The sequence below is a fragment of the Canis lupus genome, chromosome X, assembly GCF_003254725.2.
Source record: "Canis lupus dingo isolate Sandy chromosome X, ASM325472v2, whole genome shotgun sequence".
NCBI lineage: Eukaryota > Metazoa > Chordata > Mammalia > Carnivora > Canidae > Canis > Canis lupus.
Window position 1 is genome coordinate 19451703 of NC_064281.1, and position 121472 is coordinate 19573174.

General features: G+C 39.9%; 2 protein-coding genes across 13 annotated transcripts; one reads left to right on the plus strand and one right to left on the minus strand.

Annotated features, from left to right (window-relative positions):
* Nucleotides 1-7882: 7882 nt before the first annotated feature.
* APOO (apolipoprotein O) lies at nt 7883-70364 on the minus strand. Of its 12 annotated transcripts, XR_007409478.1 has the most exons (13): nt 70066-70364; nt 49579-49686; nt 48389-48497; nt 46421-46503; nt 45766-45820; nt 42656-42751; nt 35622-35713; nt 31599-31679; nt 20915-20980; nt 16216-16752; nt 15832-15952; nt 10337-11333; nt 7883-10228 (listed from the first exon to the last, which is right to left on the minus strand). XR_007409478.1 is itself a non-coding variant. In XM_049107725.1 (10 exons), exons 1-9 carry the CDS (start codon nt 70072-70074, stop codon nt 20945-20947), a joined length of 669 nt encoding a protein of 222 aa, XP_048963682.1. In that variant the 5' UTR covers nt 70075-70364; the 3' UTR covers nt 7883-11333; nt 20915-20944. The 12 variants fall into 12 exon arrangements, 4 of the variants coding, with proteins under 4 accessions (XP_048963682.1, XP_048963683.1, XP_048963684.1 ...); XR_007409477.1 differs by having other exon boundaries at nt 7883-11333; XR_007409481.1 differs by lacking the exon at nt 42656-42751 and having other exon boundaries at nt 7883-11333.
* Nucleotides 70365-71091: 727 nt separating this feature from the next.
* CXHXorf58 (chromosome X CXorf58 homolog) lies at nt 71092-121266 on the plus strand. The gene is made up of 11 exons (XM_049107724.1): nt 71092-71239; nt 73624-73759; nt 76819-76918; nt 79169-79281; nt 80069-80180; nt 86737-86868; nt 92174-92403; nt 94553-94715; nt 95266-95402; nt 120272-120376; nt 120992-121266. Exons 1-10 carry the CDS (start codon nt 71188-71190, stop codon nt 120291-120293), a joined length of 1197 nt encoding a protein of 398 aa, XP_048963681.1. The 5' UTR covers nt 71092-71187; the 3' UTR covers nt 120294-120376; nt 120992-121266.
* Nucleotides 121267-121472: the final 206 nt, after the last annotated feature.

The following is a 121472-nucleotide window of genomic DNA, read 5'->3' on the forward strand; positions in this document are numbered from 1 at the left end:
TTTTGGCATTCAGCAAATGCTTTTGAAGGAATAGGACAACTTTGGGATCTCTACACATAACACATTAAAAGGAGCTAAAAGTTTTATGGTTAAAGTGGTTCTTGCACTACAACCCCTTAATAAATGTTAAAGGAACATGTGGTTCAATGAACTGGATTTCCTAATGACCATGATAGGCCTAGCTGCCCACCAAATATCTATTCTCCAATTCGCTCTCAAATTAAAAGAAATGCAGTTTCTCAGTTGGCATATTACTTCCCAGCTGAAAAACCACACTTGTCAGGCCCCATTGCAGCAAGGTTAAGTTATAGTCAACAAGTAAACTCAAGTAATGGGTACAAGTTCTGTGAAGTCTTGAAGGGGTGGTGGCATGTGCTCCTTCCTCTCATCTTCCATTCTGCAGCTTGGAACTATGATGTGATGGCTGGAGTTCCAGCAGCCATCTTAGACTGTAAGGATGATGACCATATCCTAGGGAAGGCAAGGTGGAAAGCTTGGAGGGAGCCTGGGTCCCCTATGACCATGATGCTGTCACAACAGCCCTTGATTGGTACCTTCTAAACTTCTTTTATTTGAGAAATAAATTTCTGTCTTTTTAGCCCTTAGTTTTAGGGTCTCTATTACTCACAGCTGAACCCAATCCTAACTGACACAGCTATCAGAAAACACAGAATTAGGGGAAAGGTCTCAGGAATACACACCCCTTCTCCCCTTCCTCTCCACCAAGACATCGAACTCTGTCTAGGGAAGGTACTAGTCCTATACCTTATAAAGGCATTCCAGCTTAGATTGTTTTTATGATATATTCCTATAAAACTGCAAAGGTGGTTTAACTTGACTGGCAATATCTTGGCTCCTGACTTCTCTCCCCTGCTCCTAGACGCCAGTACAGTGCCATGATACTAACCAAAGATTCCCTTTGGCCTGTCCCCCTCACTCCTGACCCTTTCTTTTTTTCTTTTATAAGATTTATTCATTTATTTTAGAGAGAGCGCCCATGTGAATGAGTGAGTTGGAGGAGGTACAGAGGGAGAGGGAGAAAAATCCTCAAGCAGTCTCCCCTCCCCTCGACACGGGGCTCGATCCCAGGACCCTGAGATCATGACCTGAGCCAAAACCAACAGTTGGAGATTTAACTGACTGAGCCACCCAGGCACCCTAACTCCTGACCCTTTCTAAGCCTGCCTTATTCATACAGCAAAATTATCTAGTGCCCCCTTGCAATCTGATTAAACTGATTCACAGTAAGAAAATAAATGACTAATGGTCTTATTCTGACTAGGAGACCACACATTCCACAAGTGTATAATTCAGAATGCACTTGTGACAGGTGGGGGGAGAATGAGAGTGGAACACGGTTGTAAAACGACTTGTTTGGGCCACATGGGCACTGAGGTGCAGACCTGGGACGTGAATTCAGGCCTTCTAGCTTCCAGTTCAGCATTCTTTCCTTCAAGCCAAGGGGCCAGACACCTTGAGGGCTCCACTTCAGAATTGGCGATATCAAGTCCAGGGGCACCACAGGGAGCATGTGGGCGAGATGTGTGCCTTATGAGCTCTGCCAAGTTGGAATCTGTTGACAGAGCTGAAGTCACAGGAAGCCACAGGATCGGGAAGCATGTGGGGAAGATCATGGGTTGAACTTTAAACTCCAAGGCTCTCAGTGGCACATGACAGGAAAGGGAAGTGGCTCACACTGTGTGCACTTGACTTCTTTTTCTGTGTAGCTCTTCCACAGAAGTCTTTTGAGGAAGACATGAAATTGTCCTGAAAGCATCTCTATTGCTTCTTCCAGGGCTGAGTCTGTGTAATGGATCCCCTAGCTTGTTGGTGATATTCAAAAGTAACAGGTTACACAGAAATCTTTTTTTTTCCAATGTGGTAAAATTTACCATCGTAATCATTTTTAAGCATACAGTTAAGGGCCATTAAGTATATCCATGTCGTTGCACAACCGTCCCCACCATCTATCCACAGCTCTTTTCATCTTCCCAAACTGAAACTCTATCCCCGCTAACCACTAACTTCCCACTCCCCTCCCCATTGGCCCTGGCAACCACCCCTCTACTTTCTGTGTCTATGAATTCCACTGCTCTGGCTGTCTCATAGGAGTGGAGTCACACAGTCTTTGTCCTTTAGTGTTGGGCTCATTTTTTACTTAGCATAATGTCTTCAGGGTTCATCCATGTTGTAGCAGGTGTCAGAACTTGATCCATTTTTAAGGCTGAATAATGTCCCCTTGTATGGATATATATAGGAATTATTTTTAAAGAAAAAATACACACACATACATACATAAACACAGCTACGGACTATATCTGATATTGTGCAAAGGGTCTGGATTTTGAGTCTATGGTTCAGGCAGTGAGTACACAAGGAGCTGTTAGCCTGCCACACATCAGGTGCCAGTGAAGAGAGAAAATACGTGGGACTGTCCTCCAAGACAGCTCAGAGTTGACCTGGGATGCGGACACAAGTAGCTTTAATGTAATATGATGAATGTTATGTCAAACCAGGTGACACAGATGAATTCTCCCTAGGAGGTGTCAGCATGATTACACAAAGGTTGACCTTCGACAAAGCCTTTAAAAGCAATGAAGACAAGGGGTTTCTGGGCTGGAGACCTCAATGGCAGGGCTGTAACTCTCACAGGTACGGGGTGGGTGTTTCAGTTGTGACGGCTGTATGACAAATTACCCCAAAACTTGGGAAGCATTTAAAAAACCCATTTCTTACGCTCATGGATTCAGTGAGTTGTCAATTCCATCATGGCACAGCAGGGACAGGTTGTTGTGTCAGCTGGGAGACCGGAAGGCTGGCTCTGTCACGTTTGACAGTTGATGCTGGCTGATTGCCCAGATTGCAGCTGGAACTGCCAGTGGAACACCTACATGTGGCTTCTCCGTGAGACCTGTGCTTCCTCACAGCATGGTGACTAGGTTCTGAGGGCAAGCAGAGCGAGGCAACCAGGTGGAAGGAAGTCACATCACCTTTTATGACCTACCCTCAGAAGTCATGCAGCCTCACTTCTCCTGCATCCAATTTGATAGGAAGAAGTCACTAAGGTCAGCCCATATTCAAAGGGAGGAGATTTGTACTCCACCTTTTGGTGGGAGGGATGGCTAGGTTCTACAAGAACACGTGGAACCAGAAATATTGCTGAGGCCCTATTTGATCATCACGGGTTTGGCGGTACATGCCTGAGGCTGGAACCACCTTGGCGTGGGGACTCCCTTTGGGACAGTGGCTGAGTCCATGAGTATAAATCAGCTGCTCTGGGAGTGCAGAGAGTGGTAACCTTGGGCCACCGCTCCAGCCCTTGTAATGACTAATTTCAGTAGTGACCAGGCAATAAGAACCATGTACCTATCTTTCATTTAGAACTGATGAATTCAGGCCCAGTAAATCTCTGGGGTTCAAAGACCTGGTGTTCTTGAAAACAATCTGGGGAGGAGGGAGAGGGACAGAGAGAGGGAGAGGGAGGGAGAGGGAGATGGAGAGAGAGAGAGAGAGAGAATGAGCACACAGTACTGGGTTGCCTACTAATTTGGATATGTGAGTGTTTGAGCAATTAACATGATTACAGGGAAGTGACACTTGTACCTCCAAGCTGGTGAAGAGGCCATACCTACTCTAACTTTCATACACTAATTTGTGGGCCCACCTGCCCCTCCACCAGATTGGAAGCTCTTTCCAAGAGAGGACTCTTCTTATCTGGTCTCCCCAAAAGATTTAACAAGCTTGGCCTTCGGAATCACACCTTTGATTTAAATCTCAGCTCTGCTACTTCCTAGTTGTGTGGCCATAAATGTTATTTGATTGTGCCAGACTTGAGTGTGCTCTCCTTAGACTTATTAAAAAGATTAAGATTATTTTGCCCTGCACCTAGAAGGCACTCAATAAACAGGAGACCCTTTCTTTCCCACTAAAAGTGGTGAATGGCCAGGTACACTCAGACTCCCCTCCCCCTGCCCTTCCCCATTCAGCTCTTTTACTTTCTAGGAGTCCTTCCTCCCCAAATGCTCCTCTAACGGTGAAAGTTCCAAGGACTCTTCCTGAGTCCTGCAGCTCTGCTTTTCCCAGGGACCGCCCCCAGGAGTTTCACTCCTTCCCTGTTCCCACCACAGTAGGAGGAGGAGTTGGGGAGGCAGGATGGGGTCTGAGGCCTCAGGACAAAGAGAGAAAGAGGAGTTGGCATGCCCTAGGGGACAGGGAGGAGGTCAAGTTACTAGAGCAAATGAAATCCTTTTCAATCTTTGATGAAACAAATACCGAACGCATCTCTCTAGGACCCAAACATATGAGAAGCTGGGGATACAGCAATGAGGAAAGAGGTCTCTAATCTTTGCAGACTTCTGGAATTTGTATTAGTATTTGTATTTTTGGAATTGTACAAATTGTACAAATTTGGAATTTGTATTGTTATTAGTATATTGCTTATGGAGGGACAGGGGAGACGGTGCAGACAAAAGACAGACAAGCAAAATATAATATAGTGACAGTGTAACAACAACACCAAACACTATGCTGGCTGACCAGAACCCACCCAAGCAAAGACTGATTGGGGTCAAGACCTGGGTGATAAGGAGCTAGCCCTGCAAATGTCCAGGGCACCAGGGCAAGGTTGCTCACCTCCAGTACCATGGGGTCATTTTTTGTTGGGGGCTGTTCTGTGCTTTGGAGGAAGTTTAGCAGCATCCCTGGCCTCTCCCCAGAAGATGCCACTAGCACCCACCCTCCCAAGTTGAGACAGCCCAAAATGCTTCCAGTCATCTTCAAGTGTCGCTTGGGGGCAGAACTGCCAGATTGAGAACCACTGGGCTAAGGCACGGGCATTCCCGGCAGAAAGAACCAGGCCCCCAGGCTGCCTGACTTCACCACTTCCAGCTGCCTCTCCCCCGGGGTGAATCTGTCAACTGCAACAACTGGCAGTAGATCTTAGAGAGGAAAAGGGGTAAATAAACCAGGAAGTTAGAGTATGTTCTGGTTCAACACTTCAGCTGTTGGCTGTTCTGCTTCCTCACTCACAGCCTGAAACAGGCCACACAGCCTCAGAATAGTCTGCTCTGCATCACTTCCCCGAGGATGACCAGGTACCCTGCTGTCCCCTAAACTCAGAGAAGAGCCAGGCAGTCACATTTCCATCATTCAAGACCAGATTTTACCATCTTAACCATTTCCAACTGTGCAGCTGAGTAATGCTAAATGTTCACATTGATCTCCAGAACTTCTTCATTTTGCAAGTCTGAAATTATACCCATTGAACAAGAACCCCTCATTTGCCCCCCCGCCCCAGCTCCTGGCAATAATCATTCTATTTCTATGAATTTGACTCCTTTAGATATCGTCATATCAGTGGAAGCAAGCAGCAATTGTCCTTTTGCGACTAGCTTTTTTCACTGAGCATACTATGTCCTCAAGGTTCATCCATGTTGCAGCATGTGACAGGATTTCCCAACTTAAAAAAATTTGTTTTGGATTTCCTTCCTTTCTAGGGGTAATATTCCACTGTATGGATATCTCACATTTTGTTTATCAATTCGTCAATGGGCATTTGGGTTGCTTCTAACCTCCTGGCTATCATGAATAGTGCTGCTGTGAACGTGGATGCTCAGCACACAGTGTGTATTTATACCTTATTATACTAATATCTCTATTGAGATATAATTCACAAACCGTACAATTCACCCACTTAAAGCATATAATTCAATAGTTTTCCATATATTCACAGAGCTTTGCATCCATGACAACAATTTTAGAACATTTTCATCAGCCCAAAAAGAAACCCATTAGCAGTCACTCCCCCTCCATGGCCCACCCCACGAGTTGTTTTTGTTTTTTTTCGTAGGCTCCACGCCCAGCATGGAACCCAATGGGAGGCGTGAACTCAGGACCCTGAGATCAAGACCTGAGCTGATATCAAGAGTTGGAAGCTTAACCAAACGAGGCACCCAACAATGGTCAGTTTTATGTGTCAACTTGATACTGCTGTGAAGATATGTTGTAGATATGATTAAAGTCCATAATCATCTTTAAAAAAATCCATAATCAGCTGACTTTAACCTAAGTGGGCTTGATCCAGTCGGTTGAAAGGCGTAAGAGCAGAAGTGAGGTTTCCCCTAAGAAGAAATTCCACTTGCGGACTGTGGTTCCGGCTCACGCTCCAGAATCCCAGTGTGTCCTTCCTGATGACTTGCCCTATGGATTTTGGACTTGCCTGGCTAACCCCTACAATCAACCTAAGCCAATCCCTTGCAATAAACTTCTCAATATATATCTCCTACTTGTTCTGTTTCTCTAGTTGAAGCCTGATTGATACACCACACTCCCACCCCCCAGAGTACTAAGTGACCACTAATCTACTTTCTCTATGGATTTGCCTATTCTGGACATTTCAAATGTATAGAATCATACAATATGTGGTCTTACCATATAGTATGTGACCGGCTTCTTTCATTTAGCATAACGTTTTCAAATGTTATCGATGTAGCACATGCCAGTGCTTCATACCTTTTTATGGCTGAGTAATATTCCACGGTATGAAAGATATTTTATCCATTCATCAGTTGATAAGACATTTAATTGTTTCTACTGTTCAGCTGATAGACATAACGATGCTATGAACATTTGTAGGCAAGTTTTTATGTGGATCATGTTTTCATTTCTCTGGGGTATTTACTGAGGAGTGAAATTTGAGTCATGGGAGAACTCTATGCTTAACATTGTGAAGAACCACTGGACCACTGGACCATTTCCTCCCCATCCTCATCTACACTTGCTACGGCCTTTCTTTCTCATCATAGCCATCCTAGTAGATGTGAAGTGCTATCTCATTGTGGTTTTCATTTGCACTGCTGTAACTAACACTAATGACGGTGACAATCTTTTCATTTGTTTATTGGCTACTTGTATATCTTCTTTGGGAAAATGTCTGTTCCTATGCCCAGTTTTAATTGGGTTGTTTTTTTATTGTTGAGTTGTAAAAGTTCTTTATATATCTGGATACATCTCTTATCAGATATATGAATTCCAAGTATTTCCTGCACTCAGTGGGTTACCTCTTAATTTTTTTGATACTACTGTTTACATAGAGCACAAAGGCTTTTTAAATTTTGAGGTAGTCGAATTTATCTGTTCTGCCCCTTTGTGCTTTTGGTTTTGTAACTAAGAAAGCATTGCCAAATAGAAGGTCATTATTTACTCCTTTACCAAGATTTACTCCTATGTCATCTTCTGAGAGTTCTAGTTTTAGCTCGTACATTTAAGTCTATGATTCCCTTACAGTTTCCTAAAAGTCTTACCTATTTGGTAGTGCTTTCCCAGAAAATATTTATGGCACTATTAAAAAACAATTAAACTGTTGTGTTAAAAACAAAATGTGCAATGTGTGCTCTTTAGCATTCTAATCTAGCCTGAGAACAATATTTGAAATGAGCCAGTACTCTCTCTGTAGGACAAATAAATGCTTTCATAAGTACGTCACTTTTGAATGGAGTGCAGTTTATGACCTATTTACTTATGAACCAGCCCAAACAACTTGCTTCCATAGTGTGAGGGAAGGAAGAAAGAGTCTATTGTGAGAATCAGAAAAAATCTAATCGCTAATTTGGTCTAAACAACGGAGCTTAGAGCTTTCTGTGGCTTTCAAAAACTACTTTCTCTTTGCTTGAGAAAGATGAATAAAAACTGTTTTTTAATGTCTTGTGACCTGGAAATATTTAATGTAAATATAACAGTCCTTTTATTTATATTTTTCCTCTAATGCTGAAGGGAAGATAGCATAACATGAATGAAACAAGTATCATCTCAACATGCTGTTTCAGGGGATCCCCAAGATTATTCACACGTGGTAATTCACTAAAATAACTCACAGGACTCGGTATACGGTTGTACTTAGGCTTGATTTATTATACCAAAGGGTATATGACAAGACCAGCAAAGGAAAAAGATACAGGCAGAGTGTGAGGAAATCCATGCACAGGCTTCCTTCATAGGCTTTCCTTCCCCGCCTGCGAGGGATACACTGAATGTGTTCCTTTTCTGGCAGAAAAAATGCAGCCACATTTGTATAGTGCTTCTACCTAGACAAGTCCATTAGAGACTCAGCACCCAAGATTTTTATTGGGGGCTAGTCACATAGGCAGGCTGGCCTAGCAAATACCAAAATTCCTAACCAGAAGGAAATCAAGTATTTGCCATAAATCACATCATTTACACAAACAATATATGTATAAGGTCTGGTGTCCCAGCTTTTACCAGCTTGGGAAACTTCTGAGAAGCTGAGTTTCCTAAGGCCAACCATGCAAGCAGGTCTTTCTAAAGATGGCAGTCTTGCACCTGCTATGTTAACTGCCTTCTGCACAGAGGCCGTGGTACTTATTCAAGCGGTAGTTTAAAGTTTACTTAAGGAAACATTCAAATTTGGTGTCTAGGACTATTCTGAATTTATCATTATTTCAGTGAGTGGAAGTTTATCCCATCTATGAATTTTTAAAGAGTCAGTATATTACTATAGTAAATACTGTCTAGTGGCATGTTTAAGCTACTAAGAGATTTTTAAAGGTCAGTGGCATACCTTATTATGCAAATGGGTCTTAATTTTAAATAAAACATATCTATTCATTAAAGCAGGACATTCAGGATCTCATCTGGTACTACTCTTAGGCAGATGTTGAAATTCCCATTTGTACTTGAAAGTAATAAAATATTAAATCTTATCTGCAATAACATTAAGAATGAGCTAGAGGAATCCATCAAGGGTGCCCCCAAAGCCCAACCCTAAGGTAACTTTTGCCAGTCTTGCTGGGGACAGAAGGTGTTCTGAAAGGAAAACAATAAGCACACAAAGAAAGCATAGGTTAGGTCCTAACAGACTAAAAAGTAAAAACATCCATATAAAAGCAATATCCTGTTGTACGAGGCTTGTTTCCTCTGATTACTCTTCTTCCTTCTCTAAAAAAGTTAGTGTACAAAAAAAATGTAAAATCACTCCTAGGCACCTTATGTTCCCGTTTTAGACAAACATCCTTGGGTGCTTTTTTGCATAAGACCAATACATGGAATCACTATCTGTCTGATAGTTAATCTGTACGTTATGATGGCACTGCCTCTAATTACTGTTTTGTGTACTTGCTTTGTCTTCACATCTGAACTGTACACTGTATTTCTCTTCCCTGCACAATATAACAGGATATCTAGACCAGGCACTCAAGGGGTGCTTAATCAATCTAAGGGGAAAAGTCACAGGGATTAAAGGCCTTTAAAGAGTACCAAGCTCAATCTCCTCTGTTTTTAGATTCCAAAGTCAGAAACAGAGGGACACACACTCTTGGATCGGTGGCAATTAAACAAACCAATGCTTATGGGTATCCTCAAAGGCTCAAATAAAACCAAATCATAATGCTATTTTGAACATTAAAGAATACCCCCAACACACATTTGGCCACGTATACGTCGGTGCATTCGGTCAGCGCTGTGGGCACGCTAGGGAGAAAGACACTCGCCCTGGTCTCAGGGAGAGCAGTCTGCTAGAGAACAGGTGTAAACTAACAAGGGTAGAACATGCACGAGGACGCGGAAAACCTACAAAGTGATCCAGGACTTCAGAAAGAGGAGGTTTTCATGTCAGGAAATTTAGTTCTTTAGAAACGGAAGAGCAGGGACTCAGTGCTCAGCGGTTGAGCATCTGCCTTCGGCTCAGGGCGTGATCCCAGGAATCCCAGGGAGCCTGCTTCTCCCTCTGCCTGTGTCTCTGCCTCTCTTATAAATAAATAAATAAATAAATAAATAAATAAATAAATAAATAAATAAATAAATAGTAAAAAAAAAAAGAAAAAGAAATGGAAGAGTGATGGTGAATTCAATAGGAATGCCAAACAACTTAAAAAGGTTTTATAAAGGTGCAAGCTTTTCCTACATCTCACAACCTGCCGAGAAATGAGGAACAAGAACAGAAGAAGGAAACCCAAGGGAAAAGGAAGAGTTACACAAAGAATCTATTAGTAAATTAAGCATCTTTAGATCAGTGGGGCCCACAAAGAGCCAGGAGCACAAAGCGAGGAGCAGAAAACAATGTCACAGGGATCCCTGGGTGGCGCAGCGGTTTGGCGCCTGCCTTTGGCCCAGGGCGCGATCCTGGAGACCCAGGATCGAATCCCACGTCGGGCTCCCGGTGCATGGAGCCTGCTTCTCCCTCTGCCTGTGTCTCTGCCTCTCTCTCTCTCTGTAACTATCATAAATAAATAAAAATTAAAAAAAAAAAGAAAACAATGTCACGTTGCCTGACAGGACAGAGAGGAGATGCAGAAAGGAGGACATGCGTCCTCAGCAGCCTCACCAGCAGGAGGCAAGTGCGGACTGCGAAGTGGGGAAGGCCCCAGGGCATGATGGCCGCTTCCAGGTCTAGAGAGCTTCGCCTAGTCGAACAATACACGAAGCAGTTTGTCTTTCTTCATGGAAACAACACGACTTTCGATCCTGGGGAACATGCCCCCAAACGAATCAGAGCCTCCCTCTGTAGTAATGTTGTAATCAAGGGTTGCATTCCTGAAGAAGGAATCAGAAAGTAAATCAGAGAGAGATGACCCACAAAATGCCATAGATAAAAGTCACACCAGAACCTTCTAAAAATTGACAAAATGGAGAGCAATGGATCATACTGCACTCATGACAGGAAAGGCCCCATTGAACGAACGCACGGAACCGAAGCTTACGAAGTAAGTAGGAGACTTTTAATGTTAGCTTCCTTGCTTTTCTTAGAATTCTTTTAAGAAATGTTTTTGTTACTTTTGTTTGTGTCACTGTTATATGGGTGCAGGGTTTCAAGGGTCAAACAGTTCCACTAAGCGTGTTGCAAAAACCAGGAGTCCCATTGTTTCCCTCTCCCCATCCTTTCCTTGCGTGCTAATGCCAACTTAAAAAATCCCTCTCTTCCTAAGGGGGAAAAGCATTCCCTCTCTTACCGTCTTCCTGGGGTCTCAGGAGAAAGTCATACATACGTGCATTCAGACACTCATTACCTGAGGGCCATTTTCTCCCAGTTTAGAAGATATGAAAAATAAACCAGACAGCTGATTTTTAAAAGCAGTATTTTCCCTGCAGCGAACAAAGCATCTAAAATCATGCCCCCAACCACCCTGAAATTTGGAGTCATTAACAAAATCTGAGTATCGCGTCCTCTAAGTTTTGGAAGGACTGGCTACGACTTCACTTTTGAGTGTGGGGAGCAGTCTCCGAATCCTGGATTCTTCAGCTTTGCCTTGACTTCTGTGCCCACTTGTCCTTTACACTCCCAAGGCAGGCCAGCGCTGGACGGAGAGTGTTCCAAGGTGTACCTGAGAAGAGAGAGTTTACGGACTGACTCTGCAGGTACTGAGTCTGAAGACTCTCACAGGTTGGGGGTGGGCAGGGAGAAGAGTCACGTCCTACGCTGTTCTGCCTTCCAGAAGAACTGTTGCCCGCAATAACAAAGCTCTAGAATTAACTGAGAAGACAAAGGCCCTTAAATATGAAATACAGGTCACTCATTCAGCACTGCTAAGTGAACAAAATGTAAAACAGTGAAACTCTTTGCTTATGAAAACAAACCTGCTCCATCCAGAAATTTCTTTGGCTATCATTTCCCAAATATAAATAAGCCTGAACTTCGGTCATGTCTAGAGTCTGATCTAATTGTACCTTTAGAACTATGTCCAAGCTAATTGTGGACTTGCAATTTGAATCTATCAAAAGGGAAACAAAACATCAGACAGGAGGTGTACAGGGTAAAAACCAAAACCGCAAGCAAGTTTCTTTCAGCTGGTCGTGAACGAAAACATTATTTCTTTTATCATTTTTTTTTTCCATCATGATAGGTGTACTCTTTAATTTCCATCTCCTATTTCACCCATTCCCACACCCTCCTCTCCTCTGGTAACCATCAGTTTGTTCTCTATAGTAGAGACTCCATTTCTTTCTTAGTTTGTCTCTTTTTCTTTGCTCATTTGTTTCTTAAATTCCACATATCAGTGAGATCATACGGTATTTGTCTTTCTCTGACTTATTTCACTTAGAGGAACTCTCTCTAGCTCCAGCCATGTTGTTGCAAATGGCAAGATTTCATTCTTTTTCATGGCTGAATAATATATATATATATATATATATATATATATATATATATATATATATATCTGTATGTAACTGTAACCACTTCTTTATTCATTAATTGATGGGACAGTTGGGCTACTATTTCCATAGTTTGGCTATTGCAAATAATGCTGCTTTAAACATACAAGTACATGTAACGATCGGAATTAGTGTTTTTGCATTTTGGGGGGTAAATATCCAGGAATGCAATTATTGGATCATAGATAGTTCTATTTTTATTTTTTTTTTTTGAAGAACCTCCATACTGTTTTCCACAGTAGCTGCACCAGTTTACATTCCCACCAATGGTGCACAAGGGTTCCTTTTTCTCCACATCCTCACCAACACTTACTGTTTCTTGTGTTTTTGATTTTAGCCATTCTGACAGGTGTGAGCTGATATCTCATTGTGGTTTTGATTTGTACTCCCCTGATAATGAGTGACGATGAACTTCTTTTCATGTGTCTATTGGCCATCTGGATGTCTTCTTTGGAGAAATGTCTGTTCATGTCTTCTGTCCACTTTTTTTCACTGGATTATTTTTTTTTGGGGTGTTGAGCTGTATCAGATATATATATATATATATATAAAATACTAATCCTTTATTGGATATGTCATTTGCAAGTATCTTCTCCCATTCTGTATGTTGCCTTTTAGTTTTGTTGATTATTTCCTTTGCTGTGTAGAAACTGTTTATTTTGATGTAGTCCCAATAGTTTATTTTTGCTTTTATTGCCCTTGCCTCAGGAGACATACCTTGAAAACTGCTGCTACTGCCAATGTATGATAAATTACTGCCTGTGCTCTCCTGAAGAATTTTAAGGGTTTTATTTATTTATTTGACAGAGAAAGTACAAGCAAGGGGAGAGGCAGGCAGAGAGAGAGAGAGAGGGAGAAACAGGCTCTCTGCTGAGCAGAGAGCCTCGTGGAGGGGCTTGATCCCAGGACCCTGGGATCATGACCTGAGCTGAAGGCAGATGCTTAACTGATTGAATCACCCAGGTACTCCTCCTAGAGGATTTTTATGAGTTCCAGTCTCACATTTAAGTCTTCAACCCATCTTGAGTTTATTTTTGTGTATGGTGAAAGAAAGTGGTTCAGTTTTCATTCTCTTGTCCTGTTTTCCCAGCACTATTTGTTGAAGACTTTTTTCCCACTGTATATTCATCCCCTCTTTGTCAAAAATTAATTGACAATATAATTGTGGGTTTATTTCTGAGTTTTCTGTTCTATTCCATTGATCTAGGTGTCTATTTTTATGCTGGTACCATACTGTTTTAATGATTACCCTTTTGTAATATAACTTGAAACCTGGGATTGTAATACCTCCAGTTTTGTTTTTCTTTTTCAAAATCACTCTGGCTATTTGAGGTCTTTTGTAGTTCCATACAAATTTTAGTATTATTGGTTTAAGTTCTATGAAAAATGCTCTTGGTACTTTGGTAGGGATTGCATTAAAGGTGTGGACTGCTTTGGGTAGGACAGACAACCCAATTCTTCCAACCCATGAGCAAGGAATGTCTTTTCATGTCTTTATGTCATCTTGAATTTCTTTCATCAGTGTTTTATAGTTTTCAGAGTATAGGTCTTCCACCTCTTTGATTAAGTTTATCCCTAGATATTTTATTGTTTTTGGTGCAACTGTAAATGGCATTTTAATTTCACCTTCCGTTGCTTTATTTTTAGCATACAAGAACACAACAGGTTTCTATACATTGATTCTGTATCCTGAGACTTTACTGAATTCATGTCATTGATCCACTAGGGAAGTACTTTGCAGTACAGGGGCCACTTGTGGGCTGGGATCCAGCAGTGCATTTATAATAAAAACTGCTAACCCACTGGCCCAGGCACCTGCTACTGTACCACCAAGGTAGGCATTCCCTCAGCTGGCCTTGGTTCTTCTAGCTACTACTATTGTTTTGATTTTGTCCCAAATGGCAGCACAGGTGGTAAGATTGATGAAGGCATTCTTTAGCATCTCTAGTCCCTTTCCTCCCACTGAAACAACTGCTTTACAATCTTGATTTGCGATAAAGCAATCTTTCTTAGGACTCCAACCACCACATTATTACAGAACAGACTACACCACATTTGTCTCTTCGGAGTCCCTTAAATCACTCTGTATGGTAGACAGCGTTCCCTCCAAAGTCTCTAAAGTTATTAAAATAGAATTGTCCTGGGCAGCCCGGGTGGCTCAGCAGTTTGGCGCTGTCCACAGTCCGGGGGATGATCCTGGAGACCCGGGATCGAGTCCTATGTTGGGCTCCCTACATGGAGCCTGCTTCTCCCTCTGCCTGTGTCTCTGCCTCTCTCTCTCTCTCTGTGTCTCTCATGGATGAATAAATAAAAAATCTTAAAAAAATAGAATTGTCCTGATTAAGTCACAGATAAACTGAACTGAGATTCACAGTTTTATCATAAGGGTAATTGGTCATAAAAAACAATAAAAAGGGGGATCCCTGGGTGGCTCAGCAGTTTGGCGCCTGCCTTTGGCTCAGGGCGTGATCCTGGAGTCCCGGGATCGAGTCCCGCGTCAGGCTCCTGGTGTGGAGCCTGCATCTCCCTCTGCCTGTGTCTCTGCTTCTCTCTCTCTCTCTCTATCATAAATAAATAAATAAATAAATCTTAAAAAAAAACAATAAAAAGTATAAACATAAAAACAGAGTACAGATGTACTGATGTCAGGAATAAGCCAAGGAAGGAAAGATATAAACTAGTACTGTGAAAACTAGAAAGAGCTGGAAAAATGCAAGATCTTATAATATGCAAATTTTTTATTTTCTACAGTTCAGGGTTCATGGAAGGCAAGCAAAAAGTGATAAATGTAAAAGGCAGGCAGCATTGGATAAAAATCACCAGATAAGGAAAAGATTATATAGTATAAAGAGCAACTGAGTTAGCCTGGTTGGAAAGTGATGACCTTGCTGACCTAAACAGAGACCACATACTGCTCCGAGCCGGCTCTGTGACCCCCCACCCCCATTCCCCCCACTTGGAGGATTTAAGAGGTTTTAAGGCAATGTTTCAGTATCATCTAAAGGATTAAAAATGGAAGTAAGGGATCCCTGGGTGGCGCAGCGGTTTGGCGCCTGCCTTTGGCCCAGGGCGCGATCCTGGAGACCCGGGATCGAATCCCACGTCGGGCTCCCGGTGCATGGAGCCTGCTTCTCCCTCTGCCTGTGTCTCTGCCTCTCTCTCTCTCTCTCTGTGACTATCATAAATAAATAAAAATTTAAAAAAATGGAAATAATACTTTACAGTTAGGAGGCACTCAAATACCTTTTGATTAATGATCTCAAGAGCAATTTCTTCTCTAGATAAGCAATCTCAAGAACGAGGAAACTTGGGGAGTTTCTACTTTCTGTGGGTGATATAGGAAGCCAAGCCAATGGGAAAAGGCTGAAATAATAATAATATATTTATGAGATATTAAATTTTGGGCACAGTAACACAAAAGTATCTCAGCAAAAAAAAAGAAATACAGACTTCTGGGTCACTATGGGGATTATTCTAGGGACAAATTTGCTTCACCTCATTAGTCCGGTGATAATGCTGGAAACATTCTTTGCCATTTTGGCTCTATCATATGTATTTAACATTAACACGAGCACATTCCATTTGTGTACTGCTATCGTACCAAATGCTATCAAATCTGGAAGGTCAACAATTAGGGATTAAATTGACACTACAAGAATACAAAGATACCTTTTAACTTCCAATCTCATTTCAATTCGGAAATTCTCAATTTTGCTTCAGAGGCCGCTCCCCGGCCATCTTCCCTCGCTGGCTGACATGTCAAAAGGGGCTCCTGCTGTTCCCATTGGCACTGAAAATACAAAGCTTAATAAGCTGCACATTCAGGGGTCACAAAAGTGAATACACAGCCTACATACACAAAATCAACACACATGACCACATGTCATTCCTCTGCTGGCAGAGGACAGAGACTACTTCATTACGTATCTCCCACTGGCATTCAAGAAGTGCAAGATCTGTATAAGCTGGGAGGCAACAGAATGCAACCAGGGGTCACGGTTACTGTTTTCTTTTGTATGTCTTCTAATCCCCATCAGGCCAACTATTACTTACAAGTTATGTTCTCGTGCTGGCCATTGAAGCATTATCTGTCAACTCTAGAGCCACTCTGCTTGACTCCACACTTGTGGGGCTTGGATCTGGGGCTTGGACTGTGCAGACTGCCAGCTGGTGCTGCCCTAAGGGGAGTTAACGGTTTTCTTTAACACACACCCACATCACACACATACATGTACAGAGAGACATACCACACGTACAACCATGCATACATACCACACACATGGGCACCAGATATGCTTAAACTGTCACTCAATAATACATATTAACAAAAACCAGAACAACTTTTTTTTAATTCAGAATTTTAATTATGTACATAAATAGCAACATGAGAACCAGGAGTTCTAATGCTGGACATTATCTCTAGGTGAAAGGATTTCCGATTAGTCCACTGGTAGTATGGTATCACCCAAGATAACAAAGAAGCCTGGTATAATTTTTCCTGAAGAAGAAAGCCAATTTACTACATTCAGTACTGACTTCTCTGCCATTTTTCTGTAGAAAATGCATGGAGTTTCCAATGTTTACCTATAACTAAAAGAAAAAGAAAACCATAAGTAAATTGCCAGGAAAAAAAAGACTTTAAAATTTGGCTTTTTGAAAATTCACTAGGGTTAAATTGAGAAACCATATCAGATATTTACATTACCATTATATGACCATGAGGATCATAATGAGCCATAAAAAAACTTATTTCCATTTTACAGACACTTAAACTACAAAGCAGAAAGGTTTTGTGTTTCATCCAAAGTACATTCAGATTCTCAACTGGCTATGTACCTGAGCATAATTAAACAGATGGATGGATGAATAAATAAAAAATAAATGCTTAAATGGCACAGCACACACCACATGTCTCCCCTTCTGAAAAACCAAACAACTACATTTCCGTCCATCTGCTGAAGGAGAACGTGATTATATCTCCGTCTGTCTGACGTATGTATACCTTTCTTCATATCATCCCATTATTCTTCTCTGGAATGCAACACACATCATCCAAAGACACATCAAAGACAAACTGATTATTTTTTCCTGCCCTGCCCCCTAACAAACTGATTCTTCTTCAGATTGCTTTTTTCCCCTAATACGTAAGTAATCTACTTAGCAGTTAGAGATTTTAGAGATATATTTTTAGACATAAATATATCTTCTATTTTTTTAAAGATTTTTATTTTATTTATTCATGAAAGACACAGGGAGAGACAGAGAGAGAGAGAGAGAGAGAGAGAGAGAGAGAGAGAGAGTCAGAGATATAGGCAGAGGGAGAAGCAGGCTCCACGCGGGGAGCCCGATGTGGGACTCGATCCCGTGGACTCCAAGATCACGCCCTGGGCCAAAGGCAGGAGCTAAACCGCTGAGCCACCCAGGGATTCCCAAATATATCTTTTAATATAAAACCAAACCTTAAGTTAAACATATACACCTCTAGCTTACCTTTTCCATCTCAGTTTATTGATCTGTTTTGGACTTATCTAAGAATCCAATACATTTACTGAATTGTTAAAACTGCAAAATGGAAATGACCAAATTGATAAGGATTCAATAGGCCATGGTAGTCCATATTAGGAAGTTATTAAGCAGCTAAGAGGAGGAATGAGATAGATCTCTAAATACTATGAGAAAAAGCAGCACATAATATATTAAGTGAAAAAAGGCAAGTTACTTCATTTGTTCAACACAGCTAAACATAGCACTGTCTATGAAGTATCCTTACCAAAACTAAACCTAAATCTGATGGAGCCTTCAGATCTATCATCTTATGGGAAATGCAGAGAAGAGAAGAACCAAGAGATAAACAGAATGACACTAAATGGATGCCCTCAGCCAGCCAGAATATGGGATCTTCTAATGAATAGGCCTGTTTTTCAAAAAAAATAATGACAGGGGGGAAATGAAGGAGAAGGAACTATTACAGTTTATTTTTTTAAGATTTTATTTATTTACTCATGAGAGACAGAGAGAGAGAGATGCAGAGACATAGGCAGAGGGAGAAGCAGGCTCCATGCAGGGAGCCCAACATGGGACTCGATCCCGGGTCTCCAGGATCACACCTTGGGCTGGAGGTGGTGCTAAACCACTGAGCCACCTGGGCTGCCCCACTGTTACAGTTTAAAAGGGACTTCAGAGACCTTCGGTCAACTGTAATGGGTAGATCTTGTTTGGATCCAGATTCAAATAAACCAAGTGCAAAAAGACAATTAGGGAAATCTGCATACTACCTGAATATGAAATATTAAACAATTAGTGTTAATTTCTTTAGGTGTGATAATAAAATTGTGATACGTTCCTTCATGGAGGTTTCAGTGTACTTGCAAAACAATTCAAGAAATATGAGCTCATTCTGTCAAAAAAACAAAAGCAGGTATGGATGTGCACACATTTATTTACATAGAGAAAAAAAGTCAAATGGTATGCCAAACTATTACTAGAAATTAACCATGGAAAAGGAATAGAGGATAAGACAAATTTTTAAAATATTTATCTAAGAAAATTTTTTTCTTAAAGATTTTATTATTTATTTGAGAGAGAGAGAGAGAGAGCGCATAAGTAGGGGGAGGGGCAAAGCAGACTCCCTGCTGAGCAGGGAGCTGGACTTGGGGCTCAATCCCAGGACCCTGAGATCATGACTTGAGCCAAAGTGAGACACTTAACCAACTGAGCCACCCAGGCACCCGTAAACAAATTTCTTTACAACAAATATGTATCACTTTTATAGATGAAAACTCCATCTCCAATAGAGAAATAAAAATTAATCAAAAAATCAAAGTTGTGCATACAGTAAGCTGAAGTCTGGCCCAGAGTATTTTGGAAAGATGAAAGAGATATTTAAGTAGTTTCCCTATATTCCAAGTTTCATGTTTCCTGAAGAGAAACATAATATATTCAATGTCAAGTTTCTGGAGGACATATGTTGTTTCCTGGCTGCTCGTGTTCTAGTCTCTCTTCCAATAGCAGATCCATCCAGTGCACATCTGGCCCTGCTCTCCAGAGATGCTGAGGATTCTTGGGTGGGGCTTAGGCCTCTTTTAACAAGCTCCTGCGGTAATTTGTTTGTATAATAAAATTTGGGAAGTACAACTTGGGGTTACCATATGAAGGGCTGTGATGTGAAAGAGGATCTGTGTTTGTTTTCTGTGACCTCTACGGCAGGATCAGAACCACTGCACAGGAGTTACAAAAAGACATATTTTTGCTTAGTGTAGCAAAGTGATTAGTAACACTTACTGATTCCGAAAAATCAGAAGCATCCCAAGATGGCTGCCCTGTGGGGTGAGCTGCCTATCAGTGAAGATGAAAGGTGAGACCACACAGGGCTACAGGGTATTTATGCTTGAGGCTTGCTAGGGGGCCAGATGACCCCTCTCAAATTCTAAGAGTATATGACTCTGGATCTCTAAAAATATGGAGAAAGCTTGAAAAAGAAAGACTTCACAACTGAGTGCTTTCATGGACTGTAAATAGCAGTCATGATTTATAATAAATATAGTGGTGATTTAAAAAAAAGACTATAAAAGAAAATTCATATTTGCTGCAGAAAATTTTAAAACATAGGACGTTACATAGAAGAAAAACTATTTAAAAAATCCATAATTCTACCATCCCAAGATATATACTTAAATTTTTTGTTGTATTTCCTGGTCTTTATCCTCTCTAAAAACGTATCATACTACCTTGTTTTTTTCATTTAACAAGTTTCCATGCAATTAAGTATTACTGAAACATAATAACATTCTTCTTCATGGATGTACCAGAATTAAGCCACTTTTTAAGAAGATTTTTATTTATTTATTCATAAGAGACAGAGAGAGAGAGAGAGATGCAGAGACACAGGCAGAGGGAGAAGCAGGCTCCATGCAAGGAGCCCAATATGGGGCTTGAACCCGGGAATCTGGAATCACGCCCTAGGACAAAGACAGGCGCTCAATCACTGAGCTACTCAGGCGTCCCAAATTAAGTCACTTTCGGCAGCTAAATATTTAGATTGTTTCCAAACTCAATATAATCTTATATAATGAAGAAATCACAAGTGCCATTATATAATTTTTAATATATATAAAAACCAATATTAATATAACTAGGGTTTTGTACTTAGCTGGTACTCATGAGTAAATATTGAATAAATGAATGAAAATAGTGAATTGAGTGTGAGAAGGAATAATACTGATTTTTCTGACTTCATCTGGTATCCTAAATTTCTCTAGCCTCAGGTTACTCAATTTTTAAAGAAAGAATAATTATACCTATGAATTCCCTATGGCACTTATAATAATATTTCTATATAATCTTGAGCTTCTCTACAACCATCATTCATTCAATAAATGTTTATTTAATGACTATCAGATGAATACAAGGGTACCTACTATAGTAAAGTGCTATTTGAAAAAAAAACATAAACCTAAGAAATAATGACACTTTTCAATTGTTTGAAACAGTTTTGTAGACAAATCCCAACTGCCAAGTTCTAGCTTGTCTAAAAAAAAATAAAAACAAAAAACCCAGGTGCTTAAGAATGAACACAAACAAGTGAAGGCACTTAAGTCCACAAATTAAGGATGGAATGAAACATCATCCCAGCCCTTTTATGTATCTACATGAGGCTGAAACTGATATAATTAATTAAGTTAAATTAAGGACAAGTCATTTCAGCTGATGCTAACAATACTAAAAATGACTATAGCGTTCTCTTGTTCTTTACCTGATTAAAATGGGCAGAGCATGGAGGATTCTACTTATTTCCAGGTGAATTCTTCACATTTCCTGGCTTGTAAGACAAAAAGTAAGAATATTAATACGGTTTAAAAAGGAAATAGTGAAACTTCTAAAGAAAGAGTGGAATGTCTCAAAGTGCCCATCTTTAGTATTTGGCTGAATACAACATTAAATATTCTTATAATGCAACCTGACCTACTTCTTAGTTAACTGAAGGAATTACTAGGGTTCCCTGAGGGCTCCACTGTAGACAGTGACTTAGGCTTGGAGTAGAGCTGGGACTAAAGCTTCATTAATCCTCACCACAGAGAACAGCTGATTCTATAAAAAAATCAACAGTGAAAAGATCTCTTTACTATTTCATGCTGCTACCATTGTTCAAGTATAAAAAAATCAAGAATAAAGCTGTTCTGTGTGCATCATCCACCATAGGGGTCAAATCACAAAACACGTTTACAATGAAAGTGGTTATAATTGGACCACACCCATTCCACCTGGCCACATCTGGGAATGTATAATTAGGTCATGTCATCTACCAGAAGTGATGTAGGAAAGTTTCTAGTAGGAAAATTACATGCGCCAGATGTTTAAGGCTTTACTTCCTATATGTTTTCAATACTCTGCGAAAACATGTTGGTAAGAACTGATATCCACCATGGACGTGAACGCTCATGACATGGCAACTGCAAACAGTAGGCTGCAAGTGAGTGGTCAATGGGGCTGGAATTCTGGAGTCTAGACTGGGCGCAGATTCTCTTGGTGGCCTTCTCGCAATTATCCATGGGTGAAGGAGCAGGGGGAGTGAGAAAGCAAAAATACATAACTAACCCCATAATTTCAGAGCATGGTTTCTAAGCAACTCCAGGCTTACTGAAGTGATTGAAAACTGGTCTCTCAACACAGTGATCATATATCCCGGCTTGCCAAGTTATACTGGTTTATACCCACTGTCCTAGCATAATTAATAGCACCCCCCCCTTCACTTTCAAGCCTATCCTGACTTGGATGATAAATTATATGGTTACCCTGTCTACAGACCACATCCATTTGATGATGAACTTCTGGGCAACAAGGCCTTATGTATTACTTGGTGGATCATCATACAACACCCATGTCTTATTGCTCTGAACAGAGCTCTACAGAACTCAGTACTGTGTGCCTTGCTGTATTCTTTGAGAGCCACAATCACACAAACACAAACACACACCCAGAGGCCTTCTTGCTGTTGCTTTTCCAACCTGCCAAGCTCTTTCCTAGGATGAGAACTTTGCAAAATGTATCTCTTGACCTAGATTGGTCAATCTCAATTTCTGCCTAGCTAAATGTTATTCATCCTCTAGATCAAGGCTGTCACATGTCCTTCAATTTACATGAGAACCTTTTATTCACATTCACAGCATCATATGCTTCCTGATTTGTATAATTCTTCCATTCATTTACTAATACATAAGTTGAATCATTTACTAATATATAGGCTTCATGAGGGCACAATATTCCTAGGACCTCCTAGCACATGGTATTTAAACATTTGTTGAATAAACAAATTAAATGCAGTACAACCTAGAGATCTGATGAGGTTAAAAAAATGTTTGGGTATGTAATTAATGAAGAAAAGAAATAAAAAAAAAAGAGGCTTCATTTACGAAGCTAAGTGAGATAACCACGTGGCAGTGGGGTCTGTCATAAAAACCATGGAGTTCTCTACCTAGTTAAATATATTTTAGGTGCGAACTACCTTATGTAATGCTTGCCAAGTACTTCTAGTGATAGTCTTATATATTCTACTATCTATACTTGCCAGCATCTCAATCTCAAAAATATAATTCATAAGTTTTTTTATCTTTTGGACATTAAGAAAATGAGCACATGAAATATTCTGGTTGAGGAAAACAACTCTGTTGCTAGGAAATTTTTCTTGTTTGGTTATGTATCACTTATAGTATAACAAAACATGACAGTCAAATATCTCACTAAAGAAATATTGAGCCCATCCACCCTATTACAAATCAGATCTCTCTTGGCATAAACTGACATGATCTCAGAAAAAAAATAACATTCTCCAACTTCAAAAGACAGATTGTGATTTAGTACAAGCCAGAAATTAATTTTTTTGCATTTTTCAGACAGCTGTATTTGAAATATTTTATAACTGATTCTCCTTATAATTTAATTTTGATACCTATCAGGTTTCATTGGTTTTTTTAAGATTTATTTATTTAGGGGTGCCCTGGTAGGGCGCCTGTTCTCAGATTTATTTATTTTAGAGAGAGACCACACACATGACTGGGGGGGGTGGAGAGGGAGAGAATCTTAAGCAGACTCCCCACTGAGTGCAGAGTCTGACACAGGGCTCAATCCCAGGGCCCTGAGACCATGACCTGAGACAAAATCAAGAGTCCGAAGCTCAATTGACTAAGCCACTGAGGTGCCCAGGTTTCATAATTTTTAAGCAATTATTATATTTTATTTAACCCAACATATCTAAAATACTATTATTTTAACATATCAGTATAAAAATGAGATAGTTTACATTCTTTTTATTTGTACCATGTCTTCTAAATTTGCTGTGAATTTATACTTACAGCACACACCTCAATTCACACTAGCTATACTTCCAGTCCTCAATAGCTTGTGGCTGCCATATTGGACTATATAGAGCTAGAGGAATAAGCTAAATAGCACTGTTATGGTTAGTTTGATGTGTCAACTTGGCTAGGCTAGAAAAGAAAATGTATTTCCTTTCCACATCCATGAACATGAATGATCATTTCTATTAGCAAAATCAAAACATTTGTTTTAGTCTAAACATTTATTCCTAATTAGTATGCACTGCCATGTAAAGAGGGATTTCTGGACAAATCTCTGAGGTATAGCATCCCACTGAAATGTCTGAGCCCCTCACTAGTTGATTATTTTAATTACTTAACTTCCCCAAATGCAGTTTCCTCATTTGTAAAATGGAGATAATAACAGAACCTGCCTCAGAGACTTTTCGTGAACAAAGAGTTTAGTACCCAGGGCCAAGCTCACAGCAAGTGCTCGATAAACATTACTTATCCTATGTAAAAAGTCACTTAACTTTTTGACGAGGAAACAAAAGGTACAGATAAACAATCTGTTAAAGACCCCAGTGAAATCCCAGTTCACTGATACCATCAGCAGAATACTGCCTCCCCCAAAGATGTCTGCATCCTAATCCTGGAAACTGTGACTCTGTTACTTTACCTGGCAAAGGAGAGTTTATGTGGCATGGGGATTTGGGTTGGTAATCAGCTGACTTTCCAACAGGGAGATTAGTTTGGATTGTTACATGGGTTCCTATAGTCAAAGAGGGAGGCAGAAGACAGGGGCAGAGAAATGGGACATGAAAAGAATTTAACTTGCAGTGGCCGGCTTTGAAGATGGAGGAAGAGGGCTGTGAGCCAAGGAAAGCTGCAGCCTCTAGAAGCTAGGAACAGCCCTCCACTGGCAGCCAGCAAAACAGACCTTGACCCTACAACCACAGGAACTGAAATGAATTCTGTCAACAACCTGCATGAGGGGGGAAATGGATTCTCCCCTGGAGCCGCCAGAAAGGAATGCAGCCTTGCTGACACCTTGATTTAGCGCCAGACTTCTGACCTACTGAGTCTAAGATAATATAAATTTGTATTACTTTCAGCCACTAAATTTGTGGTCATTTGTTATGGCAGGATAGGAGACTAAAACACGGGGTGGGGGGGGGCAGGACTCTTGACTAATGGATATAAGCCCTATGGTTCCATTTCCCATCAGAGGATGTTATCTTCTCAAGCAGAAGCAAAACTGTGCAGTGTCCTGTGACATCTGTCATGGCTCTTGTGTGCTAGGGTCTGTCCATTTTATAAGTTTCTTACAAGGATAAACTCATTTAGTCCTCAAAGCAGCCCCTGAGGTCCTACTCGCATTTCCCAGAGTGCCAGAGCAATTTCCCAAGGTTTCATGGTTTGTAAGAAGTGGGGACGGGGCGGGGTGGGGCGGAGCCTGGAGCACTCATTCCAGAGTCCAGTCTCTTGGCCATCAGGCTATGCTGCATTCTGCTTGGTCCACCTTTTCTGATACGAAAGCTTTATGCCTTTCAAAAAAGGAGATGCTCCCCACTGCCCCACTGCCCAGAATTTTTAACTTTTTATTTTGCTAAGTAATGATGTTAAAAAAAAAAAAGAAAAATCATTGCCCAGGACCTCGATTTTTTAAACAGCCAAAACTGGAAAGGGCACGAATTCAGAACAAATTTAGCTTTATGGAAAACCCACCACATTGTCCTTATGTTTATTTTTATTTTTTTGGGTTAAGAACACTTAATATGAGATTTACTCTCCTGACAAATTTTTAAGTGTATGCTTTACAGTACTATTGACTTACAGGCACTATGCTGTACAGCAGATCTCTAGAACACATTCATCTTCCATGACTGAGACTTTATACCCATTGTACAGGAACTCCCCAATCCCCTTCCCTGTAGCCCCTGGCAACCAGCATTCCTCTTTCTGTTCCTATGACTTTGACTCTGTCAGATACTTCATATAAGGTGAATTATGCAGTATTTCTCCATTTGTGATAGAAATATCCGAGAGGATCACTTTGAAACCACGTAACTTATGGAGAGCTAAACTTGAGTGTGTTTAGCAAGCTGAGGAATTTGGAATGGAGGAAGAGAAAGCAGGGCATATTTACTCAGGGTGGTGGCTGCTGCTTCCCTTTCATTTTCCTGCTGAGCCAGCAGGGGCCTGCACACAACTATTAAAAGCCCAGCTTTAGAAGTTCTGCTCAGTTTTCACGTTAGTAACAGGTTTATATTTCTTCATGGATTTTCTTTCCCTTTAAAGACTTATTAAGATTTTGCTTTTTAGTTATTGTTGGCCTTTAAGAGTCATTCTGCAATTCTTTCAATAGTAACTTGTTATATTTTTTTAAAACCTAGTGAAAACTAAACATGCCATTTACCGAGACACTGCTGTGTTTGGCTAATTATAGGACAACTCCAAAAGAGCCATCTGTAACCCTGGGGCCCCACGCCCACAACTGGCTTCCATCTCAGATACTCCAATGTTGGGCTGATACTATTGTGAAAGGGTTTCAGATTAGCAATGGACAATCAGTAAATAGTTTCAGGCTTTTATTAAGCTCCTAGACTCAGAGTGAAAACCATAATGGAAAAAAATCAATAAAACCAACTAAATTAAGAACTTCTGATGGTCAAAAGACACCCAAACTGAAAAGAAGCCATCTGCCAACACATGATGAACAATATTAGCATCTAGGAAAAAAATAAAGAACCTTTATAAATTATTAAGGAACGAACAAATTACTCATGCAAAAAATGGCCAAAAAACATGAGTAGGCGTTTCAAGGAGGAGAAACCAATAAACACGTGAAAAGATGTTCAACCTCATTAGTGATCAAGGAAATATACATTACAACTACAATGAGAAATTCTGAGACCATTGTGACATGCTAGATAGTGAGGAAACTATCATATTTAGGTCATGTCAAAAGGACTCAAAGCCAACTTCTATCAGCCAAAGTGTGACAATCTGAATTTTAATAAGGAGTAAGAATCATGAAACATTCAAATCCAAATATATATAAATCTACAAATTCATAGCTATATTTAAAAAACTAACTAGTGACCTTCTGAGGATGAGAGGGAACCAATCCATTATTTTGAAAACTGGATACATAGGAGAAAAAATAAAGCATCTATCCTGTCTCTCCTCTAACTGAATGAGTAAATAGTAGATGAGGGGAAGTGGTTCCTTATTAAAGTATTCCAGGTAATATGTGAAAAATGACATGACAGAGGTCAGTGAATTAATGGATCTGGGCACTGGGCATCAATAACCACTAACCCCAAAACAGCAAAGTAAAAACCAGACTTAGGTGCCTACATAGATCTACAGCCTTGCCAAAAGGATCAAACACAAACCTCATCAAACAGTCATCTGAACCCAGCTGACAATCTGCAGGAAATGCAGAGAAGAGAGGAACATGGTCAACTGCATCTTAAGTGTGCCATCAGCAAAGCTCAAACTAACAGAAAGTCTCTAGGTCCAATATGCTGGGTTCTTTTAACAAATACATTGTAAGGAAAATAAAAAGCTAGAAGAAACTGTAGATTAAAAGTGACTTAAAAAGGGTGAAGGGAGACTTAAAAGGTATCTAAAGTCAGAAATAATAAGAGGAAAAACTCAAGTGACAGGGATAAATACTTGGGTGATAAAACCATAAAGAAAAATAAGAAGGCTATTACTATAGAAGTCAGGGTAGTAGGTAATTTTGGATGGAGGGAGAGAACTGTAATTGGAGTAGGCTACATGGAACGGGTTCTGGGAAGGCTGGCAAAATTCTGTTTTTGTCCTTAGATGATGGTCATGAAGGAGTTTGCCTTATTCTAATTCATTAACTATAAAAAAATGAATTAAGAACTGGGGAAACCTGAATATGGACTGCATACAAGGTAATGTTTATATAAACAAGGAAATGTTACTTTTCCCTGATGTGATAATGGTATTGCGATAATAGTGTCTGCATTCTTTGGAAATACATGCTGAATTGCCGATGTGTAGAAAGCACAATGATGCCTACAACTAAGTCTCACATAGTTCAGAAAAAGAAAATACACGTGTGTGTAAGCACCCACACGTGTAAAATAAGGCAAAGCAAATGTAGAAAATGTTAACTGGTGAATCCAAGTGAAAAGGATAGTAATTATGTACTATTTCTGCAACTTTCTGTAGTTTTGAAATTTTTTCAAAATAAAAATTGAAGAATAAAGCAAAACCACACACACACACACACACACACACACACACACACACACACCTCATAGTGAAAAACTATTTTAAAGCTACCAGAATGGCAAAATTAGAAATAACCACTTATTAAGTAAGACTATTTAACGTCACCTAGTAAAACTGATGTGCAGACCCTATGAACCAGGGATCCTGCCCTAGGAACACTCTTAATAAAACAACTAGTCATCAACATGGCTATTTTCCCACAAAGGAATATTTTATAGGAGTGAAAAGGAATCAACCATAGACATATGTGGCCCATAAACATGTTAACAGGACAAAATGAGTTACAGAATAGTACAGATAGAAAGACTCTATCTAGATAAAAATCTTTATATGTGTATTTGATACGTTTATTTATATTTTCAAGACAAAAACCAGGCAAGCTCAACTACAATGTTTTAGAAGAACAAGGAAATGAAAAACTAAACTCTGGACAGTAGTTCCCTCTGGGGAGACAGAGGCAGGAGGAGGAGGGCATGAAGAACTTGGAAGGCACTGGTAATTTCCTATCTTTTATTTTTTATTTTTTTTTAATTTTTATTTATTTATGAGAGAGAGAGAGAGAGAGAGAGAGAGGCAGAGACATAGGCAGAGGGAGAAGCAGGCTCCATGCACCGGGAGCCCGACGTGGGATTCGATCCCGGGTCTCCAGGATTGCGCCCTGGGCCAAAGACAGGCGCTAAACCGCTGCGCCACCCAGGGATCCCCAATTTCCTATCTTTTAAAGGTGGATGGATGATTGTATATATGTGGTCATTTTTTTTTTAATTTTTTATTTATTTATGATAGGCACACAGAGAGAGAGAGAGAGAGGCAGAGACACAGGCAGAGGGAGAAGCAGGCTCCATGCACTGGAAGCCCGACGTGGGATTCGATCCCGGGTCTCCAGGATCGCGCCCTGGGCCAAAGGTAGGCGCCAAACCGCTGCGCCACCCAGGGATCCCATATGTGGTCATTATACTGTTGGATTTTAAACTCTGCTTCTGTGTGTTTGTCTATAAACAGAGGTTTTGTTAAGATTTTTTTTAAGTAATCTCTATAGACACCCAATGTAGGGCTCAAGCTTACAATCCTGAGATCAAGAGTCGCATGCTCCACAACTGAGCAAGTGGGGTGCCCCTGTAAACAGAGTTTAAAATCCAACAGATATCTTCTATCTGAAAAAACAAACAAACCCTAGACCACACTAGGCTGACAAGATTTCTGGACACACCCAGCATTGCTTCACAGTTCTGACAAAGAGTTCATTTTAGCTGAAGCAGATAAATTTCTCTTAACTGACCAAAGACAATGACAGAACTGAAAGACTACCTCATCCGAACTTTATTGGTCGAAGACTCAGTGCAAACAAACATTTAGTGTTAATTCCTAAAAGGGAAAAGGAATGTGGCAGAGCAGAAAAATGCCACTGGCTTATTTAGGGTTTTTGAGAGTACTACAGCTCCACAGAGCAAATAATATAATTGAGAACTGAGCCATCATTCATACCATTGAAAATTTCAGAGCCCTGTTTTAAACACGATGTCCACAATTTCCTTTTGACTATTTAGAAACAAAAGCACATACATTTGTTAGATCACTACAGTGATAACTACGAACCACCATGAGTTAGACTGCATCTAATTGAGACTGCTAATTTCAAGCCTGACTTGAAAACCAATTTCCAAATAAGCTAAGAAACAAACAAAAATCTCAATCATGAAGTGTCCTGTCCCCCAGGTCTCCTCAGAGACAGTTCCTGGGCCCCAAAGGATTCCTGTTCCAGGGTAACTTAAATCTTTGCTCTCATTAATAAAACAAAACAAAAACCACTGAAACCCACAAAATTCAACAAGAAGGGGGAAGAGCGATCAATAAAAAACAATGGCATTTCACTATCAAATAATTCCTGAAATCTAAGTATATCAAAATTTGATTAGCGCTTTCTGTTGTTCTTCATTTAAAACTTGTGCTAAAGGTTTAAGTAGTCAACATCAATTTTATTACCTCCACCAAGAACACACAACCATCAGGAAGATTGTGCTTTCACAGTTAACAAATGAAAAACATTACATTCTCAGTGACTGAAGAGGACAAGGGTGCAGAAGACTAATGAAAAAAACTGCAGGCCAACCATGAGCTAATTAGACATCTTTACTATCTCACTCCCCAAAGACTCACATATAAATGTGAGTAGCTTTAATATCCAATGTTTTCAAATTACCATAAAATGCTACCCTGTTTAACTTACATCCCAACCACAGTCCTGTTGCTTCTGCCCTGGGCTGAAGTAGAGAAAGCTATTTCCAAGCTAGACGCTATGGAGGGATTCCCTCCCTGGTTTTCATGTGCAGCGGGTCTGAGCTGCCCACGGACACCACAGCAAGCACTCAGAGGCTCCAGGGGACACCTCCCAACTGGCTTTGGTGCACATGTGTCTGTGTTACCCCCACAGTGAGCAACTGGAACTGAGGATGAGTTTCGTTTTCCATGTTTCTTTCTAGGGCTCTGTAGAGCTTTCCCGACATTCTATTTCCTTTCCCATATAAAGCTCAGTGTGGACCTAAGGAATTCTTTAAACAGGAAAGCAAGCTTCCAAAGAAAATGTCAGAGGAATGAAAACAAAACTATGAGTGTTTATTCTTTAAAGGGGATTGCCAAAGGGCGCTTGATATTAATGTCGAACTTCCTACTCAAAGCTAGCTTAAACAGGTTCCATAGAGACTAACTCCTTTAAATACCACTAACACAAAAATGAGTCTTTAAGATTTCATTGGTAGATTATTTATGTAAATAATGAGGAGGGCTTATGACTTTTTAAAAATTTTCATTTATCCATTCATGAGAGTCATACAGAGAGAGAGACAGAGACACAGACAGAGGGAGAAGCAGGCTCCTGCAGGGAGCCCGATGCGGGACCCAATCCCCAGATCTGGGATTATGCCCTGAGCCAAAGGCAGAGGCTCAACCACTGAGCCACCCAGGCATCCCTATAATTGATTCTATAATGTTACATCCAAATTCCAGTTCAAAATTCTGGATTTCAATTTTGACAGAATTCTTTATATTTTTTAAGAGTATTTTGATTTGAGATGATGAAGTCAAAATGAATTTCCTTCAATCTATAATGCAGAAGGTATGTTAAATGTAAAAACCCTAATTCTTCCTTATTGAACAGTGCCTCCAAGGGCTTGGAGGAGACATGTTGCCTTGTTCTATATTCATTCTTATCAGAGGAAAGAATGTTCCAGCAAACAGGGGCAACATTCAATTAGCTATGGGCTGCAAGAAGAGATGAAAGATGACACCTTCTTACAATTATACAACGTTCTCCCTCTGCTTCTCATCCACCAGTCAGCATAGAGAATATGGTCTGTAGCTGGTGGCTGATTCCCAACACACCACGACACATGCCCTTAAATGGGCCAAGAAGGCTAGGGGATGAAGAGATACGGTCCTGCTAAAGGAAAGGAGGAAGGCAGTAATAAGTGAAATAGCAAGAGGAGGAGACTTGGTTAGTTTTCTTGCCTGGGAACACAGTACGTTCCCTATGAATCCAATTTTGATAAAACTTTCAGATAATATGCTACACTTTGAGCACATTATAAATACAATAGAGAGAAAATTATGACCTAAGACTACAGTGGAATGCCTTTCATGGTCACCACTTATTCAGCCCTGCTGATAATAACCAAAAGCACAGAGGTTCTATTGCTCCTCCAATAAAGGCCACCAACAGAGAATCTGAACTAGAGGTGTAATGAAAAACAAAAAAAGCAAGTTCAGGCAATGGGATTATCAAGAATCTTACAAAATCCTAGAGAAACCATATATTCAAACCAAAAGGAAGATAATGAAAAAGATCTTTCTCACCTTTTGAAAGTTCTCCTTCCACAAATCTTCTACGACTATGTATCCTCGTAAACCCCAGTCATATAATTTCTCCCCACTGACCTTGAAACAAAATATAAAAGATCCATTGCTATTCCATACATGACTGGTATGAATGAGAATATTCCACTTTCCTTTTTCCTGTTTCCAAAACAACTGTATTTAAGCATGATGACCCCAGAAGCCCTGGGACATACACATTCAGGCTGTGCAACGTAAGCAAATAAAAAGATAATGAGAATCGCAGCATAAGAAGAAAACACAGTTTGGTCATGTAGTTACTGTGCAAAATAATCTGCCATAAATTATAGGTGTATAAGGAAAAAAAAAGTAGGAAGTCAACTGGTGATATGTGAAACTCCTGAAAAAGAGACATAGAAAGAAGGCTTCCGCCTATCACATCTAGCACGTCAGAGCCAACCAAGGCACATTTGCCCAGCTGAAAATCAATCATTCATTTCAAGGGCCTGGGTAAAAAATACGTGAACCTAATGAAGATGTTAGTTTTCCCAGGTCCCCCAAAACATAAAATATTCAAGTTTCTACAGGGATTTTTGCCTCTTGACCGAAGATTCTTTCTACAATATCCTGAGAGGTAGGCCCCCAGGTCAGAGAATACTTCGGAGCCAAGGAGCTCACTACTTAGTATGATATTGTAATAGCACTGCACAGTGATGGATGGTAGCTACCCTTGTGGTGAGCATGGAATAATGTAAAGACTTGTCAAAAAAAAAAAAAAAGACTTTTCAAATCACTATGTTGTACGCCTGAAACTAATGTAATATTGTGTGGCAACTATACTCACATTAAAAAAAATTTAAAAATTAGGGGCGGCCCAGGTGGCTCAGCAGTTTAGCGCCACTTGCAGCCCAGGGAGTGATCCTGGGGACCCAGGATCAAGTCCCGCGTGGGGCTCCTGGCAGGGAGCCTGCTTCTCCCTCTGCCTGTGTCTCTGCCTCTCTCTGTCATGAATAAACAAATAAAATCTTTAAAAAAAATAAAAATTAAAAAAAAAACCACTGGTCTACCTTTTGCTAGCTAACTTTAACTGTTGGAAAATTTTTTTAAGTACTGAGCTTTTTTTTTTTTTGATAATTTTATTCATTTATTTGACAGAGAGAGCACAAGCAGGGGGAGCAGGAGAGGGAGAGGCAGACTCCCCACTAAGCAGGGAGCCTGATGCAGGGCTGGATTCCAAGACCCTTTTTTCCAAGAAAAAAAAGAAAAAAAATGCTTCTAGTGGGGCACCTGGCTGGCTCAGTTGGTAGAGCATTCAACTCTTGATCTCAGGGTCATTGAGTTCAGGCCCATGTTGGGCATGGAGCCTACTTAAAAAAATGCTTCAAGTAATTTGCATTCATTGGTCCTACATATGACAAACTATGGAGTTTCCACTTCACATTTCTGAAAGCAGTTATTATTCTCTCTCATTTTTGTAATAATTCATCTATGTATGGCATTTTAGTTTACAAAGCACTTTCACATGAATTATCTCTATTCTAAATAACAACTCTGTGCAGTAAGTACATAAAATTATAAGGAAATATTCAGAGGCTAAGTGACTAATCTAACTAAGGTCATGGTGCTAGTAAATCCAGTGGTCATTGCAAGACACTGGTTTCTTACAATTTATATTCTTCCAGTTGTTCTGTTCTTAAAATATATGATTCTCAGACTCACTGGGAGACATAGCAAGCATTTACCACATATATGACACTACTCTTGGTGCTTTAAATTTGAGTGGAAAACAACATTTGTCAGGTTTTTTTACAATACTTCTCTCCAAACATGACTGAACAAAAAACAATGTGAGCAATTAAGTGGCTGGTCCAAGGTCAGGGTATTCCTTAAAAAAAATTAAAACTGTGAAATAGGAACTAAATGACACTAAAACAGTAACAGAAAATCTCTTTTAATCACTGGTGTCTCTTTTGTTTTACTGTAGCAAAATATACATACAATTTACCATTTCATCCATTTTGAGGTGTACAATTCAGTGGCATTAAATACATTCACAGTGTTTTGAAACCATCACCACTATCCATTTCCAGAACTTTCTCATCATCCCAAACAGATCACTAATGTTTTATATCTAGTGAAAATAAAGTTAATTGTTGTGTTCTGGCTTACTCTGAATACAAAATAAAAGACAAAATTCCTTCCCACTGACTTTAAAAATAAATTAGAATACAACTCATAGTTGCGTCCTACTATCTTGGCTGTGAATACAAAAGATCTTTTGCAACATATGCTGTGGAATATAAATAAAAAAGACCTCTCTACTCAGGGGGCAGCCACATATGCTTCTCAACCAGCAGCTAAGCCCACTCTCCACACCCTACCCATTTACTGTTTAAACCACAACACACTGAGATGATGTATGATTATGTTTATGATCCAGGGCAGGCAGACGTGATTCACTGTTCCTGAGCTGGGGCTGAAGCAGGCAGAGGGATATTAACTGTCTGCCTCCAGGACTGTTATAAACAATGTCAAGCCCATGCTATAAAGATCTTACTGGCATTTGCTAACCAAAGCCACCAATTTCTCACAGCTGGAGCCATTGGCCTCCCACATACAATGGCAGTGCAATCTAGGAATCCAGACTCAATCCTGTCCTAAGCGCTCCAGGGAGCTCAGCATTGGATCAGTCTGGCTCAGAGCCCCGAGGGCCCAACTCCAGTGACGGCACTGCTGCTGCTCCTCCTGGGACCAAGCCTCCGCGTGACAGAGTACCTCCAGTGACTGGGTCCATGTCTCCATATGCTGTCTAGGACTTCAAAACCTAGAGCTTGCCTTGTCCTTGCCAATTTTCCATGGCACTCTGTGTCTAGAGTTGCACTAAGTCCAGACACCACTGCCCTAAGGAAGTCTAGTCTATGTCAGTGGTTCTCAAACATCAAGGACATCTGAATCCCCTGGAGGGCTGGCCAAGACACAGATCACTAGCCCTAATCCTCAGAATGTCTGAGTTAGTCAGGCCGAGCTAGGGCCTGAGAAATGTGCATTTCTAACAAGCCAAGTGATCCTGATGTTGCTGGGCTAGGGACCAGATTTTGCGAACAGTTGGTCACATGAATTGTGTCCCTGGAAATGCACATGTTGAAGTCCTAACTCATAGTATGACTGTATTTGGAGATAGGGCCTTTAAAGTAGTAATTAAGGTTACATGAGGTGATAAGAATAGGGCTCTAATCCAATATGACTGGTGTCATCATAAGATGAGGACGAGACCCCAGGGATGTCCACACATAGTGGAAAGTTGGTCACCTACAAGCCAAGGAGAGAAGCCTTAGGAGAAACCAACCATACTTACACCTTGATCTTGGACTTCCAGCCTCCAGAACGATGAGAAAATATATTTCTGATGTTCAAGACACTAAGTCTGTGGTATTTTGTTACAGAACTTTGAGCAGACTAAATCATTGCTTGACCCATCTTGCCTGCCAACTCTGTTCTCTGAATTGACAGGATGCCATCAAGCTGAGGCCTGAGGGGAAAGAAAGGAGCAGCCAACTGAGAGCCCTGAGAGGGGCATTCCCAGCAGAGAGGACCATACTCCTTGAAGGCCCCAGCAAGGAAAGTGAGGCTGGGACCAGGACCAGGGAGAAGGTGCAGAGGGCCAGGGCACAGGCCTACGCCTGCAACTCCAAGGAGGACTAGGTACATTCCAAATGGAAAATGACCCGTTCTAACCATCAGCATTGGAGTCTGAGTCTTCATGTACTTGAGACTTCTATGTAAATGTGCCAAAAAAGTATCTTAATTTTCTTTGACTAATATTCAAATTAGTGTGCACTCTCTGAATACTGACACGATTGGAGAGAAGGCCAGAAGTGAGGCACATGGCAGAGAAAGACATTTAAATTTGTGGTGGTTAAGTACATATGCAAACAAACTTTAGCCTCATGCTATAAAAGCTGCAAAATAAAATATATTAAGCCATAAACCCAAACATGCATAAGCAAGAACAAGGGACACTCCAGCTTTCTGGGTCTAACTTACCTGGACAAATACAATGGCTTGTTGTGGATAATAAAGAGAGGCAGCTAGTCCCATGAACCCAGGTGGATACACCAGCTTCTTTATTTTTGACCCTATTAAATAAAAGGTTGTAGATACCATCAGACAATTCACTACCCTTAACATCACAGTTTGCCCTGGACACCTAACACTGAAAAAGACTAATTTTCTTTGGACCTAGATTAACAGAGAACATGCCTGATAATGTCATATGCACCAAAAAGAACCACCACACTTTCACAGCTTTTGTGAGATAAATTCACATCACTCACCCATTTAAAGTGTATACTCAATGGCTTTTGGTGTATTCACAGAGATATGCAACTAGCACTACAATCAATTTTAGAATATTTTCATCACCCCAAAAAGAAACGCCATAGCCATTAGCTGTCACCCTCCCTACTCCCCCATTCTGGCATCCCTGGGGAACCACTAATGTACTTTCTGTGTCTACAGATTTGCCTACTCTGGAAATTTCACATAAATGTAGTTACATAATATGTGGTCCTTGGGGATGGGCTTCTTTCATCAGCACAATGTTTTCAAGAGAACCAACACTTGTAAGGGAGCAAAAACAAAGAATGTTTTGAAAAGAAGCACACGGCTGGTTTCTAAAGTTTATGTTCTTTTAGAGTAAACTGGCTTCCTCTTTAAGTACTCAACCCAAGCACTGCTCTCCTCTCCTTTCTAATACCCCATAAAAATAACAGTAAAAGGATAAAATACAGGTAATAAACCCAAGACCAAGAGGAAACGAGTGGAGGGGCCATGGGGAGAAAGAAGTCTCATCCAATTTACAGAAAGTGGAGAGCGGACAGAAGCAAGAAGACACATGGCTTTTAGGTCCAGATGAGGGGCTGCAGGGAAGGAGGGAGCAGAATGGCCCTGGCAGCCCAGAGACAGCAGGTGCTGTGGAGACCTGAGGGCAGCCACAGATCAAGGTGAGTGGAGGCGGGGAAACAGGAGGACTACCAACATGCAAATTCAAGTCCTGTGCAGAGCCTAGGTGATTTTCTCCTTCTTCTGTGCTATCTTAGTGCAAAACTGCCTGTGGCTAGGCAGTCTATCCAGCCAGAATTTTACAAAGGTGGACAAGTGTCTCTAAAGAGGGGCGCCTGGGGGGCTCAGTCAGTTAAGCATCAGACTCTTGAGCTCAGCTCAGGTGTTAATCTCAGGGTGAGTTCAAGCCCTGCATTGGGCTCCACACTGGGCATGGAGTCTACTTTAAAAAAAAAGAAAAGGGAGTATCTCTAAAGAAATGTGATCAATTTTCTGCTGAGAACCAAAACAGCTGGTGTGTGTGGTGCGAATGTTACTACTGAAGAACAGAACTTTCCTCGCACAGAGCCCCGACTGTAGGCACCTTCCATGTAAAGTCAGTTTCTTTTCAGCTCACCCTGAGGTAGAACCTGCTGGCCAGTAAGCCCCACCTGTACACAAAAAGATCCTATTAGCATTTCAATCACCTTGCTCTTAAACATGACTGTACAACCAAGGATCACTAGTCATTTGAGGAAAGCCTACAACATAAAAGAGGAGATAAAGACAAGCAAGAAAGGGGGAAAAATGACCCTACAGGAAACAAAAGAACTTAAAAACAAAACTATACCTGTTATTAAGTATCACTGAATAAATCCAAGAAGCTACTACCTTAAAAGAAAAAAAAAATGTTCTATGAAAAAGGAACAATCAAAGAACAAGAAAGAGCTACTTGGAAATGACAAAAGCAAAACAAATCAAAAGGAATACAACAAAATTATCAGGAAAATAAAAGAGACATATTAGGATTGCTTAAACAGCCCCATTGCTAATTAACAGTTCAGGAAGGAAAAAGAATAAGAGTAAATTGTCCAGGAAATACAAAACAGATCATCTTCCTACAGCTGAGGGCTGCAGGCCACCAAGATGCTCAACCAGGAATGAGATGTCAATGTGTTAGTCACAATACCCTGGAAGTCCAGAACACTGAAGATTAGAAGATCCTCAAAGCTTCTGGGGGGATGATGGAAAGGAATGAATCACTTCAGAAGGAACAAGCATCCAGACTGGCTGCTGACACTCACATCTGCAATGCCAGATGCTAGAAGACATGGACTTCAAAGTTTGGATGGAAAACAAATTCTATATCCAACCAACTTGATATGAAGGTAGAAAGTAATTTTCAGATTTGCAAGGATTTGAAAGTTTCCTTCTGACATGGGCTTTTTTTGAAAGTGACTTGAGCATGTAGTTCAACAACATGGCAGAGCAAACCAAGGAGAAGATGACATGGAACCCAAGGGAATCAAACCCAAGAGAGTATAGAGTCCTGTCTCAAGACCACAGAAGTATTGAGCCTCCATCCAGATAGCAAGAGGATGTATGAAAGAGGGCTTTAACTACCTCCATTTTGACCTCAGTCTGCACTTTGCAAAATTTTTAAAGATTTTATTTTTAAGTAATCTCTACACCCAATGTGGGGCTTGAACTACAGCTCTGAGATCCAGAGTCACATGCTCTAAAGATTGAGCCAACTAGGTACCCATCAATCTGCACTTTCTGAAAGATTAAATTTCCCTTTCCAGCTTATCTTTTAACTCAGGCAAAAGACCCTGCATGCAAAACATCCCCTGATAGGAATCAAAACTACCCCCTCAAACAATAGGGACTGCCCTGAACCAGCAAGACTCCATGTGACTAACCCTATGACAACTATGGGCTTGACCTTCACTGACTACCTGCACTTGCCCACTGAACTTTGTCCCACATTTTCCTTACATAAGCCTGGAAATATTTTCGGCACTTTGGAGACTATCTCTGAGACGCAAGTCCACTGTCTTCCAGGTGCTGGCCTCACTGAAATAAATTCCTTTCTTGTTTCAACACCACTCCCTTCCCCGCCTTTGGATTTTGTCAGTGACTACTGACCAAACCTGGTCTATTTAAGACTCCCAACGACAGCTGCTCTTACACCCCTGTACCCCAGCTACATGTAGAGCCCTGGGAAAAGGGGAATGGGCAGAAGAGGCAGCAGCATGGAGAACTGGAGAAGCCTGAGAATGAGGTGAAGAAAACTGGTAGAGGGTGAAACAGGAGAATCCTCTAGAAATGAACTTGGACCTAGAGAGTCTCTGCTGAGAGGCACAGGGTTTTTCACATGGGACACAGACAGATGATAGTGCAATGTATGTTACTAACACGCAGTCAGGATAATCTAAGTGCTGTTTATTGGTTTTAAACTTTAAACAGACATATCTCCAAAGATGGAACTGGGGTTACAGGAGACAAAACAAACATTATCAATCTAGACTCTTCATAAATTAATATTTCTCTCTTAATCCTACTGCCTTGATTGAAAGGACAAAATTACTCTAGAAAACACTCTCTTATCCCTGGGGTCCCACCTGTACCCTTGAAGCTTTAAGTTCCTGAGCAGCTCATACAAGTGAGGTCCAGGTGAAGGGCAGCACACCTGACAACCAATCATTTCTGGGTCATTTACAGAAAACTGATAAGCAGCAGCTCTTGGGCCTCCAGCTCCTAATGGTTCCTACAATGAGCTGGGGGCCCCAAAAATTCAGGAAGGAGGTGGGGAGGGGAAGAGCCACCAGAAGACAACAACAGTGGGCAACAACCACCTGCCACCCTTGAGTGACCTGGCTGAGTCTACTTTCTTTGAATGATCACCCGCTCACCTCCTACTAGAGAGGTGCCTCTTGTCACCACCAGTCATGGCCATTCTCATCAAATGAGGAGGATTACCTTCGCATTTATGCTCAAGAAACCCTATCATATGATCCAGTAATCCCTCTTCTGGGTATACCCCCAAAGAAAATGAAATCAGTATCTCTTTTTTTAAAAAAAGATTTTATTTATTCATTCATGAGAGACACACAGAGAGAGAGAGAGAGAGAGGCACAGGCAGAGGGAGAAGCAGGCTCCATGCAGGGAGCCTGACGTGGGACTCGATCCCGGGTCTCCAGGATCACGCCCTGGGCTGAAGGCGGCGCTAAACTGCTGAGCCACCCGGGCTGCCCAAAATCAGTATCTCAAAGAGATATCTCTGCTCCCATGTTCACTGCAGCATTAGTCACAACAGCTAAGACACGGAAACAACCTAAGTGTCAATGGATGAGTAGGTAAAGAAATTGTGGTACCTATGTGAATGGAGTATTATTCAGCTTTAAAAAAGGAGACCCTACCATTTGCAACAACATGGATGAACACAAAGGACATCATACTATGTAAAATAAGCCTTAAACAGAAAGAACAAAAACTGCACTATCTCACTGATATCTAGAATCTTAAAGAATCAAAATGTATAGAAGCAGACAGTAGAAGTGTGGCTACTAGAAGCAGAGTGGTGGGGAAAATGAGGAGATGCTGGTCATGGGGTACAAAATTGCAGTTATGTACAATGAATAAGTCTAGAGAGTAATATACAGCAAAATGACTACAGTTAATAATACTGAATCTTGGAGATTTACTAAGAGAGATTACAGGTGCTTTCATCTCAAAAAAAGTTAACTATGATAGAAAATATGTTAAGCAGCTTGACTGGAGTAATCATTTCACTATGCATATGGATATACATACATGAGAGGGAGCTGGGGAAGCTTATATATATATATATATATCACATATATATATATATATCATATATATATATCACATCATACATCTTAAATACATACCATTTTTACTAAAAAATAAAATTTTTTAAAAGTTAGACAAAAAAAAGAAATGAAACTGCCTGGAGGAATCTTCTGAGCCCATCCTGCTGCTGCCAGCATAGGGGGGCCATCCACCTGGAGGTGGCTGTAAACCACTGCAGACACCCAAAAAACATACCTACCATCCTGCTCATCTTACTCAGTATCTTTTTTTTAAGATTTTATTTATTTATTCATGAGTGACACGGAGAGAGAGAGAGAGAGAGAGAGGCAGAGACACAGGCAGAGGGAGAAGCAGGCTTCACGCAGGGAGCCCGACATGGGACTTGATCCCAGGACTCCAGGATCACGCCCTGGGCGAAGGCAGATGCTTAAGCACCGAGCCACCCAGGGATCCCTCTTACTCAGTATCTTATTCAGTGACCAAACCTGATGTTGTTTATCTCAGACCTTTTTACCCCAGCACCCCGAGGAAAAGACCCATAGTTGAATATTTGTGCATGAATGTGTGTGCACATACATACTTTTTTAAAAAAGAGTTATTTAGGGCAGCCCGGGTAGCTCAGCAGTTTAGCGCCACCTTCACGCCAAGGCGTGATCCTGGAGACCCGGGATCGAGTCCCGCGTCAGGCTTCCTGCGTGGAGCCTGCTTCACCCTCTGCCTGTGTCTCTACCTCTCTCTTTCTCTGTGTGTCTCTCATGAATAAATAAATAAAATCTCTAAAAAATTAAAAATAAAAAAATTAAAAAGATTTATTTATTTGAGAGAGAGAGCAAGAGAGAGAGAGAGCATGAGCAGGGGAATGGACAGAGGGAGAGAATATCCAAACAGATTCCCACTGAACTCAGAGCCTAATGCAGGGCTCGATCTCACCACCCATGAGATCAGGACCTGAGCCAAAACCAAGAGTTGGACGCTTAACCAACTCAGCGAACCAGGTGTCCCCATGTGTACTTTTTTGAAATAGAATTATTGGAGTTTTACATTATTTTAATGCTACTGAGTCCTCCGTGGAAAAGGAAAAGGAGAGAGGAACAAATAAACCAGCAAGCAAAAACAAAGGAATAGAACCCACTGTAGTGGGTGTCCTTATATTGCTGTTCTGCCAGGGAAAGCATAGTCCCCAGTTTTTCTCAGGATGGTCACCCCAGTGGATGTGCAGGGGGATAAACACCAGACAGCACAGCAACGCACTGCAAGTATGTGCACACGCACAGCAGAAGCAGCTCTCTTTAGGGCCATGCTCTAACCCTGAGAGGAAGGTGGGGAAGCTAATTTCACTTGATTCCACATTCCTGGCTCCCTAACAGTAGCCAAGACTCCAACTCCCTGGCCTTGAGAGCTTCATAAATTTCAAACACTATATAAATAAGATAGGAATGCTTTTTGGGACAGCTTTACAAGAAGGAGGCGAATAATGTTTCGAATAATGGGGCAGGGGAGAAAAGTTAGTTCAAGTCTTCCACAAGTTGATTAGTAAAAATGAACTCTAACTTTAGTTCTTCTATATTGTGCACAGGCTGGGAGGAGGGGCATAGAAACTATGACAGGAGGTCATTGTAACAAGTTGAGGGAGTGGCACCAGTGCCGCCTGGCTCCAGATTCTGAGATAACACTTAAGGCATGCACAGAAGAGCTTTTTAAAACTGGAGGAATGGGTACCAAAGCAGTCATGATAGTTAATCTTTTATAAGAGTCTGATCACAGCGTTCATCAATTCTCTATTTTAGGAATTTTTGTAAAGCCTGAATTTTATCGCCAGTGAAAACTCAGTAGTTTATAACAAATTTATGTCATTATAGTGAAGTACCTTGTCACCCTTTATCCTATAAATTTTACAATCCAGCAGCATAGTGTAGTAATATGTTTCAGTTGACATTCGTTAGCTTTTAAGTGTTTAAAAAATTTAATATCCTCACTGATGACTGAAGCTATGACACATCCAGAAATTAATAAAATTTCTATGAAATCACTATTCTATTTACTGTGATTAATAGCCTGATGTCAATAGTGAAACAAATAGAGACAGTTTCTCAGGTGTGACAGACTTTAGTTAACAAAAATTTACTCTTTTTGTACCAGAGGGATAGTAATTTGATCAAGTAAATGTGCCTATAAAGGATAACTATATTCTATTTTTAACCAGGAGTATACAATTTCTTCCATTTCATATTTTTATAACTTCTATATATGCTTAAAATCAGATATACCAGAGAAAACAACCATATTAATTATATATTAAGAAGTCCATATTTCAGGAACCAACTCATTATTCTGACAGCCAGCAAATAAAAAGAACCAAGTATCCATCTTATCTTTCCCTTATGAGCTGTTTTTTAAAAAACCCACAAAATTGCACCTACCTCTAGCCAAAAGAAGTCCAACAATGCCAGCAAAACCAATAACACCAAGTCTTGGAAAAAATCCAGGAGGTGCATTTTGTAGATATTCATAGCTGTCTACAATAGAATCAGACCAGGAAACAGTTCTGTAAATTGCCCATTAAGAAACAAACCCCAAAAATCTTACACATGGCTAGTATATATAGTATCAAATGCTTCTCAAATAATGTGTTCTTTGCTCTATGCTAATATGTTTATTTCAACATTCTTTTTACATGATATATACACATGGTTTATTATTCACATGGCAAGTAGCCAATTTCCAAACACTTCTGGTCTGATGACCTACTGACAAGAAAGTAATGTTAGATTATCTTCATATTCCTGAAAGCAACAGATCTGAATCTACGCACAGGGGGAGAAATACCAACACAGGGATTCCTTGCCTTCCAAACACAGAAACAATAGGTTTGGATAGATCTGCCGTTATCTTGAAGCTTTGCTGTTTGTTCTCTGAAACTCAGGAACCAGATACATGAGGCTTGGGGGAAAAAACGTGTCCTTTGCCATCTGAATTCATGACTCAAACTCGAGAACAGAATCAATCTGGAGAATGAAGGAAACTTGTAGCGCAAGTATATGTGGGAAATAGTCACCGGTGATAGATAAACACAAAGAAATGCAGCATGTCCAGAAAAAAAAATAGAGATGCAGCATGTGAGCCTGTGTGCCATGCCTGAGCATGCCTTATGACCTCATCTGAATGATGACTCTTCTTCTATCTGCTGAACCAATCCCACCAAGTAAGAGCCATCTGCATTCCTAACCTCCTCAGAAAAGCCTTTGCTAGACTTCTCAGCCCATGCCTCCCTCCCTCTCTCCCTCCCTCCTCTAAAGTCCCATTGTATTTCTTCTCTGTACCATCACTTGCTACATAATCCTATTATGTAATCCTATATAAATCCTATATCCTATATTCTATATGAAGCACCCTGTGCTTCATTCTTCAGGAGTGAATGTTATGTCTCCTCAAGGAGAACATATGCTCCTCAGTGGTACACTGTATAGACTTCTACATTATTTTCCCTCAGTGGGAAGAGGGGATGTTCATCTGACAGTTACTAAAAGCACTGCTAGGTGTTGAATGTTTCAGAGAGGCTGTCACTGAAAAACCCTGCATGTCTCTCTCTCTCTCTATCTGCCTATCTGCAGCACTCCCAATCTGCTTCCAGTTTCCAGTGCGGGAAACAAAGTCACTCCTCCAAGCCCGGATTGTGCTGGGCCCTCCAAAGTGGAATGCTGCCGAAGTTCCACCTTCATGTAGCAGCGTGGCTGACTCAACTCTAGGGTTCATCTCAGAAATCCTTCCCTGACTCTTCCCATCCCTCTGAACTCTATGAGACAAATATCCTTCCTCTGTACCTTCCACAGTGGTCTGGTGGTCTGGGACTTTCTCTGTATTTGTGCTCATGTTGAAAATGTGTCATGGGCCCCTCAGGGGCTGTGACCACGGTCTTAATCAGCCATGATTTTCCATGCCTGCCATGATGGTGACTTAACAAATGTGTGCAGAACTGAACTAACTTGAATACTCAGTAATCTTCTCCCCCAGAAATGAGCCAACACATGCTGGTTTATCATTTCCTGGGCTGTTTGGGAAACTCAGTGATCATTTTAAATACTTCTACAGGGCTTGTGCTATGCACACAAATTCCTGTCTGGCCTTGTACTTATTTTGCTCTTAACTTAGTTTTCACTTTCCATCTCTTTGTCTGGGTCATCTGAGGCAATTTTCTACTTCCCTTTATTTTTGCCTACCAGCACAGTGTTTTTGATTCAAGACGTGCACACAGAGCAGTTGATAGGAAGTCACCCAGATGGCCTTGGTGAACTGAGCTGAGGTGGGTAAATCACAGAGAAATGGCAAAGAAGATATGCTAAAAGGCTGCGATGAAGCCTAAGCCCAGCTTCTGGTAACATGTCCTGGCTGTGACTGCCGGGAAATGGACAGATTGCCTTGGCAGACAACAACACAACTCATAATGGAATGTTTCTTCTTAAGAGCTTTTGCAGTAACCAGTCCAAGAGAAGAAAGACAAGATTTAGGTTGCAAATAATGCCTACCGCTATGCATCAATGGGAAGTGATAGGTAACAATGAAGAGACCCCTCCTCCATCACACACGTACTGACAAGAGATCAGGAGTTCTTTAGTCTCTTCAGATTAAAAGATGAAGGTAATAAAAGCACTTTCCTGTCAGGGTTATGAGGATTATACATAAATTAATATTTTAAAGCACTTAGATTAGTTCCTGGCATGTAATAAAAATTGAATAAGTGCTTATGAAATTAATAAAATTAGGGTGTTACTTATTAACATACATATTATTCATGGATGCTCAAATCCTGTATCAGCACATCAACACTCAATGATCTTCAGAAGGAAATAAACTTTACTTATCTTTGTTTTATGTGGTCATGAAAGCAAACACTTATAAAAACATGAGTTTTTGTTTGCTGAGATGCCCAATAAAAGAAATTAATCCAATCAGTGTCCATTAATTCACCAGTTTCTGATGGAGACAAGTCAGAATATGGACTATGAACCCAGTTTCTGAGGGTATGGGATAAGTGGATGTGAACAACAGTCAAGGACAAGAATAACCCAATTTAAAAAATATAAGAACACTACTCATGCAGTAGGCCTTTCCTGGGCACACCAGCCCAGTTCCTTCTTGCCTCTAAACTTCTGTAGCATGTATTAACAGCCATACAAATGAGCTACCCTGATTCTGAAAACCTACTAATGAGCTAGTAGGGGTGAGTATGTGTGAGTCAGTGTCACTGAACTTGGAAATTGATTTCAGAAAAAAAAAAATCCAGCGTATCTGAACTTGTTAGCCCAAAAATCTTAATGATTGTGAAGAGACTTCCCAAATATTTAGGGACACTAGTCCTCTGAAATCTGATGAACACAACAGATCTTCTTTCGAGAAAAATCCACATAGCTCTAAGATTCTGCGTAAAATTTTAAGGAATTCCTGGATCTCCTGGAGCCCATCCATGGAACCCCTGTTAAAGAGTTCAATGCTAACGAAGAAACAAATTGTATTTAATTAAAAATCAACTTACCTAACCCCCATTGAACCAAGCTCTGCATCTTGGGCTTTGTTTGTAAGTACATTTCCTAAAAAGGTGAAAAGAAAATGAATGAGAAGAATATGCTGATTAGAAAGCAACAATAAATATATTTGTCTTTACTGCATAAATTATCATGTTATTAACACTTTTTGAACAAAGGGATATACTGTCTATCTGGGGTTTTTTTGTCTTTTTCTCTTGTGTAAGTTCCCCTTCACCACAGATTGCTCAGTAGAACAGTTTATTATTGCCACAGGAAGCAAAGATTACAAGTCGAATGATTTCAACAACCTAGCCTTTTTATTCTTCTATTAAATTCAAAGAGAATGGACAAAAATCAATCCCTCTGATCATTAAAGTGGCAATCCTTTCCTTGTGAGATTAAATCTGTCTTTCATACTAAGTCTATTTCTTGATCTGTCATGATTTTAGAGTCTGTATCTGAAAACTGCCCTTCAGAAGCAGGAATGATCACCTTGAATGGGATGTAAGGAGTCTACATCCAAATTTGAGAGACGCTTACCCCAATCCCGGAGCAAATGAAGTATTAACATTCTCTTAACAACAACAACAACAATAAAATGGCTTTGTACAAGAATAACATATATCCTAAAGAAAACAACAGACTAGCTAGAAGGTATCCCACCTTCAAGAAGTCTACAATAAGGGCGCCTGGGTGGCTCAGCCGGTTGGGCATCTGTCTTCGGCTCAGGTCATGATCCCGGAGTCCTGGGATTGAGCCCCATGTTAGGCTCCCTGCTCAGCGGCGAGCCAGCTTCTCCCTCTCCCTTGCCCCCCGCCCCTCATGTTCTCTCTCTCTCTCTCAAATAAATAAAATAGTTTTAAAAAAAGAAGACTAAAATAAAGATAGGAAAAGAGACATGTGGGCATCAAAAGGTATTAGAACCAGTTGCCACTTGGAAAAGGATTTGTTTTATTTAATTTGGTCCAAGTCAGAATAAGTTATGCAGTATTGTTAAATGCCTTTAAACAACAAATAGTGAATTTAGGAGAGGACAATATAGAACATTAAAAAATTGAATACTGCTTCATTAAAATCCATTATTGGTATTTTATGCCCATAAAAAGAAAGAAAACCTACAGATAAATGTCTAGGGTGATGACCTATTTCTTTTGCTGGAATATCTTCTCACTAAAAAGAAAAATTAAATTAGTTATTAAAGAAAGGGGCTAGAAATTATTGGCCTGAAAAAGGAGCCAGGAAGTAGAAATACTTCTATTGAAGAAACATCATTCTGTAGAAAAATAAAGCCATTGTAATCATAAAACTTTTTTTAAATTTAGAAGTAGTACAAACAAAAATAAATAAATAAAAAAAAAGAAGTAGTACAAACATGTTGATAATTATTCTATCATTTAATGAGGTATTTTGCTGCACTGAGCATCATGCACGGATGAAAAAGTAAAAAACAAAAAGCAACCTTAGGTTGAAAGGTTAAGAGACAAAGTGCTTTTATAATCCAAAAAAAAAAAAAAACCCACAAAATAATAGCAGTCATACCTACATGACACATGTTTGCACAAATTTGCCGACCTTATCTTAACCAGCAGATGGTTTAAAAATCTTCTAGAATGAGACAATAAAGTCTAAGCTTTTTACAACACACTATGTAAAAGATAAAGATATTTTTAGATATTTGTAACTCAAGAATATGGTTATGATACTTAAGTATACTGGCCTAATTTATATTGTTGACAGAGTCTATGCTTACTATTTTCTTCTAAATTGGTGACAGGAAGTTCAGCACTGGCAGAGACATTGAAATTAAAAATTTTAAGACAAGTTCTGGATGAAAATTCAGTTTGTAAATCTCAAGCAAAGTATAGCTAGACCATGTCACACACATCTACATGATTTTTACTAATCTGCCATCAATTTTTGAAACCAAGATCAAGTATGGCAAATACTTTATGTATCAAAGCCCACAAAAGCATTCTGTAGACTGTAAACTTCCATTTCAGGTGTTAAAAATTGCAGAAATGCTTCCATGAACATAATAACCAGGGCCTGATCTAAAACCTGAGCAGTGACAGAAGCCCATCTGTATACATAGCTCTTTGGTCACTGGGACAAATAGTTCAGTACTCAAATACATAATCCCACACTTTTCTAGTTATCTACTCTATTACAGTATTCAAAATGTTCTGTAACTGTTCCTGTTAAAATGGTTCTGATGTGTAGACTCTCTGGGAGGAGAAAAACTTTCCAATTTTGATATAAATGCTTACATTATATCTTTTTCCTTATACTTGACTTCTAGCCCCAAGTCCTCTCCTGGGAAACAATCATGCTTTCATAGCTGCGACCAACAAGATAGTCACAGTCCACTCTCTAGTCAAGGTACCACACCTTGGTAGGTGCCTGGTAAGGGAAATTCTCTCTGCAGCTATGACAACAGCCACTACCAGGAAGCTGGGGCTCTCTGTTCCCCTCAGAAATGGCACTGATGACACTGCAAGTCAGGCACTCTTAAGCTGGTGCCCACTATCATGCCTTTTTCTGAAAACACGCAGCCAATACAGACTTTTCACTACTGACTCTAAAACAGAAATGTGTCACTCTACTTTTAGAACAGCTGTACCTGACACCAACTCGTATATGGCTCGCAATAATGTCGGAGATGTGAAATGCTTTCTTCAAGCTGGGTCCTTGGCTCCTCCACATATTTAGATTGACCCTCAGGAACCGAGTAGAGTGAAAGCTGTATATGTTAAAAACAAAACAAAGAAAAATTAAAAAGTAGATATAGTCACGAGATAATGTAATCAATTGTCAAATTTGTAAGCATCATTATCTCTAATAATTCACGAACTGCAGTGACTCTAACGGTTTCGTGCACCCTGAACTTACGTCCGAGGATCTTTGTACCTGGTTTATCAATATGGACAAGTCCAAGAGGACAGGACTATGAGGGGTCCTGCCCTCCTCCCACTCCTGTAGTAGCAGAGAAAGCAGCCCCCCTTTCTCCATTTTATATACTGGCATTTGGTATTTCACCTTAGATTCAGTCTGGAAAAAGGATTCTACTAAAGTGGTGAGGGGATGTAAAAAAAAAATTGAGTTTAAATGATTAGTCTGGTGCTAATCCAAGCAGGATAGCAAGTTTGTTCTCCACCCAGAGAAGAAATTGTTCAGTCACTACTGGCTGCCTTCTTTGCCCACAAAAAAACACATTGCTCCAAGGTCTGAGAAGAAGAGTATAAAGGGCAAAAGAGAAACTCATATTAGCCTTATGTCAACACCATTCAAGTAACCTGGTCCATGATCGAAGGTAGGTCTTTTGTCTACTTTAAGTCAAAAGAAAGCAAATATCCAAAATAATCAGTGGGAAGTACAGACAAAAAGAATGTAAACAATGGAGAGAAGATTTCCTGCTTTATTTATTTAGTATTTATTAAGCATCTCCTTATGAGCCTCTAATCTGGCCAAGAAGAAGAACATACCCAGGTGTTTAATTTCTTAGAGAGGGAAAATGCAAATGTTTTCTTGGCTTGAAAGCAGTCTTGGAATGAGGCAAATCACTTAGAGGTAATGAGCAGACTTCCCACAAAAAAAATCTAGGAAATATTTAAGTATGCCTTTAGCTAACATCATTAATTAAAGTTTATTTGTTGAAAAAGCTACATCTTAGTAGCTTCCCATGAAGAAAAACTAAGCAAATATATTTCCTCTTTTTAAGTGTCTTCTAAACTATCTTGTCTCCTGACATACAATTTGTATACTTCGTATAGTAACTAATAAGCAGATGTTCAAAATATATCACAACATGAACGGCATGTTACCTCATTAACCTTCACAGAAGTTTTGTGAGGTGAGTCCCTTTTAGGTGACGCATACACTTTAAAGGTGAGCAGACTCAGGCTGGCTGGCCCCACAGACCTCCGAATTACCTGAAACACAGAAGTAATCTTAAGCCTTGTGTCAGTGCAATAAACTGGATGTGCATAACGTGAGCACATTTATAACCTCAGCGACTTCTGCCCTGGAAGGCTTATTATGGTTTATGAGAAACAGATGCATTCCTGAAGTTTTATGGAAGTCAGAAACTAAAAAGTATATAGTTGTGGACTTAAAATTTCAGGTCACCTTCACCTAAATTTCTAAGACAGTAAGTAGTTCCCAAGTTTTTCTACTTAGCTTGTCAAGTAAAACAGAAGATACTTGAACACACATATACACATGTGTGCCCTTTTAAAAATAAGAGAAATGCTATGGAATGATTTTAAAATTATAAAATAGTCTCGATCTCTCTCTCTCACACACACACACATACACACTCTCCCCCACCAACCAACAATGGATGAGGTTTCTTTTTAGTGATTCACTGAACACAGTGAAGATTATTTCTGTAATTCTAATAATCAAACTTTTGCAAGCTTTCCCTTTCCATTCCCACACAGAGCTGGTCTCCCACAATCTAAGTTCCCTGAGTATCTTTTTGTGCCTTGCTCTCCCCTACTGGGTCACTCACACCCAGGAGCTGCAACCTGAAGCCAGTGCCTCCCAGATATGCAACCCCAGCCCAGAGCTCCCTCCTGACCTTCACTTATCCCATACTCTTGGACATTTCTACTTTTCTACAAGCCATGTCCAAAATCAACTCATCAGGATCTTGTCTGTGTCTCCAAATCCACATTTGGCCTGATGGGTGGGTGTGTGCTATGGAATCAAGTCAGAAACTTTTTTTCAATAATAATCCCCTACCTTTACACAGCACTTGACCATCTAACGTCTTTACCCCAGACCTGGCCCTTCTTCCTCTACTTCCTCTCAGGCATGGTGGCACCATCCAACCAGACAACCCAGTCAGAAACTCTGAGGTCACATTCATCACCACCTTGTCTCATTGGTCATTAAGTCTTGTTAATTCTGTTACACAATCTCAATTCACTCTCTCCACTTTATCCCCTCCTGTACAATCTTCCCTTGGGCCCTCATTTCTTTCTTGGATTGTTTCTAGCGCATTCTAACTGCTCACCTGGCCCTCTGATGACTCGAACCACCACAATGTAAAAGAATGAGGTTTCTGAACTACAAACTGATTATCTTCTACCCTTATTTGAGAGTCTTTGTTATTTATTTTCTACTTATGTGGGCCAAAGAAGGCCCATTCTGAGGCAACTCCAACCACCTTCTTCCACCTTATCTCTGCAGCTCTGGCTTCTCCCACAACACACCAACTCCATAGATCTCTCCCATGCTATTGCCCAGCTTCATGGGTTTGTACATGCTGCTTGCTCTGCCTGGAATGTCCTATACTTGCTTTGTCCTTCTGTACAACTGCCTAAGAGCAGGGAGATATATTGCATTTTTCTTTTCTTTTCTTATTTCTATTTATGGATATCAAGTTCTCCCTACCAGATGGGAAGACCTTTCACTACTGTGTCACATCTCACTATCTCACTTGTGATCCTGACTGTGCATAGCACATAAGAAATGTTCTGTAACCATTTACTACCTGCATGAATGAATGGAACAGAGATGGAAAATAAATGAGTGGCTGATTTGTTTTAACTCTGTAGGCATGCTTTAGCATCATGGAAATCATATTACTGAGATCTGCAGTGCCTACAGTGTGAAATGCCATAATGCTCACAAAACATATAATGCTAAATAAAACATGACAAAAATGTCTGTTGAAATGTATGCCAGGAGTTACACACAAAAGGGCAATTCCTGTTTCAGAAGCAAATAAAGAGCTAGAAGCTATTTTAAAAAGAGTGGCTATGACTTTAACTGGTTTAAAAATAATTAACATACCCTGAAGTAGTACATGTTCATCTTGAAAGGACTTAGTTTCAAGGCAATATTGCTACAAATTTTTCTTGTTTCTGTAGAGTCAAGGTTAACCAGCTACTGCAGACAGTGTGGCCACTCCAGGCACCCGAGGAGAGGGCCTACTAGGCTGCTAGTACGTGGAGGTGCCAACTCAGTGCTCTCTGCCCCCTGGGTCTGTCCACAACCTACCAACAACACTGCCTTGAACTGGGGACTTTCCACTGAGCCAGCTGGCCCCACTCTGGATTTTCACTCTCTTCTTCATTGGCAAGAGCTGGCGTCTTAACCTTTCCCACTCCTTATCCAGCACTGGAGCCCCCAAGCATTGGAGTTCATTCTGTCCTCTGCCTCCATCCTTCTTTGATATAATGCTTTATGCTGGCATTTTAAATTCTCAAGTCCTACTTTCAATCCTTAATCCTATCTACCGCTCATATATTTCATTTTTCATCTCATAGCCTTCTGTTGTTTTAATTCAGATTTCCACCTTTCTGTTCTTAGTGATTATTTTCACTCCCTTTCATCTTTTCTTTTCAATCTCAACTTATTGACTTTTTAAATGTAACATTTTATTGGACTCCTGATTACTTTTATTTTTCCCTCTCATCCACTTTCCTAATTGTAATATTAAGCAAAGCCTGGCCCTTCATTGCTCAAGTTGTTTTCTTCCTCTTCTCCTGCCAGTCTTCCACACCATTCAAAGCCACCCCCACTTTCATCCCACAGCAAGAACTGTGGCCACAAGGGCAGGAGCACCCAAGAAAGGCTCCTCCTGCAGTTGCCCTTTCAGCTTCCTGAAGACCCTCAACATGGGATCCCTGGGTGGCGCAGCGGTTTGGCGCCTGCCTTTGGCCCAGGGCGCGATCCTGGAGACCCGGGATCGAATCCCACGTCGGGCTCCTGGTGCGTGGAGCCTGCTTCTCCATCTGCCTGTGTCTCTGCCTCTCTCTCTTTCTCTCTGTGTGACTATCATAAATAAATAAAAATTTAAAAAAAAAAAAAAAAAAAAAAAAAAAAAAAAAAAAAAAAAAGACCCTCAACAAATAAAAAATAAACAAACCTCACAACAGGAGACTTGGGAGATCTACAGATTAACACTCTCTAGAACCACAATTCTCCCTGCAGAGAGAACATAATTTACTTCAGGGATTCTCATTCTCAACAATATTAACACTTTGGGCTGGATTATTTTTTGATGTGAGGGCTGTCCTGTTCACTACTGTTGGGTTGCCTTGTGTGAGCCTAGAACACAGAGGCATTCTCTTTCCATGAAGGGTCTTGACCTATTATGTTACAACCAGACTGAAAATACCTCCTGGGAAGTGAGATCTCCCCTGGACCTTTTCTGGTGAGAGGCTAGAACCTCTGGGCTGTAGCACTCCCTGCCCCACGTGACAGTCCTTGAGAATCATTGTTTGCGAGGTTCACACTCTACCCAGGACAGATGGCTTGGCTCAGAAAATGGGTACATATGCACCTTCCAAGAGCTGATTAGACATGCTCTAGTTCAGATTCAATGAGATTGGCTTGATAGACCGAAGTCGAGCCCACTCTGTTGAGAACTGCATCTTCAATGAGGGGCTAAACTACAGCTACAGAATAACTAGATTCAACAGCTTTACTGCTTCAGATCCAGCCTATCCTCTGAAATGTATCCTTCAGCTACTAGATGCCTCTTCTGGAACACAGATCGCTGGGGGTGTCAAAGTAAGGACTCCAATGTGTTGACTTGTCTGAGGTTTTGCATATAGTGGTATGAGACCCTCAGTCATAGAGAAAACTAAAATCAATTTAAAGGTGAGTTGGTGACCCCTAGGCTTTGAGTTCCCTGGCTCATGTGGCTAAGCCTTCTTTCCGTCTGATTCTATTCCCCAGTGAGGTATCCTAACCTTTCCCTTAAGGTATATTCTCAACCTCAGACATTTGGATTCTTTGCCTTTCAACATCTATTTTTACATAGCCCACAGAGGGTTTAATCATCAGTGTAAACTGAGCACTAGGATTGGCAGGTGGTAGGATGGGGCTCTAACAAGGCATTTTGTAAATGGTGTAGGCCAGCAGTGTCTTCAAGGATTTCTGCTCCTTACTCTCTGCAGTGAAGGTCATCAGGGACTGGCAAGAGCAAAACAAATCTGGCTGGGGAAGCAGGGTTACATATGACAATACAATTAGAAGAGGTCAACTGCAATTTTATTTCAAAAACAAGTATTTTTTGTAGACCTACTTCCATGTCGGGCTCAGTGCTAAATATGACACATTTAGGGAGACATGGTCCTTGCCCTTACAGAGTTTCCAGGAAGCTAATGAGTTTACTCAAAAGGACTCAGGTCATAATTAAAAAACACACACACAACACAACTCGGGCCTGAGATGGAGTTCAGCCTTCTGCTCCAGCAGCAAAGGAGATTCTTGGACACAGTTAATCAAGATATGAATCTAGTGAGGTCATAAACACTCAGCTCATAATGGGTACCCAGAAGGCTAACCTGTCCTTGTTTTGCAAATAAACACTGCCCTAGACTCTGTAGCTCCAGGACCACTTTCTGATTGTATGCCAGTAAAATTGCCTTCAAGACAAAAATCTCAGGCTAAATAAGCCATTTTCAGAATTACTCAAGGATGTTCATGAACGGCAGGGTTTAAACCCTGACAACTTGTTTTGTTTTGTTTTGAACTTTATGGAGAACCCAGTATATAGTTTCTCTCATTTTTAAGTAGGGTGACCCTTTATTCTCCCCAAGTTAAAGATCTATTATCTTATTAGGCCTTTCATTTAAAATATATAGTTTCCTTGTGGATAAAATCTAAGCCTCACTTTGCAAACCTGCATACACAAGAGGTTTTAGAATCACCTGGGGAGTTTTGTTTTGTTTTAAGGAACAGAGATTCCAAATATTCCTCCCATGGTATCTGATTCAGTAAATCTATAAGGGGACCCAAGAACCTATTCCCACTATCAGCCAAGTTTAGAAAACCAGTATTCCACAAGCAGATGCTTGGGAAACAGTTATTCAGCTTAGGTTTGTATAAGCACTCAAACATAGTTACCTTTAAAAACATATGAAAGTATGAAATGAAAATTGCCCTAAACATAAAAAATAAAACAGTGACTGGACACCCACTACTAGAGAAGTTATGGGATTTATTTACATCCAAGAAAATCTTTCCCATCGTAAACACAACACAATCAATGCTCTCCACCCCTAATTCTCATTCTACCATCCCATCCTTCTATCTCCCTTCACTGATAAATTAAAAATAGACTATGGTTAGGAGGGAGAAGAGTGAATATCCTTGGGGCACCTGGGTGGGTGCCCAGCAGAAAGGGCACGTGACTCTTGATCTTGCTGTTTTGAGTTTGAGCCCTACACTGGATGTAGAGATCATTTAAATAAGTGACTATTAAAAAAAAGTGGATGCAAGCTGAGTGACAAGAAGGACCATGAGGGGTTATAGAGTACTAGTTATGCTAGTATGGTAGGTTTGTAAAAATTCATTTGTGATCTGGGCACTTTTCTGTATGTGAGATCTCAACACAAAGTTAGAAAAATGGATTCTTACTTGCTTTCTTTACTTCATTCTTTCCTCCCTTCACTACTCAAGATACCTAAAATCATTCTTCCCAAGGCCACCCATGGCCTACCAATTGCTAAACTCCAATGGACATCTGGCATCCTGGCTGAACCCTGAAACTGGTGACCCCTCCAACATCTTCATACTCTCTCTTGCTTCCATTGCCAAGATTGTACTCTAGCTCCATTGTACATGCTTTATAGGGCCCTCTTTCCCTCTCCTTTTGGGCCTTCTCTTCCTCTGCCCTTTCTTCAGAGTTGGTGAGTCAGAGTAGTCCTTAACCCTCTCCCCTTCTCACTCTAGAGCAGTTTCATTAAAATCTAAGCCTTTGACTTCCACCCTACACTACTGATGCCCAAATCAGTATTCCCAACCCCAGCCTCTCCCTAAGCCGCAGGCTTGTGTGTGGAACTCCCTGTGGGCTTCCTCACTAAGTGTTTCAATTGCCACCTCATAATGAATTTCCTTTATCCAAAACCCTGTTTTTCTCAGTTTCCCTCCCTCATTTCATGGCCCTACAAGCCACACAAAGGACAACATCAAAGCAACTCTTTGATGAAACCATGAAAATGGACTTCAAAGACCGTAAGATGTGGTTGCTGCTTCCATCGTCTAAAAAAGTGGACAAATAATTACACTGCTGTGATGAGGGCGCTAACCCACAGAGGACCAGAGTAACACAGAGAAGAGAATAATGAGCCACAACTGGAAATGCTGGCAAACAGCTGCAGGGAGAAGGCAAAATCAACAATCGAAAGTTTACGCATTTCTTTCTCTTGGCAGCCACCCAACAGACTGATGTTAAGACTTAAGTGTCACTAGGACTGGCCTCTGTAAAGAGCAGTAACAAGAGAAACCAAAGGTTTGGAACAGGAGGATGGTTTTTTGTTGTTTTTTCTTAAAGATTTTATTTATTTATTTATTCATGAGAGAGAGAGAGAGAGAGAGAGAGGCAGAGACACAGGCAGAGGGAGAAGCAGGCCCCATGCAGGGAGCCCGACGCGGGACTTGATCCCGGGACTCCAGGATCATGCCCTGGGCTGAAGGTGGCGCTAAACCGCTGAGCCACCCGGGCTGCCCAGGATGATTTTTTGAAACACCACACTCTTCAGCTATACCCATGAGTAGGTACAATCTCTAAACACAGCAAATACAGAATCATAAACCATGGCTGCTGCTTTAATAATACCAAACATTCTTAATCAAGAAGTTTCCTTTTAATATCAAGGCCAGACAGGTTTGGATGATAACATACTCAAAATTATTTGGTATCAAAAGCTGCATAAATAAACTTAATGCCTAAATTATTGCATTTTAGCTATTATATAACTTAGTGGTCATATAATCTGTACATTAAAATGCGCAGCTGTTTCCAAAGTTATTATACAAGACCATTTTTATATCTGTCACTGTGGAAAATAAGTGCATGTGGGGACATTTTTATAGTAAATGTCATTTAAAATTAGATATTCTCCTATTTATAGGAAATGAGGCATAATTATATATTTTTCCTCCAAATGTTATACTGGTTCTTTGATCTTCGGTCAACCTTTCCTGTAATAATTTCCATTTGAAAGCATTTTCCATTAAAAACAAAATTGGCGGGGGGGGGGGGGGGGTGGGACCAGGGTGGCTCAGTCAGTTAAGCATCTGTCTTTGGCCAGGGTCATGATCCCAGGGTCCTGGAATTGAGCCCCATGTTGGGCTCCCTGCTCAGCGGGAAGTCTGCTTCTCCCTCTCCCTCTGCCACTCCCCCTGCTTGTATTTGTGCTCTGTCAAATAAAAAAATAAAATATTTTAAATAAAATTTAAAAATGTTTTACATATGATTCTTTTTAGTTATTTAAGAGAGAAAAATCTGAAATGGATTTTAAAAAAAAGATCTATGGAAACTGACAATACTTTTGAGGATATTCTTGTTCCCAAAAAAAAAAAAAAAAAAAGAGGACATAAAATGAAAAATAAACTACATGTGGGCAGCCCAGGTGGCTCAGCGGTTTAGTGCCGCCTTTGGTCCAGGGCGTGATCCTGGAGGCCTGGGATCGAGTCCCACGTCAGGCTCCCTGCATGGAGCCTGCTTCTCCCTCTGCCTCTGCCTCTCTCTCTCTCTCTGTGTCTCTCATGAATAAATAAATAAAATCTTTAAAAAAAAAAAAACTATATGAAAGAATTTAGGGTCAAACAAAATGATGAAAACAATCAACAATTTTGCCCAAGTCTGGCTATACTGCTGCCCTTAGTAATGTATTGTACACTGAATCAAAAATAAAGATAAATGAGTCCATATTTGTGAAATATCAAAAAAACTATGCCTTCCTGTCATAATGATCGTTCAGTACAGTACCTACATTACTCATCTGGAGGCCACATGCCAACTGGTAATAGAGGCTTTTCTTTCTCTGAGAAGGGGGCTAGAGGGATACAGACAACGGGAACCTGAAAATTATCTTCACTGTACTGTTCTGACTTTAAACAAAAAGTTGATTCAGTATTACTTAGACACTATTTTTTAAAAATAGGTATTTTCTCGCCTCATATGCCTTAGGATGGCTACTATCAAAAAAACAGAAAATAGCAAGTGTTAGCAAGGGTATATTATAGAGACAGTGGATTCCTTGTGCACTGCAGGTGGGATTGTGAAATGGTGCAACATCTAAGGAAAACAGTGTGGAGGTTCCTCAAAAAATTAAAAATAGAATTATCACACGACCTGGCAATTCCATGTCTGGATATGTATCCCAAAAAACTGAAAGCAGGGTCTTGAGGATATATTCACGTTCACAGAAGCATTATTCACAATAGCCAAAAAGTGGAAGCAACCTGTCTGTCAAGGACATTATGCCAAACAAAATAAACCAGTCACAAAAGACAAGTACTGTATGAGTTCATTTCACAAGGCATCTAAAGTAGTCAAATTCATAGGAACAGAAAGTGAAATGGGGGTTACCTGGGGGTTAAGGGGGGAAGAAATGGGGAGCAGTTTAATGGATAGAGAGTTTCAGTGTCCCAAGATAAAAAATTCTGGAGATTATTATGCATCAATTTGAATATATTTAGCACTACTGAACTGTATACTTCAAAATGGCTAAGATGGTAAATTTTTTGTTATATGTGGGGTTTTTTACTTCAATACAAAAAAGTGAAACTAAAAAAATGGTTAAGATGGTAAAAAAAAAAAGTGAATGCAGCCAGAGAGAAAAATAAATAGTACACCCCCTCAAAAAAAGTTTTTTCTCTTCAAAGTAGTAACCTGGATAGATCAAATAGGGAGCCAGAATTTCTTGCAACTATTTATACAACAAAGTAATAAAGGGAATCTAGTTTTGATATATGATCATATGGCTTCCATTTCTAAATGCTTTCAGATCCAATTTTAAGCCTGTAAGAAAAACAGTCTCTGTACATTTGAAATACAAGTGAGAAAAGCAGATTAGGAAATGGCATTGTTTAAAGGGTAGGGGACTGTAAGTTTTCTGAAAATGTGAAACTGAGGATATGTGTAAGTATACCCACAAACAAGTCTGAAAAGATGTTAACAGTGGCTATCTATAAAGATGGTGGAATTAAGAGCAATTATTTAGTGTCTTCTGTATTTCCTAAAGTTTTTATAACATACATTGATTCATTCTTTAATATGCAAAGAACAAAAGTGGCTGACTCCAGTGTATAAAGTATCTGTCACAAAGTATGAAGATAACTCCAAATGAAGAGAGGCTGAAATATTTTGATGAAGATATTTTTCGAATAAATCTACTGCTCAGTGACACCATGTCTAGGGAGAAATGTATTGCCAGGATAATTAAATCTGTCCTCTTAAAATGATCACCTGGATGGGCATTCATTTGGATGTCTGAATTTGGGAGCGCTTATACTTTTATTTTACAATAGTCACCACAATCATTTCAATGTCTGTTTCATAGTAAATGGGTCATGAAGTCAGTATTTTAAGAGTTCAGACTTTAACCTACAAATAGAAAAATGGTCCTCCAACTATGATAAATATAGAACTATTTTGTGAGAAACTCCATTCTGTAATTCTGTGGTACAGTAAGTGATATCTCCCAGTTCTTTCTCATTCACGACAAACGAACTGTGATCTAAAGAGATAAGGGAAGAAAATGAGGCTATCTTCAAGATTAACATTATCTTAGGCTTACATAAAACCAACTTCTATTTTATCTTTGGAGGGCAGAACTCACCACAGAATTAGGTCAGCAAAGCAACTACCTTTCATCTGCAACTGTTTCACATTCTACTCTTTAAAAACAGTCGCCAGTTTTTGTTAAATTCATGCAAAAAAGAATAAACGTGTCTGATAAACAGGAAGGAAACTTCAAGGCCAAAGAGTGAGATTACTGTTCCTTCAAGCACGTTTTGAGTCATCTGGTTGCGCTGAACTGGCGTCACAGACTTATAACACACATGACACATAATCTACCACGTCTCAAATTCATCTAGAACTTCCTCATTCAGACAGAAATTTACCGCTGCTTACCTAAACTCCTATGCATGTCTCCTCTTTCTCTTTCGGAATGGCACCCCAAGATCCGTTCAATCTTTTCTGAGTTAAGGGAATACAGGGAGGAAAAAAATCAGAGGGGAACAACTTACCTCAAGAATTATCTTTCAAACGCTTTTTCAAGTAACTAAAAAATCTACATTTTCTAAGAGGAAGAGCTATTTTGTCAAAGCAAAGTCTATCTAAACCCAGGTTTCATTTCCTAAGAAACCACTTTGGGTACAAAGAACACCAACTGCAACTGTCTCCAATCTCATCTCATCTATTCACAGATTTTTCTTCCTCAAGGAAAAAAAAAACTTCACAATTTTTCTAGAAAAAAAGTGGCTGTGTAAGGCTCAATTCAGCTGGTGATAATCCAGATTCATAATGAAAATCTCTGCAAAAATACAGCACAAAAACAAGAAAAGTCAATATTTAGACTATACACAGCAACTTCTAACAGTGCTCCCAAATGATGTGACTCCACAAACAGGCTCAGGGTCAATATTTGCCAAGTGAGGTAAGCCATCAATAGAGGATTCAGGAAACTTGTTGGAGTCCTAGTATCACTTGGTGCTTACTTACTCAATTGCCAGTTTTACCCATGTCATAACACAACACATGAATCAGCACCTCTAATGGGAGAGGAGATTCATTTCAGCAAGCACAAAGAAAAACATTCTGTTATTTCACAAGTACTGACGTCTATGGGATGGGGGAGAAAAGAAAAAGAAACCTTTACTATTTTCATATATCCTATTTTAAAAGACTAGTCAAAATTCAAGCTGTATTACAAAGTTGTGATCATCAAGACAGTATGGTAATGGCACAATAAAGACACATAGATCAATACGACAGAACAGAGAACCCAGAAATGGGCCCTCAACTCTACTGAAAAAGCAGGCAAGAATGTCCAATGGAAAAAAGTCTCTTCAACAAATGGTGTTGGGAAAATTGGACAGCCACAGGCAGAAGAATGAAAAATGGACCACTTTCTTACACCATACACAAAAATAGATTCAAAATGGATGAAACACCTAAATGTGAGACCGGAATCCATCAAAATCCTAGACTGGAACACAGGCAGCAACCTCTTTGACCTCGGCTACAGCAACTTCTTGCTAGACACGTCTCTGGAGGCAAGGGAAACAAAAGCAAAAACAAACTTTGGGACTTCATCAAGATAAAAAGCTTTTGCACGGCAAAGGAAACAGTCAACAAAACCAAAAGGCAACATATGGAATGGGAGAAGATATTTTTGCAAATGACCTATCAGACAAAGGGCTAGTATCCAAAATCTATAAAGAACTTACCAAACTCATGTTGGCAAGTTGAATTTCAATAAAATACTAAAAAAAAAGAATTTATTAAACTCAACATCCAAAAAACAAATAATCCAATCAAGAAATGGGCAGAAAACATGAACAGACATTTCTCTAAAGAAGACATACAATTGGCCAACAGACACATGAAAAAAGGCTCAACATCACTCGTCATCAGAGAAATACAAATCAAAACCATAATGAGATACCACCTCACACCTGTCAGAATGGCTACGATTAAAAAAAAAAAAAGAATGGGTACGATGAACAAATCAGGAAATGACAGAAGTTGGCAAGGATGTGGAGAAAGGGGAACCCTCTTACACTGTTGGTGAGAATGCAAGCTGGTGCAGCCACTCTGGAAAACACTATGGAGGTTCTTCAAAAAGTTAAAAATAGAAGTACCCTACAACTCAGCAATTGCACTACTAGGTATTTATCCAAAGGATACAAACAGTCATTTGAAGAGGCACATGCACCCCAATGTTTACAGCAGCAATGTCCAAAATAGCCAAAATATGGAAAGAGCCCAGATGTCCATCAACAGATGAATAAAGAAGATGTGGTGTGTGTACACACACACACACACGCACGCACACACACAGAGGAATATTACTCAGCCATCAAAAAGAATGAAATCTTGCCATTTGCAGCAACGTAGATGAACTAGAGGGTATTATGCTATAAGGGAAATAACTCAATCAGAGAAAGACAAATACCATATGATTTCACTCATATGGAATTTAAGATACAAAACAGATGAACATAGGGATAAGGGAAGAAAAAAATAAAACAAGATGAAAACAGGAGGGAGGCAAACCATAAAAGACTCTTAACTCTAGGGAACACACTAAGGGTTGCTGGAGGGTAGGTGGTTGGGGGGATACGGTAACTGGGTGATGGGCATTAAGGAGGCACATGATAATGAGCACTGGGTGTTATATGCAATTGATGAATTCCTAAATTTTACCCCTGAAACTAATATTATTATACAGTATATGTTAACTAAATTGAATTTAAATAAAAAACTAAAATGTAAATAAAATAAAAAGATCAAATGAATGAACAGACACTTCTGAAAAAAAGAAACCATTGGCTATCCCTCCCAACCAGAGCTATTAACACATTTGTGAATCTATCTCTAACTCCCACAAAGGGCTCCTCATCCTCACCCAACCAACCAAAGACATCCTTAAGTTGGAGCCAGTGTGGTCTTTGAATAAAACACTGCGTTGCTTCAAAGAGTCAGAAATAAGTAGGAAGACAAAGGGTGCCCGTATTTAAAGTGCCTTTAGGGGCATCTGGATGGCTCAGTGGTTGAGCATCTGCCTTTGGCTCAGGTCATGATCCTGCGGTCCTGGGATCGAGTCCTGCATCGAGCTCACCACAAGTGAGCCTGCTTCTCCCTCTGCCTATGTCTCTGCCTCTCCCTGTGTGTCGCTCATGAATAAATAAAATATTTTTTAAAGTTTTTAAAAAGTAAAAAAATTTTTAAGTGCCTTTAAAACAATATTCATTCAAAATACAACTATACTATCTATAATGATATTATGATTAAAATACAGCTTAATATTCAAAGTTATAGGCTCTCAGCTATTGAAAACTCTCCAACCCTTGCTCTAAATTCTTGCTGCTGCCACTTTTAGTACACAATGAACACAGGTTTTAAAATCCACACATTAAGAAATTGGCACTGTTCAAGTTTTCTAAAAGAACTGGCATAAGGCCATGCAGAAATTAGGAAAAACTCACAGTGAAAAAGAAGTAACTTCCAAATTCTAAGATTTATCTTCAGACTGAGATTTTTTTTCCCCTGAAAATATCTAATTGAACTTTCATGTTGTATGCACTAACCATAAAATTCCACTTACGCATTACTGGAGAAGATCAACTCTTTTAACTTTCATTTCAAAAATCTTTTGGCACTTTCCTGTCATAATATAAAAAAAGTCAACTGTCAAGTTTTGGAAATGGATACATTTCTTTGCTATAGAGATGTCTTATGCATCTGATTACTTGCAGTAATTTTAAATGTACCACACAAACAAATCTCAAAGTTCATTTGTTAGCCTCTAAAAACTCCCATTCTAGCCTAGAAGAGACAGAAGGGTCGAGCACGTATACATAAAGGTCCTCTAATCAGGAAAGTCTACAAATATGTACAGGCCTCATAGGGTAATAAATTCATTTATCATAAATATCTAGTCAACTGTATGCTATTCCATTTGTCTCTGTTCCCCATGCTTTTAAGGTACAATTCATGTACATCTTCCTTTTCCAGTGTTAGTGGCACACAAGAGGCCATTAGCATTTTAGACGGAAGAGCGTTATGGTGTCCTAAGAATTCAGTTCTATATGGGAAGTGAATTTATCCAAGTTGCATCTACTTTTGACAGTCCTAAGTCCAGGGTGCTAACCTGAAACTCCAGATCACTTCGGGAGACATGGGTGATGCAGAAGGGATCGAAAATAGCTTACATTCATACAGTACTTCACAGTTTATGGTTCTTTCCATATGTTATCACATTTGAACCTCCCAACAATCCTGTGCCAATTGGAGGGGCATGTTACTGTCCTCACAGTACCTTGATAAAAGGGGACTCTGAAAAATTAAGAAATCTCATTAAAGTTGCTCAGCCAGAAACCAAAAACAAACCTGAGCCCACACTTTCTGACTGCATCCAGCTGGGCAGTTTTTCTTCTTTGGGATATACCACCCAACATCTTTGAAGGGTAAGAAAGGAAAAACATCTAATTGATACTGCACATAAATACATATATATTATATACATATATAATAAATATATATACACAGTAAACATATATGTGTATGTATGAATGTATGTGTTCACTATAATTTCTCAAGAAGCCCTTTGGAGATGCTTACATTGTAGAGGAGAAATCTTTATTTCTTTCAAAATATGCACTATTTAAAATAATAGTCAAGTAAAATAAAGTTAGAGCACTTCTTTTGCAATTTACAGGTGATTTTCCTTTTTCACTTAGCAGTGTTAGTCTCCCCTCAATTTGTACTAGTGATATACTATTTATGGTAAGTAAAATAATTTCAGAAAGTCAGACACGCAATAAAGGCATTACATCAAGACCAAACAGCCACAAAGAGTGTGTGAGGTAATAACGCCTTAGAGCCAAGGACACGGTCACCTCAGGCTCCTCCGAGCAGGGAGCTCTGAGTGCAGGTCATAGATAGCTCTGTCCTTCAGGAACGAACTCCCAGAGTTTTCTTCAAGAGGCCAAGTTTTCTCCCTCAAGGTGGCTGACAACTCCATCTCCAACCCACATCTCTTGTGAAAACGTCATAGCCTTGGGTTCCACGTCAGCTGATCACTACATGATAATATCCACAGATAGTTCAACGAGGCCAACTTGTTCAAAAGCAAATTATCACCTCCCTCCCCCCCAACCCACCTCAGCCTTCTTCCACTTTCCCATCTCACCGAGTGGTTCCAAGAGCCACTCAATTTTCCAGGCTAAAAGCCCAGGCAGCATTCTTAAATTCTCTTCTCCTTTGCCACATACAGTCAACAACGCCATTTTGAAATTAAAAAATACTTCTGGAAAGCCCTAAGATCATGCACCATCATAATACATAATACATCATAGCTGCCTCCTACGAGAAGCCAACTAAAAGTAACAGCTCATGGTTATCCATCCCTCACTTTATCCCAAGCACTGCAAAGTTTTGGGTCTGAGTCAATTTAACCCACACAAAAATGTGAGGTCAGTGCTAGTCTCATCCTTGTTTCACAGATAAGGATGCAGTTAGAGAATTGGAGTATCTTGCCCACGGGAACACGGTGAAGCCTAAGGTCTTAGCAGAGTGTCAAATTCTTCTGGAACTCCTCTGTGTCCTCACACTCGCTTTTCTGCTCAGCTTGGAAGGGGCCCCATAACTGTGTCCACCCAGCTTCAGAGGTCAGCGCAGGCAGGTTCTCCTCTACAAAGTCTCTTCATGCCCCCTGCTGGCACTCACTCCTCTAAGTCAGTGGTTCTCAAGGTTGGCTACACACACTGCAAACTAGATCCCTACATCTCAATTCTAAAGATTGGCGTGCGTGCAGCCTGGGCAGCAGGACTTGCTCCCTAAATTATTCTAACGTGTAGCCAAAGTTGAGACCCCATTGCTCTGTATTTCCCGCAACTCTTTCACATCAGAACACTTACCATGCTGCATCGGAATGGGCCATTTCTGAGCCACGGGGGCAGGGGGTATCCCAAAACCAGAGGTTCCTGGACCTTCACTTAAAAAGGAAATCAGGGGACGCTGGGGTGGCTCGGTGGTTGAGCATCTGCCTTTGGCTCAGGGCATGATCCTAGGGTCTGAAGACAAGTTCTACACCAGGTTCTGTGAGAAGCCTGCTTCTCCCTCTGCCCATGTCTCTGCCTCCCTCTGTGTCTCTCATGAATAAATAAATAAAATATTAAAAAAAAAAAAGGAAATCAGACCTTTGGGCAGGGCCCTGGAAAAATGTCTATCGAATAATTCTGGTGTGTGGCCAAATCTACAGACTCTCTCCTAGGTAAGAACTAGGACTTATTTGTACCCACGAAGGTGTAGCACAGTGCTCAGTCATAGCTGGACCTTGATAAACATTTGTGTAATGAATGAAGTCTAGTAACATGAATCTGGGGACTGGGTGTATATATATTCAATTCCAACAGCAGCACCTGGAAAAACTACTTCCTGGAACAGAATGCAAATTCAGACTGGGCAGCTTTTCAAATGTGTTTTTTAATCCACCAGTGCCCCCTACTGATCTGAAGATGGATAAATCAAAACAATGGTTACAGTTCAACTATTTTAATTGTATATGCACATAACTAACTAGTCACACACACAGTACACTTTTTTCCACCAACACCTATACTATCAATTCCTTTCCGCTCCAGTCCTAGTTAACTTAGGCTCATAACTCTCAAACCTAGATCTATCCTACCATTTGTTGGTCCCCACTTCCAGGAGGCAGTCATGATAGAGCTCCAAAAGTAGTTCTCGGAAAAGTCCTCAGAGCCTCTCACTGATCTTTTTTGTTCTTTGGTCAGTGTCTCTTGCAAATCCCACCACACTCATAAAATCACTACCTTTTTAAAAACACAAGAAACCATGGGACACCTGGGTGGCTCAGTGTTTGAGTATCTGTCTTTGGCTCAGGGCTCAGGGGATCAAGTCCCACATTGGGCTCCCTGCAGGGAGCCTGTTTCCCCTCTGTCTATGTCTCTGCCTCTCTCTCTGTGTGTGTGTCTCATGAATAAATAAAATCTTTAAAAATAATAAAATAAAAACACAAGAATCCATTCACCTACCAATCTGCTTCAGTTCCAGCTATTCAAAGTATAATGGAGCACCAGCAGCATCTATATCATCCAGAAGCTTGCTAAAAAATGGACACCCTGAGGCCCCACCCCAGACGAACTGAAGTGTACATTAAAGTTTGAGAAGCACCAGTTCTCAACTTTCTCAACTACTAGACCTAACACCACCATTTTTATGACAAATATTTGTCTAAGTAAGTGTTTTGCTATCTTGAAATAAAAGTTATCACCCATCTACACAAGTAAGACCAAAAAAAAGAGAGGCCACTATACTGATCTGATGGAAATGTAATGGGAGAACAAAAGGGCAAGATTTATAGTAAGAATTGTATTTCGGCATATAAATGTTCAACACAACTAAATAAAAGACATGCAGAACAATCCAAGTTCCCAAAATATATCCCAAATGGGTGGTACTGTCTGGCTGAGAACCGCTGCTCTACTAATACTCCCAATCTTTTCTTTCCAGCTCACAGAAAGAAGGCAACATCTTTCTTCCTTTTTGAAGCTGAGGGATTGATTCTCTCTTCTAAAAGCCCCCTTCCTACATTCCTCCCTAAGGCAATAAACATTGCCAAATCTTGAATACCAAAACAACCACAAAAACAACTCTACAATCTTGACCCAACATGTCCCTCTAGTTACCATATTCTTACTCCTTCCTTTGAAGGAGAAAGTCAAACTTATCAACCCTACCATTGTATCCACTTACTCATGTCTCAAGTCACCAACCCATTATACAGCTTTTGCTTCCATCAGTAAATCCACATATATAAAGGTCATAAAAGCCTTCCAAATTGCCCAAATTAACAAACACTTCTCGAAATTCATCTAACTTATCTCTCTGTAATGGGCATTGCTGATCACACATCCAAACTCCATTCCCCACTATATTCATAAATTCATTTCTCCCATGTGACTAAGACAAATTGACCCCACCCCTAGCTACTCTTGTTTAGTTCAAGCCAATCAGAGCATGGCATTCCCCTGGCACTGGCTATCAGGTCAGGGGCAGACACATGACCTAGGTTGGTCCAATCAGACTGAAGGAAGAGTGTAATCCAAGCGTGGGAGTTGTCCTCTCCCCTGCTTTAGTGAATGAGAAAGCATGTGTTACTACTGCCAGACATGCTACAACTATAGGGGGACTCGACCTTACCTTGGAAAGCCAAGAAATGAGATCAGGTCCTTGACAACACTGTTGATCCACTGGAGTCCACCCTTCCTCTAGACTTTGTGAGAGTTTTCTTCTTACTATTTAAGTAACTGTATTTTCCCAGCTGAAAGCATCCTAACATGGCCTGTCCTCCTTGAAACGTTTTTCCCTTGATTTTCTAAACATCACCCTTTTGTACACCTACTTATCAGAAGTTGCTTCTCAAACATCTCTGGCTTCCCCTCTTCTTCTGTCTATTCTTTACATTTTGGTGTCTAGTAAGGTTTGTTGTGATCTCTTCTACTCAAACTACATGTTTGAATAATTTAAGCTGAGTTATATTAGCACTTCCCCCAAAGGAGTACCACTGCTGATGCTCCCCAGCTCATCCACCTATGGAACTCCTACTTGTCTTTCAAAGCTAAATGTAAATGTTTCCTCTGTGAAGCCTCCCCTGAAGTTCCCAGGGGTTCATTGCCCCTTTTTTGTGCCATAGACCCTACGGACCTGTTCTCAAAATAATGCTTCTAACTGCATAAACTGCCAACTATACTTCAATAGTATAAAAACATTTTAAAATCACAACATATGATATAGTAATATATACTCATTACCTCATTAAATAAAAAGACCTAACAGTCTTACAACTACTATAATTTTGAAGTAGTGATGACCATAAATGATGCCTTGAGATCTATAACAACTGTGATATGAAAATGTCTGTGACATGTATTGGTCCTGTGACTTCTACTGATGACAGGTACTGTTAATATTACTGTGATTTATTGCTGTACTAGCTTATTAAATTAATTGCTCCCAATGAACCTCCTTATATCCATGCTCTTGTGTAGTGCCCCCATACTGACTCTGGGCTTGGCTATGTGACTTGTTTTGACATGAGCAAATGTGATACAAGCAGTTAAGTGTTTATGCAATCAGACTTGCCTTCTTGGAACCCAGTGGCCAGGTGAGGAAGCTTAAGGTAGGCACAATGAGGGGCACCAAGCCGCCATATATGGCAGTAAGGCCACCTTATAGTCTAGCCACCAGCTGAATTCACCCACTAGGGATGCCAGCAAGACTGCCCAGGCAACCCACTGACAGTGAGAAATAATAAATCATTGTAGTTTTAAGGCACTGGTTTGCACTGGCTTGTTATCCAGCAACATCTAACTGAAAGTTACCTACACTCACAACCGAAGTAAATGCTACATTTCAGCTCCAGATTGGTAAAAATAAAGACTTTTTCCCATCAGAGTTTAAGGACTGAATTCTATCTACAGGCCCTCTGAGGGGCTGAAGACCACATTAAGAACCCCCACCCAGTGCAGAAGGAAACCCCTGAAGCAGAGGACATCCTGCTCTCCTTTCTACTACCATAGTACATTATCGATACCCATATAAACTGATCACAGCATATCCTTTGCTGTTGCAACCCTAAAATTAAGCTGAGCTCCTAGCACCTAATAGGTATTCACAACACAAATTTATCGAATGAATGCAAGTTGCTTATAGGATCTGCCGTGGTAACTAAACTGGGAGCAGCCTGAAAGCAAAATAAAAGCAAATACTTAGATGGCACCTCTATATACCAAGGGCTGTTCCAAGTGCTTTACATATACTAACTTATTTATTCCTTATAACAACCCTATGAAGTATATGCTATTCCCTCCAATTTCATGGATAAGAAAACAGGCACAGAAAAGTGATGTGCCCAAGGTCACCCACCTAGAAAGTGGCAATGGCAGAATTGGAAGGCCAAATCCATGCTGATTTTATAACCTGTCCTAATGTGCCCAAAGCACATTGCAGACGCACAATAAAACCTTTCAATGAGTAGTACAAATTTGAGATTTCATTAGCACTATCTTATGGGTGCTAGGCTTCTTGAAGACTCAATTTTGTAGAGTAATCTCTGGTAGCTTGCAATTCTCATGATGGAAAACATTGTTTACTTTTTTAAGAAATAGAATAATGGCTTCAGGTTAAAAAAGATTTTCGAAAATCTTCACTGTGAAAGGCGATTTCTTTCAAAAGACATAAGTTTGCAAAATGTAAAGGAGGGGGTCGACTTGTTCATACTAAATAATGCCCACTCAGGAGGGGAACTAAGTTGTAGCTTCCCACCCTTCCAGCCATTCCCATACCAGCTTCCCCAAATCCTGCAGTAGCCTCTCCAAAGGTGACCCTCCCCCATTCACACATCAGGTTCTGAAACCTGACTCCACCAGGCAACCAAAGCCGAACTCTGCAGTGCCCTGAGCTGGCCTCTCCTTACCCACGAACCCAACAGGGCACCATTGGACGGTGGGGTGGGTGACTACTTTGGGGGGTACTTTAACTTTTCAAAGTGTTTTATTCAAGAGAGTAAGACCCAAAGGACCCACCCACCTACCCATCACGGGTCTCACGCCTCCGCCCGCCAACCTCTAGCTCCCCGCGGACTAGTGAATGGACCATGAGGTTGGGACGCAGCCGCCCCGGAGGCGTAAAAAGCCTTGGGGCAAACTGGGCCTGCCCTCGGAAAAGCCCACGAGAGCGCAGCCAGGGCTCCGCGAGGCCGGGAGGGGGCGATGACAGCTGTGACCCGGCTCCACGCTCTCACCTTGAACATGTTGCTGGCAGAGGTGGCTCCGGCGGGGTCACCCCGGCCCCGGCCCCGCCCACTACGGAGAGGCGGCTACGGCGGCCGAGTAGGGCCCTGATTCCTCTGTCCGCTAGTGGGCCGCGGGGCGGGTGACTGCCGTACAGCCAATTCGATCCCGCGAAGGATTAGCTCGGAAGCCTGGTCTCGGAGCGGCGTCGCTGAGCTGTAGCGCGTAGCTCCTCAGGCCTCGAGCGAACGCAAGCCCCGCCTCCCGGAGGCTCCTCCCCTGCGGCGGTCGTTGCTAGGCGGCAGGAAAGCGCCAGCTCAGTGTGGGCGGCCCGCGGGGGCGCCGGGAGGGAGGTGCCGGGCGTCGCGCCGCGCTGGGAATCGGCCTTCGCTGCCGCGATTGGGCGCCCAGAGGCGTGGGCTGGGAATCCTGTGCGCCGAGGCCGCCGGGCGGGGGCGCTCGGCTGGTCTCGGGCGGCTTTGAAAGTCTCACAGCCGGAAGCAGCCGACCCCTGGGGCCTGGAATTATCTCACAAAAGGTTTTCAGATTTTTTTTTTTACTGTAGGCTGGAAGTTCCTAAGGTTTTGAATTTAATCTAATTCGCCATGTCCTTTAGTCTCGAAAGGCCCTGGGGTTTTTTTTCCCTTTAAAATACTTAAACATATGCCCCTCTCTGGGAATCAGATGTCCCTTAATGCTACTAGAAAAGGCAATAATGAGAATAATTATCTAATTAACAAGAATACCAAACACTAACGGTGCTTACTATATGCTCAGCTCTGATCTAAACTCGTTACACATACTCATCTAATCTTTCCGACAACCCAGGTAGGTGAGTACGATTATTATTTTTAATATAGTAGAAGACGAAACCGAGGCACAGAGAACTAATTTGTACAAGGCCACATGGAAAAAGTGGGAAGCCTGTGATCTCGCCTAAATAATTGTTATACTGTCTCATAATGGGGGTGTGTTTCAAATTTCAATCTATTACACGTCCTCACCCCATAGAAAGTGTAAATTCATCCAGGCGAGCATCCGCAAGATTGTGGGGGCTTGTGTGGGGCCGTGTCTCTGCCCTCCAGCCAAAGACCACTGGGAACACATCTGTAGTTGAACAAGTTGGGTTTATTATGTTTCGTTGCTGCGAGGAAAACACGCAACTTGGCACAGCGGGGCATCTCAGTGAGTGCGTGCTAGATTTATTACAAGATGTGGGCTGATTTGCCTGGGGTGGCGCAGTGTTAAGGATCCAATTGTCCATCTCAGCTCCGGTCTTGATCTCAGTGTCTTGAGTTCAAGACCCACCTTGGGCTCCACGGTGGCCTTGGCCTTGCAGCCTACTTAAGAAAAAAGATTTGGGCGAAGCCTCAGCAGCTCAGGGGCTGAGCGTCTGCCTAGGGCTCAGGGCGTGATCCCGCGGTCCTGTGATTGAGTCCCGCATCTGGCTCCTCACAGGGAGCCAGCCTCTCCCTCTGCCTGTGTCTCTGTGTGTCTCTCATGAAAAAATAATATCTTAAAAAGAAAATTAATAAGAAAAAAGATTTGGGCTTTGGTTGGGTGATTTGGGGGCAAATTCAAAGAAGCCAGGCTTTGCTCTAGATTGGGTGTTGTTAGGAAGCCAGGATAGCACCAAAGCCCAGCTGTAAGTGCCAGGCCAACTCCCAGATGTTAAGGGCTGCTTTTTCTCTTTCTCGGGAGAATCTATGTGCCAAGCCATCCCCATTCCTATACCCAAGGACAAATACTGAGAAGACTCTGAAGGCTCTGCATTTGTAATGGAATGTCACGTGTATAAAAGTGTGAAGTATAGTGATAAATTAGGGCAGGAGTTCTTAAATATTTTTTCCCAAGATTTATTTATTTCAAAGAGAAAGAAAGCAGGGGGAGGTGCAGAAGGAGAAAAGTTTCAAGCATACTCCTGGCTGAGCATGGATTGTAGTGGGGCTTGATCCCAAGACCAATGAGATCATGACCTGAGCCAAAAGCAAGAGTTGAATGCTCAACCTGACTGAGCCACCCAGGCACCCCAGGGTAGGAATTCTTGATTCAAGCAGTATATGAACTTAGATGGGGAAAGAAATTACAACTTTATTTGCGCTCATCTCTAACTGAACTTCAGCATTTCTTTCAATTTTAGTGTAGGCAATAAAGCACAGAAGTATCAGCAGTATCTGGGACTTTGTCATCGGTAGAAAGCACAGATATTTTCATACAATGTTACACTCATGGCAGATTTCTTGACATACCATTTCTGCTCATTACCAATTCACAAATACAGGAGTTATTAGAGCTCTCATTTTATTTAATGCATAAAGAGGATAGGTTCCTATAATTTTGTTTTTGGAAGTATTTTGCAGTGATTTCAATATAGAGTCCTTTGTGATCCTATGTGTTTTATGTTATGCATTTAAAAAACGTAATTCTTGGTAGTCGTCCATAAGAGTCCATCCATAGAAGTCCACAACACCAAAAGAAAATTAAGAGCCCCCGCTTTAGTAGAAGAGAATAAGCAGTGAGTAAGAATTTGGGAACCGCATCCAAATCAGAGTAAGGCATCAAAAGATAGAAAACCAAAGATAGAATCAGTTCATTTAGTACACACCCTTTTAACTTTACCACAAGGGGAATTGAGCTACCAAAAGGTTAAGGAACTTGCCTTAAGTCCCACAGCTATTCCATGATAAAACTAGGACAGAAATTTCTTAGACAAGCATGTAAAAATTCTCCATTCTCACTAGACATGGAGGATTCCATAGTTAGCAAGATGTTTCTGGCCCTCAATGAGCCTTGTTGGGGTGACAGCCAAGAAAACAGATTATGGCATAATATGAGAAGTACTGTAAAAGAAAAACATGTACAGTATTATGGGACCTTGGAGATAGGGTGAACAGTTGTATGAAAAAGAAGATGGAAAACGTCAGAGAAGAGACATCAATTAGCTGGGGTCTTGAAAGGTAAATTGATGTTTGCTGGCGGTAGGAAAGAAGAAAGAGAAGAGAGAAGAAATGGTGCGTCAATGGCACAGAGTTGAAAAACATTAATTTTGCTGAGAAGTTCTTGTTCTCACAGAGTCTAGAAGATGAATGCTGGTGAAAGTTGGTATTTTGATATTTGAAAGAGTAGACCGTAGATGGAGAAAAGTCTAGAACACCATTCTAAGGAGTCTGGACTTCAATGTGGAGGAAATGAAGTGTCCCTGAAAGACTTTAAGCTGGGAAGTAAGAAGGCTGGATTATTGCTCTACAGAATTAACTCCAGCTGCAATGTGGAGGAGGGCCAGAAGGACACAGACTAGAGACTGAGGGACCAGTTAGAAGACTATGGATAGATGCACTTGTCTTTTCCACATCCCTCAGAATATTTTTAGTACCTAAAACATGTAAACTGAAAAAAAATAAAAAATAAAAATAAAGCATGTAAACTGTAAGCAACATTAAGACATCCATGGTGCCTTCCTTTGTAAAGGATTCTGGAAATAGCCCAACAATCATATAGCACTTGAGCCTTGTCCAAACGGTGCAGTAATATAGACTATGACCTCAAATGCTGAATCTATGTACTTTCAGAATACTTCATCATAAGGAAAATGAAGCACTCCTCAAAGGTGTCAGTTAGTGGTGTTCCAAAATCAGATAATCCACGCTCAGGAAAAGACTACAAAATGCATTTGTCAAATATTGGAAAGAGAAAAGCAGTACAACAGTAAGTAGCCATCTTTCAACCTTTATCATTTTCCACAACTGGTCAGTTTCCATACCGTATTTGCCCAGCTAACATCAAACACTTCTTGTTTTGTAAATTAGAGGGCTTTTTGTGTGTTTTAAAATTACTTTTGGGAAAAAAAATAAATAAATAAAATTACTTTTGAATTGAATAGTAATTATTATAATTAGTTTTTCATAATTTGCAAAGCATGTTAACACACATTTCTTTGATCCTGACAACTCTGTGAAGCAGTCTTATTATTACATTTTATAAGTGAGGAAGCAGCAACTGGGAGAAGGTAAGTGATTTGCATAAGGTTAAACAGCTAATAAATGGCATCATCTAGGAGTTAAAGCTTTGTTTCTGTAAGTCAAGCCTTTTCTTTTTGTTTGTTCTATCTGTTAAATAGGACTTATTTTTAAAATTATATTCAAGTAATTAACATGTAATATGTTATTGGTTTCAGGGGTAGAGGTCAATGATTCATCAGTCTTATATAATGCCCAGTGCTCGGTAATATAGACTATGCCCTCCTTAATGTCCATCACCCAGTTACCCTGTCCCCCACTTCTCTCCAGCTATCCTCAGTTTGTTCCCTATGGTTAAGAATTTCTTATTGGTTGTTTCCCACTCTGATTTCATCTTGTTTTATTTTTTCCTCTCTTCCCCTATAATCCTCTGTTTTGTTTCTTAAATTTTACATATGAGTGAAATCATATGATAACTATTTTTCTCTGATTGAGTTATTTCACTTAGCATCATACCCTCTAGTTCCATCCACATTGTTACAAATGGCAAGATTTTGGTTTTTTTTGATGGCTGAATAGTAGTCCATTGTGTGTGTGTGTGTGTGTGTGTGTGTACATCTTCGTTATCTATTCATCTGTTGATGGACTTCTGGGCTCTTTCCATAGTTTGGCTATTGTGGACATCGCTGCTATAAACACTGGGGTATGGGTGCCCCTTCAGATCACTACATTTGTATCTTTGGAACAAATGCCCAGCAGGGCATTTGGTGGGTCATGGGGTAGCTCTATTTTCAACTTTTTAAGGAGCCTCCATACTCTTTTCCAGAGTGACTGCACCAGCTTGCATTCTCGCCAACGGTGTAAGAGGGTTCCCCTTTCTCTGCATCCTTGCCAACATCTGTCATTTCCTGACTTGTTTATTTTAGACATTCTGACAGGTGTGAGATGGTATTCCATTGTAGTTTTGATATCTATTTCCCTGATGGTAAGTGATGTGGAGCATATTTTTCATGTGCCTGTTGGCCATTTGTATGTCTTCTTTGGAGAAATATCTTTTCATGTCTTCTGCCCATTTCTTGATTGGATTACTTGTTTTTTGGTTGTTGAGTTTGATAAATTCATTATAGATTTTGGATACTAGCCCTTTATCTGATAAGACATTTGCAGATATCTTCTCCCATTCTGTCCGTTGTCTTTTGGTTTTGTTGACTATTTCTGTCGCTGTTCAAAAGCTTTTTATCTTGATGAAGTCCCAATAGGTCATTTTTGCCTTTATTTCCCTTGGTCTTTGGAGACATGTCTGGCAAGAAGTTCCTGTGGCCGAGGTCACAGAGGTTGCTGCCTGTTCTCCTCTAGGACTTTTTAAATTATTTATTTATTTATTCATGAGAGACACAGAGAGAGAGGCAGAGACACGGACAGAGGGAGAAGCAGGCTCCATGCAGGAAGCCTGATGTGGGACTCAATCCCGGGACTCTAGGATCATGCCCTGAGCTGAAGGCAGATGCTCAACCACTGAGCCACCAAGGCATCCCTCCTCTAGGATTTTGATGGATTCCTGTCTCACATTTAGGTGTTTCATCCATTTTGAGTCTATTTTTTTGTGTATTGTTTATGGAAATGGTCCAGTTTCATTCTTCTGCACTTGGCTGTCCAATTTTCCCAACACCATTTGTTGAAGAGATTGTCATTTTTTTTCCATTGGAAAAAATACTCTGTCAAAGATTAGTGACCACAGAATTGAGAGTCCATTTTTGGGTTCTCTGTTCCATTGATCTATGTGTCTATCTTGGGCCAGTACCATACTGTCTCGATGATTACAGCTTTGTGATATCGCTTGAAGTCTGGAATTGTGATGCCACCAGTTTTGGTTTTCTTTTTCAACATTCCTCTGGCTATTTGGGGTCCTTTCCGTACAAATTTTAGGAGTATTTGTTCCAGCTCTGTGAAAAAAGTTGATGATATTTTGAAAGGGATTGCATTGAATGTATAGTTTGCTCTAGGTGGCATAGGCATTTTAATGATATTTTTCTTCCAATCCATGAGCATGGAATGTTTTTCCATTTCTTTGTGTCTTCCTCAATTTCTTTCATGAGTGTTCTATAGTTTTCAGAATACAGATCCTTTAGTCAGACCGTTTCTACTCTACATCTTACAGTCTGCATTTTGCCAGCCAATGGTGACATTATACAGGAGTATCTTTCTTCACATGTAGCTTTGTGAGGGGTAAGGATGGGATTGGGGGGTTTTGGAGAGAGTATCCCTACAATCTGCTGAGATGTGAGCAAAAGTAAAATGATTCTCTGACCTGACTGGAATGAGCCTGGTTCAAGCCAAGATCAGAGAAGGGGGTTTCTTTTTTAGGGCCTGGTTGTCTGTTCCCAGAAAAGAATTGGACCTACTGTAACTTTGAGTATTCTATGTTCTATTTTCATAGCACTTGGACTAGTTGGACAGTGTTTTTAAGAACTAACTATAATGAAATCATTTTAGGTCATGGATGTTTTTAGAAAGCAAATTTGTCTCTTCCTACATTTTTAGTTATAATATATATGCCTTTTGCTGATAAAGTTTTAGCTGGGACTTTTTTTATCTCAAGGGAAAGATTCTCAACTATCTTATATCCTCATTCTGACTAGATTCTGCAAATGACCAGTTCCAATTACCACATCCAAATGTTCCTTATCAGATCAGTCTTAGGGTGGAGAATGGGAGGGTGCAGGGGGAAGAAGCATAAATTGAGTTCCCCAAGATTTTAGGAAAATGAAAACTACTTCACTAATCTTAATCTCTTGTTTTTCTTCTCAGAACTAATAGAGCTATTTCAGCTCGAAGGATACAGAGAGCTTGGTTATCTCATGTGAACAAAAGAATATTTAAACTCCTAAAGCACACAGTTTGTGCAGCGGTATGTATTTTGCTTTTTGTTTTCTCTGACACATCTAATTACTTATCAGCTAAAAGGTCTGTTAAGTAAAGTATGTAACCTTTTAAAAATCTCTTCTATATGAATATGCATGGGATTCTGAGATTGCTCCTTTGTTTATCCCTAAATGAATATTTCTGGATTTATTTGTAAATAATGTGGGTGACTGTTATTTCCTTTTCTGAAACTAAAATGATGTTTTTAAAAAAATCAATTTCTTATTTGAAGATGTGGGACACTGATCTTCCAACCAGAAAAATCTCTGAATTAAGTGCCCTTACCTTCCACCCAGCAATTTTACTTCTAAGAATCCATTCTACAATATATGTACAACTTCATTGCAGTATTGTCTGTAACAGCAAAGAAAGTAAACCATAAAATGTCCACCAATGGGATGCTGGTTAAATAAGTATTTATACTTATTTATAAGTATAAATGGTGCTTTCATAGTGTTTAACCTTGCAGCCTTATATGTGACTCTGCAATATAAAGATAGCTAAGATATCTCATTAAGGAAAAAAGCAAATATAGAATAGTATGAATAATATGGTCCTATTTAAGCAAAAACAAAAACCTCCAAAGGTGCATATCCCCTCACCCCTCTGAAAAACAACTCTGGCAATGCTAATAGAGTATATAAAGCTTTCCTTCGTATAGTACCAAGTATTCTAATAAAATTACCCATGATTACAATAGTTTATAATTAGTAATAGCCACATTAAGGGAATTTTAGCAGCTCTGAAAAAAATCATGAAGTCTGAGCAGTTTATACACTTCTTCACCATCTGACCCACAGATGCATTTCTGATGCCAGTAAAAGCGGAATACCTCAGAGAAAACCCGCTCAGTAAAGAGGTGACATTTCAGGTCCATTACCCATTGTCTTCACATATGGAACTTGCATTTAATTATCATAATACTGATTTTGTTATAACTTTAGATGTTTATAGTAACAGAAAGAAGGAAATTAATTCTTTTTAAAAAATCTGTTATCCTAACACTTTAAATTCCTACCTGACATTAATAATGCTTTGTCATTTTAAAAGCCCTTTGGTGTACATTTTTATGTGATTGTCATTGACATAGAGGTTGGCAGGGTCATGTTGGGGTGGAGTGGGGGCTTTATTTTTTTAACTTGCAAACACTATTTATTTATTTATTTATTTATTTATTTATTTATTTATTATTGGTGTTCAATTTGCCAACATATAGAATAACACCCAATGCTCATCCCATCAAGTGCCCCCCTCAGTGCCTGTTACCCAGTCATCCCCACCCCCCGCCCACCTCCCTTTCCACCACCCCTTGTTCGTTTCCCAGAGTTAGGAGTCTCTCATGTTCTGTCTCCCTCTCTGATATTTCCCACTCATTTTTTCTCCTTTCAAGTGGGGGCTTTGAGTCAAATAAATCTCTATTTGTATCTTGGCTTGCCCATGTACTACCTGTATGCCTTTGAATAAGTTACAGACACTCCCAGAGTCTCAGCCTGCTCATTGGAAAGATGGGAATGATAATATTTGAATAATACTGCTGAGTTATAAGGATTAAATGAAGTTATGTATATAAGGCATGTAACAGAATATGCGGTATATAAAAGGTGCTTAAAAACTAGTAGCATTACTATTACCATCCTCATTTTACAGTTATTTTTTTTAGATTTTATTTATTTATTCATGAGAGACACACAGAGATAGGCACAGACACAGGCAGAGGGAGAAGCAGGCTCCATGCAGGGAGCCCGACGTGGGACTCAATCCGGGGTCTCCGGGATCACACCCTAGGCCAAAGGTGGCGTTAAACCCCTGAGCCACCCAGGCTGCCCATTTTACAGTTATTTATTCAATATCAAATACTTGCTAAACCTGCTGTGTTCCAAGGACTGTACTAGATGCTAGGAGTATGGTAAGGAAGAAAGACATGATCAGTACTTTCATGCCACTTACAGTCTAGTAGAAGACACAGATTAATTCATAGTTAGTTATAATACGTGGTGAAAAGTGTTGTCATAAGGAAAGACCTGTGCCTGGGATGTCAAGGAGGGACACCCACTCAAGCTTGAAGGCTAGAAGGATAAAGTAATTGATTCAAGATTACACAGGTACTAAATGGAGGAGCCCAGACCAGAACCCAGGTCTTCAGAACTCCAAGCCTGGTGCACTGTTCACTTTACCATGCCACCTCTGTTATTCTCAGTAAGTTACACCTGGACAGAGTACCATTTTCCATTTATAGCATCATCATCTATTTCAGGAATATTGTGTGACACGTGAAATACTGAAGAAAGTGAGCCCCTTAGAGGCTGAGCTTGTGAAAGATCCTAGCATGAAGTATAAAGTTAGATTCAGGTAATATTTCTATACTGGTTTATTTCAAGAAGCACTTAGTTAAAATGAAAAAAACCTTATAAATGTATTTTCTTTTTTTGAAAGATTTTATTTATTCACGCGAGACACACAGAGAGCGGCAGAGACATAGGCAGAGGGAGAAGCAGGCTCCCTATGAGGAGCCCAGTGTGAGACTCGATCCCAGGATCCTGGGATCACAACCCGAACTGAAGGCAGACGTTCAACCACTGAGCTACCCACATGCCCCTAGAAATGTATTTTCTTAAGTCCTCATAAATTCTCAGGGTTGTTCTTAAATTTACATTTATTATGTGAGGAAACTGAGGTATGACTCTTGGGCTAAAAGTTGGCTTGAGAGTGGCTCATCTCCCATGATGTGTCCAGTCTGACACGTGAATGAGAATAGTTTTGAGCACACACACCCCAATGTGGCTCTTTCATCTCTGTAATCGATTTCATTACCCATTCTTTTTTTTTTCTTAAAGATTTTATTTATTTATTCGTGAGAGACACAGAGAGGCAGAGACATAGGCAGAGGGAGAAGCAGGCTCCTCGCAGGGAGCCTAATGTGGCCCTCCATCCCAGACCCTGGGATCACGCCCTGACCCGAAGGCAGACACTCAACTGCTGAGCCACCCAGGCATCCCTTCGTTACCCATTCTTTCTGTGCTCTGGCATAGACTTTACCCTGCAAGCAGGAAACTATGAGAATAATCTTAAGTAGAGGAGGAAGGTAACTAAGCCCTAACCCTGATGCCAAACAACTAATTTTTGGTCTTTATTTCAGATTCAGTGGTGAAACGTTTCCACCTTTCATCGTATTTAAAATTTTTCTGCATACTGAAGGCCATGGTAACAAGTATTTCAACGGAAAAAATTTATTAAAGCCATCAAGTGAGGTGATGTTTCATGATGTACACTTTATGTTACTTTATTTTTTAAAGATTTTTGTTTATTTATGAAAGAGGGAGACAGAGATAGAGCATGAGTGGGGAGGAGAGGGAGAAGCAGGCTCCTCTCCCCAGGATCATGACCTAAGCCAAAGGCAGACGCTTAACTGACTGAGCCACCCAGGCACCTCCATTTTATATTACTTTAGCTTCTTAATATCTGCATGGTATCTGAATTGCATTCGAAGTATACAGACTAAGTGATTTCACCATTGAACATCCCAGCAGCCAGGTAGCATTTTTTTTAATCTCATGTTTCAGGGTGTCTCTGTTTATTAGCTAAAAAATATTTGGAATGAATTACTGATAGAGGCCCTAAAAAATACTGATCAGTTTTCTTTGTATTAAAATTTTGGTTTAAAAAAATAAAAATAAAAATAAAAATAAATAAAATGTTGGTTTGTGGGACGCCTGGGTGGCTCAGCGGTTGAGTGTCTGCCTTCAGCTCAGGGCATGATCCCGGGATCCAGGATCGAGTCCCACATCGAGCTCCCTGCGAGGGAGGGGCCTGCTTCTCCCTCTGCCTGTGTCTCTGCCTCTCTCTCTCTCTCTCTCTGTCTCTCATGAATAAATAAATAAATCCTTAAAAAATAATAAAATAAAATTTTGGTTTGTTCATGAGAGACTCTTTTTTTGGTATATTTTTTTATTGGAGTTCGATTTGCCAACATATAGTATAATACCCAGTGCTCATCCCATCAAGTGCCCCCCTCAGTGCCCGTCACCCAGTCACCCCATCCCCCTGCCCACCTCCCCTTCCACTACCCCTTATTCATTTCCCAGAGTTTCTATGGGAAAGAAACTGAGGGTTGCTGGAAGGCAGGTGGGTGGGGGGATGAGGTAACTGGGTGACAGGCATTAAAGAGGACACGTGATGTGATGAGCACTGGGTGTTACATGCAACTGATAAATTAGTGAACTCCAAATCTGAAACTAATGATGTTCTATATGTTGGCTAATTTAATTTAAATTAATAAAAGAAAAAGAAAATTTTGGTTAGTAATGGACTAAAGTGGCCTATTAGGGCTTTTAAATTATGCAGACCATTTGATGCCATTCTATTTGTTTTAATGGTATTTTATCATTGTTTCTTTGATTCTGGTAGCATATTCAGAGAAAAGTGAACTGGACTATCGAAAATGAACTTTTAAAATATTTATCTTTCTTTATATGAGTTCTCATACTTTTAAGTTTCAAGTATATTTACCATAATTGTGTCTGCAGGATAGGAATCACCTGAGAATATTGTTAAACAATATAGTCTCTGATTCAGTAAATCTGGGATAGGAAATGAGAGTCTGCATTACTAACCGGTTCCCAGGTGTTGCTGCTACTGCTGGTTCTTGGACCCCACGTTTAATAGCAAGGATCTGCAATGCTACTACAGCATAGATTTTGCTCCTTTGGCCCTTATACATGACTATAATTGAGAAAAAATGCATGCATTCTCATTCTCAGCCTTTCATAAATCATACATCAAAGGTTATTTTCCTATAGCCTTCTGGAGATATTTTACTTAAAAAGTATGGCCCATCTGAAGTCATCAGTAATGGTATGTGTTCAGAATAGAAGACCACATAGCCTGGGAGTTTCTGATCAGATCCAGGATGTACAGCATTTATTCTCTGAAGAATGTTAGAAAAGAAAAAGAGACTGCCTTTCTCTGTGTTCTCAGGCAACGTCAGAGAACATTTCATTCAGTTTCAGGATATATCAAATGGACTATGTGTTTTCATATGGAATATGGTGTTGCAGAGTCATTAATATTTGTTCATTTATATAAAATGACTTCACATGCAAAAGTTGATATTTATCTTACATTCAGGGAATAAATTCATGCCACATTTATGTACAGAATAAGCTTATCATACCTATAAAATATCATCAATTGTTGCTTTTCTGAGATTACATGATGAGACTTTTCCAGGAACAGAAATTCTCCTGGGTCTGCTCCCGGTGGCCCCTGCTGTCTGCAGGCTAGAGCAAATGAGAAACTTAGAAGCCGTGACTGGAAAGGACTCTGTGTATATTAAAACTCATTAAAATGCTGCATAATAACTTCAGTTTTTATTTAAATTACAAAGTAACTTGGGAAAAAAGGAAATAGCACAGAGATTTTTTTAAAAAAGGAAACTATGCCTCATGCCTTTCTGTGCTGTGACTTTCACTCGCCTGGGGTTATCACTGTTAATAGTTTACTGTGTATCCTTCATTTTTTTGCCCATAAAAATACACAAACATGTTTTTTAAAAATTTTTGTTTTTATTATGAAAATGTAATAGCACTAGTTTGAGTATTTCACTAAACATTCTGAGAGGATTTAAATGATCAGAACATGAAAGAACAGTTTAGGATTCCTTTTTGAGCTACATAACAAACTCTGGTAACACCTGGATTCATGGTTGATAGAAAACCTATAGAATTATTCTTACTATAAGTTTACGCCAGTCATTTGAATAGAAATTGTGTGTTTAGCAAGACAATCCAACTTTCCTAAGTTCATTTCTTTCTTTCTGTTTATTTATTTTATTTATTTTTAAAGATGTTATTTATTTATTCATGAGAGACACACAGAGAGGAAGGCAGAGACAGGCAGAGGGAGAAGCAGGCACCATGCAGGGAGCCTAACGTGGAACTCGATCCCAGGACTCTGGGATTAAGCCCTGAGCCAAAGGCAGATGCTTAACCGCTGAGCCACCCAGGTGTCCCTCTTTCTTTTTTTTTAAAGATTTATTTTTTAAAAGTAATCTCTATACCCATCTTGGGGCTTGAACCCACAACTCCAAGATCAAGAGTTTCACACTCTACCAACTGAGCCAGCCAGGCACCCCCCCACTTATTTCTTAGTATGAAATAAATAAGTCAGTTTTAGTTCAGACATATAATCTAAGTTCACTTATGAAGAAGGGGAGTTTCACAGTTTTGTTGTTGTTCAGTCTTTTCCCTGGTACTTATTTCCATTTCTAGTTTCATTTTCTTATCATTTCCCAGTAGCATTTCTCATGTGTTCACACTTCGCACGTGCATGTGCGCGGACACACACACACATACACAAAGTGAAAACAAGTGAAAAGATATAGAATAGCCTAAGCCATTTTTGAGAAGAACAAAGATTTACATTAACTGATTTCAAGACCTAAAAAGCTGCAATGATCCCACAGTGTTGTGATGGCCTAAAGACAGACATGTAAATCAATGAGATAGAATAGAGAATTCAGAAATACACCCACTCATAGATGATCCATTGATTTTCATCAAATGTGCCAAGTCAGTTCAAATGGTGCTCGAACAATTGGATAGCCATGTGTACAAAAGAGAGATCTCATTTCAGTTACCTACTTCGATGATCTATTTTCAGAGCAATGCTTATTTACAGAGGGTTGTCACTATAGTTCATCCTCCAACTATATTTAGAATATTCTAAAGCCTTGCTACTCAAGAGTGTGGTCTACAGACCCACAGCACTGGCATTCCCTGGAACTTACTAGAAATGCAGACTATCAAGCCCCTCCCCAGACCCACTGAATGAGCATCTGCATTTTAACAATCCCCCCAGGGATCCCTGGGTGGCGCACGGTTTGGCGCCTGCCTTTGGCCCAGGGCGCAATCCTGGAGACCCGGGATCCAATCCCACGTCAGGCTCCCGGTGCATGGAGCCTGCTTCTCCCTCTGCCTATGTCTCTGTCTCTCTCTCTCTCTGTATGACTATCATAAATAAATAATAATAATAAAAAAACAATCCCCCCAGATGATCCTAGGCACAAACTAGTTTGACAAGCACTGTCTTACAGGTGCCCCCCCCCCACACACACACACAGCGTGGCCTAGAATGTCTCTGGGTAATTGACAGTTCTTAAACATGAACATCCAGCAACCATTAGTTTAAATTGAAGATCCCTGTTCTTTTTGAGGATTAGGCATTTATGTAAAAAGAAAAAACACCATTATTAATAATAACTGCCCTCATTGAGCACCATTGAGTCCTGTGTTAAACATTTTGCGTGCATTATCGTTGAATTCTCATAAACTCTAGAATGTAGATTCTGTTATCTTCAGTTTTAAAAGACCAAGTAACTTGCTGAAGGTCTCAAGCTAGAAAGGGAAGGAGCCGATATCAAAACCCAGTGATCCTGACTCCAGAGCCTGTGCTCATAATTAACCACTCCTGAGCCAGCGTGCCTGCTAAATACGTTCCCTTATACGGGCTCCTGATAACTCCAGCACAGTCCATGTTATTCCCATTCAGCCTGTGAGGAAGCCGGGACTTGGAGAGGCTTGCCAGGGGCAGAACTGACACTTGAATACTTCTCCATCTATCCACTGCACTGTGCACACTTTGAGGTTGAAACCACACCAGCAGCTGTGCTGGTTTCATTAATTCTGAACTCACGTATAATTGAACTGTTCCAAACCGAGAAACCCTGTTCCTGTGCAGGATACCAGTTCATGCTACCTTCGTGAGAATTTCCAGCTGGGCGGGGAAGTGACTTGAGATAGTCGCTTGACAAGGGCAGGTGTGGATCTAGGCCAGCATGTACCTGTGGGGCCGTGGGGGCTTCTGGGCCACAGTGATGCCAGGTATCAGGGGAAGTGTCAAATTTAGAGATGCCTGCCTTTGACCTTTTGTTTGAGTCACCCACTAAGAATGGAGCCTGCCTCTTGAATCCTAGTCTGATTGGCTGCTGTCCTGGACTCTTCGCCTCATTTCGGCCCTTCCCTTTCACCTGGTGCTGGGCACTTCTTTCCCATCCCTTCCTACCCAGAAGTACTTTCCTGAAGCTAGCCATACAGCAGATGCCTGAGAAAGAAAGAATGGCCTCCATGCTGGCTATTGGAGGCAAACTTTTTTCAAACCCCTGTCGCAAGTGGGCAGCGAGCCCTCCCCGTGCTGCCCGGCATAGGGATTTTTGGCTGGATCCCGGGATGGGCCTCACACAGCTGAGCCACACAGCTGAGGCAGTGTACAAATAAGGAAACCGGGGCTTGGAGAGGTTGTGGGTGGTGGCTGAGTGGAGTAGAGTGGGGAGGGACTGGCAAGAAATACCCTTACTAAGTAGCTTGAGCTAAAGTAAAATACAGTTATATCTAAAGAAATTCTCAAAGCAGAAATTATACAGCTTTCAGATGTGTTCACTGTATAGTTTATTTGCTTTTACCTTTAGCATCACCATGAGGGTAGTTAATGAGAACCCACGGGAAATTAATTGCAAGAAAGCATAATGGTGACACGTGCCAATACTGTCTTTTCTTTAGATGCGTAGTATGTAAAGAAACTAATGAAACGGAAAACAGAGATGATCTGCCTAAAGGAAGGTTCATCACAGAAACTGTTTCTGTCCCTTCCATGTAGTACATTAGGAATAAAACTACCACCATTTGAATATTCTTTCGTTTTCCATGTATGTCCGTGTGCTAAGCTTTGGATTTAGAAAAATAAATAAAAAAGGAATATTCTCAATAACAAAAGTGAAAATTGAAATGGAAACTATATCCTCCAGGCTCATTGTCGTATTGTGTGTTAAGTAAAAAGATTCCAAATTCTGATCTCATCTCAAGCGGCCTCACATCAACATTATAACCTGGAGTTCCCATGTTTTCACAAATACACATTCTGAGATTCAGAGGGAAAGAGAAACTGATCTGGAATCCAAAGATATTTGAATTTTATTCTACGCCAGTCTCCATTCTCATAAGCATATGCTTTGTGGCCAGAAGCATAGATATGTAATATAAATATGTGTTAGAAGAGTCAGCACATACTTATGGGGGGTGGGAACGAGGGTGGGGAGTACTTAAGTCTCTACTCAGTCTATGTATAGCTCTTAGCAAAGGATGGGCGTATGTGGAACGGTATGGTACAGACAGGGCCAGATGAGATTTGGGCCTCCATATTTTCTGGCATTCTTCTACCTCTGCCCTCCCAGGTATTTTCCTTTAGTACAAAATGCCAGCGTTTCGGAGAGAAAAAAAAATGCTTCACTACTCTTTGGCCACAGAGAATGAAGTCTGAAGGAGAGGAAGGTCTAAGCAATGTGAAACATACATGTTTCCATTTGGGGGTGAGGTATTAACTAGCGCATAAAAGAGAGTTGGCCCAGTAACACCTTTCACTGCAGTTCCTAGGGCAACCTGTTTAATAACCAAGGAAGTTTTCTCTGCCTTGACAGCATGAATGACGCTATAGATTTGTTTTGTTAAGGGAAAAGAATGTTTTTTAAGAGGGGAAAAAACATTTTTAAAACACTGTGGTTCTCTGAGGGTTGGAGACTCAGCTACATTACATTTTAAAACTATGTAGATATGGTTATGGAAACGAATTTTAAATGGTTTAAAAACTCTTATACAATCTTTTCTTTGTAAATACAGTCTTTTTATTGAATAGCAAGCTGCTAGAAGAAAGGAACAGTATTTTATGTGTTTGTCAGAAGAAATATGTAAAGTGTGCACTGATAATTATTGCTATTATACTACTGTTTTAAAAATCTGTTTTCTATTCTCTTTATAGGCAGTGGCTGATGCTTGCAAAATTATGGGGAAAAAGAAGTTTTACCATCAGGTTATGGAAGATGAATGTCTTTTCCAGAAGTTCAAAATAACTGATAAAATAGATATTGTCACCCTGAAAGACTACATGCAAGTAAGGAATTGAGATTTAGATATTAGAAACAACAATTTTTTAAAAAGCTTTCTGTGGGCACCTGAGTGGCTCAGTTGGTTAGGTGCCTGCTTTCAGCTCAGGTCATGATCCCAGGGTGCTGGGATCGAGTCCCACATCGGGCTTCCTGCTCATTGGGGAGCCTGCTTCCCCCTCTGCCCCTTACCCTGCTCGTGCTCTCAAATGAATAAGTAAAATCTTTTAAAATAAATAATCTTTAAAAACTCTTCTGACCTTATCCTCCAAGAGAAAGGATCATACATTTTTTTCACTATAGAAAAATAAGCATAATATAAAATTTACCATCTTAAATGGTATAATTCAGTGACATTAAGTATATTCACAATGTTGTTCAGACACCACCATTATCTAGTTCCTGAACTTTATCACCCCAAAAGGAAACCTCCCTTGTATTAAGCTGTCACTCCCTGTCCCTCCATCACTCCAGCCCCTATCACTCACTAATCAGCCTCTTGTCTCCCTGAGTTTACCTATTCTGGATAGCTTGTATTCATGGAATCATAAAATATTTGGCTCTTTGCATCTGGAGAATGATAGCTAATGAATGTGGCTTTTCCTTTGGGGTTGATGGAAATGTTTTGGAATTAGATAGTAGTGCTATGTAGAGTTAATTTACTAAATGCACTGAATTGTGTACATTTAAAATGGTTAAAATGGTGAATTTTATATTTTGTGAATTTTATCTTGCTAAAAAGTAAAAAAATCAAGTACGTGTTGCTAAGAGAGTACATGATGGAGATTTGACCTATTGAGAAGGGGTTATTATTATTATTTGGGTGCTTTGTGGTACAAGTGACAGATTATTCCCAACCACAGGAGGCTTAAACAGCAAGGGAATTGTACTGTCCCATGTCTGAAGTCTACAAAGAGGTGGGTCTCAGGCCAGCTAATAATACAGCAGCTCAAGGACATCAGGGTCCTCTACAGTGCTCTTGTCTTCCTCCACATGGTAACAAGATGACTATCACATTCTTAACTTCCTTTAAAGTCAGGAACAAGGGGACTCTTAAGTACCATTTTCCTTTTTATCTCAAGAAGAAATATCTCTGGGGGTGCTTGGCTGGCTCAGTTGGTGAAGCATCCAATTCTTGATCTCAGCTCAGGTCTTGATCTCAGGGTTGTGAGTTCAAGCGCCCCATGTTGGGCTCCATGCTGGACATGGAGCCTACTTAAAAAAAAAAAAAAAGGAAGAAAGAAAGAAAGAAAGAAAGAAAGAAAGAAAGAAAGAAAGAAAGAAAGAAAGAGAAAAATCTTTGCCAGAAGTCCCCAACAGACTTCCCCTCAGATCCCATTGATCAGAATCCTAACCTAATTGCTGATAAAGGAAAATGAGATCATTTTCCACCATTGACTTAGAACCATCATGGTTCATGTGCTGGGGCCCTCCTTCCTAGAACACGTGGCTGCTCCATACTTGAAAAAAAAAATCAGGGCTCTGGAGGCAAGGAAGAAGTGGGAAATGGTTGATGGGCAGGCAATCAACAATGTGTCACAGCCTCAGTCTGGGGCTGAGCAGGTGCTGTGCCCCAGGCAGAGGCTCTGTGGCAGGAGGAACTGCAGGTCTGTGGAGCTGGAGAAGAGAGAGCAGAGGTTTGGGCAGGCAGCCTGGAGGGCTGGCAAGAGAGCATCAGACAGGCCTTTTGACAATAGCAAGGTATTTTTCTTTTTCTTGATCCTGTGTGCAGGTAGAAGCTGGTGCTTCTTAATGTGTTAAGAAATGAGATGATCTAATCTAATGAGTGAAGGGATCTGTCTGGCTGCAGTATAGGGAATGGATTAGAGTACAGCAAGAGCCTTCTCCTAGTTTGGATGTTCCTGCTGTATTTCAGGAGAGACGGTGGTATCTTGGCTGAGGGCTGTGAGGCTGGAGACACAGGAGATAATTAGAAAGTAAAAGCAATGGGCCTTGGTGACAGACAGCAAGGCAGGCTAAGGGGAGGTGTCCGGCATGACTCCTAGGTTCCTGGTTTGCATAATGGATTGGACAGCAGTACTAAGTCAGGAACCTTAAACTAGATACCTGAATAATAATAATAATAATAATAATAATAATAATAGCAAATGCTGGTGTAGTACCACCTCCTTTTATTCTCACAACTCTAAGAGGTAGGTACTATTATTACTGCCATTTTACAAGTTCTAAAGAAACAATGGATACAAAATTTCTGGATAATAATAATAATAATAATAATAATAATAATAAATGGCCTTAACTGTCCACTCAGCTAGTTCATTGTGACACATGAAATTAATGCAGTGCCTTGGAGACTCCCAATTCTGTTTTCTTTCCTTTAGAGTCTTAACCTGGAAAATGAGGGAATTCAACCCTCATTTGAAATAATAGAAATAAATAGCACTTTGGGATGCCAACTATCTTTGCAAAGTATGTGGCTCACATACTTGGAGCGTATGACTGTGCCAAGGATTGGTGTCTTAGGAAGAAGTCCCCAATAAATATGTTGGGAGAAGCATGGTGATTGCTGACAATCATTTTATCAATTTATTTTTTTTTCTTTTTTTTTATTTTTTTATTTATGATAGGCACAGAGAGAGAGAGAGGCAGAGACACAGGCAGAGGAAGAAGCAGGCTCCATGCACCGGGAGCCCGACGTGGGATTCGATCCCGGGTCTCCAGGATCACGCCCTGGGCCAAAGGCAGGCGCCAAACCGCTGCACCACCCAGGGATCCCATTTTATCAATTTATTGAGCCCCTTATGGATACAAGCACTATTGCTGGCTCTTTTTATGTATAGTATATCTCCTTTAATCTTCAAGTTTGTAGATTATGTGACCCTTTAACAGATGAGAAAAATGGAGTTTAATAAGATTTCTTAAAACTTGGGACACCTGAGTGGCTCAGCAGTTAAAGCATCTGCCTTTGGCTCAGGGCGTGATCCCTGGGTCCTGGGATCGAATCCTGCATCAGGCTCCCTGCATGGAGCCTGCTTCTCCCTCTGCCTCTATCTCTGCTTCTCCCTCTGCCTCTATCTCTGCCTCTCTATCTCTCTGTCTCTCTCATGAATAAATAAATAATTTTTAAAAAAACTTGCCCAAGTCACTTAGCAAAGCACAGAGCAGGTCATTGACAGTTCTGAGATGTTTACTCATTTTACTACTACACTCTGAGCAAGTAAAATATGTAGTCAGTCCTCACTTTGCACAGTAGTGCAGGGTCATGAAAATGTGCAGCAGTACCTCGCTGGCTTGGTTGGTGGAGCATGCCACTCTTGATCTCAGGGTTGTGGGTTCAAGCCTCACAATACATGTAGAGATTGCTTAAAGATAAAATCCTTTAAGAAAATGACCATGCAGGCAGCCCCGGTGGCCCAGCGGTTTGGCGCCGCCTTCGGCCCGGGGTGTGATCCTGGAGACCCGGGATCGAGTCCCACGTCAGGCTCCCTGCATGGAGCCTTTTTCTCTCCCTTTCTTCTGCCTCTCTCTCTCTCTGTCTGTTATGAATAAATAAAATCTTTTTTAAAAATGACCGTGCAAGCTGAAACCACGCAAATCAAATTTAATAATCAATGGGAAAAATCATGATGTTCCATACCTTTAAAAAAAAAAAGCTTGTCAAAACTAAAAACTCTCTGTTATAAATATATAGGAAAATGAAAAACAAAACATTTACTACATGATAATTTAAAACACTGGAAACGTTGAGGATTAAAAGTGTTTTATTTCCTTGTAAAAACTTTATCAACGATAAATATACTAAAAAACCATTGAACTATATACTTTAAATGGGTGAATTGTATGGGATGTGAATCTCAATAAAACTTTAAAAAAACAGTTTATGAGGAATAGTTTAAACAGCGCTTACCTTCTTAGTCTTCTCATATAACTTAAAATACATAGTAAGCCTCTTCTATGCCTTAGTGAATCGCCACACTCCTTTCTTTTTTTTTTTTTTTTGCCACACTCCTTTCTAAGTGCAGATTACCTACCAACATTTTATCCTTTGCACTTTAAATGTTATGAAATCTCTCAAAGTTCCTTTAATGTGAAGAGTCTTTTGTCAGCGTCACTTCCTCTGGAACAGCTGCATCCTTTTCGTCACAACCACTTGCCTCATTTATGCCGCTAAGTTCACCTTCACCACTTTCCTTCCTCTTGCTGCCCACCCGCAGTCTCTTGAATGACGGCAATGTCAATATCCCTTATTTCTTCTAACTGCATTTACGTTTAATTTGAATTTCATTTCCAACATTATCACTTTTTTGTTTCTCTGTTGGCCTATTCTTTTGATTATCTTTTTATTTTTTTGGCAAAATGGCACATGTGTTTATTACTGGGAAACAAAGAGGTGACACAACTACATACTTTGCTCTCTGTGTGTGACCTGAATAACAGATCATCAATGGCCAATCACTGACACTTTGGAAGAAGGGACATGATTTGTCACTATTCACTACACATATCTGTTATTTCTGTAGTGATCTATGGACTGTAAAGCTATCAGCAAAGTTTGTACTTCATACAGTTATTGAGTTATACTGCAGAAACTGAAATTTGAGACATGTTGAAGGACTGGGGTCATTCAGTCAAATGGTAGTAATTAAAATCTGTGCATGCCTTAATGATACAAAATAAAGACTGCTTGTGGGGGTGTAGGGATGTGTGTGCATGTGAGAGAGAGAGAGAGAGAGAGAGACATACCTTAAATACCTAGCTGATATTCTGTCCCAGCATTGTAGATCCTCTAGCCCTATTCCTGTCTCTTAAATGAACATTTTATAAGGTTGATTATATATATTTGCATTTTAACATTCCTAATTTGTTATTTTAAATTTAAAAATAAATACATAAACGTGGGATTTCTACAAATGCTCCAAATGAAAATAGTGAAATTCACCACTTGATACCAGAGGTGAACTCATTATTTCTTGTGCAAATGTCCTCTCAATCCAAGCATATTATGAACTAGCACTACCAGGTATGCAGGTCATGTATTTGGCATTAAAATGTTTATTCATTAAATTAAAAAATATTTATCATTAAATAAAGATTGAGTGAGTGGGGTACTATGTGTGTGATGCTGTATGACAAGGATCCTGTCTTGTGGTGGGGGCGCTAAGTACACAGAGAGCTAAAACATCAAGTAGTCAGTAATAAGCCATAGAAGAAAGTTGCTGATTAATTTCAGAGATGGGATCAAGGAATACTTTTTGGATGAAGTGACATTGGACATTGGAACCTTGGGAAATGTGTCTTAAAACATTCTGGAGTACCCACAGCCGATCATTCTTACTTGTTTTTTCCATATAGTATTCCAGTCTTCTGGACGAGACCCCTGCATCTTCTGGTGGTAGAAATAACTACTGGCGAAAATTAGACCTCAAAAACATCCCCAGGACAATGATAATATATGACATAGTTGATTATGCAGAGTCTGGAATAATATCAAACCGTCTACAAAAAGAAATGAAGTATCTATTACAGAGACCACAAACAGAAGAGATGCGTCAGCGTCAGCTACGGATTGTTTCTGAAGTTAGGTAAAAGTAACAGTTTCCTGGGGTTACAATACTAGAGGTGTTTCTGAAAATGTTCACATTCTGCCAAATAGCTCATGAAAGATAATAATAGGGCATATGGGAAAAATAGGGTTGGGGCAGATTGCTCAAAACGTACACATCTTTGTAAGTAGAGCACTAACCAAAAGGACAATTGGAACCTGGGGAGATAACTCGCACCACCAGACAGGCAGCTCAGGATGGCTAGAGGGGGCCACAGCAAATATTAAAAAACGGACAATAGAGTTGAAATGCAGGCAACTCTTTAATTGGAGCGGGTAGTCAACACAGAGGTAATGCAGATGGAGGTGGAGCCCTGGGCTGGCATGGCTGCCTTTTCAGCGTATGTGAGAGGCAGTGCAACCCGCCAATAACCAGAAAGCACCCCCCCAAGGGTGGGGAGTATGGTGGGGGCAGCAAGGGTGGACTGTGGGGTCAGGGGTGCCTCTGGGGCGAGAGCCCTAGATGCAGGTGCTAATTCTTGTTTTCATAAATACAGCCCAAAGGGCCCCCGTTGCCTATGCGACACAGAGCTGAGGACCTTTTCCTTTTCTGCTGAAGGTTATAATTCTACTCTTGCGATTCTGGCTCCCCTTGCTGAGGACAAATTGCATATAAATTACAGTGACATTATTCTCTTCTTTAGCAATAGCATGTGAGCCAATTCACATTATAGAAGCTCCTGTTGTAGCAAAAGAAACTGTATTATGATCTGAAACAATGCAGACAGAATATGACTGCTCCAATGATATTCCTTTTTTCTTTCCATTACAAGTCTCACCTAGCCCATCTTATTTACAAATGAAGCTTTCTTTCTTAAGAAAAAGAGATAATCAGATTGAAGAGCATCTATTGATAGTCTATTTTCATGGAGTCATATTTGAAATGAAAAAATACTCCTTCGGTACACAGAGGAGGCACTGGTCTTCTTGTCAGGCAAACACACTGGGTTTTTTTCAGGGCTAGAGATGAGTGGTGCTGACCCAATAATATAATTTAGCCCATATATTTTATGATTGAGGCTATACATTTGCCAGACAGATGGCCTGGTGTAGGGTGCAGTCTGTCATCATGAAATAGATTTTCTCTAACTCATCCATATAGACACTGAATATAGAACTTAACCCTATTACCACCAAGGTCAAATAAATGATGTAATTTTCCCTGCCACCATATATAACCCTAGGCTCCCTGCTATTTGGACTCTTGCTACTGATTATCTAAGAATGAGCCACTTGAAGAGCCAAATTAAGTAGCCAAATTTTAAATCAATTAAAGAGGGGAAAGTACTTTCTTGCAGATTTCTTTGAATGCGGTGTTAGTTTGGGATCTCTCATATCAAATATTTGAATATGAGTAGTTTATTTGAGAGGTGATTCCCAGAATCACTGATGAAAGGGAGACAAGGAAGGGCAGGCAGCCAAAACAGCATGTGTTAGCAAACAGGTTACTTCTGCGGGTGAAGGGAGCTTAATCCCTCTTGGGAGTATCCAAGCCATTACAGAACGTGCACCTCAAGTTATCTAGTGGGGGCAAGGAAGTTGGGATATTTATAGGCTGATGTGCATCACTCAGTGGCTAAGGACTGTTTCTGAGGGAAAGTGTTAATTCTCAGGCACTTTCCCAGAGCATGGGCTCTCGTTTCCACAAGAAAGCTGTCATGCCAAGAGAGGCCAATGCTGGCAGTTGGAAGTTGGGCCTATGTACTTTGTGGTGGTAAGGCCTAGGGGACTGTGGGCATGGTACCACCTGTATCTGATCCCAACACTGATAAAGACAGCTTGTTTTTTCAGCCATTATGAAATTTAATACTCTTTTGTGTTACTATGACTACTACATGGTATTTTCCAGGAAAACTGATTTTAAATTGATACCATGTTCTATAATTTTCATCATCATTGTGATCCACATCATCATTTATACACCTTCATAAGTGCCAAATAAAGAGCTATGCCCTATAATTTAAGCAGAAATGATGCCTTTGGCCTAAAAACTTACATACAGTATTGCTCCAAATATAGAGGCCTATGATCTAGTTGCTAGAAGATGCTTTAATAAAATTTGCAACTTGCTTTACATTTAAATGTTATTTTGTGCATTTTTTTCTGTCTACAATTCAAATCTTTTCTAGATGCCCTTCATCCGTTTCAGCTATCAAACCTTTATATCGGCCCTACCAACAGCAGAATCAAATTAAACATCTGGGTCGTCAATCCAAGCAAGCTCTAATGAATGTGGAAAAAATGAAAAAAGCTTATAAGATGGCTAAAGAAAAAAATGCTTCCGTGGGGACTGTAAGTTGAACTTGTACTGAATTCATTGTTTTGGACACTAGTCAAACTGTTAGTAATTCTTCTTCTGTAAGTAGAATTTTCCTAATTTACAAGTTCAAGGCTAAAACACCTTTGGTATATATGTGGATAGTATAAAGCTGTGTTCCTCTTGGTAACACATGTTTTAAAAATTCTTCAACAATATAGCTAATCTGATAAATACCAGCTGTTTTGGCCTCACATCTGTATAAAGTGGCAAACAACAACAGTCATCTCTGTATGATGACACTATTGATTCAGCACATCTCAAATAGTGCTTTTCTCAAAATAAAAGTCATTTCTATCTAGACTTATTTAAAACTATATGCATAAAGTCTGCCTCAGTATATTCCTACATTGTAGGAATATTTACAACTAACATAGCTATGTATTACTTTGTAATTCTTTAAAAATCTATATACGGTATAAATTTTTTGAAATGAGGCTAAGTATAAACAGTCCATATAAAAACAGAAAGTAGTAAAAAACCAAATGTAAAATCCTTTCCTCTTTTATTTATAATTCTACTTAGGAACCACAAACGGACAAACCAGGCACAAAGCAACAACAGTCAATCATCTTCTCTACCCCATCTTTTGACATTGTGAAAGTTGATGAGCTTGTGTCAGATGAGGAATTGAGAAAAGAAGAAAAGGAATTATTTGCCTGGTATCAAGACTTGTATATTAATAGTTCTCCATCATGTTAATATACAGCTAACTGATAGAAAACCAAATTATTTAACAGTCTGTCTTGCTAATATGCATATTAAAGGAAAATGAAATATAAACAAGCCCTCAGAATGCTCTCTTAACCAAATGTGTGACCGATTTTTAAGCCATTTTAGTCTTACCATAAATACTAATATTTTTTACTGACAGAATTTTAATCTGAATAAATTATTTCTACTAGATGCCCTTGAACTAGCTGTATATAGTTTTACTCAAGAAATGATTAGTAAATTAATCCCTGGAACTTTTATTCAATTCTGATTTTCCTTCATTTTTAAAAATATCTAAACAGGCCATGCTTAACATAAATATTAGAATTCACAGAATAAAAGGCTGCTCTTGCATCAGCTTTTTTTTAAACTGGCATGTTGTTTTTACAAAGCACCTTTTGATTGACCTATTCTAAATTATAATACAAATAATAATGAATTTGTTACTATAGTAGACACGACCTAGCATACCTAATCATTATTGAGGATTGTAAGGACCTGGGGCAGAATGTCTCATCTGCTTCAATGTTGTATTGGGATATTTTTCAAGTATAAAAAAGGTTTTGAGTAATATTTACTGATCTCCTTTTGATCTGATCATCTTATTCCTGGTATAGTACAAATTATTGATATTTTTTGTGATCTAGGCTGTTAGATTATATCAAACCTTACCAGGAACTACGATAATTAAACAAAGTACATTCTTTTTTTTTTTTAGTTTTTTGCCTTTTTAAAATATTTTATTTATTTATTGGAGAGAGAGCAGAGCTAGAGAGAGAGCATAAGCAGTGGGGGTGGGGGCCCAGAGGGAGTGGAAGAAACAGACTCCCCACTGTGCAGGGAGCCCAACGTGGGGCTTGATCCCAGGGCCCTGGGATGGTGACCTGAGCTGCAGGCAGACACCTAACCAACTGAGCCACCCAGGCACCCCAACAAAGTGCATTCTTTATTGAACTTTAAAAATACAATTTTTGGGATCCCTGGGTGGCGCAGCGGTTTGGCGCCTGCCTTTGGCCCAGGGCGCGATCCTGGAGACCCGGGATCGAATCCCACGTCGGGCTCCCGGTGCATGGAACCTGCTTCTCCCTCTGCCTGTGTCTCTGCCTCTCTCTCTCTCTCTCTCTGTGACTATCATAAATAAATAAAAATTTTTAAAAAATACAATTTTTGATTTTGTTTAACATTTAAAATATGGAGGTTGATAGCTGATTTAACTCAGGCAAAGCAGTCTATAAATAGATCTCATTCTCTATTAAAACATTTTCTTAAGTGATAAGGAATATTGGAGTAAATGTGTATGATTCCCACTAGAATATATTTAACATAAACATGTACTCTTCCATATTAATGTATTATTATTTGATATCCAAAATTAGGATGGATAATCCCCTTGTTTTCAGAGCTTGTACTGGGCGCCAGTTGAATAGAAAATATGTATTTATCCTCATGAGTCATACATACTCATTCATTAAGTTGGGAAGCAGTCCCTCATCCAATCAAATTCCATTCAGGTTCAGTCTACCCATAGTATGTGCAATAACAAAGCTAGGGAAGATTTCAGGTAACAGGTTGAACGAAAAAGACAAAAGAACAGACTCTACGTTTCAGGGCACCCACTTCTCATATTTCATTAGCTCTGACTTTGTCCCATTGTAATGCCTAGCTACGAGGGAGGCTGGGAAATGTACACTTGTTTTAGGCAGTTATGTACCCAACTAAAATTCTATTGTTATAAAAGAAAAGGATAATGGATATTAAGGCATAAATAGCATCCACTGCCAGACAGAGATCAGGTCTTCTATTGATTATTTTAACTCACATTAAACAGTGTAACCACATCACAGAAAATCTTTTTAAAGGTAGAATTACACATAATCTCATCACTGTAAAATAACAACTGTTTTCATTTGCTTATATCTTTCTAAATACATACATATTTTCACATGGTTGTAATCATAAGTAACAGATTTTAAATTTTCACTTAATATATCTTAAACATAGTCCATTAAAAATTAATTTTTAATTTTTTAATTATTTATTTATTTATTCATGAGACATACAGAGATGCAGAAACATAGGCAGAGGGAGAAGCAGGCTCCCTGCAGGGAGCCTGATGCAGCACTCAATCCCAGGACTCCGGGATTGTGACCTGAGCCAAGGGCAGACACTCAACCACTGAGGCACCCAGGTGCCCCAATTTTTATTTTATTTTATTATTTTTTTTCCAATTTTTATTTTTGAAAAATTTTTTTTACTTTAAATTCAGTTAGCCAACATATAGTACATCATTAGTTTCAGATGTAGTGTTTGAGCACCCAGGTGCTCCAGACGCCTGGGTGGCTCAGCGGTTGAGCATCTCCCTTTGGCTCAGAACGTGATCCCGCGGTCCCAGGATCAAGTCCCGCATCGGGCTCCCTGCATGGAGCCTGCTTCTCCCTCTGCCTCTCTCTGTTTCTCATGAATAAATAAATAAAATCTTTTTAAAAAAATAACACCCAGCACTCATCACATCATGTGCCCTCCTTAGTGTCTATTACCCAGTTACCCTCTACCCCCCGACCTCCCCTCCAGCAACCCTCAGTTTGTTTCCTATAGTTAAGAGTCTATCATGGTTTTTCTCCCTCTCTGATGACTTCCCATTCAGTTTTCCCCTCTCTTCTCCTATGATCCTCTGTAAAAAAATAATTTTTAATGGCCACATGATAGCCCATCGGGTTGATGTGGCATAATTTACTTCGGGTTGATGTGGCATAATTTTACTTCTAATTTTTCATTTTTGTTGCTAATTAATGCTAGAATGAATATCTTCATACAGTCTTTTTCCTTTGGTTTTCTTTCTGATACTTATTTTTTACCTAATTGCACTGTAATCAGAAAACATGATTTGTACGATACTGATTCTGGGAAAATTGTTGACTTTATAGCCAAGTATATGATCAGTTTTCATAAATGTTTTTTGAACTTTTAAGAAAGAATGTATATTTTCTTTAGCTGGATACAAGGTTCTACTCATGTCCTTTTGATCAAACTTGTTAATTATATTATTTCTGTTTTCTATATACTACTAATTTTTGGTCTATGTGACAAGAGTTACTGAGGAAGGTATATGTTCTATAAGTTTCTCCTTGTGTCAATTTTTGCTTTTTGTTTTTTGAAGATATCATCAGGTACATACATAGTTTCGGAATTAATGTCTCTTGAATGTTATCTTTTTGTGGTTACTATCTTTATTCCTAATAACCCATTTTGCCTTGGAGACTATTTTGTCCAATATGAACAGAGCTACTCTAGCTTTCTTCCGGTTAGTGTCTATCTGGTGTATCCTTTTCCATCTCTTCATATTTTCATCCTTTTTATGTTTCAGAGACTGGCTAGATGCTCACTAATTCCATTTCTTCTTCCTGGAAACGCAGGAAGAAGCCCAGCTCTTTGCAGTTATGTTGGGACCACCGGAGAATGTGGGTAGCAGTGATGTATGCCACTTCTAGGCTTGGCCCTTAAAATGCCATCCATACTCTTTATATGTTCTCTCTCCCTTGCTCACGTGGCTCAAGGCAAAGAACTCCAAGACTGTGGAACTAGGATCGATGGATCCCAGATTCCTATATCACTGATTGAAGGAGTGACAGCCAGAGCAGCAGCCTGACCTGATGAACTGTGATGTGAGCAAAAATTAAACCTTGTTGTGTTAAGCCCCAGTGATCTTAGGGGTCGATTGTTCCAGCAGCTAACATTAATTATTCTGATATACTATGTCTTTGTATTTTAGGTTTTCTCTACGGTACCACAAATATCTGGATTGTTTTGTTTTGTTTCATTTTAGTCCAATCTGAGGATATCTTTCTTTTGACTGGTGAGTTTAGAACATTTACACTTTACTGTGATTTTAATTGATTGTTGGCATGTGCCATTCTCTTTACCATTTTATCTTGTGATATCTATCCTGCTTTTTCTATATCTTCTTCCCCTTCCAAGTTTTTTTCAGATTATTCTTTTGATTCCACACTGTTCCCTCTATTGGTCTATTCCTCTTCTTTGTAATTACTCTTAAATTTTATCATGTGTGCTTAAAATCTAAATCAATAGCTCCAGCCCCCTCCCAAACTATCCAGGGGCCTTCAGATGGCTAATCACCATCCTCTTGGTCTTAAAAGTCATTGTTTATACAATATTTGAGCACACCATCTTATTTTTAACCTCCAAATTAGACGTTGTTTTATAAATCTCCAACTTTCCTTCTGGGGTCGTTTCTCTTTATCCTAATATGTACTCTTAAAAGTTCCTTTTTATTTATTTACCCATGAGAGACACAGAGAGAGGCAGAAACACAGGCAGAGGGAGAAGCAGGCTCCCCACAGGGAACCCAATGTGGGACTTGATCCCAGAACCCGGGGATCACGACCTGTGCCAAAGGCAGACACCCAACCACTGAACTACCCAGGTGCCACTTCACCCTATTCTTAAATACATAATTTAAGTTGGTATCAAATTCTATGTAGATGGTGGTATTCTCTCAGCAATCTGAAGTTAATGTTCCACTGTTGCTGCCAGGCTAGTTGTTGCCTTTTACCTGACCTCTCTTTTCTGACAACTTTTAAGGTTTTCTCTTCCCATTTTGTGTTCTTCAGTTATGTAGAAGATTGTCCCACATTCTCTCTCATCTACCTCCATTTTCTTTCACTTTACTGTCCTGTGAGAGTCTGACTTTATGCAGATGTCTCAGTTCCAATTCCCTACTTTCCCTGTTCCAAGATCTTGTCTCACATACATACATGAAGTCATTCAAACCCAAGACTTAAGGTTCCTGAGAGGTGATGGATATGCTTAGGGTCCTCAGTCACAGACCATAGTTAGTTTGGAGCTCCCTCTTTATTTCTCACTCCTGAAGATTTTCCTACTTACAAGTTTAATGATACCTTTTTTTTAAAAGGTTTATTTATTTGAGAGAGAGAGAGAGAGAGAGAGCGCAAATGCACGGGGCGGGGCAGAAGGGAGAAGGACAAGCAGATTCCGTGCTGAGCAGGGAGCCTAACACAGGGCTCAATCTCGGGATGCTGAAACCATGACCCAAGTTGAAACCAAGAGTTGGACTCTTAACCAACTGCACCACCCAGGCAACCCTCGATGATACCTTTTATTTATTTTTATTTTAGAGATTTTATTTATTTATTTGAGAGAGAGAGAGAGAGGGAGAGAGCGAGAGCAAAAGAGCACAAGCAAGGGGGAGAGGCAGAGACAGAAGGAGAACCCGATGTGGGGCTTGATCCCAGGACCCTGGGACCACGACCTGAGCTGAAGGCACAAGCTTAACTGACTGAGCCACCCAGGCGCCCCTCAACAACACATTTTTTTTTCAATGACACATTTTTTAAAGATGTTTTTCTGTATTTTATTTAGGGTTTCTGTGGTTTTTGCAGTGGAATGGTTTTTCAGAATATTTAGTTCGCCATTTTCTCATCATAAGTGAAAGTCCACATTGTCTCTTCATTCTTTTGAATTATATCCTCAGGATTAAAATCTTGAGTGGTACTACTTACTGCATCAGAGAATTTAAACATTTTTATAACAGTTCACATGCATTGTTGAACTGCTTTCCAGCCGTTCTCTTTTTGAGGGGTAAGTACTATATTTGTTTATCTACCTCATGGAGGCAGAGTGGTATCAAGAGACTATGGGCTTTGAATCAATTGAACTTGGCTCTCCCTCCCCCTACCCCATCTCTCTCTATTTTTCCACTCTTCACATATATAGAGATTATAGAAGTATTTTCCTTAAATGTTTTGTGGTTTGAGATGTCAGAGAATTAAGAAAGAAGGCACCACTTGAGAGGCAGAGAATGAAGATACACGTAGAAGAACTTCTGGCTAAAAATGTAGGCTTCGATACCTTAGTTTCAGCTGCATGCTCAAACTCCAATAAAATTACAGTGAAGAGATTTTTTTAAAGGTATAAGCCTTCAATGATAAAGAGAACAGAAACAGAATTTTGTCAGTTGGAAAACTTCTAAGTGGTAGTTGACGTAGCAGATCTGAGAACCTAACTTAAACTGGCCTTAAGGAAAGCTAAGAAACCACTTTACCCCATGGGACCCCCACAAGACTCGAGAATTGGCAACAGCAAACAAGTTACCTTTGGAAGCGAAGGGTGAAGGAAAAGGATTTGGCTGAAAATCTGTGTAAGAAGTAATTAGAACACCAAATCCCTTCCCCACTGTTATGGGTTGAATTGTGTCCTGTCCTCTCCCTGGGAAAAGATATTTTGAAGTCCTAACCCTCAGTACCTCGGAATGTGACCTTATTTGGAAATAGAGTTGTGGCAGATGCAATTAGTTAGGATGAGGTCATACTAGAGTAGGGGGGCCCCTAATCCATTTGGACTGGTGTCTTCAACAGAATTTGTTAAAACAGGAATTGAAATGGTTGCCTCTAAGGATCAGAAAATGGGGGAAAGAAAGGCAGAGCCTAGTGGATTTTATAATAATCATTGTAGAACCATCTGACCTTTAAAACTCTGTGCAAGTATACATTTGATTTTAAAAACAAAAAAAAAATTTAAACACAAGAAAACAGGAGAATTGTTGGGACGGAGATACAAGTGTGCCAGAATAGACCATGTTTAGCTTGCTCAAGCTGGTTGTGAAATTTCTGGAAATTTCATGAACCACTTGTTAAATACAGCCATTATTAAAACTAAAATTGTATAACCTTACAATTAAGTAAACTATTATATTAAAAGCACAGTTAGTTACTCAAAACTCATCACTTCTGGGGCACCTGGGTGGCTCAGTTGGTTAAGCGTCTGCCTTTGGCTCAGGTCGTGATCCCAGGGTCCTGTGATTGAGTCCCACATCAGGCTCCATGCTCAACGGAGAGTCTGCTTCTCCCTCTGCCTCTCCCTCTGGCTTGTGCTGTCTCTCTCTCTCAAATAAATAAGGAAAATCTTCAAAAAAGAAAAAAACACCTCACTTCCTAATTACATTTTACTATGATCCTGTGGTCTCGAGGTTATTTTTATGTATTGCATCTGTCTGGTAGAAATGCCAAATAACAGCGTGCTACTGGACATCTCTGCTCACCTCTGTGTTGTGATATCTTGCTGGTTGTTTATTTCTTAAACTTTTTAATTAAGTATAACACACTTACAGGAAACCATATAAAACAAATACACAGTTTAATGAATTATTGTAAGGCAACAGACCTTTGTAACTACCATCCATGTCAGAAAAAGCAGCAAGGCCAACCACCACAGAAGCTCTCCACTGGCTCCCCCTCCCCTAGGAGTACCATACTTCTGATCTTTATGGTAACCGTGTCATTACTTTATAGTTTTATCACCTAAGTATGCATCCGCAAACACAAACACTATGGTTTCGTTTCTTCTATTATTTTTATATGGCTTTTACCTCTTTTTAATCTGTAGGTGCCCATCCACTTCTTTTGTTCCTCCTTACAATTTGTTGACAAACCAGAGTGTTTATCTGTCGCATCTCCCATGATCTTAATTTTGCTGATTGAATTCCTGTGGGATAGCTTAATATGTTCTTTTGGCCTCTGTGCTTCCTGGAAATTGGTAGGTGGACCTAGAGACTCGTTCTTTATTATCAACAACAATGACAACAACCAAAATACTAATTGAGCAACTATGTATTGAACATTTAGTACACGCCTGAATGGGATGCTATAAAAATACGAAGTAATTTTTGAAGAACTGTCATTAATTCAGGCAACTGACAGAATGTCCTCAAGGGACGAATTGCTCTGGCTCACTCTGTAACATTAGCTTGGTTGCCAACTCAGACGGCATCTCCAGAAGTGTTAGGCCTTATGGGTGAAGCATATATGAACTGACAAAGGGGAGGTACTACTGATACTAGTGCAGCCATGCCTTCCTGAAGAAAGAATTAAATGTAGAACCACTTGTACAGAAACCTCTGGTTTTCAAGGCTGGTTTTAACACCAGTACATTTCCCAAGCGCTACTGACAGTGATCACAAATTTCATAGGGACAGTTTGTAGGAACTCAGCAAGAAAGCGTTTTTTAAAAACAAGAGGAGGAAATATCATTAGATATTTCTAAGTAATCAGAGCCTTAAATTAACAAAAGCGCACAGATTAATTTGATGTTATAACTTGATGCTCTCTACAACTTCTTCCTATGATAAAGCAATAATAGTCTCTCTAATTAATGCTAATGACTTTTAGTATAATACTGACAACTTGAAGAAATGTTGATTTGCTGAAAAACCAAACATCAAGGCTTCCTACTCATGAACAGTACTTGGCTGGCTAAATTGTTTTAACTGGTTTAATTTAAAAGAGTTTTGTGGCTTATTTTCATAGTGTACTAGTGAACATTTTATGTTACATATATATTATGTTTACAAAATGGGGTTTTAGGAACATGAATTTAATTCACCTCTACTATTAAATCTTTGCTTAGAAGTAAGGTAAGATGTTCAGATTTGTGGACCAACAAGATAGGAAAGAGTGAAGATTGCCCCAAACCTCAAAATTTTCAACCCTACTCTATAATTTTACAATATTATATTCAGCTATGATTCATAGAAATGACATTAAGTTTAAAATATTCATGTGTATCATTTTTTAAAGTTCTCCAAGAGGAAGTCATTTCCTTCTGTATTTTTGGAAAAGTGAATATTCATTTCTCCCTCATAATATTAAATTATGACAATCCTTGGCATTCAAATTAACCTGTCAAATTATATGCTTCAAAATTCTCCAGGATTTGCAGAGATATGAGAATTTCTAAAAGTGAAAAATATCAAGATATAATGGCTATCAGCCAGACTAAAAAAATAAACATGAAAAATTATACCATCCCATCATGGAATATTAAGAATCAAACACAACCTGAGCTTATTTTGGATCAATAATTATAACGGGTTTCTATAAATAAAAAGCCTCCAGTGTTAAAAGATGTTGGATCAGCATTTCCGGAAATCTATGACTAATGCCATTATACTATCTGTCCCAGGGAGTTTTATTATGACATCATCTCTTCAGAAACTTTAAATATTAATCCATAAGTTATTCTCAGCATGCAACCCATCGCTTTTTTTTCTCATTCAGAGTACTTTCTCATTTAGCACAAGCAAGTTAATGTAATTCTTTCAATATTCTAAAGAAAATAGGATCAGATCATGATATTCAGATTTATGTCAATTTAAAGTAAAAATGCTCGATGCAAAGACTATGCATTGCCAGTCCCTTTTTGCCTTCCCAGATTATTTCTGAAAGCACAACATCAAAGGAACATTATTTCTGACAAAAATTTTACAGTGTCACTCCCAGGAATATATTTCTACAGTTTGAGCAATTTTGGAATAAATTAAATCATGATATTCCTATTTTCCTGCTTAAAAAAAAAAACAAATCTTTCTCTGGAAGGTAATTTTTCTCTCTGTCTCCAAAATGTGATTCCCCTACCCAGCTGTGGCAGGTGCTGTGGACGTCCTGCCATTTCCCATTCGCCTTTACTGCTTTGCAGCAGGCAGCCTAACTGCCAACTAGCAGCCCCTCACCACCTTTCTTTTCTTATTCATAAAAATCTCTATTCATATTTAATGGTATCATTAGGAAGACCACTGCAACGTGCTGATGATAAACAGCTTTTCACAATTAAACCTGAAAGAGTGCCTGGGTGGCTCAGTCAGTTGAGCTTCTGCCTTTGGCTCAGATCGTGATCCCAGGATCCCCGCATCAGTCTCCCTGTTTGGCAGGGAGTCTGCTTCTCCCTCTGCCTCTGCTCCTCCCTTGCTCATCTCTCTTGCTCTCTCTGGCTCAAATAAATAATATCCTTAAAAATAAATAAATTGAAATCTGGGAAATTGTGATTTTGTAAATGTCAGTATAGAGAAACAGCTGCAAAAAGAAGAACAGAGGGCAGCCCGGGTGGCTCAGCGGTTTCACACTGCCTTCAGCCCAGGGCGTGATCCTGGAGACCCGGGATCCAGTCCCCACGTCAGGCTCCCTGCATGGAGCCTGCTTCTCCCTCTGCCTGTGTCTCTGCCCCCCTCTGTCTCTGTGTGTGTGTGTCTCTCATGAATAAATAAATAAAATCTTTAAAAAAAAAGCAGAGTGGATTGAAAGACAAATGCAAAACCTGGAAAAGGAATATTTATTCCTTTCCTACTTGGAGCAACAGGTAAAACTGATGGTTTTGCTTTTGCTTTTGTTTTTGATAAGCAGACTGACTTTGTTCAGGGGACTTTGCTGCTGGAGCCCACCGCTGCTGGTTTTTGCACTGCAGGCCCGAAGTGCCAATTAATCCCCCTCCTGAGTGACCCTCACTCGGCTCCCAAAAGAAGTTGGTGGATAAAGATCCTGGCTCCTGTCTCTGGTAGAATAACTGAGATGTGTGTGTGTGTGTGTGTGTGTGTGTGTGTGTGTGTTCTCAGAACCTCCCCTGCACAAGTAAATCCTGGTCACCCTCAGTGGTGAGAAACTTAATAACACACATTATTGGCTGGCTGGTCTTCCTTGTCTTACTTCTCTGGTAACTTCCTCATTCTCCTACTGAGATTTCCATTCATTTGTTTGTTTTTGTACCTTCCAGATAAACTACTTGCCCTGGAATCCTTAGAGTCGGCTTCTGGGAAAGCCAACCTAAGACAGACCAGCCCTTACTGCTTTGGTTCATTCTTTCCTCAATATTTGAATTCAGTTGTCATTTCCTGATTTTATAGTGCAGTGAAGAGAGCAAATGTCAACCGTAGTTAGGAAATGAGTCTTCCACTCCTCTGACCATCCTATCTTCTTTGGACTCTGTGTCAAGGATAGTCACTTTAGTTCCTTTGCTAATGCTCCAAAATGATTTGGGAAGTATTCCCTCCTTTTCAATTTTCTGAAATAGTTTCCATAGAATTGGTGCTACAACTCATAGAATTTTAAGCCTGGAAGACACTCATGAAATTACCAAGTACTTGGCTGGACCTTGATTTGACTATAGAGACCCCAGAGACCCCCCTCCCTTTTTTTCTCTACAATTGAATATGGCTACCTGGAGAGAAGAATCATTTTGAGCATAACATAGTACCCCAAACAGACAAAAGCAGTACAAAAAAGAAAACTACACAATGGTATCACTCGTGAGCTTAGACACCAAAATCCTGAAATACAGTTTAGCAAATTAGGGACGCCTGGGTGGCTCAGTGGTTGAGCTTCTGCCTTCGGCTTAGGGTGTGATCCTGGGGTCCTGGGAACGAGTCCCACATCGGGCTCCCCGCAGGAAGCCTGCTTCTCCCTCTGCCTATGTCTCTGCTTCTCTATGTCTCTCATGAATAAATAAATATTTAAAAATTAGCAAATCAAACCCAGGAATATGTAAAAAGAAGTATACACCATGATCAAGTGGAGTTTATTCCAGGATGTAAAGATTCAATATCCAAAAGTCAGTGTAATCCATCATATCAACATGCTAAAGTAGAATAATCACATGATGATATAAGTGAAGCAGAAGCATTTAACAAAGTTAAACACTCATTCATAATAAATACTCTCAGCAAATTAGGAATTAGGGGAAGTTCCTCACTTTGATAAAGAGCATCTAAAAAATATTCTATAGCTAACCTCAGACATAATGGTAAAAGACTGAATACTTTCCTCCTAAGATCAGGAAGAGGACAAGAATGTCCACTTTCACTACTCTTTTTTGTAAGTTTCCATTTAAATTCCAGTTAGTTAACACACAGTGTACTATTAGTTTCAGGTGTACAATATAGTGATTCGGCCCTTCTGTACATCACCGGGTGCTCATCACAAGTGCCCTCCTTCATCCCCATCGCCTATTTCCCCCATTCCCCCCACCTCCCCTCTGGTGACCATCAGTTTGTTCTTTATAGTTAAGAGTCTGTCTCTTGGTTTGTTTCTGTCTCTCTTATTTTTTCCCCTTGTTTGTTTTGTTTCTTAAATTCCACATATGAGTGAAATCATATAGTATTTGTCTTTCTCTGACTGACTTATTTTGCTTAGCATAATACTCTAGCTCCATCCGTGTCACTGCAAATGGCAAGATTTCATTCTCTTTTACAGCTGAAAAAAATATATATCCATTCATCAGTCGATGGACACTTGGGTTGCTTCCATATCTTGGCTATTGTAAATAATGCTGCTATAAACATAGAAGTGCATGTATCCCTTTGAATTAATGTTTTTGTATTCCTTGGGTAAGTTGCTGGATCATAGGGTAGTTCTATTTTGAACTTGTTGAGGAACTCCATCCTGTCTTCCACAGTGGCTGCACTAGTTTGCATTCCCACCAACCAACATCGCCCAAGTGTTCCTTTTTCTCCACATCCTCACCAGCACCTGTTGTTTCTTGTGTTGTTGATTTCAGCCATTCTGACAGGTGTGAGGTGATAACTCATTGTGCATTTGATTTGCATTTCCCTGATGGTAAGGGATGTGGAGCATCTTTCTATGTGTCTGTTAGCCATCTGAATGTCTTTTTTGGAGAAATGTCTGTTCATGTCTTCTGTCCATTTTTTTATTGGATTATTTGTTTTTTGGGTGTTGAGTTATATCAGTTCTTTATATGTTTTGGATACTAACCCTTTATCAAATATGTTATTTGCAATTATCTTCTTCCATTCTGCAGGTTGCCTTTCGTTTTGTTGATTGTTTCCTTTGCTGTGCAGAAGCTTTTTATTTTGATGTAGTCCCAATAGGTTTTTTTTTCCAATAGGTTTCTTTTTGCTTGTATTTTCCTTGCCTCAGGAGACATGTCTAGAAAAATGTTGCTATGGCCAATGTCAGAGAAGTTGCTGCCTATGATCTCTTCTAGAGTTTTTATAGTTTCAGGTCTCACCTTTAGGTCTTTCATCCATTTTGAATTTTTGTGTGTGTGTGGTGTAAAAAAGTAGTCCAGTTTCTTTCTTTTGCATATTGCTCTCCAGTTTTTCCAATACCATTTGTTGAAGAGACTGTCCTTTTTCCATTAGATATTCTCTCTTCCTTTGTCAAAGATTAATTGACTGCATAATTGTGGGTTTATTTCTGGATTTTTCTATTCTGTACTGTTTATCCATATGTCTATTTTTGTGCCAGTACTATAGTGTTTTGATAACTATAGCTTTGTTATATAATTTGAAGTTCAAAATTGTGATGCCTTTAACCTTGCTTTTCTTTTTCAAAATTGCTATGGCCATTCGGGGTCTTTTGTGGTTCCATACAAATTTTAGGATTGTTTTTTTTAGTTCTGTGAAAAAAGCTGTTGGTATTTTGATAGGGATCGCATTAAATGTGTAGTTTGCTTTGGGTATTATAGACATTTTAACAATGTTTATTCTTCTAATCCATGAGCATGGAATGTCTTTCCATTGCCTTATGTCCTCTTCAGTTTCTTTCATCAGTGTTTTATAGTTTTCAGAGTCCGGTCTTTCACCTCTTTGGTCGGTTTATTCCTAGGTATCCTACTGTTTTTGGTGTGTTTGTAAATGGGATTGTTTTCTTAATTTCTCCTTTTGCTGCTTCATTATTAATGTCTAGAAGTGCAACAGGTTTCTCTATATTGAGTCTGTATCCTGTGACTTTACTGAATTTATCAGTTATAGCAGTTTTTTGGTAGATTTTTTTTTTTGGTAGATTCTTTAGGGTTTTCTATATATATGGTATTATGTCATCTGTAAATAGTGAAAGTTTTACTTCTTCCTTACCAATTTGAATGCTTTTATTTTTTTTTTAAAGATTTATTTATTTATTTATTCATGAGAGACACAGAGCGAGAGGCAGAGACGCAGGCAGAGGGAGACGCAGGCTCCATGCAGGGAGCCCGATGTGGGACTCGATCCCGGGACTCCAGAATCACATCCTGGGTTAAAGGCAGGCACCAAACCGCTGAGCCACCCAGGGATCCCCCGAATGCTTTTATTTCTTTTTGTTGTCCAATTGCTGTGATTAGGACTTCCAATACTATGTTGAATTGAAGTGGTGAGAGTAGACATCCTGGTCTTATTCCTGACCTTAGGGGAAAAGCTCCCAGTTTTTCCCCATTAAGGATGATGTCAGCTGTGGGGTTTTCATATATGGCCTTTATTATGTTGAGGTATAGTCCCTCTAAACCTACTCTGTCGAGGATTTTTACCATGAATGGATTACTTTCACCATTCTTATTCAGCATAGTACTGTGAGTCTTAGCCAGTGCTTTATTGTAAAAAATAAAAAGGCAAAGGGGGAAAAAGGAAATAAGATCAGAAAGAAAGATTGAAAACTATCCCTATTTGCAAATGGCATTATTGTCTACATAGAAAATCCTAAGGAATCTACAGGAAAAAAAAACACAAAACTTGTAGTACTAACGAGTTCAGCAAGGCTGCAGAGTATAAGATAAATACACAAAAACCCATCTATTCCTGTAAACTAGCAATAAACATGTGGAAACTGAAATTTAAAACAATACCATTTAAAATCACTATCCCCCCAAAAAACTAAAACAAAGTAGGAATCTTAAAAAAATGTGTAAAGGATCTGTATGCTGAAAAATTCTAAATGTTGCTGAAGGAAACCAAAGATTTAAATAAACGAAGAAACACACTGTGTTCATGAATTGGCAGACAATATAGTAAAGATGTCAGTTCTCCCCAAACCTGATATACAGGTTTAACACAATTCCTATCAAAATCCAGCAAGACTTTCTTATAGACAAACTTATTCTAAAAGTTATATGGAAAGGCAAAGGAACTCAAATAGCTAAAACAATTTTGAAGAGGAATAAAATGGAAACAATCACTCTATCAGAAGTTAATACACTCTATAGCTACAGTATAAATGACAGTGTGATTGATATTGGCAGAGAAAGAGACACATGGATCAACAGAATAGAACCCAGACATAGACCAAAACAAAAAAAAACAAATTGATTTTGGATAAGCCTGCATAAGCCATTCAATGGAGGAAGAATAGTCTTTTCAGCAAATGATGCTTAAATAATTGGATATCCATAGCAAAAGAAGAAGAAGGAAGACGGAAGAAGGGAGGGGGAGGAGGAGGAAGAAGAGGAGAAGAAGGGGAGGAAGGAGGGGGAGGGGGAGAGGTAAAAGGAGAAGAAAGAGGAGAAGATTACCTTGAACCTTAGGCCAATGTTTCTCATTTTTGGAGCTTGTCTCATTTTGGTTAATTTTTCATATGCCATTAATAGTGCTTCCAGTTATCTTTTCCTTAAATGTCTGAAAAATGTTTGCCCTTGCACAGGAAGAAGAGCTGGAACAGGAGCTGAATTATAGAGTCACTTTCCTTTTCTGACAAAACTGCATTTTTTTCTCTCCTTTGGTTCCAGACTTGAAGCTCCATGGTGGTGAAATTAATAGTACCAATATTCTGGTCAGACTGAGATGAGAGATCAACAGTGATAACAGGCAAAGCAGTGTGAAAAAAAATTTTTAATTTAAGTTTTATGTTTTCTTACCTTTTATTTATTTCCTCCCTGACTTTCCTAAAATGGTTCCCATTTTGGCCAAATGTTGAAGTACATTGATTGAAGAAGTTTAAATCTGCAAGTAAAAAAATGAATAATTTTCAAAGAGGAGAAACACAACAGCCTTTTAATCCCTGTTTTTCTGCTTCTGATAACTAATAAATGGTAGGTGCCCAGTCAAGCATGACTATGATTACAATCTTCACATAGAAAATTGGGCCAGGGAAAAATATTCTCAATACACAATGCACAAATTTTAATTTAAAAAATTTCAACTGCTTTGTTGAGGTATAATTGACACACAGTGAATTGCACATATTGAAACGACAATTTGATAAGTTTTGACATATGTATGTACCTGTAAAACCACCGCCACAATCAAAATAGTGAACATATATCCTCCAACATCCACAGAAGTGTCCTTGTGCCACTTTAGACCCTCCCTTCTGCCTTTCCCAGCCCCCGTCTCCCAGCAACCACTAATCTGCTCCCTGTCAGTATAAATGAGTTTGCAATTTCTAGAGTTCTGTAATAAATGGAATCAAATAGCATGTGCTCCTTTTTGGTCTGGCTTCTTTCACTCAACATAATTATTTTGAGATTCCTCGTGTTGTTGCATGTATCAGTAGTTCATGTGAGAGGCATTCCATTGTTTGGATAGACCACGTTTTATTTATCTGTTCATCAGTTCATGGATATTTGGATTGTCTTTACTTTTTGGCTCTTGAGAATAATGCTGCTATGAATACTTGTGTGCAATCTTTACTCCCTACCTCTGGAAACCACTGATCTCTATTTTATCTTTATAGTTTTGCCTTTTTCCAAAATGCTGTATAAATGGAATCACACAGTGTGTAGCTTTTTGAGCTTTGCTTCTTTCGCTTACCATAGTGCATTTGACGTTCTTCCATTGTTGCATTCATCAGTATCTCACTCCTTTTATTTTTTTTTTAAGAGAGAGAGTGAGCGCCTGAGCCGGGTGGTGGGGGAGGGGCAGAGGGAGAGGGAGAGAGAGAATCTTAAGCACCATCACAGGGCTTGATCTCCTGACCCTGAGATCATGACCTGAGTCAAAATCAAGAATTGGATGCTTAACCAATCGAGCCACCTAGGCACTCAAAATTCATTCTTTTTAAACGATTAATATCATTCCATCTTATTGATGTACCACCGTTTGTTTACCCACTCACTAGTTGAAGAATATTTGGATTGTGTCCAGTTTTTTATGATTCTGAATAAAGCTCCCATACACATTAGCATGCAGAGTTTTGTCTAAACAAAACATAACATATGTTTTCATTTCTCTTGGGTAAATAGGAGTGGGATCGCTGAGTGGTATGGCAAGTTATATTAGTTTCCTATTGCTGCTAAAACAAATTACCAAAAACTTAGTGGCTTAAAACAACTCAAATGTATTCTCTTAGTTCCAGAGGACAGAAGTCCAGCATGAGTCTTATGTGGCTAAAATCAAGGTGTTACTTTTGGAGGCCTAGAGTAGAGACTCATTCTCTTTGCCTTTTTCAGCTTCTAGTGGCCACTTGTATTCCTCTTTCAGTTAGAATAGAGGAGGATGGATGGAGGCCTCTTTTTCCATCTTCAAAGCGTATCACTCCAGTCTCTACTTCCATCATCACACCACCCTCTCCTCTTACTCTGAATCCTTCCGTCCCTCTTAGAAGGACCATTGTGATTACATCATCCCCACCCAGATAATCCAAGATAATCTCCTCATTTCGGTATCTTTAATTGAATCACATCTGCATGGTCTTTTTTACCATAGAAAAGAACTTTAACAAATGCCAGGGGTTGGTATGTGGGCATATTTGGGGGGCTATTATTTAATCTATGTATATTTAACTTTATAAGAAACTGCTCAACTGGTTTCCAAAGTGGCTGTAATATTTCCAATTCCCACCAGCAGTGCATGAAATTTCTAGTTGCCCCACATCCTTGCTTTGCCCTTGATACTATCAGTCTTTCTAATCTTAGCCATTTTTGAGGGAATAGAGTGGTATTTCATTATGGTTTTAATTTGCATTTCCCTAATGACCAATGATGTCAAGCAACTTAACTTTTGCTTTTTTTTTTTAGTCATCCAGACATCTTGTTTAGTGAAGTGCCTGTTAAAAATTTTTTGTCTAATTTTTAGTTGGGTTGTTTGTGTTCTTATTACTGAGTTTTGAGAGTTCATCATGTATTCTGCTTACAATATATTTTATCAGATATGTGTTTTGCGAACATTTTTTCTCAGTCTATGATTTGTCTTCTACCTTATTTTTTCCTTTTTCCTTTTCTCAACAGTGTTTTTCCAAGAGTGGAATTTTGATGAAGTCCAATTAATCAATTTTTGTAGATTGTCTTTATAGTGTCAGAGAGAAGAAATCTTTGTCTAACCCAAGTCACAAAGATTTTCTTCTAAAAGTTTCATTGTCTTAGGTTTTACATATGGGCCTATGATCTATATTTAATTCATTTGTGTACATCATGTGAGATATCCAATGAGGTTCTTTCGTTTTGCATATGAATGTGTTTGTTTTGCATATGAATGTTCAGTGGTTCCAGCAATATCTGCTGAAGATATCATCTTTCTAAAAATTGCCTTTTCGCCTTTGTCAAAAATCAATTGACCAGGGACACCTGGGTGGCTCAGAGGTTGGTCATCTGCCTTCGGCTCAAGGCCTGATCCCAGGATCTGGAATCAAGTCCCGCATCGAGCTCCCTGCAAGAAGCCTGCTTCTCCCTCTGCCTGTGTCTCCACCTCTCTCTGTGTGTCTCTCATGAATAAATAAATCTTTTTTTTAAATTTTTTTTTATTTATGATAGTCACAGAGAGAGAGAGAGGCAGAGACACAGGCAGAGGGAGAAGCAGGCTCCATGCACCGGGAGCCTGACGTGGGATTCGATCCCGGGTCTCCAGGATCGCGCCCTGGGCCAAAGGCAGGCACTAAACCACTGCGCCACCCAGGGATCCCATAAATAAATCTTTTAAAAATATCAGTTGACCATATAAGTGTGGGCTTATCTCTGGACTCTCTGTTCTGGTCCACAAATCTATCAGTCTACCTTTTTACCAATACGACAATGTCTTGATTACTCTAGCTTTATTATCATATCTAAAAATCAGGCACTGTGAGTCTTCCAGTTTTGTTCTTCTTTTTCAAAACTGTTTTGACTATTCTAGTTCCTTTGCCTTGCCGTATAAATTTTACAGTCTGCTTGACAATTTCTACAAAAAGTCTTCCTGGGATTTTGGCTGAGATTGCATGGAGTCTACCTGTCAATTAGGGGAGAATTGACATTGTGTTATCTATTACTGCATAACGATTTAGCCCCCAAATTAAGCAGTCTACAACATCAAATATTTATTATCTCACAGGTTCTGTGCGTAGGGAATGTGGATGCAGCTTAGCTGAGTAACTGCCTGAAGGCTTTTCACAAGTTTGCCATCAAGTTGTCAGCCAGGGCTGAGTTGAAGGCTCAACTAGGGGAAATTCTGCTTCTGAACTCACTCACATGGTTATTGGCAAGATTCAGTTCCTTGCAGGCTATTGGCTGGAATCCTACCTCAGTTCCTTGACCTGTGGGCCTCTCTATGGAGCAGCTCACAAGATGGCAGCTAGCTTTCCTCAGAGCAGGAGAGTGAGAGAGTGCTAAAGACCAAAGCCACAGACTCTTTACAATCTCATCTAGGAAGCAACATCATTTTTGGCACTTTTTAAATTAGAGGTGCATGACTAGGTGTTGCCCACACTCTAGGGAAGGGAATTATGCAAGGGTGTGAATACCAGAGGCAGGGACTATGAGGGGCCATCTTAAAGGCCACCTACAACAGACATCTTAACAATGAGTCTTCCAATTTATGAAGACATTATTTATCTAGGTCTTGATTTTTTTCATTGATGTTTTATAAATTTCAGCATACAGATCTTGCACATAATTTGTAAGAATCATACCTAAGGATTTCATGTTTCTGGTGCTTTTGTAAATAGCACTATTTAAAATTTTAAATTTCAAATTGTTTATTGCTAGTATACAGAAATACAGTTGATTTTTCTATATTGACCTCATGTTCTATGACTTTGGTAAAGCCACTTACTAGTTCTAGTAGTTTTTTGGTAGACTCCTTGGGTTTTTCTACATAGGCAAGTTGTTTGTCTATAGGTTTTATTTCTTCTTTTCTGATATGTGTGCCTTTTCTTTTTCTGGCCTTTTTCACTGGCTAGGACTTCCATTACAATGTTGAATATTGCACATTATTCCTTCTTATGTCCCAGATGTTCTTCCTAGAATCATATTTGTCCTTCTGGGACATGTTCTTTAAAATTTCTTTTAATAAAAAATAAATAAATAAAAGTTATTTTAATGATGTCTGTTTATGAAAACACATTTATTTCACCCTCATTCATAAAAGTTTATTTGCTGGGTATAAAATTCTAGGTTGACAGTTATTTCTTTTGCCACTTCAAAAATACCATTCCACTGCCTTCTGGCTACTGTTATTGGAAAATCTTCTGCTTGTCTTTTGTTATCCTGCAGTTTTGTTACTATGTGCCTAAGTGTGGATTTTTTTTTAATTACCCTGCTTGGAATTCTTGGGTTTCTGAATCTGAATATTGTTGTCTTTCATAATTCCTGAGACTTTCTCTCTTTGTATATTGACTTTTCCTCTATAATTGTTCTTCTCTTCTTCTGGAACATACATTGAGCCTTCCCTATGCTCTACTTCTCTTAACCCCTAATTAATATTTTCTATCATGCTATCTTTTTTGTCTTATTGGTAATTTATTTAGATCTATCTTCTAATTCTTTAATTTTTCCCTGAGTTCTATCTGCTATTTATAGCATCCTCTGTGTTTCTAATTTAATTATTACTTTTTGGGGCACCTGGGTGGCTCAGTTGGTTAAACATCAGCTCAGTTGGTTAAACATCAGCCTCTGGCTCAGGTCATGATCCCAGGGTCCTGGGATCAAGCCCCACATTGGACTCCATGCTCAACGGAGAGTCTGTTTCTCCCTCTGCCTCTCCCTCTGCCCCTCTCTCTCTCTCCCACTTTCTCTCTCAAATAAAATCTTTAAAAATTTTTAAAAATTAACTCCTACTTTTTATTAAACTATTTGATTTTCTTCTGAATCTGTCCAGTCAGTTCTCACACTCTCTGCACCCTTATTCCAATAACCCTATCTTTAATTCTTTATACACAATTCACATCACTGTTTTATACTCTGTGTTTGAACGTCTCACGATCTATAGTTTGGGGTGTGTGTGTGTGTGTGTGTGTGTGTGTACGTGCGCACAACCTGATCCTGAAGTTTGATGTGTATGCTGATCCTTGGGGATTTAGTGTTTTTTAAAATTCTGATTTTGTAACTTTATGATAATTCCTTGAAATCTGTCAAGGTATTCCTCCAAAGAAAAAATTTATTTTCTTCTGGCAGTTTTCTATGGGTACTACCAAGATCTACTTTGAACTCTGTCTTTGGCACAGGGATTATTTTGGGTCACAGAGATTCAGGTTTAGATCTGGCCCACACTCATGTGAGTTCGCTTGTACTTGCCTGTTCCCATGGAGGCCATGTCTTCCAGCTCTGTCTGCAGGGTGGGCTTTGTCCAGTTGAACTTCTTGGGGCTGTTGCTCTTGGGATCTCCTGCCTTTATGAAAGGGTCTCCAAACTGACCTCTCATGCTGCTTGGGCTCTAGGCTTTGTCTCCTGTCCCCCATAGCAATGACTCATTAGAACTTGGCTCTAGGCTGTCAGGAATCAGCAGATACCTTCACAGTACATATGACCTCTAGTTCTTGTGGATTTGTGCTTTCCTATCATTTCTGTCCCTCACCCCATTACTTACCCACCACTACTCTACATATTGAAGTATTAAAACTGCTTTCTGAACTAGGACTTTCTCCAAACATCTAGCCAGCACATTCTTGAAAACATAAGTCTTGCTGTTAAAATATTAGTGTTTTCCCTTGCAGAAATTTTTCCTGTGTTGATGTATAATCTAATAAGAAAACCACATGTTTAGTGTGGTTTTGTATAGTGCTTCCTAACCTGTATAGTGCATGTATAGTGCTTGTATAGTGCTTTCTAACCTGTTGTTATCTTTTAGCAACATAATTTCAAACAACTTTTTACATAAAGAAATGTGGTCAGTGATGCTGTGGGTGTAGAAAGCAGACACCCAGACCAAGATTTGAGTGCAGGGAGTTCATTAGGGAGTGCTTTTAAGATCAATACCATCGGAGAAGAGGGTAATGTAGGTTTAGGCAGAAGGAGGACTTTAGGCAGAAGTGTAGTTGTCAGTCACAGGGCTTTGGCTCTGGAGCTGGGAGGGCCATACAGAGTTGTCCCAAATTGAAGAAAGAAGACTGGGCCTTTATACTCCTGTGAAGTTTGATGTGGGCTGCCTCTGGGAAGGGGATGTGACACTGGGCAAGGCAGCCAACCTCAAGTGAGTGCAATTCCTGGAGATAGCTGACAGATGAAGACTGTCAGCCCATAGCATTCCCAATATCTGAAGGCCTAAAGAGGGATCTTGGGAAGCACATCATAGTATCTGCCACCATGAGGTACACTTTGGGGTCCAAATAACAGAAAATCCAACCAACTTTTGCTTAAGAAATGGTTAATTATTCTCAGTATAAGATCTGCAGTGGATAAATTTTTTTTTCATCAACAGCATCTTTCCTTTTTATTAGGAAAGCAAAACAAACAAACAAACAAACAAAAAACCAAAAAACTTTCTCAAAGCTTCCAGTAGACTTCTTATATTTCATTGACCGGAACTGGATCACATGGCCACTTCTAGGCATGAGGGAAGCTGGGAAAGTGGGAACTGGATTTTCATGATTTTGTGCCTGGAGTGGTGAACATTGATGCCCTTAACAGTATCTGGGTTCTGTCTGTTAGTATAAAAGAAGAGGGAAAGTATTTTAGACATGCATCTAACAGCCTGCCACAAATAGACCTCTACAAAATTATTTTGGATAATACATGGAGATAACTTACTGAAAAAGACCCCATATTGCTGGAAATTTTTATTGTTGCCAACATTTTGCTATTATCCACGGTGCTACAATAAACATCCATGTTTGCCCATATCCTCAATTCTTTGCTCCGGATGAAATGCCAAATATGTCATTTCTGGGCCAAGAGAATGTACCTTTTTAAGGATTTTGATACAGATTACCATGATATACCAGGAATAGTTCTATAAATGTATGTTTGCAGTAGCAGTGAATGAAGAGGCCTACTTCCCCTAGATCCTTGCTGATGCTAGATATTAACATTCTTATTAATTTTCATCAGACTTACATTCTTCAAAAAGTATCCTGTTTTAATTTGCATTTTGATTACTTTGTATTCATCACATTTATTCATTTTTTTGAGTTGTGGTCCAAAAATAGAGTTTGTGTGGTTTCAGCATTTTGGAAACTATTGAAATATACTTAGTGTTTTGCTACTGCACTGCAAAGGTTAATTACAGCAGGTCTGTAATTAACCTGAGTTGTTTGCTTAAATTAAGGCCCCTGCTTAACACTGACTCCTGGTCAAAGCGTGAATAGTCGATGTATAATGTCTCTGTGACCACAAGTCCAAAGAGTTTCAGAGCAGTCTGACACAGCTGGTCAGCACTGTTTCTTAATAACGATAAGATTGAATACTTGTACCTGTATCACTTGGAGTGATACTCCCCAGTCCCCACCCCAGGGTTCTGTTGGTTCTGTAGCCAAGATATGCCTAGGTGACCAGCAACATATAAACAACCTCAGCAACTACTTCATTTTAGTATCCCTGCTTCCAAAGGGTTCTGTGAGCACATCAGTGGCTCCAGATCCAGGAGACATCTGGCCGGACCCTTACAGAAAAGGGACATTAGGAGCCTGCACCTGGCTTCTGCAAATGCCCACTGTGAGTCATAGGCTATGATGTATATTCTGATATTCATGCTCTTGCTATAGCATGTCCTTTCCCTATAATAAATTGTACATTTGCAGGCTTTGTTCTTTTGGGTTCTGTGAGTCTTCTTCAGCAGTTGAACCCTGCTTACATGCCCCTGTTAATAGAGCTATACAGACAGTGTTTGTACATGTTGCATGGACTTTGGGGGAAAAGTCGTAATGTCTAGAATACATACACATGTTTCTTTCCAGGAAACTACTAAATAAGACATTAATTATATCATTAATTGAATCTCTGTCCTTCATATTTTGATTGTTTACATTTCAGTGCCGTTTCCTGGATTTTTGTCTCAAATTCTTCTAACTTAAGTATTTTGATCTTAGGTTTTCTTTCATTTGTGTCTGCTTCTCATCGTCTACCTTCCCATTCTCTTACATTGATCTTTTTGTGTGCTTGTGTGATTGTTTTTAATTAACATAGAAATGATTTTTTTAAAATCTAGTCTGAGAAATTTTATTTTTAAATATGAGAGTAAGTTCCATTTATACTTCTCATTATAATGAATACATTTAATAAATTATGTTTCATCTTCTATGCTATTTTTAAATGCTTCTTTGCCATTTCCTTTGTTTGATGATTTGTTTCTCTTTTATGAGTACTGGCTTTTATCTTCTTCATTGCTTTGGAAGGCATATATATTCCTCTTAGAACTGGGATATATGGACTTTAAGCATTCCTTGGGTCTTGTTTTGATAGCAATAAATCTATCAGACATATTAGGATATGACAAAAGGACTCAGGGGCCAGCTCAAACATCCCCTTACCCACAGTTGGGATAATTTGAGCATTAATAAGCATAATTGCAGTGGCTAGAAACACATCAAATACGTGTGAATCTGTGAGTTCATATTACAAAAAAAAACTCTATTTACCTTTTAAAAAAGACGAAAACCTTATTGTTTTCCTTTAGTGGATATTATGGCACCAGCTGTATTTGGAAAACTGCTAAATAAAATATTGAAGTAGGACAACAATTTTAAAAGGCATTCTGTGGCCTGTATTTCTTAAATTATCAGAATTTTAAAAAACGATCATCTTTTAGTACCTACTGATTTGGCCAAGTTGAGCTTACTTTTATTATCCTTCCTCCTTCTTCTCGCTATTACTAAAATCTTAGATTCGGATACAGAGTAATCATGTAGACTTTTAAAAACTGTCATTTTGACACAATTTTCTCATTTTTAAATTTTTTTTTTAATTTATGATAGTCACAGAGAGAGAGAGGCAGAGACACAGGCAGAGGGAGAAGCAGGCTCCATGCACCAAGAGCCTGACGTGGGATTCGATCCCGGGTCTCCAGGATCGCGCCCTGGGCCAAAGGCAGGCGCTAAACCGCTGCACCACCCAGGGATCCCCAATTTTCTCATTTTTGAACTTGGGTTTTTTTAATCCCTTGTTATTATGGTGTGCATTAAATTTTTTTCAGGAAATGTGTGTTGACGATATGAATTTGAACCCTGGAAGTATGGAAGAGCAGTTCACAGCACAGGCTCAGAAGATCCGATTGCCTGGGCCCCAGCCCGCCTCTTAGGTAAGTTACCTACTCTTAGTTCTCTCATCTCTAACATGAGGGGTGGTAGTAGAGTGATTGAGTCAGTATATGTAAAGCACTTAGAACAGTTCCTATCACACAGCGTGTGCTTAATATTTGTTAGCTATTATTGTAAAAGACAATTTGGCAGAGTGTGTGAATCTTCAGTTAGCAATCCTTTTCTCTAAAAACTCGCTGTGGCTCCATTTTCTTCTGAAAGCTGATGCTACAGAGAAGCCTGAAATCAAACTGACTTTGTTGCCTTATAGCTTGGTGCCTGAGAGCTCTAGATGTGTCACCTCGGGCAACTTATTGGACCTTTCCAGCCCTTGCTGTCATCATCTGTAAAGTGGGGCAACTCAGAGACCTCCCTGTCTTGGGCCCTTTGCATTTGCTGGCCAAACCATCCTTCCTCTCTTTTATTTGCTAATTTTTCCTCACTCCAACCTTTTAATTCTGCCTGGGCTTATAATCATAGCACCCTGAGGCTCTAGCCACTTATCTCACTCCATCCTCTTGGCCCCTGCACTGGACTCGATGACAAGCACATGGCACAGGGACAATGGAGTCCTTCTGTGGCAAAACCAGAAGAGAGACTCTCTCTCTTTCTTCCAGGGGGACTGGGCTGCGATGACCTGAGCCCAGAGCTGCCTGTGCCCATCTAGAAGAAGCCTGTCTCCTCCAGCGTGGGCTCGAAGAGAGCCGAGGTAGCCAGAGAGCAGAGGGGTCCTGACCAAACCGTTGGACTTCCTGAATCCAGTCCACTTAAAGATGGGCATCACTACTTTATTGGGATGCCATGAGGTTTAGATGAGAGAACTCAGGGAAAGCACCAAGTAGCGTGCAGAACACAAGGTGAGCCCTCAATAAATGATGAGTTTTTCTCCTGTCTTAGTGATCGCAGTGTTTTTGTAATGAAAAGTTGTCCTTAAAAATCGTTGCCCCACTGTGTGGATGTGCGGGTGGGCGATTTTCCCTGAGGCGGGGTGAGTTCTTTCAGTCTGCAGATAGAGATGTGTCTCAGGCTGAGGAAAACCTTTTTCCAGAAGATCTTTCGTTATGGCCTCTGTTGGCCAGGAGCAGCAAGTACCTGTGT

Bases quoted from the DNA above. Each gene is read 5' to 3' on its own strand.
- APOO (XM_049107725.1), bottom strand. The intron at 48,498-49,578 runs GTAACATGCCGT...TAACATATACAG, and splicing joins CTTCTGTGAAGGTTAATGAG to CTTTCACTCTACTCGGTTCC. The intron at 31,680-35,621 runs GTAAGTTAGACC...TTTTGTTTCAAG, and splicing joins AAGCCATTGTATTTGTCCAG to GTCAGTGGGGAGAAATTATA.
- CXHXorf58 (XM_049107724.1), top strand. From the start codon at position 71,188: ATGTTTCGTTGCTGCGAGGAAAACACGCAACTTGGCACAGCGGGGCAT. The intron at 79,282-80,068 runs GTAATATTTCTA...TCTTTATTTCAG, and splicing joins AAGTATAAAGTTAGATTCAG to ATTCAGTGGTGAAACGTTTC. The intron at 94,716-95,265 runs GTAAGTTGAACT...AATTCTACTTAG, and splicing joins AAAATGCTTCCGTGGGGACT to GAACCACAAACGGACAAACC.